Source organism: Artemia sp. Qi Xiang Cuo, chromosome 6, assembly GCF_049724085.1.
Source record: "Artemia sp. Qi Xiang Cuo chromosome 6, ASM4972408v1, whole genome shotgun sequence".
In the NCBI taxonomy this organism is placed as follows: domain Eukaryota; kingdom Metazoa; phylum Arthropoda; class Branchiopoda; order Anostraca; family Artemiidae; genus Artemia; species Artemia sp. Qi Xiang Cuo.
Genome location: NC_142799.1, coordinates 52,613,919 through 52,715,433, shown reverse-complemented (window position 1 = coordinate 52,715,433; position 101,515 = coordinate 52,613,919). Strand labels below are relative to the sequence as shown.

The window sequence follows — 101,515 nt, the reverse complement described above, 5'->3', positions numbered from 1 at the left end:
TTGCCCAGATATTAGAACAGTAGCAAAAAAAATTTAATGGAACAAAAACAGGAATTACATTAAGAACAAAATTAGAGAGTCATGGCTTCTCTGAATGACAAATGTTGATAAAATAAAGCAATACTATTAGATCATTATCTGTCATTGTTATTATGTAATATATATATCTTTGTATTATGAATCATATACAATATATTATTGTATTGTTTGTACTTGCCAGTGTACACTGTTTATTCTAATTCAGCATTAGGCCACATAATTTTGGGGTGCCAATTTGGCAAGGGGGGGGAGCAGTTGCCTCAGTTAGACTTTGAAAAATACCTTCTTATTTCTGTTTTGCTACTTTTTATTTTATCATGGCTAACTGGTTATATTTGCCCCATTTACATTTTGAGAATTGGATTCACTGAGATAATTATTAGATACAAATCATCAGCACAACTGGGTTATATTTTGTTTAGTGAGGAGCCTGAATAAAAGACTCTTACTTAGTTACTTCATAATAAATAAATTATTATAGTTAATAGACTTTGAAGTTGATACCACAAGCCTATACTTTGCTCCCCCCCCCCCTAATATGGAAATATATAGCCTAAATCAGCTTCAATCATTAGTCAGCTACAAATGACCTATTTTTCTGCCCCCCTAGACCTTCAAATTTACATTAAATATGGCTGAAAAGGCAGATGGTTTGGAAAAAGCAGTTGATAAAACTCCATCACACTATCGACTGCCCCCCCCTAGACAATATGCTGCCTACGCCCATGTATAGGAGCAAAAACCCAACTTGACAAAATCATATTGCTAGTTCCTATAACATCCAAGGTCACTTTGAAGCTTCTGGTTTTTCCAAGTATATGGTCACTTAAAAACATTTAAATATCAAAATTTGCAGTACACTCAAATGCCCATAATCCTCTCTGTGGCAATAAATTGCATAACATGGCTGGTAAATTCTAAGATTGTTTGATTAGGGAACAAAGATGAATAATAGTAACTACTCCTCTTAACATAAATACCTATTTTGAGGCTTAAAGTGATACTGTTTTGACCAAAGACCTGCAAATTGTTGACAACTATACTGAATAAAATAATTGCCAGGTACTACACTCTAAACCAAGTTGGTTCAAATTCTGAGATGCCATCAACAGCCAAAACTGCATTGCTCAACAACTCTAATACCCACTGAGTTGGGGTGTCCCGTGGGGGGGGCGCACCGCCCCCTAACTGTTTTGTCATTTGGTAAATTTTTTGGTGGCAAAAATCAGGTAGTAATTCTGAAAAATCTAAGAAGTTCGCCCCTCCCCCCCCCCAATGAAAAGAGGCTTGAGACGCCCCTGCCACTGAGTGAAACCCAATAGCATCTTCCTCTTGTTATTTGTATCTCCTTTCTATCTTGTATTCTCTTTTTTGTTTCCTCTTTTTCAATTAGACTAAAAACACATTATTTTCACTCAGGCAGCAGTTTAAATGTTTTTTTTCCTTCTGTTTTTGCCCCTTTTTTTCGCTTGTGCTTTGTCCTTTTTATATTTTGGTACAAATTTTAAAATAAATTACAAAAAAATAAAAGTCTAAAATTAGGCAATTCTCATATTCAAAGAACAGGTTATTAGTATACACTAACAACAAGGTTGGACCAAGAATTGTTCCTTGAGATACTCCACTCGGGACACTACACAAGCTAGATAAAGCAAATTTGCCACCAATTCCCAAGAGTCTAATCATTTGGCTTCTATAAGCAAACACAAGAAAAAATCCTTAGATTACTCCAAGTTGTGATTTAAGGTATAAGTTGGAAAATTAATTTGTCAATAACCAATTTGTGAATTGATGCTAACTGCTGTAAATTTGCCATGTAGGAGGCGGTATGGCACCTTGTCAAATGTCTGAGGAATATCTTGTTGAACAAGGCCTATAGAGCATGGTCAACTTATTCTTCAATCACCTTTGACTACTCAAATAGATTTTTTTCAACAGATTTGCTGGTCAGGAAGTTCTGTTGAATTATTGATAACGAACTAATGACTATAAGATTGATGACCAAAGAGGAATAATTATTTGTTCCGGTGTTTTCACGACAACTGATGTCAGACTAATTGATTGGGAGATTTTTGTTTCAAGGCTACTTATTTTTTACGTGTTAGGATACCATAACCTTCTTTCAATTGCAGAGGTACTTCACCTGTATCTATAGTGTTGTTATAAATATGCTAGGGTGATGAAATCTGAGATGCCATTTCTTTCAGCAGTCTTGAGTGAAGGTTATCAGGACCAGTGGTTTTATCCAGTTGAGGCTGGACAGCTGACTTAGAACCAATAATGGAATTAAATTAATTAGTGACATTGACAATTATATTTTATGCTCTCGGCTTGGTGAAAACATACTGTCTATCTCCTTGCTAATAAAAATGAGTAGAAATTGTGATTGGAGAATTTGGAGAATTGGTGATCATCTTTTGTCTGGAATTTTATATACACGAGGTAAAATTAGCCATTTCATTCGTCATCTATTCTTGGGTTTTCCAGATAGGGTTGTCACCAATGATTTGACAGTTCAATTTTGGAACCTCTGTCAAGATTTTATTTCAAAACGGCATAACTCTGCTTAGCCATGACTTAGAGTGCCATCTCTTAGAGTCTTTGTTATATTACAACAGTATAAAGCGTGGACACTATATCTGTACCTATGGTTTTTTTTTATTCTTGTTTTGCCACTTCATATGGAAGGTTTGGTTTTAGATATTTGGAAGAGGGCTCTTTTGAATTTAAAACGGTAGTTTTTGGTGCCTTTTTAAGGGTCAAAAGGGATTGTAGGACAACTAATCCCTCTCTTGCCCTTGTTACCTGGATACCCTTTTAATCCCACATGGCATTAAATCAATATTCCCTGATAGCCATTTTTCTTAGACTAGTCAAAAGGTTTGGTAAATGTGACTCCAGGGATGACATGACCTATGCAGCCCCAGGAGTAAGGGCCCTTAGTTATAAAAATTGCCCATTGTCTACAACAGATAAGTTTTGTAGTCAAAACAAGGTGGGTATGTCTGTCTATGAGTTAAGAAGATCGCACATTTTGTTGCAGGGAGGGTGCTATAGGGCCAAGAAGCTTTTATCCTTCATAAGTTTGAAACTTATAGCCATAAGTCCCTGGGCAAAGGGGAATCGTATTGTTTAAAAAAAGAGTTTGGGGGAAGGGTCCCCAAAAAATGGCAAAAACCCTTTTTCCCAGGCTGCTTGTAAGCTATATCTGTATGTTCCTGGGCCATATGGACCCTAACAGCAAACCAAACATTTCGATTGGGGCATGGAAATTGGCCAAAAAAGTTTCTGTTGTCTTCAAACTTGTATCTGAAAGTCCTTGGGCTAAGGACTTTCCTTTGCCCAATTTTATATGCATTGGTGTCCTAATGCACAGTATTAATTGAAAAAAAAAATATATTTGTCTGCCAAAAAATGGGGTCAAAAAAGGGTAACTTTTTCTCCTTACATATAAACTTAGAACCATAAGTCCTTGGGGGAACCTAATTGGACAAATAAAAAGAGTCTGAGGCATGTGTTTCCACAAAAGGTCAAACTACTTCTTCAATTGTCTTGAAGCTTCTATCATTAAGGTCGAGGACCTCAATGCACAAGAAACGGCCTAAAAAATACAAATGTCTCTCCTAAAAATGGGAAAAAAGCTTTTCCCAAACAGCTAAAATTCAGAAGGTAATTCACAAAAAAGAAAATTTTTGTTTGTTTCCCAAAAGGGACCAACCTTTTTTTCATCTCTATGGCTTGGAATAAAATAATAATAATGTGAAGTTTAGTTTTTAGAAACAATAATCCTTCCCTTTTTAAGCCCTCCTTAAAGAGACAGGACTAGTGTTCACCTTGCATTGGTTTAGTTTTGAATTATACACAACAGAATTATACTTAGTTCTATTGTTGTTTTTTCTTAGTATTAGGTATTTTTTTATTGGGTAGTGTAAAAGGTGCTGGTTTACAAGTAATGTTATGAAAAAAAACTCCAAATAGGACAAAGGAAAAACCCAAAATTCCCATACCCCTCAGGTCTGAAGAACAGGTTGATGGAAATATGTTATTTTTCAGAGTGAAAATAAAGAGTCAACCCTTTGCTACCAATATGTGAGAATTCAACATGGGCATACGCTTAAGCTCTTCTGCAAGTGTCAATGCTAATAATGCAGTTTTCTATATATCTAGCGATGAGCACGAAGCTAATCATCCCAAAAGAAAAGTAGTAAATCGTAGTAGATCATTCCAAGAGGAGAGAATTAATCAGACTGGATCAGTTTCAAGAAGACTTTCTTTACAAACGCAAGGTCAACTGCCAGCCTGCTCTTGCTATAGTGAAAATAATGAGCAGAAGTCACATCTTGCAAGTGAAGGAATAACTGATTCTTTGCTGTTGTTAAGAACTGAGTTGGAAAAAAGAAAATCTCTGAATAGTGAACAAACGTGGACTAGTAAGCTATCAAGGCGTCTTGTGTCTGGTCTGAAGCCTCGATCACGTACAACTAGCATTTTAGGGAAAAAGCCTGCCAATTGGAGTTTTTGGAAAAGAAGATCTAGGATGGGAGAATATAGTAGGAATCCTGAAGCCAGTGCTGCTCCATTGGCAGAAGCTTCTGGTATGTAGCTAACTAATACCTTTGTTTTGATTGCTTATTTATTTGTTGCTGTTGTTATGCAGAAAAGTTTGTTACTTTCTCAAGTTATTGGGTAATATTATTAGCAAGACTGCATCTAAAAAAAAATAGAGAGAAAGAGAAAAATCTTTATTTGAGGAATGCAATGCCCATAAAAAACTAAAAACGCCAAATATTAGCACACTAATGTTTTGCCGATCATAAAAAGTAATTCTATCCACCCTCAAACCAAATCCCTTGAGAGTGACCAAAAATATATTAGGAAGCTAGGGGAATAAAAAAAATCATGCCAACTTCTTAATTGGTTCATTCAACAGGGTTGAGTTCATAGCATGATATATACCCAAATTGTGCGCCTGATTGATCGTATCAATGGAGCCCTCACAAGCACAACTATGTGCTATATCAAACATAAATATGGCCAATAAAAAGTGTGACACCAGTAAAATGTTAATACGAAATGTCAAATACAAAATTGGAAACCTAGATTTGTTAGCTTATGTATAGTAGAAACCTGCAAAAGTCATAAAGGGCTTAAACAATTTATTTGGCAGAATCTGAACGTTTTAAATACCATACCCCAATATTTACATCCATATTAATTGACAAAGTTGGTGAAACTGGTGTCACATGACTGATGAGACAATGATGACTTTCTCTTAATTGACAAAGTTGGTGAAACTAAGAAGGTGGTGAAACTGGGGTCACATGACTGATGAGACAATGATGACTTCCCTATGACGTTTGGTGCTGGACTCTTATGCCTCTGGCATAACACAGATCGCAACTGGTCGTTCCCTTAAAGGCAAGACAAGTGTTCTTTTATCATCCGTCAACGAGCTGTGGTCTTTTTATGATAATTTTCTGACATGAAGGTAAACATTTCCTGTCCTATTTACTGCTAGGTGTTAGAGGAACCAAGTAAGTAAGTATACCCTGCACTTACTTTTTTACTCTGTGCTTCTTTTTACCGTTTTGTTTTGCAATGTAATGGACAAAGGGAATCAAAATAAATTGTCTGAAGAGGAACTAAAGAAATAAATAAGATAGAAAATTGAACTTTGAGAGAAATTTTAACTTCTTGCAATTTCCATAAAATTTGGAAGATAAATGCACATTTTTTTTTCAGTAAATTCATTTGCATTTTTTCAGTAAATTACAAATTATATTCTGGCTTTTAGAAAGCATAGGGTTTTAGAACCCTACTCTTATTAATATCTGCTCGATTTGAGTTTGACTCTGCTATTTATTTTAATTTCTGTTCGTTCTGGGTTTCATTTATTTATTGATACTGATTTGTGGTAGTTGTATGCTTGTTAGATTAGTTGATTATATTTTTTTTTTTTTTTTTTTTTTTTTTTTTTTTAATGGATTTCTTCACTTTTTTTGGGAAACTTTTTTTGTTGAAAAATTTTTTTGTAATTAATTAAAATAAAGATCCCAATTCTTGAAAATGAGATTTTTTCACCTACTTTATGCAGGCATCACTGGCAAACTGAAATTGGTCTACACCACTACTACCACTTAAAACTCAGTATAGCACTAGACAGTCTGAGGCCTATGCAGCTGAACCTGCTCCTCTTCCATTCCAATCTATTCAAAGCTTTACTCTTTAGCCCCCCCCCCATGTAGTGTGAATTTTTCTTAAATCCTTTCTTATGACCTCTTTCTGCCTGATTTAGAAATGACCCCAGATGAATGGCCAAACAGCACAATCTCTGGCAACTTGTCATCTTTCCTCTTTAAAATATGGCCTAGTTATCTTAGTCTTTCACTGTAGCCCTAGAAAGTGGGATCAAACCACAGCATGGACCACTGTCGTGACAATGATTTGCAAATATACTAACCTTAGTTTGCGGAGTTATCTTCCTATTTGTGCAAAAAAGATTTCAACTGCGGAAAGAAAAATCCTGCACTATGGCTATTCTACTTTTTAGATCTTGAATGCGTTCACCATCCTTACTAATGATGTGGTCCATGCAAATGAATTTATCCACTTTATCAATTTTCACATTTACCTAAAATCACCTTTTTTTCTTAGTAGCTTAGTTTTCTTAGCAGTGATTTTAAACGTATTCTTACAGCCCAAACCCTCAAAACATCCAAGATCATAAAATTTACTAACATTTTTATCTAGGACACTCAAATCACTTACACAATATAATTCTAGGAGAGCTTTACCTTCGCATTCGATACTGTGTTTTCCTATAGTGTTTGTCGTGTTTCTTGGACGAAACCTATCAAAATAATCCATATAGATGGGGTTAGGAGACAAACTGCTTAACTCCTGACCTGTAACTAAAGTAAATACTAACCTCACTTAAGGCCTTAACTACAGCAATATTATTCTTATACACAACATTAATCACTTTAAAGTTCTCATCTGGTATACCATACAAGGACAAGACCATCAAAAATTTTCTATCTACTACATCCAATGCTTGTTCATAACCTATAAAACTGACGATTAAAGGGGTCAGACGTGTCAGATAGGTCAGCACCAGGTTCTGCTGAACTGTCTGGCAAGGGGACCACTGGAGCAGGTTTTCAAGAGCTTTTGCCATGAAACCATCTTGTTTAAAGCTAAGCTCATGAACTTTAGCTGTCACCAAGGCCGTACCCAGAGGGGGGGGTAGGGGGGTTTCAACCCCCCCCCCCCAAATGTTTGTCTGACTCGTAAAAACGTAAGAAAAATGGATATAAACAAATTTTGTATCCGTTTTTAAGTTTTTTTTGTGTAACCCCCCCCCCCCCCCAGAAATTTTTTTGAGTAAAACCCCCTCCAAAAAATATCCTGGGTACAGCCTTGGCTGTCACTATTGACTTAAAAGCATCACCAATCAATGGTACTTTTGTAGGCAGAATTATACCAAGCTTTGGAGTGGGCTTTTGTCTCTCTTGCTGCACTAGTGAACCAGTGGGAGATGCCTCTAATCCCCCAGCTCGTCCTTTATGGTTTTGTAATTTGTGTATAATTTATCTTGTGATAAATAAACAAGCTGTGAACTCAGCGAAAAAAGAACTAGGCTATTGTCAAGTTGAGTTTAAAAGGTGTATTAGCTTGCAAATGATTCTTGTGCTTAGCAAACAAGTGCTCAGTAGTTCGTGCTTGTTGCAAACTAGACATGACTTAATCATCCCTGTGGAATAGTAGTGTCAATATGTCTTTTTTTATATTTAGGGTCAGACTCTTCACGCAACCGAGTCGTAGACAGTGGAGCCAGTTCAGATAGTGATACATCTGACTTTCGCGACTTCCAAACCACTCGTGACCAAATTCAGATTGTTCCTGTGGAAAATCCAAGAACTCCAATCATTGACTTGTCATCATTCAACCCAGAAGATTATCCAGTTGAAGATTATGAGGAGAGAGCCAGACAGGAAAGGGCCAGAGAAATGGCAGAAGGAGTTGATCCACCTCCTGGTTTCAGGCCAGGTATTGTTTCTTTTTGTGATTCTAATCAAGATTATCTAAGAAAACAATCTGGTTACCGAAAATAAGCTATTGTTTTAAATCCTGAACACTTATCCTTTAGTCTCTCTCTAAATGCGGAAAAAAAGAGTAAACAAAACAAACCGAAAAAACGTGAAATGACTATACAATTAACACATGCCAAGCCAGCTAAGTTTTGATAAATATAGTGGTGGACAAAGGTACCGACTTCGGAATTGTTCAGACCTCTTCTTAAGACGCTGCCTGGTGTATCCAACCCTCCCCCCCCAAGTTTAAAAATACTATTCAAGATCCATAAATCTTATTATTTATAGCAGGGTTTTGATGACTTGATGGCCTAACAATTTTTTTTTTTTTTGGGGGGGGGGGCTACTCTCGTTTTAGATTGAAGAGCATGTTAGTATTTACCTTATAATTTTTACCAGATCTCTAAATTTTTCTCTCTCTTCATCCCTTTCGCTCTACCTCTTCCCTCTCTTTCTCACTCTGTCTATCTTTATTTCTGTCCATCATGGATGGACAGAAATAAGTCAACACAGGGAATATTAAGACAGTTAAAATAAATTAAGACAGGAACGTCTTAATTTATTAAAATGAATAGTTGAAGATATTTCTCTTTGTTTTCTAGGTACATCCTCTACTGACTTATCTGTGGGAATACTGGCAGAAATTCACCTCAATAATTTGACAACGTTGTTTCATAATTCATTAACAATGGGACTTCCATCCTTCGATACTTTGACTCATATAAGCACAGACTTGCGGTTACTGGCTGCACAGCACCTCAATAATTTGACAACGTTGTTTCATAATTCATTAACAATGGGACTTCCATCCTTCGATACTTTGACTCATATAAGCACAGACTTGCGGTTACTGGCTGCACAGCACGGAATCAACGTACTGCAAAATGTCCATTCGCATAGAACATATGCACACACACAAGTATGTTTCAGTTTTTCTTCGTTTTTTGTATGTTAATTTTTAGGGTTGAAAATACCTGAGTTCCGAATGAAACAGGTCCACAACAATTTACTAGGTTTATTTTAATTTGACTAGGATGTTACGCAGACGGCTGTACGAACTAAAATTATATTAGGATTCCCCGAATAATGTTTTATGAGTCAATAGGTATAAACCAAGCATTGAACATGTCACAGGCATGCAGTAGTATATGCCTGGGACATCTTTAGGGGTTCTGGTAAAGAACTGCAAGTAAAGAACGACCAGTGCTAATAGTAACCAAAATTATAAAAAAGAACCTTTTTCTGGAGCATTACAAATTTCTGCATGCAAAAACACGAAATTTCATATTTTCATATTTGTAAATTTTTTTTTCTTCACCAGAGGTGAATGCGCCGAACCTGTGGCCTTAGAATGTCGAAGGAGAGATCATTTAAAAGGAAATCCAAAGCTCTAATGCCACAAAAGAGATAGTGACAAATTGCTGATTTTGTCATTTTATAAAACAACAGTTATGGTTTATCTAGCGACAAAATACTATCAAGTGTAAATTCTGAGGTTATTAACTCGTTTTGAACTATTTAAAAGCTATTTACTTGGCCTTCCAGTCTCAGAGGCCTAGATTTGCACGCGTTGGCGTTTTGTACATTACCATACAAAGTATGAAAATAAAGCTCACGGAATAATGCTTTAAAAATCTCTTATTAAAAAAAAAGCTTATGTAACTGTATATTGTGCCCCTGAAAGAACTAATGTAATTAAATATTGCGCATGTGAAAGTACTGAGTTGTAATGCACCTCTCTGTTTGCCTTTTCCTGTTACCTGCTGACGACGCCTCTGACTTTGATTCTTTAATGGTCTCCAAAGTTTGAAAATGACGCCTTTTCATTTCTGCGAATTAAAAAGTCGCAGAGGCCTTAATTCGGTGAGGAGAGAGAGGGGTACTCATGGGCCCTTTCGCCGTTTCGGTTAAAACTGCTTGGCGCTAGTGGCTGTATGATGGCATTGTCGTGGTGAGGTAAACACTGCTGATTTTGCCACAAATCAGGTCTCCTTCTGCGTTTTCTTTGACGCAGTATTTTTGTTGACTTTTTGTAGCAGGCAAAATTAACTGTCCGATTGGGGAACTCATTCTTTGAAAACTATTCCACGTAAGTCGGAAAAAAAAACGGCAGTATGGCGTGGATTTTTTATTTTGACTCACTGGCTTTTTTCATCCATGGCTCATGTTTGTTTTTTCCATTCCGTTCTCTGCCTCTTAGTCTCAGGATAGTAAACCTAAGTTTCGTCTCCCGCAATCATACTTTGAATAATGTCTGAATTCTCCAGCCAATCTTGACAATGCGCAAACGGTTTTCCTTTTTGTTCGACAAACAAGTTTTTTGGGAACGATGCTCGCACGAACCTTTAGCATCTCCAGCTCTTGTGCCAAGATAAGACACGCTGATTCTCTGTTGATTCCGGTGACCTCATCGACATCCCGGAGCGTTAGGCTATGCTCTGAGACGATATTTTTTTCAACTCCTTACGTAAACAAATCATTTTGAACAATGGAGAAGTCACCTGAATGCTCATCGTTCTTCGTTGAAATTATGCCCTCTCTGAATCGCGCCAGCCATGTTAAAAACAAACTTCCTTCTGAAGATGATTTCTGTAAAATGGGCTTATCATCTTAAGAATTTTCCAGTTCCCCTTCCCCTCTTTTACTGGGAATTTCATTATTACTCGTTGCTTTTCAAAATCAGGATCGATTTACCTCGTCGTAATGGCAAAGCACACGCCTACAAAAACAAATTTACACTCAAGATGACGTTGTCAAGATACCTGATAATAATTGCTAAATTGCGTGAAATGTAAACAACATTGCGTCGTTGTTATTATTCCTTCAATGTTGCGATCGCTCTTGAAAAAAAAAGTACGCAAATTTTGTTGTCAGACTTGCATGCAATCCACGTTTAATGATGTGTTGTTGAAATGAAGGTGTATTTACAATTTAAGGTTATGGAGTATGGTATATTTGTACACCAAACATTTGGAGAAGTTGGTGAACCTTTTTGTGTTGGTTGGGAGAAGGGGTTAAAACTTAATCGAACAAAAATGGTCCTGTATATATATAATATATATGTACCTATATATGGTATATATATTGTGTTAAAACTAGTTGCGTAGCAGGTTAATGATATTGGCTTATTTTATGGACTTCTAATCTTTTGATCAGGGACTACTATTTGTTTTGAGGTCCATTTTGCGCGAAATACATACTTTGTAGTTTTAATTCGACTCGACAGTAATAATTTCTTATGTATTTATACCCTTTTTGGCAAAGTTCGTTGCGTGTTCTGCTACCATTGATCTAAGATACATGTTCGAACGGATTGGACACTAACAATGTATTTTGTGCACTTGCGCCCATTCGGAAATAATAACTTGTATTCTAAGGCTCCTTATCCCAGGATATTCTGTTCTGCGCTATGTACTATAAGTTTCAAGCCGATCCCCTCCCAAAAAACTGATCTTCAAAATGTTCGTTGCGACACAAGTTTTAACACACTTTGGAGTGTTGGGATGCCTAGAATGGGTTTCCTTTTGGTTTGGGGTTATCAAAAACATTCCAAGTCCTATAATTTCCTCTGGTATTTGTTGATCGGAAATAATCCAAGTCGGGTAGCTTCTTTGGCACTTTAATTTCTGCCAAAATATGTTTCAAGCCATAAAAATTATTTAAACTAAGGCCATTATGCTCCAAAGACACTCGTGATGGTTTACTATGGACATTTTCTAAGTCCTTGAAACCTTTAATATTCACGCCTTTCCCTTATGTTTGTGTAGTGCAAATAAAAAGACAGGCGACTAGCTACCCGACTTCCGAAGCTTGGGGTAGGGTCGACACCCCCCAAATCTGTTGTCTTAGGATCGTTCCAATCAATCGTTATAGCTTTCGTACAATTTATCTTTTTTAGGACTTTGGCTTTCTCACTAAAATAAATATTTCCTAAGAAAGCAGTAACAAGAGACAGGTACATAGGAGTGAATTAATTATATATTTCTAGGTGATATATCTAAAAGTACAGCTTGTGGCTTATTGACTATTACCTAGGACCTATGCTTTGTTTAATTCTTCTTCTATTATGTGTAGTTCATCTAATGTTACAGAAAAAATATGGCCTAAAAGCATCGAACTCTACTGGAACTTTTGAAATCTTGTGGACAAATGCTTACTTTTGAGCTTTAACTATGGGCAGCAAGAAATAAAGGTCCTACAAAAAAACTAACCTTCTTCTTGTGTTATATAAAAGAGCGAAATGAAATGAATCTTGCTGGTAATTACCTTTTGTCTAAGAACTTTTGTCTAAAAAATAGTAGCAAACTTTTATCTGAATTTAATTTCTTAAGAATCTCTTTCTCTCACTCTCTCCCTTCTCTTTCTCTACCCCTCTTTATGTCCTTCTCGCTTTTTTCTGCATGTAAGGCACGTAGTTTCTCTCTTCCTTCTTGCTTTTTTTCTGCATGTAAAGGATGTAGTTTCTCTCTTTCTAAAGAGAGGAACTACATACTTCATTTTGTTAGATCTTACCCAAGTTTTTTGGGATTTTAAGGCATGTTAATTTTTTTATATATGTAACTCCTTACTATTTACCAAAATGGCCTTGCAGATTTCTTGGTAGGCGGAGGAAACAAAACGTCTATGCGGGATGTCGGAGGAGGTGTGCTTTCTTGGGTGGTTTAAGGCTTCAATTGTGACTTTAAGAGCAAAGGCTGTTGTACAGGCTATTCTAAACACTTATTATTTTTTTCAGATTGATTACATACATTGCCTTGTTCCTGATTTGTACGAAATCACCCGTTGCTCATTTTATTGGGGAAAAATGGATAGGTGAGCATTTGTTCCTTGTCTAATCTTACGAAACGACATATTTCATTACTTATTCTCTGAGACTGTCTTTAGCTTCCCTTTTAAGGTTAGAGTAAGTAAAGCCCAGTTTTCACACGTAATTGGCGAAGCAGCAATGTCTAGCATCACTTTCGACCAATTAGATGCGCTTATAAAAGGGGAAACAAATTCTTATTGGTTGTGAGTAATAGTACCCAAACATTGTCTAGCGGAGTATATGTGAGAACAGAGCTTAATGTTATTAGTACGAGCTGACATGGTTGTGCTAAGTTTACTGGAGTCCAGACAAACGTCTCATTATTTTAACTAATGAGATAGTGTCAGGAGAAATGGAATTTTTAAAACTAATCTTTTATTTTTATGCTATTTCTTCTTAGAATTAAGAATTTAAAAAACAAAAAGACTCAATTCATAAAAAATAGCCAAACTGTTTCGTATTTCAATAAATCCAACAAGCAAGGTTTTTTATAGCGTGTGATCAGGATAATGAAAGCGAGGAAGTGTCAAGTTTTTCACCAAAGAGGCTAATAGACCTCTTTCTGGAAAGTTAAACTGTAGTTTTTTATATTATTAGTGTATTGCTGTTACGATTATCTTTCAGCTGTCTTAAGAAAGCTAAACTATTCTTTTCATAAATAGGATTCTATCTCAAGTTTAAAACTTGTACTTGAGGAATATACCTCTTTCCGGGCAATTAAACTTTAGTTCTTAAATTAACCTAGAATATGTGTCCGTGTAAATGCTCGAAGTTAAATCGAAGTTTTACATTTAATTAACATTTAACATAACATTACATTTATATAACAGTACAATTAATTTAAAATTTTCTTTTTTTATATAAAAGTAATTCGCGGTAGCTGGTAAATTCATACGCTTCGTATCTGAGCTTCCTATCTACTTCCAACATCGACTCAAAACTGGGAGCACCAAAACATGAGCGCCCATAAGCTGAATTTTAGAGGGGGGCTTACCCCCCTGGTCTAATCGGCACTTCTAGTGCTGTATAATAAAAATCTCAAAACAAAAATATAAAATATAAGGCAGCATCATTCAGCCAGGGGGGCTGAAGCCCCCCTCTATACCCCCATATGGGCGCCCATGCACCAAAATGAACAATCTATTTGAAGCCCTTTGGCAAGTATAGCAAATGTATTGACATCTGTTAGAGTCTTTTGAGAGACACTTTTTATTGTTCTTCACTGCTACTAAGTGCAACAATAGAATTCACTGTACCAGACATTTTGATGGAAAATAAACTGAATTTCTAATTTAAATTGCTCTGATATTCTATTCAATATTTATTTATTATTTTTTTATATTTATTATTTATTTTTATTTGTTTATATTTATTTATTTATTATTTATTTATTTACTAACTGAAGTACAATTTTTGTAGCTGCTAGTAAGTTTGAATCTCTGGCTTTCAGAATATTAATTTCGAATACCAGCACGAGTTGTTCTTAATCAGCTTAATATAATTAGCTAAGTTTTCAAATAATATCTTGACTGAGCTATATCTTAAATTTAATTAATTGAATTAAGTTTTGTCAATTGATTTAATTTATTTTAATTTAAAAATTCAATTTTGATGTAATTTAATTATATCCAATCACATTTAATTTAATCAGTCTGATCATGACCATCAACTGAGATTCTAATTAAATAAAATGTAATTAGCAATGAGGTTTTTAAATTAAGGTTTTAAAAGAGATGGTACTCATAAATATGGCACAATAGAATATGAATTTAATTTACTTTTATGAGAGGAAAAAATGTAATCGTTTTCATATCAGATAACTGCTGAAAGTTTTTTTTTTCAGTCTTTATTGTAAATTTCAAACATTATATATAAAAATATCATCTTTATATATATAATCTTTTATTCTTTATATAAAAATATCACTCAATTAGATACAACAGAAAATTTTACCAAATCCTAGTTTGTGACCCAAAGCAGGTCATTTGGGGAATATAACAAATTAGAATTTATTGAAGAAAAATGGCTCTACCAGAGCCGAATTCGCTTCTTATGCCAAGCAGAAAAAAAAACAAAGATAATAATAGACAAGTAAACTTATTAAAGACGAATTGTGTAATGCATAAAGTGATTAGCAAAAAAAAGACTAAAATTAGCGCGTTCAGAGATTAATAAAATGAATTTTCCACAATATATAGTAAACAAAAGAAAAATCAGAAGAGGGAGGAGATTTACTTATTTAACATTTCAATTACATAGGGTGGAAAGTTTCTTCTATATTCTTCTGATGAAAATTCTATTGGCCAAAAATGGAATATGGAAATGGGCGAGAGGCGGGTGATGACTTGGGAAAAGTGAATTTTTTGAGGGGTTAAAGAAAAGCAATTTTTTGCCCTGCTATTCTCAAGCTTAACCAGATTGACTTTGTGAATAAGGGAGGCATAAGGAACTTTACCTTCATTAATAATAATTCCTTGGAGATGCCAAAGTATTATAAGGCACTATTGTAGATGTTTTTTTTTAATATTTATTATCTAAAACTGTTTCTGTGAATGCGCTCTTTAGCATTAGGAAGATAAATTGGGAGTTAACCCGACTTAAATAAAACGGTCATACCTGATTTGAGATGAATGTGTTTTGACTTCACCTTTTTTCGCTTTTTTGTACATTCCTTTAGCAAAGCACTGCAGCGCTTTATTAAAATTTGCTCTTTTAGATACGAAGCTGAACGGCTGCTTGATAACAAGCCCGATGGCACATTCCTACTGCGAGACTCTGCTCAGGAAGAATATCTTTTTTCCGTGAGTTTCAGACGCTACAGTCGATCCCTCCACGCTCGTATTGAACAATGGAATCATAAGTTTAGTTTCGACTCTCACGATCCAGGAGTTTTTGCAAGTGCCACAGTATGTGGCCTCATGGAGCATTACAAAGATCCAAGCTGCTGTATGTTCTTTGAGCCCATGCTCACAATTCCTCTTCACCGAACATTTGTGTTTTCACTACAGCATATGTGTCGCGCTGTGATATGCAGCTCTACCACATATGATGGGATTTCATGTCTGCAGTTGCCCAGATCCTTAAAAGTGTACCTGAAGGAATACCATTATAGACAGAGGATTAGGGTTCGAAGACTGGATATTGAGTAGTCCTTGACTTTTGTTCCTAAATGTGATTCTGGGAAAATAAGTTGAAACCCTACCTCTTTGTATAAAGATCGTCCCCATATTCCTTAAGAGTAAATGGTATTTGTTTGTTGAATGTGTTGAGCAACCATAATTTAGTCTTTAGTTATTTATTGGTGCAAAGTATCCTGTAATTTTGACAAAAACATATTAGATATCCCAAGGTACTTTTGACGTGCTATATTGAGTAAGATATTATAAGTTAAAAAACAGTGAACAAATTAATACAATACTATGACATATATAAGACAATATAAAGCTCCATTTTAAACCATAGATTTCGAAATTTGAAAAATTGAAGCGATACCTAGTTAATTCTAGTCTGAAGGGACAAAAATATTATTAAGCTAATGAGTAGCTTGACATACTTAAGTTTGATTACAGCCATACATAAGGTGATTTAAAGGATCACCTTATGCTTTTCCATAACCTACTCTTATTCTCAGTAACTATTCTGTAATTGGAGCGTGTCACTATGTAGTCAATTATATAGTCCCTATAGAAAGACCATGTGCCATAGTTCAAAATTCGTAAAAGAGTGTAAATATAGCTTTTCTGAAATCTTTAGCTCCTAAAAAATATATAATAATAATAATCTTTATTATTATATAAACTTTATAATAATAAATTTATATAAAATATAAAAGTATTTGAAAATTTAGCAGACTTTGCGAGTTTGCAATAACTTGGTGGGGGGGGGGGTAAATTTATGGTATAGGAGAAAAATCGCAAGAGATATGTTATTTGGGTAATTGAGTCATTTCAATAGTCATTGCCGTCAAAATTGCATCAAAGCTCCCCCCGCCTCCACCCTTATGACAGGTTGTAGAATATGAATGAATGACAGTTCTGTTGCTAAAAGTCGAAAGAAACTCCATGCAAAGAGGAAGGTAGAATTTCAACATTGCTGAAAAATAACCCGATTAAATGTAAGCGAGAATAGTACTATAATGAACTGTATCCAGGCCAGCCTCCCCTCCTCCTACCCTTCAAATTTAAGGGATTTAAGATTGTGAATATCCGGATTATATTTTATGATTTAAATTTAATACTTACAAAACGCGTTCAAAAGAATGGGCTGCTTGGAGGGGATTTTGAAATACGAAGAAATATGCACAGAGTATGAGTATGAGTTAAGGAAGAGATAAACAACAGAGTACAGTTTAATACAAATATATACAACGAAATGGGCTGACTCAACATCGACATTTAATTAACAATTTTAGCTTAAGTCTGTTCTTGCACACCCATTTTGAGTGGCAAGTAGTCTCAAACTGCCTATTGATAAATTTATAAATGTTAACTTTCTAATTGGTAATTTTATGGATGTGGTTTTCTGGATTTGAATTGTAGCTAAACTAATTTTGTTCAGTTGCATTTATAAACAAGCATAAGTGAAAATAGGTTGAATGAAGGATTTCAATTAATATATTGTGGTGCTAACCATTTTATTTTTAGTAATGGGCTGAATTAAATTCATATTATTAAAAAACTATTGTTGTCCTTATTTTGTGGAATATGCTATTTTTCTTCTCGTTATGTTGATAAAGGATGTCAAGTGAAATTGATTAAAGAGTTGGTGTTTCTTTCAAAATGTACCAGTGGCCCAAAGTTAAATTCAATGGTTATTTTAGATGGAAAAATATTTGTATCGAATTCGAAGCATATTTATATGGTAGTACACAGAGGCTTCATTAGCCAAATTGTCCACATGCTTGAAATATGTTTGTCTTGTAATTCTGGTTTGATATGGCACTAGGATTACTCATCCCTAAACTCGAAACGAACTAGACTTGTGCGTTCAGTACCGAATTTATCTTTGGCGTATGCATTTTAAAATCAAAATGTATAAATTGCGATGCTAGCATTGCTGTTGAAAATAGCAACCCCCTGGAAATAGTTGAATAGAAGCAAAATCTTCTCAAGTATCATTTTATTTTGCAAGAAAAAACCATAAAGCCCATTCATCAATAATTTTGGCTCTTACGCACTGTTACGGCAATTGCTCTTGGCCTATGGATTGTATCTTGAACATTCCCCTTGTAGATGGAGGATTTAGTATGATGATGATAAACACAAGATAAGAATATATTGACATGTTCGTTTTAAATTGTTGTCAGTTCCAAATTTGAATTTTTCACATAAGCTCTTTTCTGTATATATATATATATATATATATATATATATATATATATATATATATATATATATATATATATATATATATATATATATATATATATATATATATATATATATATATATATATATATATATATATATATATATATATAAAATATAAAAATATAAATATTTTTTCTGTTTTCGTTTGACAGACTTGCGTAAATGGAAGTAAAAATGCTTAAATTTAATTGTAATCAAACCAAGATGAAGGAGAATACCCCCCATTCCTCTTTATATGCTACTGATTTTAATATCTTTATGTGAACATTTGGCAATTACTCAAATAGTTTTGAAAGTAAACTGTTGGGTTTAAGAAGAAAATTGAATGAAATGTTTTTCGGAAACTGGTTGAACAATTTAGACCTAGAAACATGCAGTTAGACTATAGATACGCGCGATATAAATGTTAAAAAATTGGACAAATAAACAGTTTAAGAAGATTCGAGGTATCGACCAAAGATCTGTGGCAACTTAACAAGATAGGACATCATAGTCTCACACAAAAGGAGTATCCTTTCATGATAGATGGCATTGGTTTTGTCTAGAGTAGAATATTTTATTTAAAACACATACATAAATAAATGTCACAAAACAGCGCACATGCCTAGTGGCATACTTTTGCGCTGAAAATATTGCCAACGAAAATAGACAGCTATTTTCTAACTAAATTTTACAACATCGAAAAAGAAAACCATAATAATAAAAATGCTTAACTTGTCGTAAGATAATTCTTCACCAGTCTTAGAAAATGTCGCTTGTTGTTGCGTTCTCGAACTGATGCTGGAATTGAGCTCCAGATTTTTGGCCCAGTGTGACGGATGCTGAATCCCGCTCTCGATGTCGGGCGATGTCATGTCAAATATTTATTTTCTTTAAATCATGAACGTGCAATCAGTTGTGTTGTCCAGCCCTTCGGTTTTCATAAATGTTTTTGCCTATTTTCACAGTAAAATAGACTAATTGATCTTCAAATACGTTTCATATTACCTCTTAGTAGAACATTGTCTCTTTGTCAGTGCAGTGTAATATTAATTTGTCTGTTGGAGAAACACACACACATATATATATATATATATATATATATATATATATATATATATATATATATATATATATATATATATATATATATATATATATATTATTTGAAAAAAACTACGTTTTCTAAAGAGTTAAAGAGGCTGAGTTACAAGGTCGAACCTTAAAACGTACAGGGATTAGGAGGCACAGTTGGGGGGCTGCCGCCCCCCAAACCCACCACTTTAGCATCCTTTAAATAAAAAAAAAAAAGTTTTTAAACTGAAAGTAATGAGCGACATTAAATCTTAAAACGAAAAGAAATTATTCCGTATATGAAAGTGGCTTTGCCCTTCTCAACGCCTCGCTCTTTACGCTAAAGTTTGACTTTCTCACAACTCTTTTTTTTTAAGCAATAAAAACTTTAGCGTAAAGAGCGAGGCGTTGAGGAGGGCACAGCCCCTTTCATATACGGAATAATTTCTGTTCGTTTTAAGATTTAATGTCGTCGCTCCTTACTTTCAGTTTAAAAAACTTTTTTTTTATTTAAAGGCTGCGAAAGCGGGGGTTTGGGGGCGGCAGCCCCCCAACTGTGCCTCCTAATCCCTGTACGTTTTAAGGTTCGACCTTGTAACTCAGCCTCTTTAACTCTTTAGAAAACGTAGTTTTTTTTCAAATAATTTCTGCACGTTTTTGTACAGTTTATTACTTATTATTGCTTGACTCACTGTTAGATGATTGTGTATTATTCTTTTCTTTCTCGACAGGGTGTTTTAAGGATCGACCTTGTAACTCAGCCTCTTTAACTCTTTAGAAAACGTAATTTTGTTCAAATAATTTAAAAAAGAAACTGAGTTTCTTTTTTAAAATTTAAATTCAGTATATAAAAAGTCTTCTCTAACGGTGAATCGAACCCCAGTTTTCCACCTGACAGTCAGGAGTCTCGACCGCTGCACTAAACAGACAAAATTGTAATTGTTTTTTGGTAAGGGGCATCATTTTTTGACGCAAGCAAAACTTGATATTTGATTTTTGGAAAACAGGGAAGGAGTGATCAGATTGAGCTGAAATTTTGAGGATAAGCTCCCAGGCCCTAGGAAAGCTTATCCTCTAAATTTCAGCCCGATCAGACAACGTTACAGGGGGGTTGTGGTGGGAAAAATTAACATGGGCTATTATAGGAAAACGAGGTTTTTCGTAAATGTAAATTCGGGGGATAATTTTTTCGGTCTGAAAATATCAAAAGGCCCTAACAGGTCGAATTCTTCTTCGAATGAGTCCTCATTCAACCGGATCCGGTGCCAACGGGGGCCTGTAGGCGTGGCTAAGAAAAAAAAAAGAAATGAATTTTAAGTGGCTATATTTGTTTTTTTGAAAACAGTGACGGAGTGATCGGACTGAGCTTAAATTTCGAGGATAAGCTCCCGGGCTCTAGTAAAGCTTAACATCTAAATTTCAGCCCAATCGGACAACGTTAAAGGAGGGCTGTGGTGGGAGGGTCGAAACTTCCGGCCCAGTTTACCCCATGAAGATAAAGTCGGAGGAGGATGAAATTTTGCAAGTTTCTTAGTTTGAGCTTGGGCTACAAAATGCGATTACCGCCGTCTCTTTGCGACCTCTATGACCTGAAATCGCTTAACATTGTGGTGGGTCGCCTCTTTATAGAGGAACAAGTGTGCCTCCTTGATATATATATATATATATATATATATATATATATATATATATATATATATATATATATATATATATATATATATATATATATATATATATATATATAGCTAAACGAAAAGCAGGTCGTCTTCGCTTTGAGTGGGAGGATTTTGTAAGGAAAGATCTAAGAAAAATGAGAGCTTCGTGGGTTGGTGTTAAGAGGGAGGTCTTGAATAGATTAGGATGGAGGAGGAGCTTGCGTAACTGCGTTGGCTCTTGGCCTCAGACGGATTGGTGCTGCGGTGAGTATTTGGTATTACATGACACTAGTGTATTATTCAGATATAGCGGAGAAGTATGATGCAAAACGAATTAAATCAGGGGTGCAGAAACACTGTAAGGTAGATTAATGTTGCTTATTTAAAGAATGGGCTAAGTGTAGCTCTTTATAGACGAGTACTTGGTTGATAGATTTCTACAAACAGAAATAGTCAAAAGTAGTTTGCTTAGGTCAGTCAATGACAAGTCAACTGTAGCTCATGTGAAGCTATATTTAGGAGAACGTTTAAAATAGTTCCAGAATAAGGTATTTTACTGAGGAAACACAAACTTATCGATCAAAGATGAAGCTGAAAAGCATCTGGTCACAAAGGCCACTGTAATTCTGGCTGATTTACTCTGCCAAGCATATAATGTTCGGCAGTTTAAGTATATGTTTGACAGTCTGTTGAACGTATTATGTATAATACTTAGTTAATATTATTCAGGTTCCCAGTTATAATTATTGCACTTTCTTCGCGCTTGGGATAGACAACTTATTCAGCAGGTCCGAAGTATAAGCACCGAATTTATGGGATATGTATGTATATTTGTATATATAGTCTTTGTTTCTTCTTTTTGTTAATGTCCAAGTCGTAAGACTATTTTCCTTTATGATCTTGTTATATCAATTTTGTTGTTTTACTGCCCTTACTTTTCTTTGTATTTTTTTTTTAGTTTCACGATCATAGTTAAATCTAACAAAAATTTATTTTTGTAACTGCGTTAGTTCTGTTTATTTCTATTTTCAAAATCCGCCCAAACTTTATAAAAGCCAAAGAAGATTGTAGCTTCTAATCAGTTTACAGTTTAATTATTCAAGTTAGGTTAGTTGTAGAGGGCAACTTTGTTGATTTTATGTCGGTCGTTGTATTCATTTTCTATTTTTTTATTTTAAGAGAAAAGATTTTGTAGTAATCAAGTTTGTTTTGCAAAGTACATACTCTGTTTGATTGTTCAGTCGTGTAATTTCTAATGAAACACTTGATTTTTTTTCAGTATAATTATTCCACTGAGAAATTATAGTTATATAAACTAATTCTTCAAATGTTGTTTCTTGATAAATAATTTTGTAATGAAGGTCTTTGTGTGGTTGGATCTGCGTATAATTCTTATTGTTCAAGAGTAGTTGTTATTATCGTGTAGGTCTTATGGACGCCTAAAAAGTCACCAATTGGTCTAAACAACTTGAGCTCCCCCCTTAAGATCACCCTTAAGGACGTTTACCGCTATGTTTAAAATCACGGCTCTCGTATTAACTTGAAAGTGTAACTAATTGGTTTTTGTTGGTCCTGGTTTATCGCACCTCTCTCATTGCATACTGGGAGGAAACCTCTGAAACTCTGAAGGGTTACAGCCAATAATTTCTTGTGTCCCCTCTTCTCTCCCGTAGAGGGCACTGGTAATTTCATTGTAACCTGTCAAGGGTGCTGTTCATCCATAAATATCAATAGAGAAATCACTAAGGAGAGAAAGATGTCATTAGAATCTCTTACCTACTGAATTTATGTCTTCATTTTGCTATTTTAATCAAAACTATCCAATAAATTTTCAACTATTCTGAAGGTGTACAATATAAAAGTTTAGTTTCTCCACTTTAGAACTATTTCAATTGTAAACGTCTTGCTATCAAATATAAAAAGCGCAAAAAAGAGGGGGGAAGGGCCACTTGGGGAAATTGACAATTGGTAAAACGCAGTAATGAATATACTAAGGGTTGGTAAATTTAGTTGGCACTAATTTTGAGAAGCAATATAAAAAAAAAACTAGTCGGAGTTTCTCACTCGGGTAGGCTGAGAGTTTAGATATCTTATATATAGTAAACATTTTGCTGAACATGATTAGACTTTGGACGATTATTTCTATAGCTAATTCTCGTTTTTTGTTATTACTCATTGAATAAATTATGCAGCCCTACGACGTGTGCATTATAACAGTGGTTAGGTCGTCTTTTCCTCTGTTAAGGCCTTTTTAAAATCTCGGATCCGTTGATTTCATTTTCATTATGTTTCTTCTAGCTTAGATCAAAGTTGTTTTGTTAGTGTGCCATTTTTCATGTTTTCTGTGTATATCTAAGTGTACAGTTGTACATATTGTTTTCTAGTTCTTTTTCACTGTCATTCCTTTGTAATGTATATATAGCAGTGGTCGCCAACTTTGTAAGTGACTGAGCAACCATAGAACTCTTGAACCTTACTCTGAGTTACCCAACAAAGTTAGAAAATAATACATTTTTATTGGTCACACAGTTATTTATTCCTTTAAATGCATATTCTAATTTTTAGTGACGAATTTTCAAAATACTAGCAGCAGACAAACATGATTCCGGGTGAGGGTAGGCACTCTTTTTTTTTCATATTTTTTTTTAGTTTCAGATTCATGTGTTATATTGGCCATTTGAATACTGTTGTCAAAATGTTTGAATGTTATTTCTCCAGAAGCTAAGTTTTCTCACCATTATTTAAACAATAATATCAGTTCGAAGTATACATAAAACACAACAGTAATAAAGTAACATCATTCACAAACTACCCTACGTGATTAGACACTGAGTGAGAAATGCGCGAAACATGGAGAAGTTCTGTTGCTCCTGCCAGTCACCCGTCCGAGATGAATTGTGTTTCTCCTTTTTGTGCATATAGAAAAGTCTTCAAGGTCGGTGATTACCTTTGAAATTGTTAAAAAAAGAAGAAAAAAAGGATAGAAGGAATACCACCCATACATTACATTATGGAATTCAAAAAAATAACTGAGGATATAATATAATCCTAATCTAAAAATAACGTAAAAGAGTAATTCGACTCAAGAGTCTTTTGCTGAGAGCAAATTTTAAATACACATAATACAGGAATATCAAAAGAAAAACAGAACATCACTTTGTATCTTGTGTCATAGTCAATTCGAAAATTGGTGTAAAGTTGTGTCATAATAAGTTGCCGGTTGCTGATAAAAATTACGCTTCTCAAAAATATCCAATGCGTTTACAAAATCATTGGGGCTAATAACAAACGTTTCACTTTGTTTTCGGCTTTGATCCAGCGGTTTGGCTCGGTTTTTAAACCTGTTCAGAAATCGTGGTAATGAAGATAATTTCTTAAACCACATTGGCCCACCACGACCATCAAAAATGGGGTTATTAAAGGCCAAACGAAAATACTGAAGAAACACACAAAGCTAATATTTCGAGAGAACAACTGCCTCTCTTTTTCAGCGCGAACAAAATAATATAAACAATGAAAATGCCGAAGAAAAAAACAAACGTGAAAAATCAGCAAAACCAATTAAAAACCAGCCAAAAAATTAAAAGATAAATAAAATTCAATAAAAGACCAAAAATTATAAGAACTAAAATTAAATACGTAACAACCATGAAGCGAATCATTCGCCAATATCCGCGATTTGCACAAAATCCAAAAATTCTGAAATGCCATCGGCGGATACTAACGAACAACTCTTCAGTGTGTTTCTTCAGTATTTTCGTTTGGCCTTTAAAAACCCCCATTTTTGATCGTTTTCTTTCTCTTTGCTAAAATAGTGACTTGCATTTGCGAATCAAAGATCACACAACAAAAAGTTGCCCTAAAAACACCCCATTATTCGAAAATTTTTTATTGTAGTGGGATTTTCTATGCATCGAAAAAATCTTGAAACCGCGTATCATAAGTTTGGGGTTAATTGTTGCGTTATTGTAGGATATCTATTTTGAGTTATATTGTGCGTGATTTTGTTGTTTATCTATAATTTTGTTTGACCGTCCTATGAAGTAAACTTGGCGAGAGAATATACATTTTGTTTCAATTATTTTGCTACTGTGTTTTTTTTTTGTTTTTTTTTTTACCAAATAGTGTGTAGTACAGGAAAATAGTGTAAAACGATCCTGTGAATATAGTGGCTGGGTTGATTTTTTGCTAGCTGACCTCAAGCGAGGGACACAGTCCTACGAGGTAAAAGAAGATAATAATAAATTTAACGAAAGGTGCTTACGCTGCTCATTGTGTGGTGAAGGCACTATGAAAAGGTGGTAAGTCCCACACCAAAAAAAACACGGCAGCAACTGGGAAAAAAGAACAAATGAACCCATCTCGTACTGGTCGAATTTCAATTCAGTTGAAAAACGAAAAGAAAACTTAAACAGAATGGTGTGCTCTGAAATAAAAGAGAAACTTTTTTAAATATGAAGCGAATTCTAAGGTTATATAGTTCCTGTTTATAACATGTGATCTTTCTTAAAAAAAAACTCTACTTCCCATGTGAAACAGTGATTTTTCTTGTTGCTCAAGATGAGGGACTGTGATTCTCCTAAACTGAGTTTTTGGCAATGGAGATTTCAGTGGTGTGGTTATCATTTTGATCCGACCCTATTTTCGTGGAGTATTAGGCTATTTTTCAAAGTTTTCGCAAATTTGTTTTCGTAGCAAAGTTTTACCATTCAGACCAATCGAAATTATATATTGTTAAATTTTTGTTACTATGGCAAGCGTTCGTTCTTTTTTAGGTTGCAGCATATGCTTCATCCATGATCTTATTTCTATATATGCGGTCTTTTACATTAGACAAGACTATAGAATAGATCCATATGGAGTTAATACAGTTACTGTGGGGGGTGGGGGGGGCAGCAATAGAATAAAATCATGAATGACTAAGAGCTTGCAGATGAAACACACGCGAAGTTAATCAAGCGTTCAAAGTCGTTTATTAAACAATCGTTGCTCAGTAGCCCACCTGATGCTGGTGATGGTAATTATAATATGAAAAATAGATGTCATCAAAGTTTGTATTTAACCATCGCAGAGGTGAATTTTGCTATCTTTCACTATGAACAAAATACGGTAAACATTTGTCATAATTACTCCAAAATTTGCTTCTTTCATCTGAATTAAGGCTCAAATCCTGACGATGGTTAATTGAGCATAATTGTGGATTAATTCCTTTTAGATCCGCTTTTTCACTATCATTACTGGTTACATAACTTGGATTTTTAATTCTTGTGTGAATTACAGTTTATACAAATGCAAAACTTTTCAAATGTATCCTTCTTTGTTGAGAAATGAGATTCCCTTATATCATTTGCTGCTGAGATTTAAATGCGGAGGTTTTTAAGGTTTTACAGTTCCGAATGATGTTGAATAAACTGGGAGATTAATTTTAACTAACCTGGAAATAGAGTAGTTACATTTTGATTTAAAGGCTGGAAAGATGTAGAGGTTATAAGCTAAAAACGGTGGTATAACTCAATATAGGGGGAACTCTTTCAGCAGAGTGAACAAACTGCTTGTTATTCAGAAGAAAACAATATTCGTGTTACATGGCAGAAGTGCAAATTACTATCCATGGACTAAGTTAGAAAATGGACGTATAAAACGGACAAGTATTGAAAAGTATCTTAATGTCATGGTAAATGAATGCCTAAGTTTTAAAGACCATATTGCATTTACAAGTACTGTACTAAATTAGCCAAAAATGTTGGAATTCTGCGACAGCTGAAGAATTTTTTTTCCAAAAACGTTATTAGAATGTTATATTTTTCTCTTATTCGTCCATTTTTGTTGTACTGTGTTACAGTTTGGTCGTCGACGTTCACTAGCCATTTATATCCGCTCCGTGTGTTACAAAATAAAGCTGTAAGAGTTTTAACCAATGAGTTGCCCCAGAACTCGGTAAGATCTAGGTATCACGAATTAAAAATCTTACCATTTTTTGGTTTGATTAAATTTTATGTAAATTTATTGATTTATAATTTCTCTAATTTGTTACCTGCATATTTTTCGGAATTTTACAATGAAAGGAAAAATAGTTTTGAAACTAGACATGTTGAATTGGTTAGAATACCAATTCCAATTACTACCAGATCTAAGTTTTTGATTTGATATATTGGCCCTGAAGTCTGCAGCAGGCTTCCAGCGGAAGTAAAAGGTAAGAAGGCCCTTGAGGAATTTCGTGCTTCTTTGCAATGTATTTGTTTTAACCAGTATTGTAGACATGGATTGAGCCAGTGATTTGGGAGTGAGTGTATTCTTGTGAGTGTTACAAGAGAAATTGATTCGTGTGTTGATTGAGGTGAGTGTGTGTAAAGAAGCATGATGAATTATAGAGTATGAGTGTGGGATTCCTTTAATTTCCCTATGAATAAGTTATTTTTAGAATTCTTAGAATAAGAATTATTTTTAGAATAAGTTATTTTATTTTCAAGAAAATGACTTATCATAAGTCATCTTCTACATATGCTAACAAACAAAAAATTGAAAGGCTAAAAAGATAAATAGAAAAATTTTGGTAATGTTAACTAAATGTTTTATAGGGCTGGATGAGGGAAGGAGTCAGTTTTTTGGTTGTTTGTTTTATTTTTCCGAGGAAGTGTATTAGTAGTCGAAGTGTCTTTTTTTGGTCGTCCCTAAGACGAAAATATGCGTCGAGACCTATTTTAATACTGAGAGGTAATGTTTAGTTTTGTTTGTGTATTATTATATGGAAATTTCAATGTTGTGTGTTTTTTTTGCGTGTGACCCATTTGCGTGTGACGCTGGCTTATTTTAAATTGAGAGTTTGATTCTGTAAAACTGAAAGCTTTCGATACCTGTTTTGTGGAAATGCTTGCCTTAGAGGTTTAAGCTTGTGCAATCTCACTTAATATGCTAAACAATTTTCTTCTTTGAGCAAATAGGCTTTACTGTCTTAAAGTATTTACTGATAAAATGCTGCGTTTTCTATGAAAAAAAAACAACAAACAAACAAAAACAGATTATTGTTCACACATGTACAGTCTAAAACATACCTTACTTCTATCCAGTCCTTAACAGATCAAATTCTTAAAGACTTAGGATAGTAAAATGTAAAAACATGCTAATATTATCAATCAACAAAAATTCTTAGAATCCTGCAGAAATGAAAATTGTATTCCTAAATCTTTAAGAATTTGGTCATCTTAAGTCACTTTATTTATCAGTCCTGGTTGAAATTCGTTGAAGTAATGATGCTAGGGCTGTTTTAAAGGTTTTTAAAAATATTTTTAGTTTTAAAGTTCGTATTTTAATGTAAGTTTTCTTATATATGTATATATATATATATATATATATATATATATATATATATATATATATATATATATATATATATATATATATATATATATATATATATATTTGCTGGCGTTTTGCTGAGGACGGCCCTTTGATATAGAGCCTTAAAATCAACATAATTGAATTCCACTGTCTTGAGAAAAATTTTCCCTATTGTTTCTAATTGTATTTTTTTTTTGTTATGGAAAGACAGTGTGGTCTTCGTCGCTATTTACCAGAGCCGCTTAGAAAAGCATTAAGCAAAGCATTGAGAGGCCGGGCTTAAGGCCCATCTGCATATCACATTGAGATTTTGCTAATACTGAGATTTATTTATTTCTAATTTAAGCATCTCAGATTTTTCATAGAATTTTTTGAGTGGCTGAAGAATTTTATGAAAAATTCTGATTGGCTCAAATTACTGATTGGTAATTTCCGGCATTAATAAAGCTTCATTGTGAATGAGACTTTAGTTGCATACAGTATATAAAGTGTGTATGCTAAGCCTGATGTTTGTTTAAAGTGAGATTATAGACAGCTAACATCAAGTCTAGACTAGTGCTCTGTATTATTAGTTGTACGGGTGGGATTATATGCGTTGGAGCTGCATGACCGCAAAATCAAACTAAGGAAATTAGCTGCCAGCAAAATGCACAAGAATCTCGTCATTTATTTTTCTTCTAAGGATAATAAATATTGAAATTTGTCTCGGTTCTGTAGAATATACCTTGGGGCATAATTAATCCCCTCGATCATTTCATAGCTTTTCATTAAAGACTTTGTCCCATCGAACCATTCTCCTGTTTTTATAAGATTAATTATGTAATTTAAGTCTGTTTTGTTTGGGTAATCACCCCATCTAGGTTTATCGTCCTTGTGAGCAGCCAGCATCTTCTGACGTATACTTTCTGGCCTAAGACACCATGAACAATGAAAACCAGCTGGGTGCTTTATGGTTCCTGTTGGAGCAAAAAAATTAAATCAGCCGAGATACTGCATAAAACATTCAAATAGAATAGACTTCAGGCACTAGTGTACAAACCACTATTTTCTTAATTTACTACTCCTAGTACTACTGACAATTCACTACAGCACCAAGCCCCCTGAGGCCAACAGCTACGCAAGCTCCTCCTCCACCCCAGTCTGTTCAAAATCTTCCTCTTTAAACTCTCCCAAGTAGTTCCAATTACCCTTAAATTCTTCCTTGTGATCTCTCCTTACCTTATTCAGAGGACGACCTGTTTTTTGTTCAGCCCCAGATGGATGACCAAATCGCATAATCTTTGGCAATCTTTCATCTGCAAAACGTGGCCTAGCCATTTTAACTTTTCTTTCACTATAGCCCTAAAAATTGGTATCGAACAACATTTTTCGTAGAGCTTATTGTTTGATATACCATCAGTGAAACGAGTACCAAAGACTATCCTCAGACTTTTCGTGATATGAGCGTTCCTAACCAAGATACTTCTTCGTCTAAAATAATTTTCATGATTTAATTGAAATTTCGCTAAGAGCAAATGGGTGTTTGTGGATTTGAACAATCCTTGTATATAAACAGTTTAAGATATCAGAAAATTATCCAAGAGTAAAAGATGTTTGGCTGTTGCATGAGAAAGAATTTCAGTCATGAATGTTTTCAATATATTTATAGGGAATATGTACGTAAAACATGATAAATAATAATTATAATTAGTTGTTAGTTTTTTTAATTGTTTTTCCTTTATGCTCTCTCTTTCTCTAGCTTCTGCTTCCTTTTGTCCCCTTCTAACCCTTTCGCCCCGGAGCCCGTCAAATGACGGGTTGCTAATTTCTGCTCACCAGATGCTATCTAGTGTGAAAAGTAGTAACTAAAACCATGCTCATTGTATTCTTGAGACATCTACCAATCTATTGATGTATCACACGTATTGTTCGGAACATTGCAGTGGACGAAAATTTAATTTGAAAAAAAGTGGGAAAAAGGCTGTTGGAGGTGTGTAATTTCTAGTTAGAAATTTAAGTAGGTATATCATTTATTTGTCTACTTTTGTTATATCATCTAAAACTAGATAGCCGAAACTAATCAATGAGAGTTCTAATTAGAGACTAGTGCAATCGAGTGGGCTGTCTGAATTTTCGCAAGTCAGTGTAAGTCAAATGACAAGACTGAGACTCTCAGACTGGGGGGCTTGCTCCTGTCGGATACTTCTAAAAGTATATTCCGCTTGAGTTTTTTGAGACCATGGCTGAAAAGACGGACTTGTACCATATGAAGGAACATGGTAAAACTATAGCAGTCAGAGGCAAAAGTCTGGCCCAAGAGATACGCCAAATGGTTGGGATCTCAATCCTTATGGGATCCCTGAATCTTTCGCAGATACGACTTTACTGGAACAAAAAGTAATTTCTTCCCATAGTCGCAAGAACACTTCCAACAGATCGACACCATGAACTACTAAATCATCTCCACTTTGCTTCCAAAGAGGACAGGAACGACAATGATACATTATCTAAAGTCAGACCTCTGTTTTTCCTTGTTAGAGAGTAGTGCTTCGATCTTGAAAGAGAGGAAAACCAATGTGTAGACGAGCAGATGACCCCAGTCAAAAGCTAGACAAGGATGAAGAAATGCATAAGACAAAGCTAAGACTATGGGGCCTGAAAAACTTAGTTCTCTGTGGGTCTTCTGGTATCATGTATGACTTTGAAGTTTGTCAGGTAAAGAGTACCCCTATTGGGGAGGGGCACAGAAAAACAGCTGGAGGTTTGGGAGGAGCCATTGTTCTTAGTCTGCTGGAGAAAATTGACAAGCATGTCTATTACAAAGTATATTTCTGCAATTACTTTACAACGTTACCACTGCTTGAAAAGTTGACTGCAGATGTCTTCTTCGCAGCAGGAACTATCAGAAAGGGCAGGATAGCCAAAGCAAAGCTTGCAGATGAGAAGGATCTTAGGAAGAAAGGACGATGGTCGTGGGACGAAGTTAGCGACATTGAAAAGGGACTCGTCCTTGTGCGTTGGTTTGACAACAGCGCAGAAAACATGGTTTCGAATTAATGCTGCGCGGTGCATGTGGAGTCGTGAAAAGATGGAGTAACAAGAACGAGTATAAAGTTGATGTGAAAAGACCTGGCGTTATTGATCACTGCAACCGCAACTTGGTAGGGGTGGACAGGCTGCATCATCTCGTTGCCTTGTATTGAATTGAAGCAAAGAAGAAAAAGTGGACCTTTGTCACTTTTCGAGATTCACAGCAACAAGAGGCCGAGAATTCTCCGGGTCCTTCGCCGTCCCGACCTGCTGGGCGATCAACTTACACGATCGAAAGCATCCGGTATGACCGAGTAAATCACTTCCCTGTGCATTTAGAACGTCCGGAAGCCTAGTGCCGCTATGAAAAGTGCCCAAAAGGAAAAAAGGAGGTTTCACGGATTTGTTGTGAGAAATGTGGGGTTGTGCTGTGTCTAAACAAAGACAGGAATTTCTTCAAGATGTACCATGTTCACTTAGTATGAAGCTTGACTTTGTGCATATGTTTTCTGCCTTTTTTATATTTTTTCGTATAAACGAACTTGTCTTGCTGGTATACCCTTCTAGTCCCATTACTGTCATTTGACAGGGATCGAGATTTCTAAGAATATGTACCCGGACGGTTTTCTAACACAGCCATAAGTTTTCTAAGGTCAAAATGAGCCCTATACTAGAAAATCAGAATTTTCATGTGCAGGAAAAATATTCAGGGCTGAAAGGGCTAATCTTTCTACCTGCTCTTTATTTGCACTGCATACCCGTGCAAGTACTCTGGGTACTTTAAGAATCCAGAAAAGACGGGAAGAACTGCATCTAGAATTTAATGAAATCCTAATGAAAAACAGGTTTCCGCTGCCTTGTGAGGCATTGCTCACTCCGTGAAAAATGTTTAAACTATAGTTTTTAAGGGTTGAAGGGGCAAAAAATGGTACCTAGGTTAGGTTACGTATTTAATATATGCTATTCTTTACCCCCACCCCACCCCCTAATGTGCAAATATATAGCCCAATTTTGTATTTAAACTATTATATTTTCATCCTATTTTGTTTTATTTAATTAGCATTAACGAAAAGTACGGTACTCTGTTTCGAGTTTTTTCCCTTTTTCTTTTTCTTCATTAGTCACACCTCTATGTGAAAAAATAAACAATAGCCAATTTACATGAAATCCGCAGCGGAATAATACTTTTTGAGACATCTGGCTTAACTTCCCCTCCTCCTATTTAAACAATGACTCAGGGTCCCTCTACCATGATACCTGATGCGTAATTATACATAGCTCTACCTACTTTTATGTAAAATCAAGTGAATCAACTTAATTAAATGAAGCTTTAAAATTAATGTCTATATTAACTCTTTATTTTGTATGATTGCTTGATCCTTAGGAACGAGTACAACGCCGCGTGACATTACTGCCTCTGAAGCTGGATAGCTTAATATTGACAGTCCTCAATAATTTGAAATCGATTGGCTATCTCAGAACTTTCAAGTTCTATACCACTTAGTTTTTTGCCACAAAATAGCAGAAAATGCCACTTTCCCGTGACACAGTCTCTTTGGCTACTTAAAACAGGCACTAAAACTTTTAATTTATGTTTGAAAGAGCCCTCCCCCAATTTCTCGGGACTATTGGTTCGATAAGATCACCCCTGGGAAAAAAAACAAATAAACACGGACCTTTCTTCTTGCACAAAATCCAAAATTCTACATTTTTGTAAATAGGAGCTTGACACCTCTATAATACAGCTCTCTGAAATAGTGAATCTGATGGTGTGATATACATCAAGATCACTTGCCATTTTAGGGATTTTTTGCTCTTTTTCGAAAATCAGTCAATTTTCCTCAGACTAGTAGCTTTTGACAGGTAACTTTAAACGTAATAAATTTTATATATTTGAAGTCAGTATAAAAAGCCGATTCTTTTGATGTATTGAATAAAAAAAGCTACCGTATATTAAAACTTAAAACAAATATAAATTATTACGTATATGATGGGGGTTGCCTCCTCCTAAACACCTCACTCTTTGTGCTAAATTTTCTTAGAACTTTTAAAAGAAACTTTTTATTGTCCATTTAAACGACCCTAGTATTTCAGGAATCGTTCTTAAATAATTAGGACGAAATTAAGTAAAGAGCGAGGTGTTGAGGAGGATACAACCCCCTTCATATACGTTAAAGTTCTGTTTGTTTTAAGTTTTAATGTTGCTCCTTACTTTCAGTTGAAAAAAAACTTGTTTTTCTTATATTTAGTTTCTGGTCGTTTTTTAAATAATCTTAAGAAAACTGACCCCACATCCATGGAGAAATACCCTCCCCACGGAAAGATCCTCTAGACAACTCAATCCCGGTGAAAATTAACACAGGACAATTACCCTTAACAACTCCACGCGTAAAATTGAGACGGAAAAGAGAAGCAAGACATTTAAAAAGAAGAAAGAAGAGAGGCAAAAAGAATTTTGCCTAGGAATTCTTGCAAACTATTCCTGTGTATAATTTCACTTGACAAGTTCATCCCCTGGAAACTTGCCTCTCCATGGAAAATTCCCCGTGGAAAACAGCAGAAAATTCGCCCCCCACCCTAAAATCTATGCATGCTTCCCAATAACAAATACTATGCGTGAACAATTGGCAAACTTTATAGCTTAAAGACCTTTCCCCTGGGACTGTGGGGGGGGGGAGAGTTATGCTATATCCAAAGGCATAGTTGTTGGGCCTTTCAAGTATGGTGAATAAAATAGCTTTCTCAAAATTTTGATCAGATGCTTTTGGGGAGAAAGGAAGGAGGGGAGGGGACCTGGTTGCCCTCCAATCTTTTTGGCTACTTAAAAAGAGCACTAGAACTTTTATTTTCCGTTCGAACGAGCCCTCTCACGATATTCCAGGACCAATGGGTCGATACGATCACCTCAGGAAAAAAAACAACAACAAAAACAAATAAACACGCATCTGTGATCTTTCTTCTGGCAAAAAAAAAAAATACAAAATTCCACATTTTCAAACAGTTCGTGGTAACGAACTATAAGTAAGGAGCGACCCGGCTCAAAAGTAACCGAAACTCTAAAAAATGGGATTTTGATACCAATAGATACATCAAAAGAATCAAATTTTAATACTGATTTTAAATATATAAGTTTCATCAAGTTTAGTCCTACCCAACAGAAGTTACGCTGAGTTTTGAAAAAAGGGGGAAAGACCCCATAAAAGTTATAGAACCTTAATGAAAATCACACCATCAGATTAAGCGTATCAAAGAACCCTACTTTAGAGGTTTCAAGCTCCTATAAGCAAAAATGTGGCATTTTTTAATTTGTGCCAGAAGAAAGATCACGGATACGTGTTTATTTGTTTTTCGTTTGTTTGTTTGTTTTTCCTAGGGGTGATCGCATCGACCCAGTTGTCCTAGAATATCGTGGGAGGGCTCATTGGAACGGAAATTAAAAGTTCTAGTGCCCTTTTTAAGTGACAAAAAAAAAAATGGAGGGCACCTAGGCTCCCTCCCACGCTCACTTCTTTCCCAAAGTCACCCGATCAAAATTTTGAGATAGCCATTTTGTTCAGCATGGTCGAGAATATGATAACTATCTCTTTTAGGATGACTTAATCCCCCAAAGTCCCCGGAGAAAGGGCTGAAAGTTATGAACTTCACCCAATATTAACATATAGTATTGATAAATAAAAGTTCAAATAGGCATAAAAAGCTTTTAATAGACAGTGATGATGATAACAGTGATAGAAATTCACAAAAATACCAGATATTTTGGTCACATATACAGTGACCGTCATCAGTAGTAAACTACTGGTAGTCAGTAGTACATCAGTAGTAAGTACTGGGAAGATACTTAAGAAACTAGTCAAACAGGTATCTTTTAATAGATAATTTGATTGGAAACAGTTGTTTGTCATTGCGTTTACAATATTTAAACTATTGTTTTTTGGGTTTTAGGGGAAAAAAAGGTACCTAGATTGGGTTAAGTTAGGTTACGCATTTAATATATGCTATGCTTTTAAACTTACCTCTCATTTACATCAGAAATAAAATTACCCCAACTCCCCTAATCTGCAAATATATACCCTGAATTGGTAGCCTATATATAGGGGTGGGGGCTAAAATTCATTTAAAACAAAAATGATTATTATATTCATAAAGTCATTATCAGTAGTAAACTGATGACGGTCACTGTATATGTGACCGAAATATTTGGTATTTTTGTGAATTTCTATCACTGTTATCATCATCACTGTCTATTAAAAGGACTTTATCCCTATTTGAACTTTTATTTATCGTCTCGGAATGGCAGTGTGGTTTCCGAAATTATCTACGTCACATAGTATTGGGTATTGGGAAGTATACAGACGTTTTTGGGGGCATTTTTTCTGGTAGTGGGGGGGATGGGTCGGGGGTTATGTGGGGGGATCTTTAAATGGAGGATGTTTTCATGTGGGAAGGGACATTGCTATAAAGGGGGCGCCGGATTTCCCAGCATTATTTAAACAAAGATCAGAAATTAAACAAACAACAAGTTTTTCAACTGAAAGTAAGGAGCAACATCAAAACTTAAAACGAACAGAAAATATTACGTATATGATTGGGTTCGCCCCCTAGTTAATACCTCGCTCTTTAAGCCAAAGATTTTCTAGTACTTTAATAAGAGCTATTTATTCTAATTAACGGCCTTTGTGATTAAGGGTCATTTTAAAGAATTGGAACAAAATTCAAACTTTAGCGTAAAGAGCGAGGTATTGACTAGGGGGCGAAACCCCTAATATACGTATTAAAAATATATGAATATAGAAATTCATTACGTAAGTTAATTCGTAAGTTACGTATATTTATTACTAATAAAAACGTTCGTAAATAAAATTAAACAACGTTCGAGAAAACTATTTAACCAAATAAAAGTAAAATTAATATGCAAATTTGGTGTTGATTATTCATGTATGGTGAGCAAAAATCAAAACCTGCATTTATTCAAAAACATTCAAAATTAAATTTAAAAAAAAGTTTTTTTTTAACTGAAAGTAAGGAGCGACGTTAAAACTTAAAACAAACAGAAATTATTCCGTATATGAAAGGGGCTGTCCCCTCCTCAACACCTTGCTCTTTACGCTAAAGTTCGACTTTCCCACAACTCTGTTTTTTAAACAATAAAAAACATTAGCGCAAAGAGCGAGGCGTTGAGGAGGGGACAGCCCCTTTCATATACGGAATAATTTCTTTTCGTTTTAAATTTTAACGTCGTTCCTTACTTTCAGTTAAAAAAAACTTGTTTTTTTATTTAATTGCAGATAGGAGCTTGAAACCTCTACAATAGGGTTTTCTGATACGGTGAATGGGATGTTGTGATTTTCATTAAGGTTCTACGATTTTAGAGGGTGATTCCTCCTTTTTTCGAAAATCAGGCAAATTTTCTCAGGCTCGTAACCATTAATAATTGAGACTAAACTTAATTAAACTTATATATTTGAAATCAGCATAATAAGTCGATTCTTTTGTCCAGTCGCTCCTTATGCACAGTCGATTAGCACAAACTGTTTGATAGTTATGAGTTATCACTTATAAAAATGACTTTTTAATTAGTCAATGTTCTAATGCTCTTTAAGCATTAAAAAATTAATTTTATAAATTGATAAATTAGTTGAAACTGATTTTATTTATGAAAATGGACTAGAAGTGAAAAATTGACAATATTCGTTAGCTTTGGAATGTCCTTTTTCTTGAGACTTTCTTACAATTGTTTCAAAAAGTCGTTTAACTGTTTGTATTTCCTGTAGAAAAGCAAGAAAATGGACACCTGTTTTCACAGAATCTTTAAAGCCTTCCAGGTATGAAACGTTGAAATTGAGAACTTTGAAAAAAAAATTCTGGCGCTATATTTGACTGTTTTGTGAGCTTTATTCACCTAGTAGCTTCATTCACCCAGTACAACGACTTTCTAAGTTAACAAGAACCGGTCTGCTTGATACTTTTTTTAATACTTTTCTATTAAACGGACTCTTTTATCTAGCGCGGACTCTTTTATGGAATGTCAAACTGCAGACGCGACGAAAAACCCATTTTTACGAGATGATTCAAGACACCGCTGTAGAGAAATACAATGTATAGTGTGGTTTTAATTGCGTATAAGATATTAAAAGTGTTCTTTTTTGGGGGTTGGGGGGGGGGGAGGTATCTAGGATAGGTTGGGTTACGTATTTAATATATACTTTGCTTTGCTCACCCCCCCCCCCTAATGTGCAAATACATAGCCCAAATTTGATTCAAAACTATTATGTATTCATCCTATTTTATTTTATTTCATTAGCATTAACTAAACTAGCACTATATAAAAAAGTCCGTTTCATAGAAGAGTACCTTTTTCTTATAATTCAAATCAACCAAAACATTTTTTGGTACTTGTGCATTATACAGGCCCATTACTATATACTAGCCTATATCAAAGAAACGAGAGACGAAACCTGCCAAACGGGTATTTGCAATAGAGAAATGGAATGCAAAGCGTAGTTTTCATTGCGTTTAAGATATTTAAACTGTTGTTTTTTGGTGTTTAGGGGGGGGGGTACCTAGGTTAGTTTAGGTTACGTATTTAATATATGCTATGCTTTACCCACAACACACCCTCCCCTAATGTGCAAATATATAGCCCAAATTTGTTTCTAAACTATTATATATTCATCCTATTTTATTTTATTTCATTAGCATCAACCAAACTAGCACTATATAAAAGAGTCCGTTTAAAAGAAGAGTACCCTTTTTTTATAATTCAAATCAACCAAAGTATTTTTTTTGGTACTTGTGCATTCTACGGGCCCATTGCTATATACTGTATCAAGGAAACGAGAGACGAAACCTGCCAAACGGGTATTTGCAATAGGGAAATGGAATGCAAAGCGTGGTTTTCATTGCGTTTACGATATTTAAACTGCTGTTTTTTGGGGTTTAAAGGGGGGTACCTAGGTTAGGTTTGGTTACGTATTTAATATATGCTTTGCTTTACCCCCCCCCCCCCCCTAATAAGCAAATATATAGCCCAAATTTGTTTCTAAACTATTATATATTCATCCTATTCTATTCTATTTCATTAGCATTAACCAAACTTGACTTCTTTTGTTGCCCCGTATAATGCACAAGTAACTGTTGTTTTTGCTGAGGAATAGGTTTAATTGAAAACTTGAAATTTTTAAGCCGAAAACTGAAAAAAAATCCGATACGTCTTTTACGGCGAAAACCAAAATTTTGAGCTACAAATTATATTGTATATAATTTTTTGTTATTTAAGGAATCTATTGTGTTCAGATAGCTTCAAATAATATGAATTATTGTTTTCCAGGCTTAGGTTTACGACCCTGAAGGGAAGGGGGTGGATGTCGTGATTCTACATATTAAATAATTATGTCTGGGAGAGTCTTTCATTTTTAGAAAATAGGTTTCGAATAAATGTAGGCTAAATACAAGCACATGCAAAAAAAAAAAAAAAAAACCAAGAAAAAATAATAAAAATTAACTTATTGATACATAAATGTATCAATAAATTACAAATTTTGTAATTGGGCTTTAAAGATAAACCATAATCATGCTCAAATTATTAATTATTACAACTTTGTCATGAAGGGAACAGCTTTTTTTGGAAATTTTTGGGGTCATGATACTGAAAAGGCTAACTTTGTTTGAAATTGTTTTAAAAATCAAGGCTTTTTACCCAAAATCAATAATTTCGCCTTTTGAGTGACAGTAAACAATACAATGAGTTTCAGCAATTCAAAATTGATGGAAAATTTTACAATAAAAGGAATACCTATGTTCCACCAGCCAACGAGTTCCCCGACTTTCCTTCTATATTGGCTGATCGCCTTTAAAATCTGTGGCATTTCAGTAGGTCTATTTCTAATAAAACGCATCATGAAAATGTTCCCATTGAAAACATCATTTAACATTTTTACTGTTGTTACACTACCCATGGATGTTAAGTCAGGTTGATTACTTAAGACAACGTTTTGTTTCTTCCTCCAGAAGAACCCAAATATTGACCATTTCATGCCTAATTTCACTGGTGTAGGATACCCTTTGTAGAGCTTCAGAAAAAGAAGAGCTTCACGCGTTGGGATTTCATCAGCATCATTAAGTATAACAAGATCATCGTCTCTTTTATTCATTATATGCGGGATACTTTTATACCCCATATAGACACGAAAGTATCTGTCAATAAACCAACCACTGTCAGTACTTGGCATTTTGTCCAATAAAATATGCATAATCTTCTTTGAATGCCTTGCTATAATGCGATTATTGCTTAAAGCTTCTTTTAGTAATAAGCGTTTAGGATCACCAAAGGCTGTAAAATTTGACTCACATATCACAAAAACATCCACAACATCTTCTAGATCATAAAGTCTTGCCTCTAAAAGATCGATTTCATGATTTAAATTTAAGGCATTAATAATTCTCCTTGGCCTTATTCTTCTCCTTAAATTCATAGGCTTATAAAAGTTGTCTATTGTATCGAAAACAGAGGAGGGAATGCCACAATCATTTCCTTTGTATCCATTTTTACAGACACAGTTCACATTACTTTCGTTTAGTTTTGTTCCTTCGATAAAACAAGTCATATTTCCTATTGTAGTGAAGTATAGTCGTTCATCATCGACTAAACTGACTGATATTGCAATATCGTTCTCATCACTATCATAAAAATTTCTGTAGCCATAAGCAATAGCAAAAACTTGATTGATTAAAATTGCTGAAACAATCTGAAACAAGATAAAAGCTTTTAGTGTGTTGATGGTGCTACTAGTAGCCTAAACCTAGCAGCCTGTAAGTTTTTTATCTAGAGCTAGATTAACGCATTTATTACGTGTATACCTCCCTCCATGGCCGTATTCTGTGTTTTTGTTCGGGGGGGGGGTGTAGGGGTACAAAAATACTTTAGTGATTATCAAGGTTTCTCTGAGTAAAAAAAAATGTATTTGTGTCACTCTTGAATTAGTTGGGCAAAAATTTGGAGAGGTCGGGCGGGGGCTCAAACCGGGACCCCCATGGATACGGCTATATATTTGCTTAGAGTTTAGTAAAAGTTTCTTATACGCAGTTTCTTTAAGCTTTTTGTAGCCGAAGAACCCCCCACACACCCCCAAAAAAATATTAAGGATTTTTTAAAGCCATAGGCTACTCAAAAAGCGTTCCTAATTTTTACGTTATAATATTAAATGAAACTAGATTTCTGTTGCTTTGAACACCGTAAAGTGTTGCACAAACCTTTCGTCGGCTTTGGGAACGAAAGTTTAGTTTTGCTTTTTCGATATCAACTAAACGCTGTACCGGTCAACCAGAGACGACCTCATGGTAAGGGGTTCCTCCCCAAATACTTTTTTTTAAATTTCTGGACCCTTTTTATTATTTTCCTTATTCTTTTATCTTACCCTTATTGTGCGCACTTCTTATAACTTAACTTTTTTTCATTATTTACCCCGCCCCAAAAGATCCATCCCCCCCCAAAAAAGAGAGAAAAAACCCTGTGTACATGCTCGCTGTCAGCCCCCTAAATCTTTTAAAATGATTTGTCAAATATATATATATATATATATATATATATATATATATATATATATATATATATATATATATATATATATATATATATATATATATATATATATATATATATATATATATATATATATATATATATATATATATATATTATATATATCATGACAAGTTCTTTAAAGGCGGCCTCAAAAACAATTCATACAATAAATTTTTTATCTCTTAAATACACTATGCATACAAGCTATGCTATAGTACTTCCCCCTAAAACTGCAGAAGTCAAGGAGCAGGCGTAGCCTATTTTGGCCATAAACATAACACATGTTGGTTGTTTTCGATGTACTTGATGGCAAGAACAGTTTGATCCTATGGCCATTTCCAACTGACTGTCACCTAAACAATCTAGCTGGAAACCGTTCGTAACCAATCACTAGCCAATCACTAATCTTCAGCTCTGAATACGGGCGCGTAACGTTATACAGCAGGAATACCTGAAGCCTGAAGGTAAGCAAGTACTTCCATTATGGAGATTATGCATACAGTCAGTAGGTTTTATTGAAAAATATAGAATTTTAAATATACGTTTGGTTATTCTGTATTCTTTTTCTCACGACCGAAGAATCGAGTTGAAATTTCCAAGAATTCCTGAAGGAAGGGGGGGGGGTTAAGGGGATCTAGAATTTTGTGTTTGGGTGAAAGGGACAAAATAATATGTCCTGAGCCAGGCAAAAAAGAATATACGCCATTTTTTTCCTATTTTGTTTCTGTTATCCGACACGCCTTTTGGCTAGTTAACTAATAAGTGCGAAACTTCGTCAGTGCGTTGTATTGTCAGTAATAAACGTTACGTAAACTCTTTCACGTGAACAAACTTTACTGGCCTAACAAGGTGTCAAGAACGAATAAAAGGTAGACTAATTGGCATAAACACGTAATCCTGAGTGCTGATTACAAACATACTTAACAAATCGTGTTTATAATTGCGTCCCTGAAACAGAAAAATCCCCTGACAATGAAACAATAAATTCTACTAGCACCTAAGTTGTAAAGGTAAATGGTAAACACTATCTTGACTAAACTTTCATTTACTCTAGGTACCTGCTTGCCTAGTTTCAAATTAATGTGGTGAGGCAAGGTATGTGTGGATATGAAGTGCCATACAGCTCTGAAAACCTATTCTCTCTGTCCCTTTGGCCCAAGGTACTTGTCCCATAAAGTTTAAACTAAATCCATGAACTTATATTCAAAAGTAAGAGAAGGAGAATACACCTCCGAAAGAAGGAGAATACACCTCTGAAAATCATCATTCACATGTCTTACTGACCCAAGGCCCTTGGCCTATAAATTTCAATAAGATCGACGAAAAAAAAATGCCCGCCTACTTTCTTTTAAAAAGCTCACGGGTTAGTGGAGGATGACATAGAAGGAGCCACTAGTTCACTTTACTCCTGTAGTCATACAGATTTAAATTCCTTTATGGTTCCAATTCGGAGAAGGTGCAAAATGCCTACGTTTCATGTAAGAAGCTGAAAGAGAGAAGGAAGGATGGAATGGACAGGCCCATTTTGTGCCTTAAATTATATAGATCGAATATCACAGCACGGTTTTTTATTTAAGGAAGATGCGTTATGCTTGCTTTCCTTCTAAAATGCTGGAAAAAAAAATTGGAGAAAATATTTCTCCTAAAACTTTTCTTCAAAAAGTATATAAAGTTGGTTATTGACCCGCTTATGTTCTCTAATCATACAAATTAAAATGCTTGCGTGATTCTACTTCAAACAAGATTCAACACCTTTGTTAAAAGTTGAAGAGAAGAAGGGCCAGAGATATTGAAGAGGGGATAGGCCCAACTTGGCTCTAAGATAGCGATTGAAAATCCTTGCCCGATTCCAGCTCCCACAAGCTGTCTGCCTTTGCCTGCCTTTCTGCGTCAAAATTGCTGCGGAGAATAGCAGGACTAGAGGGATCATGGGCTCAACTTATGCCTCCTATCTTAGCAGTGAATTTTTCAGTCTCTCGATGATCTTATTAACATGTTTTTGTACAAAAACTAAAAATATATAGTGCTCTTTTAGTGCTAAGAACAATTATTTCTTTCTTAGTTTAAAAGTTGATTTTCTCGCCATTTGCCAACTTGCCAACTGTCAGTGAGTTTAGGAAGTACTTGCGATACCATTCTTCTACACATGTTCCTAACACAGAAAGTTAAAGGTTTAGCTAAACACAAATAGAAATGGCTTGTAGATCTGTGGGAAATCATGCCTCTTTTGTATTTCTAATTTCTTCTTTTAGTTATTCCAAGAAAATGCTTTAGCGATGTGGTCAGGAAAGCAGTTCGAAACTGCTTCCTGCTGAAACGAAGCTCTCCACTTTATAGCTGAAAGACGGCTCAAAAAACACTGTTTTGGCAGAATAACTTCTGAAAATCCTCTCTGATGTAAGTAGTAAGGCAATAGGCACTACAGGACGAGATTAGGGACGAGATTGCGTAATGCCAACAAAGCCCTCTATATTATTGGCTTATAAAGCGATAAAACACTGAGGCAACACGCATTTTCTGGTTGATTCATAGATGTATAGGGGATTACACAAGAATCTGTGTGTAGTTAACAACTAATGTTTTTGAAAAGGGTAATTACTTCTAGGTTCAATAGACAAATTAAACTTCCGTTGGTTAAGAATGCGTCACGGGTAATTAAAGAATGAGGAATGGAATGTATCAACTATACAAAGAATATGCGTAGATACGTAATGGATTTGACGCCTACAAGAGACCTTGGTACAAGGTGTTCAGTAGCTTAATGGGCTTTATATAAAAATGCGGGTTTCAGTCGTATGGGAAAATAATCATGTTTTTTATATCATTTTGCGTAAAAGTTAACTCAATTTGCGAAAAAAAGTATAGCATTTGCGAATTGGACTCTATGAATGATCTTAGTTGGTGATTGAATAATAGGGGTGATAATAATGTTAATTGGTGATCGGATTGTATGAAGGTGGTAAAAAATGGTTAAACTAATTACAAGTTAAGGTTAGCCTGAAGGGGTTGTTAACTCAGGCCATTTATTATAAATTTGGAAGAGCATCAATCTATGGAAATGGTTGACGATGATAAAATGACATTGTGAGTTGACCTAGCTTTACTTCTCCGATGTGTTCAGTATAATACACAAGTACCATTTGACCAGTGTTGTAATTATAAAATATGCTCAAACATTCTAGTATACTAAAAAGTTAATACTAATAGAGATGTAGATAACGAGATAAGAATTTTAATAAAGAAATTCAGAATAATCCTTAGAAATCCTTGGAAATCAAGTAGTGAGGTGATTATGAGTATGAACCATCAAGGACCGTAAGCATCATTGACCATAATCACCAAGGACCTCAACCTCAGAACCCTCCCAATACCCCCAACCTCCAATAGGTACCCTCCCCAAACTTTTTGCCCCCCCCCCCCGTTTTTTTTGAACATGATATATTTTTTTCAACTTTTTTTATATCCCTTAGAATGACATTAAATATACTTAAAACATTAAAAAATCACATTTAATATTTTCTAAATTCAAAATAAGAATCATATAGAAATGTTAGTCGTGACTTTTACTATTGAAAAAATAATTTTTGTAGTAGCACTTTTTTTATTGGACTAAATGTTTTTTGGACAGAAAATTATTCAACTTTTTTTTACGTATCTTAAAATGACATGAAATATGCTTATGGCTCTAACAATTGTACTCTATGCTTGCTCAGAGACACGATGCGGCTTTTCCAATGGTATTCTATGGCCGGTTATCGACACTAGATAGTTTATTGCATGTATTAAATCAGTATTTTTTATGCAGTGGATGGATAAACACAACTCATATCTCTAAAAAGTGAAGATGAACCATTTTAAGAAAGTGTGTTCACATGATAGTGTTATTGTAGTATTGAATGCTGACAAGGAAAAGTATTTAAACTATGAAATAAGCACAAGTGGTAGCACTATCGGAAACGTTGCCTATAAGAACATCTTTTATATGATCAAGTTCAGCCTTCAGCTCCATATTAGTAATACCTATGGAGGGTATGTGGCCAAGCAAGTCAAAGATCTATCTCTCCTATTCAGGAAGAAAGCTAGAATCATTAATCACCAAAAATTCTTACAGCAATGTAAGAAACAAGATTTAATTCCACACTCTATGAGACCCAGAGTGAAAATATCTAGTAAGAATTATAAATCTGCTCAACACAAAGCTGGCCTAATCTTTATTAATTATGAATTAAAGGACCTTCAACAGAGGAAAAACATGGTTTTTCAACAGATCAGTACAATTAGACAGCAACTGAGTAATACTCTTAGCCCAGAAGATTTCACTAAGGTTGGCAAGATCCATGACAAAGATTTTAAGTTTGTTTTTTCAATAACCAGGAAAGTACATATAGACAAGCTAGAAAAGCTTAAATTGGAGAACTTTGCTACTAGGGTTACACATAATCCTAAAGTGTCATCAGGTCCAGCCGTCATTAATTTAAGTCAACAAACATTTGACCAAAAGAAATTAGACATTCTTTCAAAAGGATGGAAATTTTCTATCCCCCCCCCAAACATTTACCAGTAGAAGAAATCATCTCCAATGTAAAATCAGATTAAATTCTAAGCGAGAAAACAATTCATGGTGATTCACAAGATATTAAACTTTTGGTTTATTATACCCTCGGAAAAGTTTTTTCCAAAAAGAAACTTAGTGAGGAGACTATAAGCATAGCTGACATGAAGGTCCTCACAGATCTCAAGAAAGATACCAACATCATAATTACTAATGCTGATAAACGCAATACAATAGTAATCCTCAATGAGACCGGGTATGTCAGCTAATCATTAAAGCTCCTGAATAACAACAAAGTATGTGAAAAAGTTAATATCAATGCTGTAAAAGTTGCTTATAACAATGTCAAAAAAGCTTTTGATAATCTTAGTCTCACAAATAGGATTAATGATCAACTTTATCGGAAACTCAGTCCTGTCAAACCGGTCAGTCCTAGATTTTATGGTGCACCCAAAATTCACAAAACAAACATTCCCCTTAGACCTATTGTGTCAACAATAGGTTCTGCTACACAAAAGTTGGAAAGGTATTTGGCTGGTATTTTAAGATCCATAACTCTTAGCAGCCAACATACAATAAGAAATACCAAAGAAGCAGTTGAAAGGCTAAAAAGCATCAACATCTTGGAGAATACCACAATGTGCAGTTTCGATGTTGTATCTCTGTTTACTAGCATTTCCTTGCCCCGACTTATACCAGCTTTACAATCTTCTTACTCTACTCCTAGAGTCTCAGGAAAGTTCACCAAGAATTTAAAATTGACATAGGGCCGTTAGATTGCCTGGAATGAGAGGCAAACGTGATGGATCCAAGCGTGATGGAGGGGGCAGAGGAAGAAATGGCTCCAGTCGCGTCACAAATTAATCGTTAAAATTAACAAAACTTGTTAATATGCCAAGACATAAATCAATTATACTATAACAAATAAACGCAAACGATTTTCTGGTCCAAGGTGGGAGCCGAAGGCGATAAGTTAAGAAGCCATCTAAATATAATTTATGTGCGAAAAAAAATCTTCAACATGGCGCGACCAACTATATATGCTGCAGAAAAGTAACGTTAAACAATCATACAAGAATTAAATTTCTATTAATATTCAAAATTATTGAAAAACCCGTCATGATTAAAAACACAACACGACGGACCATAAGAAAAGAAAGACAATACACCACTCCTTAATAACGTGGGACCAATCATTTAAATTCCCATCAATGTTTCGATTATGCTTCGCTATCCGTCTAGCAACGGCAACCCCTGGGTCAGCAACCTTGAATTTCGCAATAGTGAGCAAAATTCTATACCACGGAGGCATCAAGCAGATACTTGGCAAAACGAAAGAACATGGATCGGACTTTACTCTTGTCAATTTTGGTTAGGAGTTTCCAGAAGGGTGTGGTGTAGAGGATATGGGAAAGGGCAACATCAGTAGTAAGGCATATTGCTATACAAGACGAGATTAGGGACGAGATTGCTTAATGCAAGCAATCCCTCAGTATAATGGACCTATAAATTAATCAAACACGTTATATTTGGAAGCATGGACGAGATTTTGTAATGCAACCAGACGGGTTTCAATGATAACACCCATTTTTGGGGGGCCAGTCAGAGAGAGCTGCGGTTTTTTCGTATGAATAATGTTTTTACTAAAGATACAGCCAAGCCATGCATGTTTCTGACTCATAAATTGTCAAACACTAATAACCTCTAGGCTGAAGGTACCTTTGCATCTTGTCTAGAATTGATGCCATATGCTGTTAAATCATTTATCTAAAAAATAACTATATTTGCGAAAAAGATATAGCATTTGCGAATTGGACTGTATGAAGGATCTTAATTGATGATTGAATAATAGGGAAGAAACGGAGCTAGATAACATTGACGAATTGGATTGTATGAAGATGCTAAAAAAAAGGTTAAACTGATTACCAGTTAAGGTAACCCTGAAGCGGTTGTTAACTCAGGCAATTTGTTATAAATTTGGAACAACATCAATCTATGACAATGGTTAATGATGATAAAATGGCATTGTGAGTTGACCTAGTTTTACTTCTCCGATGTGTTCTATATAACACACAGGTATCGTTTGAACAGTCTTATCAATATAAAATATGGTCTAACGTTATAGTTTACTAAAAAGATGAAATTCAGAACAACCCTTAGAAATCCTTGCAAATCAAGTAGTGAGGTATATATGAGTATGAACCGTCAAGGAGCGTAAGCACTAATGAGCCTAACCACCAAGGGACCCCTCCCCCCAACTTCTTTGGCCCCCCTCCCCCCTCCCCCGTATTTTTTTGAATTTTTTTTTAACATGGTGTTTTTTCAACTTTTTTTTACATCTCTTAGAATGACAAGAAACATTTTACATCTTTTTTTTACATCTCTTAGAATGACAAAAAATCACATTTAATATTTTCCAAATTCAAAATGAGAATGATATAGAAATGTTAGTTGCGACTTTTACTATTAGAAAAATATTGTTGTAGTAGCACTTTTTTTTAATGGACTAAATTTTTTTTGGACTTCGAAATTATTCAACTTTTTTTTACGTATCTTAAAATGACATGAAATATGCTTACGGCTCTAAAAACTGTACTCTGCGCTTGCTCAGAGACGCGATATAGCTTTCACACTGGTACTCTATGGTCAGTTATCGACACTACCTAGTTTACTGCATGTATTAAATCAGTATTTTTTACGCAGTGGAACAATAAACATATAATTAATGTCTTTAAAAAAGTGAAGATGAAGCACTTTAAGAAAGTGTGTTCATATAATAGTGCTATTATAGCATTGAATTCTGACCAAGAGAAGTATTTAAACTATGAAATAAGTACAAGTGGTAGCACTATCGGAAACGTATGAGTGCATTGTCATGACAGTATGGAATAAAATTTCTTTGGAGTACCAAAAAAATTCCATTGTACAAATGGTGGATATGCAAGATTGAGATCTCCGGAGATGATTGCACTCAAAGAGAACACTAACATAAAAATAATACTTGATGAAGAGGGGTATATTCTTGCTAGTGCTTCCGGTAACATGCTACCTGTCGCATCTTTTAGGTATTAGCATTCAAATGAAAGCAAAGACGGAAAGAAAGGCATACTCTTCTACTAATATCATAAACCATATCTTGTCTACGTGCTGGAACTGTTACCTTTGTAAAAATGATGTTGTAACAAACAGTGAAATTGCCGGAAAAATAAAAAGGTTATTGTTAGAAAATATCACTGAGGAATATAAAGATGAATCGATGAAAAACAAAGTGCCAGCAAACGTTACTATCGTTGGTCAAAAAGTCAATGCATAAAATTATACCAAAGACGAAACGCATATTGAATCTGTCGGTGACACACCAGTAAATATTGTGTATGACTAAAAATGGAATAATGATTATTCTACCGATTAGGAGCTAAGAGAAGACCATAGCTACAATATCAAGAGAGAACACGGAGAACTATTTTATAGAACAAATTCAAAATGTCATTGATATTAGTATGCTGATCATTGATATCAGTATGATGTCATTGATATTATAAAGTTGATCATGGATATTAATAATGTATCTACCATAAATTAATATCATATATGCCATTATTTCCTTAAAAATATGTTATCTATTACTTTGTTATATTTCTATTACTTCTAGGGTACGCTAAACGCTAGAGAGAGAGACAGAAACACAACCATATACATAGATTCAGACAAACAAACCGACAAAGATAGTCATGGGGAGAAGGAAACACACGCCCAAACAAATAGGCAAAAAGACTAAGAGAGACCAAAACACATTCAAATACATAGATTAAAACATACAAACCGACAATGACAGGCACTGGGGCAAGCAAACACACGCCCAGACACAAAGTTCAAGAGACAGAGACTAAAACAAATACAACTATATAGATTCAGACATGCAAACCGACAAAAACAAGCACTGGGACAAGCAGACATCCGCCCAGACACATAAGAAAAGAGAGTTAGAGTATAGATTCAGACGTAAAAACCGACAAAGACAAACATTGGGAGAAGCAAACACCCACCCAAATACACAGGCAAAGAGAGGGAGAGAGACAAAAAACTCATAGAAATACATAGACTAAGACATACAAATCGACAAAGACAGGCATTGGGACAAGCAAACACCCACCCAAGCACACACAAGCAAAGGAAGTGAGAGAGACAAAACGCATACAAATATCTAGATTCAGATATACAAACCCTCAAAGACAAGCACTGAGATAAGCAAACATCCACCCAGACACACACACACCCCCCCCCCAGACACAAACACAAGCAAAGGAAGTGAGAGAGACAAAAACACATACAAATATATAGATTTAGACATACAAACCGACAAAGACAGGCACTGAGATAAGCAAACACCCACCCAGTTATAGGCAAAGAGAGTGAGAGAGAAATAAAAACAAATACAACTCTATAGATTCAGACATACAAACCAAGAAAGAGAGGCAGTGAGACAAGCAAACACCCGCCCAGACACACAAGCAATGGAAGTAAAATAGACAAAAAACACATACAAATACATAGATTAAGACATAGAAACCAACAAAGAAAGCCACTGAGAGAAGCAAAAACCCACCCAGATTCACAAGCAATGAGAGTGAGAAAGAGAGTGAGAGAGAGAGACAAAAACAAACACAACTCTATAGATTCAGACATAAAAACCGAGAAAGACAGGCAGTAAGATAAGCAAACACCCGCCCAGACACACACGCAATGGAAGTGAGAGAGATAAAAACACATACAAATACATAGATTAAGACATACAAACCAACGAGGACAAACACTGAGAAAAAAAAACACCCACACAGATTCACAAGCAATGAGAGTGAGATTATGGATTCAGATGTAAAACCTACAATGACAGACACTGAGAAAGAAGCAAACACCCATCCAGATACACAGGCACAGGGAGTGAGAGAGTCAAAAATGCATAAAAATACATAGATTCAGACATACAAACCAATATAGACAGACACTGAGAGAAGCAAACACCCATCCAGATTCACAAGCAATGAGAGTGAGAGTAGGGATTCAGACGTAAAAACCGACAATGAAAGACACTGAGAGAGAGAGGCAAACACCCACCCAGACACACTAGCAAAGAGAGTGAGAGACAAAAAATGCATACAAACACATAGATTCAGACATACAAACCGACAATGACAGGTACTGGGACAAGTAAACATCCGCCCAGACACACAAGCAATGGAAGTGAGAGAGACAAAAACACAACCATATACATAGATTCAGACAAACAAACCGTCAAAGACAGGAAGTAGGACAAGCAAACACGAACCCAGACACACAGGCAAAGAGAGTGAGAGCATAGATTCAGACGTACAAACCGACAAAGACACGCACTGGGAGAAGCAAACACCCACCCAGATACACGGGCAAAGAAAGTGAGAGATACGAAAACGTATACAAATACATAGATTAAAGACATACAAACCGGCAAAGACAGGCACTGAGATAGTCAAACACCCGCCCAGACACACAAGCAATGGAAGTGAGAGAGATAAAAAACACATACATATTCATAGATTAAGACATACAAACCAACAAAGACAGGCACTGGGACAAGCAAACACCCGCACAGACACACAAGCAAAAAGAGTGAGAGAGGCAAAAACAAGTACAAATATATATATATATATATATATATATATATATATATATATATATATATATATATATATATATATATATATATATATATATATATATATATATATATATATATATATACACATATATGTATTCAAACATGCAAACCGAATAAGACAGGCAGTGAGATAAGCAAACACCCTCCCAGACACACAACCAATGGAAGTGTGAGAGACAAAAACAAATAGAAAACTATAGATTTGGACATAGAAACCGTCAAAGACAAACATGAAAACAAGCAAAAACCCACCCAGACACATAAGCAAAGAGAGAGAGAGAGAGAGAGACAAAAACACATACAAACATGTGGATTCAGATGTAAAAACCAACAAAGACAGGCACTGGGACAAGCAAACACCTGCCCAGACACATAGGCAAAGAAAGTGAGAGTATAGATTCAGGTGTACAAACCGACAAAGACAAACATTGGGAGAAGCAAACACCCACCCAGATACACGGGCAAAGAGAGTGAGAGAGACAAAAACACATGCAAATACATAGATTAAGAGATACAAACCGACAATGACAGGCACCGGGAAAAGCGAACATCCGCCCAGATATAAAGGCAAAGAGAGTGATAGTATGGATTCAGACATAAAAACCGACAAAGACAGACACTGAGAGAAGCAAACACCCACCCATATTCACAAGCAAAGAGAGTGAGAGTATGGATTCAGACATTAAAACCGACAAAGACAGACACTGACAGAAGCAAACATCCGCCCAGACACATAGGCAAAGAGGGTGAGAGAGTCAAAAATGCATAAAAATACATAGATTCAGACATACCAACCGACAATGATAGGTACTGGGAGAAGCAAACACCCACCCAGACACACAAAAGCAATGGAAGTGAGAGAGGCAAAAGCACAACCATATACATAGATTTAGACAAACAAACCGACAAAGACAGGCAGTAGGACAAGCATACACGCACCCAGACACAGGGGCAAAGAGAGTGAGAGTATAGATTCAGACTTACAAATCGACAAAGACACGAACTGGGAGAAGCAAACACCCACCCAGATACACGGGCAAAGAAAGTGAGAGATACAAAAACGTATACAAATACATAGATTAAGACATACGAGCCGACAAAGACAGGTACTGAGAGAAGCAAACATCCTCCCAGACACATAGGTAAAGAGAGTGAGAGAGATAAAAACACATAAAAATACATAGATTAAGACATACAAACTGCAAAGACGGGCACTGGGACAAGCAAACACCCGCCCAGACACGCAAGCAATGGAAGTGAGAGAGACAAAAAACACATACAAATACATAGATTAAGACATAAAAACCGACAAAGACAGGCACTGAGAGAAGCAAACATCCGCCCAGACACATAGGCAAAGAGAGTGAGAGGGATAAAAACAAATACAAATACATAGATTAAGACATACAAACCGACAAAGACAGGCACTGGGACAAGCAAACACCCGCCCAGACATACAAGCAAAAAGAGTGAGAGAGAAAAAAACAATTATAAATATAAAGATTGAAACATGCAAACCGACAAAGATAGGCAGTGAGATAAGCAAACAACCGCCCAGACACACAACCAATGGAAGTGAGAGACAAAAAATACATACAAATATACAGATTCGGACATAGAAACCGACAAAGACAAACATGAGAACAGGCAAACACCCGCCCAGACACACAAGCAAAGAGAGAGAGAGAGAGAGAGAGAGAGAGAGAGAGAGAGAGAGAGAGAGAGAGAAAAAACACATACAAACATATGGATTCAGATATAAAAATTAAATAAAAAAACAAGTTTTTTTGACTGAAAGTAAGGAACGACTTTAAAACGTAAAACGAACAGAAATTAATCCTTATATGAAAGGGACTGTCCCCTCCTCAACGCCTCGCTCTTTGCGCTAAGGTTTTTTATTGTTTAAAAACAAGAGTTGTGAGAAAGTCAAACTTTAGCGTAAAGAGCGAGGCGTTGAGGAAGGGACAGCCCCTTTCATATAAGGAATAATTTCTGTTCGTTTTAAGTTTTAAAGTCGTTCCTCACTTTCAGTTAAAAAAAACTTGTTTTTATTTAATTTTTGAACGTTTTTCAATTAATGCAGGTTTTGATTTTGGCTCAACGTACATGAATAATTAACAAAATTTGCATATTAATTTTACTTTTATTTGGTTAAATGGGTTCCTCGAAACTTGTTTAATTTTATTTACGAACGTTTTTATTAGTACTAAATATACGTAACTTACGAATTAACTTACGTAACGAACTTCTATATTCATATATTTTTAATAGGCATATTAGGGGGCTCGCCCCCTAGTCAATACCTCGCTCTTTAAGCTAAAGTTCAAATTTTGTTCCCATTCTTTAAAAATGACCCCTTAATCACAAAGGCCGTTATTTAGAATAAATAGCTCTTATGAAAGTACTACGAAATCTTTGGCTTAAAGAGCGAGGTATTGACTAATGGCCTTTACTTTTCTTTGAAAAACTTATTTTATCGGAAATTTTTTTTAAATTAATTTTTGTTCGTTTTTGATTGCAAAAAATTTCAAGTTTTTAAAAATTCCTTATTTCAAATAAAAATTTTTTTTTTTAATCAAATATTCATCAAAGTATCAAAACTGATATCAAAGTAACAATATCAAAGTGAAAAAATGCGTTTGTGTCGACCTCGGAGTTTTTATTATCTGATTTTTGAACTATTTTTAACAAAATTGCTATCTCAAAATTGCTATCAGATGGGTTTGGGGAAAAAGGGCGTGGGGGGACTAGATTAAGCTTCGGTCTCTTTTGACTCTTTAAAACTGAACTAAAACTCTCTATTTTCAATCAAATGAGCCCTCTCTGAAGTTTATACGAGTATCCCTTCTATAAAAACCATATAAATCCCCGGAGTATAATTTACAACGCCTGTCCCTCGGCCCTGGGAGGTTGTGTCGACCCTGGAGTTTCAGTATCTGATTGTTGAACTATTTTTAACAAAATTGTCACCTGAAATTTTTATCAGATGGGTTTATCCATCCGATACGCCCAAAGGCATGGAGGGCGGGAGGGGATAGTTGCCCTCCGATCTTTTTCACTCTGAGAAAGTGAACTACAACTTTTAATTTCCATTCAAATGAACCCTCTCTGAAGTTTATACGAGTATACCTTCCATAAGAACCATATATGCCCCCAGAGCAATACTTACAACGCCTGCCCTTGCCTTGGGGGGGTTATGTCGACACAGGAGTTTTTTTTATCTGACTTTTGAACTATTTTTAACGAAATGACCATACGTAAAGGAGTTTTGTTATATGATCTTTGAACTATTTTTAACAAAATGGCTACCTCAAATCTTTTATCAGATGTATTTGGGGGGAAAGGGCTTGGGGGGCCAGGTGCCCTCTGATCACTTTTGACCCTTAAAAAGGGCTGGATTTCAATATCCAATAAAATGAGCCCTCTCTGAAGTTTATACGAGCATCCCTTTCATACAAACAATATTTGCCCCATGGCAAAACTTATAACGCCTGCCCCCGGGCCCTGGGGGGTTGTGACGACACCTGAGTATTTGTTATCTGACTTTTGAGAAATTTTTAACTTAATGCCTATCTCAAAATTGTTATTGGATGCAATTGGGGAAAAGGGGTGTGGGGGGCTAGTTGTCCCCCTATATCTCTTGACTTGAAAAAACTTAACTATAACTTTCAATTTCCAATCAAATGAGCCATCTCTGAATTTTTTACGAGCATCCCTTCAATAAAAACCATATATTCCCAAAGGGCATAACTTACAACACCTGCCCTCGGGCCCTGGGGGGCTGTGCTGACCCCTGAGTTTTTGTTAAATGGTATTTGACCTATTTTTTTTTTAAAAAAAAGCTATCTCAAAGTTCTTATCGGATGGGTTTGAGGAAAAAAGGGCGTGAACAGGGGGGGGGGGGCAAGGGGCGCGCCAATGTCTTTTGACTCTTAAAAATTGAACAAGAACTTAAAATTTCCAATCAAATGATACCTCTTTGAAGTTAATATGAGCATCCCTTCTATAAGACCCATATATGCCCCCAAGGCATAACTTACAACGCCTGCCCCCGGGCCCTGGTGGGTTGTGTCAACACCGGAATTTTTGTTATATAATCTTTGAACTATTTTTAACAAAATAGTTATCGTAAAACTTTTATTGGATGCATTTGGGAAAATAGGGTTTAGGAGGGTGGGGAAGCTGGTTACCCTCCAATCTCTTTTGACGCTTAAAAAGTGAACTAAAACTTTCAATTTCCAATCAAATGAGCCCCCTCTGAAGTTTATACGACGATGTTATCTATACAAAACCTTATATGCCCCCAAGGCATAACTTAAAACACTTGCCCTGAGGGATGTGGGGGAGCTGCCATCCTCAAAGACCTAATTTCCAGAACTTAAAACTACGTTTAATAAAATGGCTATCTCAAAATTTTGATTGGATGTGTTTGAGGAAAAGGTGGAAGTGAGAGGGGGGTTAGTTCCCCTCAAATCACTTTCGACTATAAAAAAGGGACTAGCCCTTTGAATTCCAATCGAATGAGCCTTTTTTGAAGTTTCTACGACACCGCATTCTATAAAAACCTTATATGCCCTAAGGGTATAACTTGAAACCCTTGCCTTGAGGGTTGTGGGGAAGTGTCCTCCAAAAAAAATATTTTCAATCTGAAAATCAACTACGCTGAACAAAATGGCTATCTCAAAATTTTGATTGGATGTGTTTGGGGAAAATGTGGGCGTGAGAGGGGGCTAGTTGCCCTCAAATCACTTTCGAATATTAAAAAGAGACTAGCCCTTTGAATTTCCAATCAAATGAGCCTTTTTTGAAATTTTTACGACACCATCTTCTATAAAATCCTTATATGCCCCCAGGGTATAACTTAAAACCCTTACCTTAACGGTTGCTGGGGAGAGTCCTCCTCAAAAACATATTTTCTATCCGAAAATCAACTATGCTGAACAAAATGGCTATCTCAAAATGTTGATTGGAAGTGTTTGGGGGAATGATGGGCGTGAGAGGGGGGCTAGTTGCCCTCCAATCACTTTCGACTATTAAAAAGGGCAATATCCCTCAGAATTTCCAATCAAATAAGCCTTTTTTGAAGTTTCTACGACAACACCTTCTATAACAACCTTATATGCCCCTAGCCCAGAGGGTTGTGGGGGATTGTCCTCCTCAAAAACATATTTTCTAACTGGAAATCAACTACGCTGAACAAAACGGCTATCTCAAAATCTTGATTGGAAGTGTTTGGGGGAATGATGGGCGTGAGTGGGGGGCTAGTTGCCCTCCAATCACTTTCGACTATTAAAAAGGGCAATATCCCTCTGAATTTCCAATCAAATAAGCCTTTTTTGAAGTTTCTACGACACCGCCTTCTATAAAATCCTTATATGCCCCCAGGGTATAACTTAAAACCCTTGCCTTAAGGGTTAGTGGGGAGAGTCCTCCTCAAAAAATATTTTATATTCGAAAATCAACTACGCTGAACAAAATGGCTATCTTAAAATTTTGATTGGACGTGTTTGGGGGAATGATGGGCGTGGGGGGGGGACTAAGTTCCCTCCCATTACTTTGGAATATTAATAAGGACCCTATCCCTTTGAATTTTCAATCCAATGGGCATTTTTTTAAGTTTATACGACAACAACTTCAATAAAAACCTTATATACTCACATGGAATAACTTAAAACCCTTGCCCTAAGGGTTGTGGGGGATTGTCCTCCTCAAAAACATATTTTCTATCTGGAAATTTAACTACGCTGAACAAAATGGCTATCTCAAATTTTTGTATGGACGTGTTCGGGGTAATGATGGGCGGGGGGGGGGGGCTAGTTCCCCTCCAATCACTTTCGACTAATAAAAAGGGCATTAGCCCTTTGAATTTCCAATCGAATGAGCCTTTTTTGAAGTTTCTACGACAACACCTTCTATAAAAACCTTATATGTCCCCAGGGCATAACCTAAAACTCTTGCCCTGAGGGTTGTGGGGGAGTGTCCTCAAAAATGTATTTTCTATCTGGAAATCAACTACGCTGAACAAAATGGCTATCTCAAAATTTTGATTGGATGTGTTTGGGGGAATGTTGGGCGTGGGGGGGGCTAGTTGCCCTCCAATTACTTTCGACTATTAAAAAGGGCACTAGACCTTTGAATTTCCAATCGAATGAGCCTTTTTTGAAGTTTCTACGACAACATCTTCTATAAAAACTTTTTTTGCCCCCAGGGCAAAACTTAAAACCCTTGCCCTGAGGGCTCTGGGGGATTGCCATCCTCAAAATCTTATTTTCTATCGGGAAATCAACTACGCTGGAAAAATAGCTATCTCAAAATTTTTATTGGATGTATTTGAGGGAATGATGGGCGTGGGGTGTGCTAGTTGCCCTCCAATTACTTTCGACTATTAAAAAGGGCACTGTACGTTTGAATTTCCAATCGAACGAGCCTTTTTTGAAGTCTCTACGACAACACCTTCTATAAAACCTTATATGCCCCCAGGGTATACCTTAAAACCCTTGACCTGAGGGCTGTGGGGAAGTGTCCTCCTAAAAACATATTTTCTATCTGGAAATCAACTATGCTGAACAAAATGGCTATCTCAAAATTTTGATTGGATGTGTTTGGCGGAATGATGGGCGTGGGGGGGGGGCTAGTTGCCCTCCCGTTACTATCGACTACTAAAAAGTGCACTAGCCCTTCGAATTTCCAATCGAATGAGCCTGTTTTGAATTTTCTACGACAAAGCCTTCTATAAAAAACCTTATATGCCCCCAGGGCATAACTTAAAACTCCTGTCCTGAGGGTTGTGGGGTAGTGTCCTCCTCAAAAATATATTTTCTATCTGGAATTTATCAACGCTGAACAAAATGGCTATCTTAAAATTTCAATTGGATGTTTTTGGGGGAATGATGGGCGGGGGGGGGGGGCTAGTTGCGCTCCAATCATTTTCGACTATTAAAAAGGGCACTGGAACTCTCCATTTCCAATTGAATGAGCCCCCCTTTGAAGTTTCTACGAAAACCCCTTCCGTATGAAGTGCCTCTGGGAAAAAAATAATCTGGGAAAAATAACAAAACAATGGAGCCATAAGACCTTTACTATAGGCAATGCTACAGTGTTGCCTCTGACTTGGGGATTAGCTATTTCAGCAATATTTCGTCTAAATCTTCTGGCACTCGCTTAATCGACACAGCAAAAGCAGGCTCCTTGAGGGAAATTTTGAGTGGTGGTTCGGTCCGCTTAACATTTTTGACTATCTGGCCCGCGGTTTTCTTGGACCGAACCACAAGTTTCCACTCGTCGTTAGAGCGGTGTAATTCGGCTATATTGTTAAGATTTGGGCACACCTTGTCAATAAATGTTTTTCGTTCATTTGCGCCTTTTAAGTCTTTTGGGTGTTCTTAACTACTGAGCATAGTGGTCAAGGGGGTGTGGAATGAGGAGGCTGAGACTTGTCAGGTAGGTTGGTCGGGAAGCGGCTAGCATTTAATATAAATTCATCTAATTTTCTCAAAAGTTCATTTACTTTCGAAACTACTGTGGCATGAACAGGCTCGCCGATGGCAGGTACTTCACAAGGACTGAAAATAAGGAACTTAGGGATCAGAATATTTTGCTTTATCGCCATGACTAACGACTAGCATGTATCAGTAGTATTGTCATCAAAAATTTCTCACGGGAATCGAACTCGAGCCAACTGGTGAGAGCCAGCTATCCCAAGAACTAGACCATGTAGGAGATATCTTTCAAATGAATTAGGGAGATATTCCAAGTGGAATTGTTTGCAGGAATATTTTATGGGGTGGGGGAATTTTCGATAGAGGGAAACCAAAATTTCCTGGCATTATTTAAAATCTGATTAAAAATTGAATTTAAAAAAAAATTTCAACTGAAAGGAAGCAACAATTAACCTTAAAATGAACAGATATCATTCTAAATATGGGCGGATGTTCCCTCAGTACCCTGTTACCCACTCCTTGGGCAGTCCCCCCATATATGTAATAGTTTTTTGTTAGTTTCAAGTTTTAATGTTGCTCCTTACTTTTAGTTGATTTGTTTTACGAAATCACAATAGATAAGGCGGTTATTAAAATATGAGTTGCATTCCTTTTTTTTATCTTTTTCTTAATATATTGCGGTTAATTTAACTTTAACTCTTTTTTCTGCTGATGAAGGCTACTGAACGTGGAGTCAAAATATTAGGATTTTTATTATTTAAAGTCTGTTGTTGTTTTTTTCATTTTCTCTCTCTTAAATTCTGCAAAATAGAACACTGCTCGATTTTCTTAATTTATCATATTGCAAGCAGGTATGCATAAAGTTCAAAAGCAGCCAGTAGCAGAATTCGACTAAATTCCTAAAGTTGCCAGCAAATTTGGGGACAATGGAAGCACTGGAATTTTCAGACAAAATCTGCCAAAAAATTTCACTAGGTCATGAAAAGTGCCAAGTAGCATGACTACCATGCCACCCCGCTATTTACACGCCAGGTTGCAGGTATTGCTGCAAACCATAATTTATCTTAATATGAAACAATTCCTGTTTACAGGTGTAATCTTTTCAGATTGTCTTGCAAGGAAAGGAGAGACAATAAGGAGACAATAAGGAGACAACAGCCCTCAGGGCGAGGGTTGTAAGTTATGCTCTAGGGGCATATAAGGTTTTTATTAAGAAAGCTTTGTCGTAGAAAGTTCAAAAAGGGCTCATTCGATTGGAAATTCAAAGGGCTAATGCCCTTTTTAATAGTCGAAAGTGATTGGAGGGCAACTAACCCCCCTCTCACGCCCACTTTTTCCCCAGACACACCCAATCAAAATTTTGAGATAGATATTTTATTCAACGTAGTTGAAAGTTCTGGAAATTAGGGCTTTGAGGATGACAACCCCCACAGCCCTCGGGGCAAGGGTTGTAAGTTATGCACCGGGGACACATAAGGTTTTTATAGAAAGCGTTGGTGGAGAAACTTCAAAAAGGGCTCATTAGATTGGAAATTTAAATGGCTAGTGTCCTTTTTAACAGTCGAAAGAAATTTAAAGGCAGCTAACACTCTTTCCCCGCCAACCATTTCCCCAAGCACATCCAATAAAAATTTTGAGATAGCCATTTTGTTGAACGTAGTTGAAAGTTCTGGAAACTATATTTTTGAGCAGGACACTCCCCCCACAGTCTACAGGGCAAAATTTATAAGTTATGCCCTGGGGGCATATATGGTTCTTTGGAAGGAATGCTTGTCTAACTTCAGAGAGGGCTCATTTGATTGGAAATTGAAAGGTCTAGTTCATTTTTCGACTGAACTAGGTCACTAACCCCCCTCTCATACCCACCATTTCCCCAAACACAACCAATCAAAATTTTGAGATAACCGTTTTGTTCAACAAAGTTGAAAATTCTTGAAATTAGGCCTTTGAGGATGACCCCCCTCCCCCCACGGTCTTCAGGACAAGGGTTATAAGTTATGCCCTGGGGGCATATATGGTTCTTATGGAAGGAATGCTCGTATAAACTTCAGAGAGGGTTAATTTGATTGGAAATTGAATGTTCTAGTTCACTTTTCAAGCGTCAAAAGTTATTGGAGGGTAAAAAGCCCCCCCCCCCCACGCCCATTATTCCAAAATGCATCTGATAAAACTTTTGAGATATCTATTTTGTTAAAATATTTAAAAGATCATATAACAAAAACTACGGTGTAGACACAACTCCCCAGGGTGCAGGGGAAGGCGTTGTAGGGGAGGATGGGGATGGTTGATCAGAGGGGCAGGTTGAACACTCGGATATTTGTTTGCCATCTGTTGAAAAAAAAAATCGGAAACTCCTACTGAATGTGAGGAATTATAGTGCAGTAATGCCATGAAAAAATGGCAGCAGTAGCCTCCATATGAAAAGATTGGACAAAACTTTTCTCTTTTTTGGTTAGTATTTTTCAGAATTGTTGCTAGACTTAATGTTGTTTAGAGAGTGAATGAGAAGGCCAGTCTCAGAAATGATTCCAGGATAGAGCAGCCTATCAATTGGTTTCCTTTTAAGCTTGGAAGCAAGTTCTCAACATTATTAGTTTTTCATGGAGCCATGTTTTTGTTTGTGCATCCTGTGTGGGGCAGGTTGGACATTTTTCTGGGGGGGGGGGGCAGGTTGGTCACTTTGAAGGTGCACTGTTTAACCTGCCCCATTGGGTGAAAAAAAGAAGAAAATTCACATTTCTTCCATAAGTACGGATCTTTATCATTATTTGCGGTTATCATTATGTCATTTTTCTAGGTGAGATCCAACAGACATGGGGACTTACAATAGAAAAACACAAAATGGGACCATTCCCCAAGAAGTCATGAGACAAGCTGTGCAAAAAGTACAGGAAGGTGGAAAATTTGCCACCATTGCACGCGAGATAGGTATTCCCCACTCGCCTCTAAAACACAATGCCCAAAAATTATCTGAAGAAGGTCGTACAAGTGCAACTAATGTTAGTAATGTTACACTAGATCAGTTTGTGACACGGTATAAAACACGCATAGTTTTCACGGCCGAACAAGAGAAAAGTCTTGAGCAATATCTTGTCAGAGCATTCCATCTTTACCACGGACTGTCACCAAAAGAAGTCAGAACCTTGGCATTTGAGTTTGCAAAGAAACTTGGTAAGGATATTTGTCATTGGGAAGAAGCTAGAACAGCTGGTAAGGACTGGCTCTGGGCCTTCTACAGCATAGCCCAATGGTTTCTCTCAGATCTCCAGAAGCGACAAGTTTTGCAAGGGCAACTACTTTTAACAAACTTTTAGTCAATGCTTTTTTTTACACATATGAGGAACTGTTGCATAAACATAGTTTTACTGCTTGTGATGTTTGGAATCCAGACAAGACTAGCCCCACTACAGTTCAGAATTCAAGAAAAATAGTTGCTGAGAAGGGAAATAAACAAGTTGGCAGGATTACATCTGGAGAAAGAGGCATACTAGTTGCCATGTGTACAGCTGTGTCAGCTCAAGGTACCCCTTATCCCACCATTCATGATTTTCACAAGGGTAAAGTATCTCCCACATGTGATGAAGGGATCTCTGCCAGGGAGTGTGGGTGTTTCTCATCCCTCAGGATGGATGACTGGAGAGAACATCATTGGAGCCCTTCATTTGCCATAGCAAGCCAAGTGTTGACAGACCAGTGCTGCTTCTAATGGACAATCCTGCCAGTCATATTACCATTGAGTCACTTGAGCTTATGAGAAAGTCACACATTACTGCATTAACCTTCCCACCCCACACAAGCCATAAAATGCAGCCACTAGACAGAAGTTGTTATGGCCCGTTCAAGTCATACTACAATGTTGCTTGTGATGCATGGATGACAAGGAATTCAGGATAACCCATTTCTATTTATGATGTTCCAGAATTAGTTGGAACTGCCTTTCTTCATGCTTTGACTCCAACAAATATCACCTCTGGATTCAGGGTTGCTGGAATCTGGCCCTGCGATTGCCATGTGTTTGGGGATGAGGAATTCCTAGCCGCTGATGTTACCAACAGACCTGAGGCATCCAATATCTCATGAAGAACTGTGTCCGATGCTTTTGATGCAGAAGATAGTTTAAGCCACTCAGAGGCAGAACTAGGGTGTCTGACAACTTCTCAAGCTCCTGTGGCATTAGTGCCTGCTGCTACTAGTCCAGAAATAGTTAGCTATCCAAAAGCTCCACCAAAAAAAAGCTGATGCAATCAAACAAGAGGGGCAAATTTCAAGTTCTCACAGATACACCAGTTAAAAATGACTTGATTGAAGAACTGTCAGCTAGGAAGAAACAAAAATTGGGAACCCTGTTTTTAGTGGGATGAGAAACACCAGTAAATTGAGAAAAAGACTACAGAAGTAAGGGCACTTTTCACCAAAGTGGATGCAAGCTCTGATAGTGAAAGAGAAATGGTCTTGAATGATGACTTGGATCTTGATGCTGATATGGATGACATTCCAACTTAAAAGGATGAAATCAGTGTGAGTGATTTTGTTCTTGTGGCATTTAAAGGCAAGAACAAGAAAAAATACTTTGCAGGTGAAGTGAAGGAAGAAACAAGCAAGGGATATGTTGTGACCTTCCTTTGTAGGAAACCCTTTTTTTGTCTTGGGGAGTACTCTATTGAATAAGTTATATCTTTTTCAGTTTTTGTTGTACTTGAAGCTGAATAGTTGATAATTGAAGTTGAAAAAATCGTATTTGAAGCAAAATATACACCTTGTAAATGAAACAAGACTACTACTGTTATTGTGTCAGGTCTCAGAAGTAAAACAAAGATGACCCATTTTGTGACCAACCTGCCCCATGCCCATGACCAACCTACCCACCCCCAGGGCCCATTGGTCACTTTTGACCTCACCTGTTAAAAATGTTGCTGAAAAAAAAAAAGGTTGCATAAATCTAAAAAAAATCAAAGAGGCTAGAACAAAGAATGCTGCATCTTTCTATGTCAAAATTATTCTTCTGGCCTTCATACTTTGGCTAGACTTTCTATTAGAACAAAAATGTGACCAAACATCCTCACCCTCCCCTATGTTATGCCCTGGGGGCGTATATGGTTCTTATGGAAGGAATGCTTGTATAAACTTCAAAGAGGGCTCATTTGATTGGAAATTGAAAGTTCTAGTTCACTTTTTAAGAGTCAAAAGAGATTGGAGGGCACCTAGCCCTCCCCCTCCATGCCCTTTTTTCCTCGAACCCATCCAATAACAACTTTGAGATAGCCAAATTTTTAAAATAGCTCAAAGACCATATAACAAAAACCTTGGGGTCGACAGAGCCCTCCATGGCCCTAGTGCAGGCATTGTAAGTTATGCCCTGAGAAAATATATGGTTCTTATGGATAGGACGCGTGTAAAAATTCAGAGAGGGCTCATTTGATTTGAAATTGGAAGTTCTAGTTCAATTTTTAGAGTCAAAAGAGATTGGACGGCAACTAGCAACCCCCACGCTCCTTTTTTCCCAAATGCATCAGTAAAAAATTTTGAGACAGCCATTAAGTTAAAAATTGTTCAAAAGTCAGATAACAAAAACTCGGGTGTCGACACAATCCCACAGGGCCCGGGGGCAGGCGTTGTAAGTTATGCCCTGGGGTATATATGGTTCTTATAAAAGGTATGCTTGTATAAACTACATAGAGAGCTCATTTGACTGGAAATTGAAAGTTCGAGTTCACTTTTTAATAGTCAAGAGATTGAAGGACAACTAGCCCCTTTTTGTTAAAAATAGATCAAAGGTTAAATAATAAAAACTGTGGTGTCAATACAACCCCCCAGGGCCTGAGGAAAGGCGTTCTAAGTTATGCCCCAAAGGCATGTATGGTTCTTATTAAAGGAATGTTTGTATAAACTTCATAGAGGGCTCATTTGATTGGAAATTGAAAGTTCCAGTTCACTTTTTACAGGTCAAGAGATTTAAGGGCAACTAGCCCCCCCCACCCCCACTCCCTTTTTCCCTAAACCCATCCACTACAAATTTTGAGATGACCAGTTTTTTTTGAATTATTCAAAAATTAGATAAAAAAAACTCCAGTTTCAACACAACCCCCCACGGCCTGGGGGGTTGGTGCTGTAAGTTTTGTCCTGAGGGCATATATGGTTCTTATGAAAGGGATGCTTGTTTAAACTTCAGAGGGCTCATTTGATTGGAAAGTGAAAGTTCTAGTTCACTTTTTAATAGTCAAAAGATATCCAAGGGCAACTAGCCCCCCCCCCCCCAAACAAATCTTTTTTCCCCAAGCCCATCTGAATTTTTTTTTAAATATCCATTTCATTAAAAATAGTTCAAAGGTCAGATAAGAAAACTCCTGTGTTGACACAACCCCCCAGGGCCCAGAGGCAGGCGTTGTATGTAATGCTCTGGGAGCATATATAGTTCTTTTGGAAGGGATGCTCGTATAAACTTCGGAAAGGGCTCATTTGATTGGAAATTGAAAGTTCCTGTTCACTTTTTAAGAGTCAAAAGAGATTGGAGGGCAACTAGCCCCCCCCCCCCCTCCACGACCTAAATGCATCAGATAAATATTTTGAGATAGACATTTTGTTAAAAATAGTTCGAAGTTCTGATAACAAAGACTCTGGTGTCAACACAGCCCCCCAGGGCCTGGGGGTAGGCATTGTAAGTTATGCCCTGGGGGCATATATGGTTGTTAAGGAAGGGATGCTTGTATAACCTTCATAGAGGGGTCATTTGATTGGAAATTGATAGTTGTAATTCAAATTTTAAGAGTCAAAAGTGATCAGAGGGCAGCTAGCCCCCCCCCCCAACTCCATTTATTTTTTTCCCAGAGACACTTCATATAGAAGGAGTTGTTTTATAAACTTCAAAGAGGTCTCATTCGATTGTAAATCGAGAGCTCTAGTGTCCTTTTTAAGGATCAGAAGTGATTGGAGAGCAACTAGCCCCCCCCCCACAAGCCCTATTTCCCCGAATACATCTCATAAATTATTTGAGGTAGCCATTTTGTTAAAAATAGTTCAAAGATCATATAATGAAAACTCCAGGGTTGACCCAACCCCCAGGGCTTGGAGGCAAGCATTGTAAGTAATGCTCTTGGGGCACATACAGTTCTTATGGAAGGGATGCTTGTATAGACTTTGGAGAGGACTCATATGATTGGAAATTGAAAGTTCTTGTTCATTTTTTTAGAGTCAATAGAGAACTTACCCCCCCCCCCTCTCCACACCCTATATTGCTCAAACCCATCCAATAAGAACTTTGAGAGAGCAATTTTTTCAAAATGGTTCAAAGATCATATAATAAAAACTCTGGGGTCAACACAATCCTTCAGGGCCCAGGGTAGGCATTGTAAGTTATGCCTGGGGGGCATATATAGCTGTTGTGGAAGGGATGCTTGTGTAAACTTCAGAGAGGGCTCATTTAATTGGAAAGTGCGCGAGAGGGCTCATTAATGTACATGAATAAATAAGTCTTAAAATGAGTGAAACTTAAATTGAATATACAAATCAAGCATGAAAACAAAAATCACCACAAACAAGAGTTTGGGTATTGCCTTCTTCTCTAACTGTAAAAGTCTAAAACCTACTGCATCATTGGCACTTTACTGAAAACAATATGTATCTTCAACAGTCTGGAAAGTATAAACAACATCAAATTGAATATTTGATATCTAATGATATTAATTGTTGAAAGATCCATCCATCCAAGAATTGATTTCACTGTAATTTAATTTTTATCTTCAAGGCTGTAAGAACTGGAAAAGAAAACATTTGTAATATAATTCGTGTTCAGTGAAGCACCAATGACACAGTAGGCTTTTGGTTTTTATCTACAGTTAAGGAAGAGGCATTATCCAAACTCTTGTTTGTAGTGAAACTATATTCGTCTTCAACAACTTTAAAAAGAACTAATAAATTAAACAGAATATTTGATGTATAATGATATTAGTTGCTAAAAGCTGATCTGTTCAAAATTTTACTATAATTTTAATGTTTATTTTTAATATTAAGTACAAGAGAAAATATTTGTCATAAAGTTGGTTTTCAGTAAACTGGAAATGATACAGTAGGTTTTAGACTTTTACAGTGAGAGGAGGTGCTACCCAATTTCTTGTTTGTAGTGATTTTTGTTTGTTTCAAGCTTGATTTGAATATTCACTTTAAGTTTCACTTGTTTTAAGATTTATTTATTCATTTACATTAATATCTATTTTATGTTTGTTTGCATTGATTGTTTATTTAATTTCTGTTCATTTTAAGTTTCATTTATACTTCAATAGCAAAATATTTTTTTTTTTTTTTTTAAGCTTGATTTTCATATTCATTCTAAGAATTACTTGCTTTAATATATATTTATTCATTTATATTGTAACTTGTTATATGTTTTTTTGCTATGATCATTTATTTAATTTCTGTTTGTTTTGTGTTTCATTTATTCTTTAGTAGTAATTTCTGGTTGTTTTGAGTTTGAATTTTAACAGGTATTTGTATCTTCTGAGCTTAACTTTAAAATGGCCTTGACTTTTCTTTGAAAAACTTATTTTTCTGAAAGTATTTTTAAATTAATATTACACAAAACAATAATGGTGTAACCCAAAGGTCTATTGAGAAATCCCAAAAATAAAAGTATGTGGGGTAATATTATACCCACTCTATAAGTTAAGGGTAAGTCTTCTATAAATTTCAGAAGGATGGTCCCTGGATAAATTGAAACTTTTATTAGTGATATATACAATCCTTCACTAGGTACACTTGGATCTTTATTATAATTAATTCTACTAATGTTGTTATTTGTGAAGTAAACTTGTAAAATACTAGTGAGGAAGTTTTAAGGCATTTCAGTAAATAAATTATTAGAAATATTCAGGGAATCTAGCACTTGGTTTAAAGTATAAGCATTTTCTTTAAAGAAAGACATGGCTTTGTCTTTGACATTGCTAGGGATTAAAAACCAAACCTCATGATGGCATAAATCAATGACATTTTCCAACAAATTCTATACTATTGTTATGTGATAACAAAGTTTATTATGCAAAAAATGCACCCTTAAATACAAACATCATGTAAACATTTTATAGTCTATTAGAATTGCCTAATGAATGTGGAAATTTTCTATTGATATGGAGTATGCTACTTTTCAGCAATTATCTATAATAGTATGTTTTTAACCCTTTTTAAAAATTTAACCACACATGTATGTTTTTAACCACAAAAAGAAGTTACCAAAACTAGTTAAGTTATTGAAAACTGTAAAAACACATCACTAGTTTAAAAATAGGTTGTTCAAGAGTAATTTATTCCAAAAATACTTATTTATAACAATTCAAACCACATTTATTAGGTGACTCAAATACAAAACTGTTTTCATACCATTTCAAGTTTTTTGAATGCCACCAACAAAAATAGCACTGAATTTAGAAATTTGAAACTTTGTTGCTGACAATTCAGGGTATATTCTAATTCAGGGTATATATTTGCACACTAGAGAAGGGGGTAAATTTGATTGTAAATTTGCAGTTGGCAATATAATATAGCTAGGATGAAAGTGAAAACATCATTTGATGCTTTTTTATGTTCTTACATTATTCATACAAAATACCTATGGGGCCCCTTTAAGGGCTCAAGGTGCAATCAGCCCCAGACATTGAATTATGAAAGAACATAAAAAAGGCATCAAATGATGTTTTCACTTTCATCCTAGCTAAGTTCTTCCACCACCTAGATATTTACTGTTTCTTTTTCTCTAGTGTTAGTCTTAAAAAGGGCATTCCTGTTATTTAGGAAGAATTTAACACCATATCAATGTTTGTCCCCAAAATTTAGGAAAAGTGTTTGTAGATCTTTGAAACCTTACAAATTGGGATTGAGCAAAGTTGTGAAGCTGAAAATACTTCCTTGTACTTCACTTAAGCAGAAGATCTATACTGTAAGGTTTCAATTTTATAATACAATGATTTTTATAGGTCATCAAAGGTCAGTACCCTTTAGAGGGGGAAGGAGTGGAGGTAGGTATTTTAAAATACTTTTGTGGACATACTAAGTCTGTAGATCCACCCCTGAAAGTTTCATTTTTCTAAGCCAACCTTTCCGAGATAGTCAAAAGAAAGAATTTTACCATAACTTATTTAAGAAAAAAGGAAAATTGGATTAATTTATAGGCTACCTGCTGCATATTAATGGCTAAAATAACATTCCTTCAATTTTTGGTTAGATAATGATATGGCCTATGACTACACCTATGTTAGGAAACTAGAGGGCCTAAGGATAAATTATTGTAAAGCAAATAAACTGTAAAAAAGTAACCATTCAGCAATCTCTCTAGCCTATTTCCTTCTGAGGAGATGCTAAGCCTTTACCATATTTACCTGCAATTTTTTGGGTTTTATACGAAAGGACCTAAGAGGGGGGGGGTATAAATTTCAAAAGAAGTGACTATTGTCTTTAGAAAAAGCAGAAGCCATTAGGCCTAGTATACAGGGTTGCCAGAAAATCAAACAAAAAACCCAGGCTTTGAAAAACAAGCCAAAATACGCCCGAGCCTTTGAAAACCATGACTGCCACCATGGTCAGTTCATAAAGTTCTAAAATCGCCCAAATTTCCGGTGCTAAAGTAAAAAAAAAAATTTTGCGCGTGTCGCGGCTTGCGCCGCGACACGTGCATGGCCCGATCAGTTTAGTTGTATTAGTTCTAGATCAGTTTTTTTGTCCGGTTATTTAAAGCTTAGCACCAATCTTTCGAAACAAACACAGCAAAAGGTGATCCTGGTTAAATCAAACTTCGCACAAATCTCTCAAAACAAATACGGAAAAATGCGGTTCAAACTTTTCGTTAGTTCCTTAACCTTTTTCAAAATCCTCATCATTTCGTCCAACGACAAAATTAAAAAATTGTATTACGAAAGTGTTACAAATTGCAGCACGTGCTACACATGATGAAATAGGGCTAAAATAGTTCTTTCGTGCTAAAGTCAGAAAAAGTTTTGCCCCTAATCTAATTCTACTTTTACCTTGCTTGCTTACCCTTTGTTCATCCTCTTCCACTTTCACGGAAGAACAGCGACTTATATGATACGCCAAAATTCATCTGATTTTAGCTGCAGTTTTTTGCGGCATAATGGTTAAACAGCTGTGAACTCTTTTTGTTAACTTTAAGACATACAATATCTTTGGTTTATTATTGCATAAAAATTTTTGGTACAGGTTAATTGGTACAGTTGCAACACAATATTTAAAGATAACTTTATGATTAAAGTAAGGCCTAAAAAAAAACGTGGGAACGGGGTTAATACAAAAGCCTTCGTAATCCCAAGATGAAATAATACGTACAGATAAAAAACAAAAAAGAAATACACTTAGATCCATAAGGCACTAAGAGATTTAAGACTCAAAAAAGGCTAGGATATTATTTAGATTGACTAGATCAGTTGTTTGGCCAGTTTCTTCGACTTCACAAGCCTTATAAATGTCACTATTGAAAAGCAGCATACGCTTTGTAGGCTCAAATGTCGAGCAACAAGAGCCCCATGCTGACAACCACAGCCTGAACACAAGTATTGAGTTCAACATGAGCAAGAGCATACAGTTATAGAAAAGCACCGTTCCACTATCGCATTGCTAATTGGCAAACTCAACAGGGTCAATGCCCATTTGGCTAACTCACGAAAAGGAAATGCCCCAACAGCATCAAAATAAGGTAGGACAGCTATCCAGAACTGAGAGGAGTCTTTGGGGATTGTTCCTCCACTGATTCTCCAAGGTACCGAGATCAGTGGTAGCAACAATTTTCAATGGCAAGTCTCCAAATCGGGGTCAAAACTGAGACAAGCAAATCACAGGGGATAAAAATGTCAGCTTTAGGAGCGAATCCAGAGCAGGATGCATTCGTTTAAGCACCGCTTTAGCCGCAGTTTTCAGGAACGCAGAACACCATATTTTGATTTCACTCTTGATCGTGTCTGAAAGTTTAGATTTGGCCTGTTCAATCATGAACTCGTGTCCGTAATCAACTTGATCTGGCGGCAAAAAATTGATTTCGAAATCCATATTAACCATCAAAAACAATGCAGGAGAGTATTTTACGCAGGATACTTAGCATCAAACCCTGCAGCTCTTCAAAAAGACAAATTTGGTCAGCGTGTTTGTGCTGAAACAGCAAGTTGACCGTTTGAAATTCGGACAGTAATGGCTTCAAGAACACAATGAAAATTCTGTTTTGCTCATCTTGATACATAGCGTGTAGCACTCTGGCAGTATAGCAACGTTTTTTCTCTTTGGCTAGACTGAAGTGTGCGGTGAGCTCCAAGTGCTGCTAATGTATGTGAACCAACGAGTATTTGAGGGATAAATAATACGTAAGGGTGAATTTCCGTCGTTTATTAACTTAATTACATGTTGATATGCCTCCCTTCTAAGAGGGCTTACATTAAACCTTTATATGTTTCGGACATCATATACTCAAGGTTCGAAGGGAGTTCACAGACCACCTCTGAAGCACTATTATAAACAAGGTGCTTATTGATATCTTGGAAGTTATGTTAGGAAAACAAAACTTTCAGTGATGAATCCAGGGCCAAAAACATACTCTGGGAAGGTATTGCCATTCTACTATGTTAAGCCCCTTCTGATTTCTAAGTCTTGGAATTTTGAAAAAAAAACACATTATATCCTAATTTTAAGTTTCTTTGGTTTTAGTTTGAAAATGCAATTCCTGTTATTAGAGTAGAATTTTAAGCCATATCAAAGTTTTTTTTCCCTAAATGTAGGAAATGTATTTCCAGATCTTTGAAACTTCCCAAATTCGGATTAAGCAAAGTTGTAAAGCTGAAAACCCTTTTTTTTTTTACTTTTTTTTTAAGCAGAAGATCTATTCTGTATGGTTTCACTTTTATAAAACAAAGATTTTTAAAGGTCCTCAAAGGTCAGTGCACTCTATTGGGGAAAGGAGTAGATATGGGTTGGCTACTTCAAAATATCTTCCAGGACATACTAAAGTCTGTAAACCCATCCCAGAAAGCTTCATTTTTGTAACCTAACCCCCTTTCCCAATATAGCAACAAATAGCTTGTCTAGTATTTTACCATATATAATTCCGACTATATATTTGCATTGGCGCCCATAAGAGAGAACAAGGGGGGAGCGCTTTCACCTTATTACTCTTAGCATCATTAGTTACAGTAACTGTAGTTGCAGTACTAAAAGTATACACATAGTGCCTTCTGAATAGTTCAAATCCCCCACAATGTACTCTTAAAGATCTAAGTAATTAATATAAGTTATTCTTGAGATATTGCTTTGTCACCTTTTTGAAAGTCCACATGCTCATAGTTTGTTTTGATTTAGTTCAACGTCAACCTAAATATTAATTGTATTTTAATACTGAGGATTTTGTTATATTCTTTTTGGACTATTGCTCTGAGGTTTGTGGGGGTGGGGGTGGCATTCTCAAAATCATAATTTCTGGACCTTTAAACTATGCTGAACAAAATGGCTATCTCAAAATTTTGATTGGATGTGTTTGGGGAAGCGATTGACTAATCTCAACAGCAATAAAATTCCTTGTAAGATTCCTAACGCAGAGCCATCTCAGCCATGCATAAATAAATTTCTAATGGGAAAGCGTTTCAGAATCGAAAGCGTTCCACGCGCTAAAGGAGGGCTCTTGTCTTTTCGGTGCATAGCCACGGCTGAGCCAGCGTGATTTTGGAATTTTTGTCTGGTTCCAAACTTTCAGTCAAAATAAGCCCAAAATGGGCTCATGTTTTTTTAAAACCCCACGTTCCCGCCCCACGGCCCCCACGCCCACTGCAAAATTCAGCCCGCTCCTGACGGTTAAAACAAGCCCACGGGGTGGAAAACAAGCCCATCAGGCAACACAGCTAATATAGAGTACGTGTTGTGTTCAGGCCTTCTTACTACAGTTTTATTTTGATACTCCAAAGTAGCTACGCTATAACGTTACTAGCAAAGATATTTAAATCTGGGAAGATCTGCCTCTGGCCCAAAAACACATCATGGAAAATAAAGAGACATGCTACCTAGTGGTCTGCTCCCTGCATGACTTCTCCAGGTATTTCCAGCTTTGACATTAACGCTACCTATAAATTAAATGTAGTGCTTGTTCAATTTAAATGGATGGGAGAAAGATATCGTCATCGAGAATATCAACAGAGCGAAATTTTATATCGATACCGCTACCTATCTTAGTCGAAAAATAAAGAACCAATCATCGAAATCATCGAGAGTAATTTTCACTTCGACAATTGCATTAGTTATGCGAAAAATATGGGAGTCGTTGATCTTCATTAGTTATTAAGGATCTTTGGGTGCGACAAGATTCGAACGGCTGTAGCAACGAAATGTCTATTTTTACCTACGATGACCTAAATGGTTTTAAATTTGAAAATAATATTATTCAATGCACATCGAAATACGTGTGATCACTTCCGCACGGTTTTCTGCATTGTGTAATTGCACCTAAAGTTCAGACGCATAGGATTTTTCTTAAAAATCATGTTGGAAAATGTGGCCTTAGAATTGACTGGAGGCCATATTAAACATGGATTGATTCTTCGTCTTCATGTCAAAGTTTTTGCCGGCGAAACTTTTTTCTGGGTTTTTGAAACCTAACTGTGGATTAATTTTAATTCCAATTTTTACGGGTGATTTAGGGTCACATCGATTCAAAATTAAAATTGCCATATTTAACTCAGTTTCTTTTATGTTTATCTGAAATTTTTTAATTCGAATTACAATTCACTTAAGTTTTATTCTGATTTGTTTAACTCTAGTTTCAACTTCGTGATTTTAGTTGAATTTTTGTTTGAATTTTAATTATAATTTTAATTCGATATGACCTGAATACCTCCCTTTTTTTAAGCAAGAACTACATAGCCTATCAAACAAATTTACTACTAGGGTTTTTCCCTGAATCCAATGGGGGTGTTACCATTTTGTATAACAGTCACAAGCACTAAATGTCATTTCGTCGACAAGGAAAATCTGTCATTTCGTCGACACGTCAACTCTGCGACAGCCAAAACATCGACACATCAGTTCATCGGCAGTCGCAATTGCAACCCGTCTCAACGTCGACACCCATAATATCGACAGGTCATTTCATCGACAGTTTTTCTTCAGATGAAATGACGTGTCGATGTTATGGCTGTCGACATTGTGACGAGTATTGACTGTGACTGTCCATGAGTTGACGTGTCGATGTTGTGACTGTCGAAGTTGTGACTGATTTGTGTCGATGAAGTGACGGATTTTGTCGATGTAATGACGTTTTTTTGCCGATGAAGTGACGGTTAGCGATTGTGTCAGATTTTGTCTATGAAATGACGCTTTTAGTCGATAAAATGAGGGTTTTTGTCTATGAAAGGACGGTTTTGTCAATGAACTGACGGTTTGCGATTGCGATGGATTTTTGTCAATATCACTAAAAACTTTAAATTTTAAATAGTTTTCTTTAATAGTTAGAGAGGCTAAGTCCCAAGGTTGAACCTTAAAAGGAACAGGGACTTAAAAAGGTTTCGGGGTGCACGAGTACCCAAAGGTCTACCCACGTCTGAAAAAATTATCAACTTAGTAAGATTTCTTCAGATGTGCTACGCACAAACTCTAATATTATCATTTTAGTATCTGTTTAAGGGAAGGCCGAAAGAACATTTATGTGTCACGCGAAGGATAACGTATTCTATTGCCAATTTATTCTGCTTTCAAAGTGCCGAGACCGTAGCTTGCAAGTCAAAGAAATTATAGGCAGCACGATTGCGCTGCCTAAGTAAAGAAAGATATTGGCACAATGTATTATTTATTTTTTGGGGTTAGACCAGGACACTTGGTATTGAAGGAGTTGACGTAGAGACTTCGAAAAGAGCTCATTCAATTGAAAATTAGAGTGGCTAGTGCCCTTTTTAATAGTCGAAAGTGATTGGAAGGCAACCAACCCCCCTTCCACGCCCACCATTTCCCCAGACACAGCCAATCAAAATTTTGAGATAGCCATTTTGTTCAGCGTAATTGATTTCTAGATAGAAGTTATGTTTTTGAAGAGGACACTCCCTTACAGCCCTCAAGGCAAGGGTTGTAAGTTATGCCCTGAGGGCATATAAGATTTTTATAGAAGACATAGTCGCAGAAACTTCAAAAAAGGCTCGTTCGATTGGAAATTTAAAGGGCTGGTGCCCTTTTTAATAGTAAAAAGTGATTGGAGGGCAACTAACCCCCCTCGCACGCCCACCTTTTCCCATAACACATCCAATTAAAATTTTGAGATAGTCATTTTGTTCAACGTAGTTGAAAGTTCTGCAAATTAGGTCTTTGATCATGACACCCCCCCCCACAGCCCTCAGGGCTAGGGTTGTAAGTTGTGTCCTGGGGGCATATAAGGTTTGCATAGAAAGCGTTATCGTAGAAACTTCAAAAGGGGCTAATTCAACTGGAAATTGAAATGGCTAGTGCCCGTTTTAATAGTCAAAAGTGATTGGAAGGCAATTAGCACCCCTTCCACGCCCACAATTTATCCAAACAAATCCAATCAAAATTTTAATATAGCCATTTTGTTCAACGTAGTTGAAAGTTCTGGAACTTTATCCCTCGGAGCTCTCGGGGCAAGCGTTATAAGTTATACCCTGGGGGTATATAAGGTTTTTATTGAAAGCTTTGTTGTAGAAACTTGAAAAAGGGCGCATTCGATTGGAAATTTAACGGGCTAGCCCCCTTTTTAATGGTCGAAAGTAAATGGAGGGCAACTAAACCCCTCAAACACAACTTTCCCCAAACACATACAATCAAAATCTCTAGATAGCCATTTGGTTCAACGTAGTTGGAAGTTTTAGAAATTAGATCTTTAAGGATTACACCCCCCTTACAGCCCTCAGGGTAAGGGTTGTAATTTATGCCCTGGGGGCATATAAGGTTTCTTATAGAAAACTTTGTCGTAGATACTTCAAAAAGGGCTCATTCCATTGGAAATTGAAATGGCTAGTGGTCTTTTTAATAGTCGAAAGTAATTGGAGGGCAACTAACCCCCCTCTCACGCCCACTATTTTCCCATACACATACAATCAAAATTTTGATATAACCATTTTTTTCAATGTAATTGAAAGTTCTAAAAATTATGTTTTTGAGCATGACAATCCCCCAAAGTCATCAGGGCAAGGGTTATAAGTTATACCCCGGTTGCATATGAGGCTTTTATAGAAAGCATTGTCGTAAAACTTCAAAAAGAGCCCATTCGATTGAAAATTGAAAGGGCTAGTGTCGTTTGTAATATTGGAAAGTAATTGGAGGGCAACTAACCACCCTCTCACGCCCACCATTTCCCCAAAACACATTCAATCAAATATTTGAGATATTCATTTTGTTCAACGTAGCTAAAAGTTCTGGAAATTAGGTATTTTAGGAAGACAAATCCCTCAGAACCCTCAGGGCAAGGGTTTTAATTTTTACCCTGGGGGCATATAAGGTTTTTATAGAAAGTGTTGTCGTAGAAACTTCAAAAAGGGCTGATTTGATTGGAAATTGAAAGGGCTAGTGCCCTTTTTAATAGTCGAAAGTGAATGGAGAGTAACTAGCCCCCCTCTCAAGCCCACCATTTCCCCAAGCACAATCAATTAAAATTTTGAGATAGTCATTTTGTTCAACGTAGTTGAAAATTCTGGAAATTAGGATTTTGAGGATGGCAAACCCCCCAAACCCCTCAGGGCAAAGGTTGTAAGTTATGCACTGGGGGCATATTGAAAGGGCTAGTGCACTATTTAATAGGCTAATCGAAACTGATTGGAGGGGACTTAACCTCCCTCTCACGCCCGCCATTTCCCCAAACACATCCAATCAAAATTTTAAGATAGCCATTTTTTCAACGCAGTTGAAAGTTCTGTATATTATGTCTTTGAGGATGACCCCATCCCCACCCACAACCCTCCGGGCAAGGGTCTTAAATTATATTCTGGGGGCATATAAAGTTTTTATAAAGCGTTGTAGTAGAAACTTCGAAGGGCTAGTGCCCTTTTTAAGAGTGATTGGAGAAAAACTAACACCCCCCACGCCCACTATTTCCCCAAAAACATCCAATCAAAATTTTCAGATAGCCACTTTGTTCAAAGTAGTTGAAAAGTATGAAAATTATGTCTCTGAGGATGACACTCCCCACGCAGCCCTCAGAGCAAGGGTTGTAAGTTATGCCCTGGGAGTATATAAGGTTATATAGAAAGCGGTATCATAGAAACTTCAAAAAGAGTTCATTCGATTGAAAATTGAAAACACTAGTGCCCTGTTTAATAGTCGAAAGTGATTAGAGGGTAACAAACGCCCCTTTCAAGCCTACCATTTCCCCAAACACATCTAAACAAAATTTTGATATGGAAATTTTGTTTAACGTAGTTGAAAGTTCTGGAAATTAGGTCTTTGCCAGTTTTGTCGTAGAAACTTCAAAAAGGACTCATTCAATTGGGAATTGAGAGGGCTAGTGCCCTTATTAATAGTCAAAAGCGATCGAGGGTGAATGCCCCCCATACCTATCATTTCCCCAAACACTGCCGATCAACATTTTGATATAGCAATTTTGTTGAGCGTAGTTAAAGGGTCCAGAAATTATGTGATTGAGTATGACGACCCCCAACAGCCCTCAGGGCTAAGGTTGTAAGTTTTGCCCTTGGGGCATATAATGTCATATAGAACGTTTTGTCGTAAAAAATTCAAAACGGGCTCTTTCGATTGGTAACTGAGAGAGCTATTGCCATTTTTAATACTCAAAAGTAATCAAAGGAAGAGTCCCCCCTCAACACCCATCATTTCCCCCAACGTGTCCGATCCACATTTTGATATGGTCATTTTGTTCAACGTAGTTGAAAGGTCTGGAAATTATATCTTTGAGGATGGCAACCCTCCCCCCATATCACTCATGACAAGGTTCTTAAGTTATGCCCTTGGGGTATATAAGGTTTTTATAGAATGTTTTGTTGTAGAAGCTTCAAAAAGGGCTAATTTGATTAGAAATTGAGAGGACTAGTGCCTTTTTTATTAGTCGAAAGTAATCCTAGGGCAAATGTCTTTCTCCCTTCCTATCATTTTCCTGAACACTTCCAATGAAAATTTTGATACAGCCATTTTATTAAGACTATCAGAAAGGTCTGGAAATTATGTCTTTAAGGATAACAAACCCCCTCAACCTTCAGGGCAAGGGTTGTAAGTTGTGCCCTGGGGATATATAGGGTTTTTATAGAAAGTATGGTCATATAAGCTTCAAAGGGGGCTCATTGGATTGGCAATAAGACGTTCTAGTTTTCTTTTTAAGAGGTAAAGTGATCAGAGGGCAGCTACCCTCTCACCCCTACACACACATCATATTGTCCCGAAATGGATCTAATAGAAATTTTGAGATAGCCATTCTATTCAAAATAGTTTAAATATCATATAACAAGGCTTTTGGGTTGAAACAAATCCCAAAGATTAGGGGCAAGGATTGTAAATTATGCCCTGGGGGTATTAAAGGTTCTTATGGAAGGGATGGTTGTTGAACTTCGGAAGAGGCTCAGTTTTCCTCCCTGAAAAAGACTATGTCAATATAAAACGAAAAGAAATTAATCAAAACAACTCTGCACAAAATAAGTTTTTTCAAAAAAAGTAAAGGACTCTATTAAACCGAAAATGAACAAAAATAGAATCAAATAATGTACCAAGCATACAACTACCACAAATCAGTATCAATAAATAAATGAAACCCAAAACAAACAGAAATTAAAATAAGTCAAACTCAAAATGAGCAGAAATTAATCTGAGTAGGGTTCTAAACCCTATGCTTTCTAAAAGCCAGAATATAATTAGTACTTTACTGGAAAAATTATTTTAATTGTTTTCACTTATAACTTTAAGAAAACAAAACTTAATTCAGATTTTAAGGAATAAATATCAGCATATGTATATTAAACTGACATTACACATTTTTTCAGTAAATTCATTTGAATTTTTTTCAGTTAAGTACAAATTATATTCTGGCTTTTAGAAAGCATAGAGTTTAGAACCCTGCTCAGATTAATTTCAGCTCATTTTGAGTTTGAATTATTATAATTTCAGTTTGTTTTGGGTTTCATTTATTTATTGATACTGATTTGGGGTAGTTGCATGCTTGGTAGATTATTTGATTCTATTTTTGTTTATTTTTGGTTTAATGGAGTTGTTTACTTTTTTTTTAAAAACAATTTGTGCAAAGAGTTTTTTGATTAATATTAGGAAAAAACAGATAGTCAACGGAAGTAATGCCGTGTTTAGACGGCCAATTTTGCATAAAAAATCGACCATTTTCTATCGGCATCGCTTTCGAACATGACCAAAAGAAATCGGCCGATTTTTGGCAGAGAACATGAAATATTTGGAAGTGGCAGTGATAAATTCACAGCAAAATGTTTCAAAATTTATACATTTTTTTTCTTTTCGTAATGAATGTCTGCTGGGTTATAGAGAAGCTTGTACCCTTGAACATGGGTGATCAATTCAGTAATCTTGTTTACGTAATTTGACATTAAAAATTTTTACTCTCCAATGGTCCGATTTCTTTAAAATTGACGAGCGACTAGGAAATTTCTTTAGAAGAAAGTCGGTCGATTTTTTGTAAAAACGGTCGTTTCTTATCGCCAAATAGTCAATTATTGACGAATAATCAGTCCGTCTAAACACGGCCTAACTAAGGATTTGTAGCATAGATCAAAGATAATTTAACGAGAATATATTGCACTGATCATTTTGGATGGCTTCGGAAAGCCTCCAGAACTCAAAATATCCAATCAATAGATAATGTAGCAACCACTAATCTATGGCTCGTTTTATGGCTAAACTATGGGAAGTACGACCAAATTGTAGTAAGTGACGAAGATTTCAATAACAGATGGCTGTTGTCTTTATCCATACTCTATAGATAAAGAATGAAAAGCTTGAACAATTCGTAGTAAGTGATAAATATCCAAGCCAGGAATGGTTGTAATTTTTTTGTGTCAATGGACTATATGGGAGTATAATATTATCTTCTAACGGAATTATTTCTGGCATTGACCAGTGAAAATTCTCAAGCCTGATATACTTGCAAAATAGGTTCAGTTTGATGCTCATTGAAATGGTCATGAGCTCCATCAATCCCTTTCTTTTTATGTTTCTACACAGACATATACGATTGTTACTGTGCAACTGGAACCTAATAAAGAGTGAACCTCAGCCCATAGTTACCAAAATTTTAATAACATGGTTTAGAAAAAAATTTGATTCGAAAAAATATTCGAATTAAACTGATTCAGGAATGATGACCATTCACATTTAACATAATATTTTCTTTGTCACGAAAAAAAATCTTGCAAATTTCACAATAAGAGCCTGAAAAATGCAATGAAGCTTTAGCCTTATGATTAATACATGTCGTTTCAAAATCACTAAAAATAATCCCAAAAAGTGAGCTCAACAAAATTCAAATTTTAGGAGAAAATTAGGTCATATTAAGAATCATTAGCACAAAAACCTGTGACTTTTTACCATTCGGCGTCAAAAACCTGTGAACCTGTGACCATCAAAAAAACTTGTGAAGTTTCACAGGAAACCTGTGAAGCTTCACAGGAAACCTGTGACCGTTTCAACACAGGCCTAGAAGGTTCGCCTTGTCCCCAGGGTTGCCACCAGACAAAAAAAATTCGTAACGGTCCAAACTCTTAAAAACGTAACTTTTCGTAACTTTTAATAGGAAAGTCTCTTTTCAAGGCAGGGTGCCTTAATTTTGCTATCTAGCGCGGTACTTTAAGGGGGAAGTGGACATTTGTTGCTTGTATAATTTAGAAATATATTTAAATATATTAAAATATTTTTTCAACTTTTAAAAGGTGCCTTTTTTGTATCTTAATTAAATTTTTTGAAAACCACCCCTCCTCCTCTCTAAATATTAGTAAATTGAACCCATTTTTGCTTTTACATCATAAACAGCTATGCAATGAAAAAATCAAGTTGATATCGGATGCAATTTGGCCTTTTTATTGAGAAAGTTTTAACGACACTTTGTTTTCACTCAATAAAAATAAAAAAACCATTAAATTGATCTTCTTTCAGCTAAAAAAAAAATCCTTGAGAAAGTAGAGAAATTAAAAAAATAATTATATGTAGAATATGCATAATATACATCTGCTCAAGCTCTGACAAGGTGTGCCTTAGTTTGCTATCAAATTGTCTTTGTAATTTGGATGTAATTTAGGATACTTAAAAAAAAAAAAAAAAACCAGCAAAGATTGCATTTTTTTTTACCAAAATCTAGATAATCAACTCAGAGATAATCATTTAGGGCTTATTTTAAAACTTACTTTTTATCTAGATATAAGACACAACATATTATATACTTATACAGCGAAGCAAACAAAATCAATTATGGAACATGGTTAACTTAGAAGTTTCTTTTTTCCACTTTCTTGCTTTCCTTACAAGAATATCCGGGATCTCCCAAAAACTTGGGTCAGGAATTGCTCTTCTGAAATGCATTAGATCAAAAACTCTGATCTGATAATTCTGATCAGAAACAGTTTTCGGATTGAATCTTTTGGCGGAGTCTTTATCATTTTTAAATCAGAAAACTGACACTCTGCTTTGGGTAGACATGTCAATGTGAGAATGAAATTTGGCAAATATTGTAAGGAAGGATTATCAGCTCCATCTTTTAAATTGGCAACATACTTCCAGAACTTTACTACAGACAGTTTAACATCCAAACCTTACTCACTTATTATAAAAGGATGAAATCTCCACTCTATATTTAGTGTCTCAAGATCAACATGATGAAAGTATTCTTTAAACATCTTAAGCAAATGGACAATTGATTTCACTTGCCCGGACTGTGCGACACTTGGAGATAGACTTTGAACTAGATCCAATAAAGGGTCTTTTGGGTTGATTCGTAATTGTGTCTCGGACTGTAGCTTGATATAAAATGCTAAATAGTTTTTTTTAACTTCTTGCACTTGGCGCTCCTCGACCGCACCCTTGTCGACGATTTCAAGCTCGTATAGTTGAAATTCTGCCCCAAAATGCATATCTTGTTTACTCCTGAATTTCGAGGATCTGAAAAATCAATTATTAACGGACAAGTTTTTCCAGGCCTCAGCTGACTCTCTCTAATGAAATTCGATCCAATTTCTTGAAGAAGAGATGAAACACTAGACTTTAGTTTATGGACTTTTATGTCCGCGCACTGAAATTCGACGTTTAGTCTGGTAACAATGGGTAAAACGTATTTAAGAGACTAATAAAGAAATATTTCGTTTGGATTCACCGAACCCGAATAAAGATTTACAGCCCTCATTTCCTTTCCTTCTAATAATGGTATCTTAAAAAACTCTGCGAGTACCATCCATTGTTCAACCATGCGGTCGGTAACTGATTCAAACACCAACCATTTTGTTGTGCATGGATAGAGCAGTTGATGCTCTGAAATCTGTAGAAAATGCTGAAATTCTTTCAGCTCAGCTTGTTGCTTTGCAATTCCTGAAATGTAATCATAGATGTCGTGACTGAATTGCACAATGTCAGATGGAAGTGTTTTGCAGGCGGCAGAAGAGCAGAGCGAGAACGAGTGACAAACACAACCAATTACGGCAACTCATTTTTAATTAAAATGGCCAGGCCCTTTCGTTTGCCTTGCATTACACTGGTATTGTCTGAAGCAAGGCCAACTCTTCCTTTAATTCACCTGAATTAGAGCAAAAATAACGACAAATAATCACCAAGAACTTAGATCCAGTCCTGTCAGTACTTTCATCGACTAGAATGGATAATTCCCGTCGTGTAAGCTTATCACTGAGTTTCTCGATGGCAAAAGGGGAATCACGTTTTTGATTAGATTGGTGGTCTTGGTTCTTGCACAGTCAAAAAGTTTAATAATTGGGGAGTCACTAATATAAGCTCTAAGGACGTTAGGTAACCTGTACATAATACTTATTTCTTCTTTACTTGAAGTTATCCATACAGAAACAGCCTGTTCGAACTTAACAACTTTATCTTTAAGTATCAACTGTTCTTTTGATTTAGCATTTACAACTAGTTCATTGTTCTCTACTACTTTAATTTGATTGTGCATGCCCTTGTGATTTCTCTTGTGAAAATCAGTTTCAGCATGTCTAAGCAAAAGAGTCATACCCCCCAAACACTTTTTTCTGACAATATTTAGAGTAAACAGCGTTTTTACTGAAGGACACCTTTCAATCCAACCTTTAAGATCTTCATGCTCAAACCTCTCCTGCCTGAACTTCCTATTTTCAACTAATTTTTCTGTTTTTTTTTTTTTTTTTTTTTTTTAAAATATTTCGTTTTTTTATGTACGCGTTATAGATGATCATAATTAATTATCTATTTCCATATTTTGGCTTTCAAAGTTTGGATCATACCCAACAACCAAATTTTCTTCACTAGCACATAGTTTTGAAATAGATTGGTTTTGGGTTGAATTCGCCGAGGGCTCTCCCTGACAGACTTGTAGTTTTGAACTGAGCACCAAATCTAACACTCTGCCACTTTTTTGCACTCCCTGACCAAAAACGGGTGGATTCGTGGACGAGCCTGATTGAAGAGATTCCGAATCTGACTTCACAAAAAACTTTCGTATATCCATTACCAAGAAAACTTTTTTGTCTTTTTGAAAGACAGTAACATCGTGTAAATTTTTAAACATGTAACAAACAGTATTATATTAAAAGAGTCTCCAAGGAAACAATCGAAATTGATTCCCAATGTTAACCAACAGTAATTGCGTTAAAAAAAAAATAAAGAAATTTTATAAGATTAAAAAATAAATATTAGACAGCACTAACTAAAAACAATAAACCTTGAAACACTTAAATATTAGTTGGCATTTTTCTAACTAAACTGTCTGGAGAATATTTTTGGCATTAAATGATAAACCTGAACGGGCATATACGGCGGGTTACTCAAACCAATGGCATTCGGGAATCGATTTACTTAGATACTTAGATACTTTGCCTGTTTTTTAGCATTGGTCGAGAAATATGAACCTCCCTAGATTTAAGCCGTTAATGATCAGTTAGTTTGGAATTCGTACACTACCTTCTGATTTTCTTGAATAATTTGATGTATTAGGGATAAAATAGTGATGTGTAATGTTTTATTTGACTTTAGCATCCCCACTCCCAAAACATGGCCGAATCATTCAAAGGCTTGACATCTCCTCTGTTTAATGTTCCGCAAACTATAGTGCATTCTGCCCAAGTTTAATGCTTGCTTTGGTCTTTAAGAGCTCATTTTTTTGCTGAACTGTTTTATTTACTTCGCTACCATTCTTTTTTTGATAAGGGTCTAGGCCTGGCTTATGTCCCCTACGAAACTACGAAACTAAAATGTATAAAATAATAACAATTCATTCTTCTTTACCTTTAGGAAATTTCTATTTATTCAACTGCAAATACTTCTTCCGGTTTACCTGCACAACAGAAAGACAACCCCCACCCCTCTCGATGCATGTATATAACCGCCGGCTACTATTTTGCTTATTTTGCTTTCGTTATTTTTATTGCCATTATTGGTGTTTTAGACCAAAAGTTGATGAGTAATGCATAGAAGATAAAAGGCAAATTAATAAACACAGGACAATTTAGAGTTTTTCAGAAAAGCATGTAACCAACTAGATTTTCTTTTTATTGTTAAATTTCAATTAAAACGATCTTAATAAATACAGCTTGTTAACAAAACCCCAAAATCATTTTAATCGCTCCCTTCCCGTCTGATAATTTAGATTGGCTCGGTCTCAGTCTCACCTTTTTTCAAATTTGCATCGCTCCAAAATGAAGACTTGAGCAATTCAAAGTAACAGAATTTTTGTTTTGTTTTATTTTATTGAAAAAAAATTATTTCAATCGTTGTCTTCAGTTCTTTTACGAAACAACAGTTATTTTCATAGGCAGCGCTAATTTTTCTCCATACCCGGGCCCTTCGTATCGAAGGAGTTGTCGTAGAAACTTTGAAAAGGGCTAATTTGATTGGAAATTGGAGTGGCTAGTGCCCTTTTTATCAGTCGAAAGTGATTGAAGGGCAACTAGCTCCCCCCACCCATCATTCCCCCAAACACTTCAAAAAAGGCTCATTCGATTGGATATTCAAAGTGCTAGTGCACTTTTTAATAGTCAAAAGTATCCGGAGGGCAACTACCCCCCCCCCTTACGCCCATCATTCCCCCAAACACATCCAATCATAATTTTGAGATAGCCATTTTCTTCAGCGTAGCTGACTTCCAGATAGAAAAAATATTTTTGAGGAGGACGTTCCCCCAGAACCCTCGGGGCAAGGGTTTTAAGTTATTCCCTGAGGGCATATAAAAACGATATTGGCACAATGTATTGTTTTTTTTTCCTTTAGAGCAGGGCACTTTGTATCGAAGAAGTTGTCGTAGAAACTTCGAAAAGGGCTCATTCAATTGGAAATTGGAGTGGCTTGTGCCCTTTTTAATAGTCGAAAGTGATTGCAAGGCTACTAACACCGCTTCCACGCCCACCATTTCCCAAAACACATCCAATCAAAATTTTGAGATTTTGTTCAGCGTAGTTGATTTCCAGATAGAAATTATGTTTTTAGGATTACACCTCCCCACAGCCTTTAGGGCAAGGGTTGTAAGTTATGCCCTGGGGGCATATAAGGTTTTTGTAGAAAGTATTGTAGTAGAAACTTCAAAAAAGGCTCATTCGATTGGAAATTCAAAGGGTTAGTGCTCATTTTAATAGTCGATAGTGATTGGAGGGCAACTAGCCCCCCCCCCCACGCATATCATTCTCCCAAACACATCCTATCAAAATTTTGAGATAGCCATTTTGTGCGGAGTAGATGATTTCCAGAGAGAAAATATGTTTTTGAGGAGGACACTCCCCCACAACCCCTGGGGCAAGGGTTTTAAGTTATGCCCTGAGGGTATATAAGAACGATGTTGCGCAATGTATTATTTATTATTTTTTTTCCTTTAGAGCAGGACACTTCGCATGGAAGAAGTTGTCGTAGAAACTTCGAAAAGGGCTAATTCATTTGGAAATTGGAGTGGCTTGTGCCCTTTTTAATAGTCGAAAGTGATTGGAAGGCAACTAACACCCCTTCCACGCCCACCATTTCCCGAATAACATCCAATCAAAATTTTGAGATAGCCATTTTGTTCAGCGTAGTTGATTTCCAGATAGAAATTATGTTTTTGAGGAGGACACTCCCCCACAGCCTTTAGGGCAAGGGTTGTAAGTTATGCCTTGGGGCCATATAAGGTTTTTTATAGAAGGTGTTGTCGTAGAAACTTCAAAAAAGGCTCATTCGATTGCTAATTCAAAGGGTTAGTGCTATTTTTAATATTCGAGAAATCATAAATCATACAGCCAAAATAAAAATGTTACCAGGTTCCTACTTGACTTGTTTTACGAAAATTGACTTTGTAATAAATATAAACTTACTATTGAAGTGAAAATACTGAAAAATTCGACATTTACATTCTAACTAAAAGGGTTTCACTCTTAAATTCGAAAATGGCTTAAAAAGAAAAAAAGGGAAGGAGAAAGTACTTACTCACAGAAATGAATCAGACGCAACGCTGTAGCGTTGCCTATAGTAAAGGCCATACGGCTCTAATGTTTTATTATTTTTTTTCCCAGAGACACTTCATATTGAAGGGGTCGTCGTAGAAGCTTCAAAGGGGGCTCATTCGATTGGAAATCGAGAGTTCTAGTGCCCTTTTAATAATCGAAAGTGATTGGAGGGCAACTAGCCCCCCCACGCCCAGCATTCCCCCAGAAACATCCAATCAAAATTTTGTGAAAACCATTTTGTTCAGCGTAGTTGATTTCCAGATAGAAAATATGTTTTTGAGCAGGATACTCCCCCAAAACCCTCAGGGCAAGGGTTTTAAGTTATGCCCTGGGGGCATATAAGATTTTTATAGAAGGCGTTGTCGTAGAAACTTCAAAACAGGCTCATTCGATTGGAAATTAAAGAGCTAGTGCCCTTTTTAATAGTCGACAGTAATTGGGTTGTAACTAGCCCCCCCCCACACCCATCATTTCCCCAAACACATCCAATCAAAATTTTGAGATAGCCATTTTGTTCAGCGTGGTTGATTTCCAGATAGAAAATATATTTTTGAGGAGGATACTCCCCACAGCCCTCCGGGCAAGGGTTTTAAGTTATGCCCTGGGGGCATATAAGTTTGTTATTGAAGGCGTTGTCGTAGAAACTTAAAAACATGCTCATTCGATTGGAAATTAAAGGGCTAGTGCCATTTTTAATAGTCGAAAGTGATTGGAGTTTAACTAGCCCCCTTCACCCCCCCCCACGCCCATCATTTCCCCAAACACATCCAATCAAAATTTTTAGATAGCCATTTTGTTCAGCGTAGTTGATTTCATGATTGAAAATATGTTTTTGAGGAGGAAACTCCCCCACAACCCTCAGGGCAAGGGTTTTAAGTTATGCCCTGGGGGCTTATAAGGTTTTTATAGAAGGCGTTGTCGTTGAATCTTCAAAACAGGCTCATTCGATTGGAAATTAAAGGGATAGTGCCCGTTTTAATAGTCGAAGGCGATTGGAGTGCAACTAGCCCCCCCCGCCCATCATTTCCCCAAACACATCCAATCAAAATTTTGAGATAGCCATTTTGTTCCGCGTAGTTGATTTCCAGATAGAAAATATGTTTTGAGGAGGACACTCCCCCAGAACCTTCAGGGTAAGGGATTTAAGATATGCCCTGGGGGTATATAAGGTTTTTATAGAAGGAGTTGTCGTAGAAACTTCAAAAAAGGCTCATTCGATTGGAAATATAAAGGGATAGTGCCCTTTTTAATAGTCGAAAGTGATTGGAGGGCAACTAGCCCCCCCCCACGCCCATAATTCCCCCAAACACATCCAATCAAAAGTTTGAGATAGCCATTTTGTTCAGCGTAGTTGATTTTCAGCTAGAAAACATGTTTTTGAGGAGGACAATCCCCCACATAGGTGAAAGTGATTAGAGGGCAACTAGCCCCCCCCCACGCCCATCATTTCCCCAATCACATCCAATCAAACTTTTGAGATAGCCATTTTGTTCAGTGTCGTTGATTTCAATATAGAAAATATGTTTTTGAGGAGGACACTCCCCCACAACCCTCAGGGCAAGAGTTTTAAGTTATGCCCTGGGGGCATATAAGGTTTTTATAGAAGGCGTTGTCATAGAACCTTCAAACAAGGCTCATTCGATTGGAAATTCCGAGGGCTAGTGCCCTTTGTAATAGTCGAAAGTGATTTGAGGGCAACTAACCCCCCTCTCACGCCCACCTTTTCCCCAAACACATCCAATCAAAATTTTGAGATAACCCTTTTGTTCAGCGTAGTTGATTTCCAGATAGAAAATATATTTTTGAGGAGGACAATACCCCACAACCCTCAGGACAAGGGTTTTAAGTTATGCCCTGGGGGCATATAAGGTTTTTCGAGAAGGCGGTGTCGTAGAAACTTCGAAAAAGGCTCATTCGATTGGAAATTCCGAGGGCTAGTGCCCTTTGTAATAGTCGAAAGTGATATGCGGGCAACTAACCCCCCTCTCACGCCCACCTTTTCCCCAAACACATCCAATGCAAATTTTGAGATAACCCTTTTGTTCAGCGTAGTTGATTTCCAGATAGAAAATATATTTTTGAGGAGGACAATCCCCCACAACCCTCAGGGCAAGGGTTTTAAGTTATGCCCTTGGGGCATATAAGGCTTTATAGAAGGCGGTGTCGTAGAAACTTCGAAAAAGGCTCATTCGATTGCAAATTCAAAGGGTTAGTGCTATTTTTAATATTCGAGAAATCATAAATCATACAGCCAAAATAAAAATGTTACCAGGTTCCTACTTGACTTGTTTTACGAAAATTGACTTTGTGATAAATATAAACTTACTATTGAAGTGAAAATACTGAAAAATTCGACATTTACATTCTAACTAAAAGGCTTTCACTCTTAAATTCGAAAATGGCTTAAAAAGAAAAAAGGGAAGGAGAAAGTACTTACTCATAGAAATGAATCAGACGCAACGCTGTAGCGTTGCCTATAGTAAAGGCCATATGGCTCTAATGTTTTATTATTTTTTTTCCCAGAGGCACTTCATATTGAAGGGGTCGTCGTAGAAGCTTCAAAGGGAGCTCATTTGATTGGAAATCGAGAGTTCTAGTGCCCTTTTTAATAGTCGAAAATGAATGGAGGGAAACTAGCCCCCCCCCACACGCCCATCATTCCCCCAAAAAAATCCAATCAAAATTTTGAGATATCCATTTTGGTCATCTGAGTTGATTTCCATATTGATAATATATTTTTGAGGAGGATATTCACCCAATCCCCTCAAGGCAAGGGCTGTAAGTTATGCCCTGGAGGAATATAAGGTTTTATGGAAGGCGCTGTCGTAGAAACTTCAACAAATGCTCATTCGATTGGAAATTAAAGAGCTAGTGCCCTTTTTAATAGTCGACAGTAATTGGAGTGTAACTAGCCCCCCCCCCACACCCATCATTTCCCCAAACACATCCAATAAAAATTTTGAGATAGCCATTTTGCTCAGCGTGGTTGATTTCCAGATAGAAAATATATTTTTGAGGAGGATACTCCCCACAGCCCTCCGGGCAAGGTTTTAAGTTATGCCCTGGGGGCATATAATGCTTTTATAGAAGGCGTTGTCGTAGAAACTTAAAAACATGCTCATTCGATTGAAAATTAAAGGGCTAGTGCCCTTTTTAATAGTCGAAAGTGATTGGAGTGTAACTAGCCCCCTTGACCCCCCCCCGCACATCATTTCCCCCAACACATCCAATCAAAATTTTTAGATAGCCATTTTGTTCAGCGTAGTTGATTTCATGATTGAAAATATATTTTTGAGGAGGAAACTCCCCCACAACCCTCAGTGCAAGGGTTTTAAGTTATGCCCTGGGGGCATATAAGGTTTTTATAGAAGGCGTTGTCGTTGAATCTTCAAAACAGGCTCATTCGATTGGAAATTAAAGGGATAGTGCCCGTTTTAATAGTCGAAGGCGATTGGAGTGCAACTATCCCCCCCCACGCCCATCATTTCCCCAAACACATCCAATCAAAATTTAGAGATAGCCATTTTTTTCAGCGTAGTTGATTTCCAGATAGAAAATATGTTTTGAGGAGGACACTCCCCCAGAACCTTCAGGGTAAGAGATTTAAGATATGCCCTGGGGGTATATAAGGTTTTTATAGAAGGCGTTGTCGTAGAAACTTCAAAAAAGGCTCTTTCAATTGGAAAATATAAAGGGATAGTGCCCTTTTTAATAGTCGCAAGTGTTTGGAGGGCAACTAGCCCCCCCCCCCACGCCCATAATTCCCCCAAACACATCCAATCAAAAGTTAGAGATAGCCATTTTGTTCAGCGTAGTTGATTTTCAGATAGAAAACATGTTTTTGAGGAGGACAATCCCCCACATAGGTGAAAGTGATTGGAGGGCAACTAGCCCCCCCCCCCCACGCCCATCATTTCCCCAATCACATCCAATCAAACTTTTGAGATAGCCATTTTGTTCAGTTTAGTTGATTTCCAGATAGAAAATCTGTTTTTGAGGAGGACACTCCCCCACAACCCTCAGGGCAAGAGTTTTAAGTTATGCACTGGGGGCATATAAGGTTTTTATAGAAGGCTTTGTCATAGAAACTTCGAACAAGGCTCATTCGATTGGAAATTCCGAGGGCTAGTGCCCTTTTTAATAGTCGAAAGTGATATTTGAGGGCAATTAACCCCCCTCTCACGCCCACCTTTTCCCCAAACACATCCAATCAAAATTTTGAGATAGCCATTTTGTTCAGCATAGTTGATTTCCTGATTGGAAATATGTTTTTGTTGAGGACCCACACCCAAAACCGTCTGTTCAAGGGTCGTACTTTAGGACCATGGGGTATAAAAGGTTTTTATCGAAGGCGTTGTTATAAAAACTTCAAAAAAGGCTCAATTGATTATAAATTCCGAGGGGTAGTGCCCTTTGTAATCGAAAGTGATTAAAATATAGTCGAGTGTAGTCGAAAGTGATTACTATCAAAATAATCCATATAAAGGGGGAAAGAACACAACCCTGCTTAACTCCTTATTTAATACAAAACCAGCTGCTAACCTCATTTCCTATCTAAGCCGCAGCAGTGTTATTCTCGTACATAGCACTAATCACTTTAATGTATTTGTCTGGTATAACATACAAGGATAAAACCTTTACTGAAGCTCTTTCATCAACAGAATCGAACGCTTGCTCATAGTCTATAAAACTGAGGACCAATGGTGTTTGACAACTCAGGCACTTCTCAATTATTAGCCTAAGTGTGAAAATTTGGTCGACTCATCCTCTACCTTTTGTAAAACCGCAATGTTATAAAGTGGCTTAATTAAGGTTTTTCGAAAATCATTAGGTACTTCCCCTTTTTTAAAAATCATATTCATAATCTTCAGCAACTTATTTCTAACCTCAGAGCCACCGTATTTAAGAAACTCATTTACCACACTATCAGCACACGGAGTCTTATTATTTTTTAATCCTTTTAGTACTGTCTCTGATTCTTACTCACAAAGAAAATCTTCCTTTATAAACTAAGTGTCACAAAATTTTTCAGTTTCCTCTATATCTTTGACTGCAACTCTATCTTGGTTTAGCAAATTCTCAAATTGTTCGGCCAATCTCTGCATAGTTCTTTCCTTATCGCTAATTGTGGCCTCATTTCTGTTATAACTGAGCTAAGTCCGGTTGACTACTCCCTCTCAATTTATTAACATGCCAGAACAATATTTTACTATTATGCCGTCTAGCTGCATCTTCAAGATCTACGGCAATTATATCTATGACCTCCACTTCACACCTCCTTAGTTCATATTTTAATGCTTTCTCCACTTTCTTTATATTCGTTTTGTTTTCATATGATCTATCACTCTGATAATTCTTGTACAAGTCCTTTCTCCCTTCTATTATACATAAAGCTTTTTCACTAATATTCTTAGCTGTAGTTCTAGCTTTCTTCCCTAAGACACTTTCAGCAACTTCACAAATTATTTTTCTAAAATTATTCCAACCTTCTTCCACGTTATCAAATTTTTAACTCTCAAGGTTAGTATTCAACTGTTCCTGGAAAGTTTCTCTCAAATTCTCATCCTGGAGTCTTCCAACATAATGACTTTCCGAACAAAATAGCCATCTAAAAATGTTGATTGGATGAGTTTGGGGAAAAGCTGGGTGTAAAAGGGGGGTTAGTTGCCCTCTAATCACTTTTGACTATTAAAAAGGGCACTACCCTGTGAATTTCCAATCGAATGCAAACCTTTTCAAGTTTCTACGAAAAAGTGAAATCTGGTTCCCGTTACGAAATTTTACTCTTGCTAGAAAAGAGCTGATTACAACTATTTGGACGTTAGACTACTCCAATCCAGAGGAAAAGAGTACCCAAGTTTTTGTCTCCTCCTCTCTCCCCAAACGAGAAATGACTCACATAAACTTAGGTTTGGGCTGTTTAAAGAAATGCTCGAGTCACCTTCTTCCCATCACAGCCTTTTAGTAGTCAAAATATCAGGTACAGGCCTTCTATATAGACCAGCTAGAGTTTTAAGTCTTATTAGTTTAATATAATCTATACTATCAGCAATAAGTACATATTTCAAAAATATGCCTTTAATTAATTTCATAAGTTTTTTAATCCACGTTCACAAACAAATAAATAAATTAAACAACACTTTCACGATGGAGAAAACCTATGAAGGTTTGCGACCGCACGAAAGTCCACGCAACTACTTACCTATTAACTCAACTATTTACATAAACCTTAACTATTTAATTAAAACTATTATAAAGAAACCAAAAAAAGATAAACTATAAATAATTTCTTAGACCACACTGCTTTTCCATTTACGAAAAATTAAGCAAGACAAACGGGTTTTAATTTTTATAAAGCAGTGAATACAATAAAATAAACTTTTAATTAAACATGCATGCTCCAAATATATCGGCCCCTCGTCCGGGAGCCTTTCTCAACGAAAAAAAAAGAGAAAATGAAACAAAAAATATTCTCTTTTAAAAACTTAACTTACATCAAAAGAAAACATACTAAACACATAAAGAGAAAGAAAAAAACAAAAGCATAAATATAAATAAATCGGAAACAAAACTCATATATCAAATATACACTTCCATGCAATGGCGTAGAAGCAAAATCGATAGTCTATATTGATTCAAACTCGCCAACTCACAGTATATAAAGGGAAATTTATCAAAAAATGAAGAATATATTTATACTTAAACAAAGACAATAAAGGTCAGCTAACCCCCGGCCCATATCCCCTAATTAAATCTCAAAAATTCATCAACCAATTTTTGAATTGTAAATTGAACGGATTCATTTGGCTGCTAGCTTAGCTGCAGTTCGTTTACTCTTCCCAGCATTTAAACCATTCTGACCTTTGTTCGCAAGGTCATCTTTCGTTTCAGAACTATTATCAAAATCAGTCCTGGTTGAATATCTTACCTACCTTTTAATTAAGCTATTATAAATTGAATAGATCCTAAATTCTCCTTCATCCCTACTGATACTAATACCCCCATAAATTATCTTTTTTATTTCTATAATTTCCCTGAAGCTTTGTAAAAGTCCTACAGACGTACCTACTATTTTTCTTTGATGAAATAAAATGCTGTGATGAGGAAAATTATAAACATGTTCTGCAACAACTGACTCAAACGTTTCCGGTGTTTTATTTTGTTTTAAAGAGCAATTTATGGCATTCTTGTGTTGCTATAGCCTATTTTCTGAAATTTGTTTTGTTCTTCCAACATAAATTAACCACAAGAGCATGGAATTTTGTATACTCCCTTTTGCATATTTCTCGGTACCTTGTCTTTCCCCTTATTTAACAAAGAGCTTATAGTTTGTCCTGATTTAAATGCTGTTTTATATTATGTTTTTTTATTCTCTTCTTAATTTTTGTGATAATATTGGGATAAAAGGCAAAATTATGTAATTTGTTTCTTGATTTGACCCATCTTCTTTTAATATTTCTGGTTTCATCAACTTTTTTTCCCTTTTTTCAATTATTTGAGTTATCATATTTTCCGGATAGTCATTACCTACTAAAATATCCTTAATAAAAATTAGTTCATTGCTTATGTATTCTGGTGATGCTAACTTTAATACCTATCAGCTAAAGAAATAACAACACCAATTATTGCCTGGATTGGATAATTTGATGCGAAAGACAAGTAACGGTTGTTATTAGTCGGTTCACGGTAAATTGAAAACCCTAGTTCGTTATCATTTCTATGGATCAAAATATCTAGAAACGGTAACTTATTCTCTGTTTGCTTTTCAATTGTAAAAATTAATTATCCTCCCAAATTATTTAAATGTTCCAAAAAACCTTCAGTTTGTGATTCCCCATAATTCCAAATAACTAAAATATCATCCATATATCTGCCCCAAAATTTAGATTTTTAAAAATATGTTTCTATAGCTAAATTTTCTACATACTCTACATAAATATTTGCTAACAATGGACTTAAAGGCCCTCCCATTGCTAATCCCCTAATTTGATGGTAAAATTTTTCTTTAAACGTGAAATAATTAGTATACCTGCTAGTTATTTTAACTAAATTTAATATAGTTTCCAGTTCGATTCCCAAAGATAATTCTTCTATCTCATTTTTATGCTCCTCAAGTTTTTTGGATAAAATACTAAACGATTTATCAAAAGGAATATACTTATACATTGATTTTATATCAAAACAAAACAATCTAGATTCTTCTAATGTTTCTACACTTATAAGTTTATCTTTTAAAAATTCCAAGTTTTTATATACGAATCTTGGAGATATAATAAAAGTTTAAGTGTCACGAGAAAGGTAAATTTACTAAGCTTAAACCATGTGCTGAAAGATAAACGTTTCCAGAAATCACAAGCTGTAAAAGAAATTGATTTTTTCAAACATAGCCTTGGTGATTTTCTTAATACAAATGATTTCCAACAAATTAAATCAATCTTCAAAAATTCTTTTGAACATGTTCTAAGATTATCTAGGGAAAAATTAAACCAAAAAATGGTTGCAGTTAAAAAGGGAACTAGAAAAACAAAACTATCAGTGTATAAGCGTAATCATTTCCCAGGCCCTGGGGTGATTAATTTAAGCAAAAAGGAGTTAACCAAAGAACAAAAGGAAATCCTTGAAAGAGGTGAAAAATTCGGACTAAATCCTAAAAATGAATCGATAGAGGAAATTATTTCAAAGATTGAAATAGGGATTCATAAGTTTCCAAAAGATATAAATAATGTAGATGACTTGAGAATAGGGGTCGTTAATATTTTAACAAAATTTTGGTAGTTTTCAAGAAAACGTTAGGAACAAAGATATAAAAGTTTTAAAAGATTTAAAAAAAGATGATTTTCTAATAATAACGAAAGCGAATAAGAGTAATACTGTAGTAAGTCTAGAAAAAGATGAATATGATAGTAAAATGGAAACAATTCTAAATGATGCTTCAACATATAAAAAACTTAACTCAGACCCAACTGAATTGTATGGGAGGGCCCTTAAGTCCGTTGTTAACAAATATTTATGTACGGTATGTAGAAAATGTAGCTATAGAAACATATTTTTTAAAACCTAAATTTTGGGGCAGATATATGGATGATATTTTTGTTATTTGGAATGATGGGAAATCACAAATTGAAGGTTTTTTGAAAATTTAAATAATTTGGAAGGAGAATTAATTTTTACAATTGAAAAGGAAACAGAGAATAAGTTACCATTTCTAGATATTTTGATCCATAAAAATGATAAAGAACTAGCGTTTTCAATTTACCGTAAACCGACTTGTAACAACCGTTACTTGTCTTTCGCATCAAATCATCCGATCCAGGTAAAAAGGGGTGTGGTTATTTCTTCAGTTGCTAGGTTATTAAAATTAGCATCACCAGAATATATAAGCAATGAACTAATTATTATTAAGGATATTCTAGTAGGTAATGGCTATCCGGAAAATATTATTTCTCAAATAATTGAAAAAAGGAAAAAAAAAGTTGATGGAATCAGAAATATTAGAAGAAGACGGGTCAAATCAAGAAACGTACTACATAACTTTGCCTTTTATCCTAATATTGTCACAAAAATTAAGATGAAAATTAAAAAAACATAATATAAAAACAGCATTTAAATCAGGACAAACTATAAGCTCTTTGTTAAATAAGGAGAAAGACAAGGTACCGAGAAATATGCAAAAGGGAGCATACAAAATTCCATGCTCTTGTGGTTAATTTTATGTTGGAAGCACAAAACAAATTTCAGAAAATAGGCTACAGCAACACAACAATGCCATAGATTGTTCTCTAAAACAAAATAAAACACCGGAAACGTTTCGGTTTAAGCATAAATATATTTTTCATTTTTTGATAGATTTCCATTTATATACTGTGAAGAGGCGAGGTGGATCATTATAGAAATTCGATTTTGTTTATACGCCAGTGCATGGAAGTGTTTATTTGATATGTGAGTTTTGTTTCCTATTTATTTATATTTATTCTTTTGTTTTTTTTTCTTTCTATTTATGTGTTTAGTATGTTTTATTTTGATGTAAGTTAAGTTTTCTAAAAAGAACATTTTTTGTTTCATTTTCTCTTTTTTTTTCGTTGAGAAAGGCTCCCGGACGTGGGGCCGAAATATTTGGAGCATGCATGTTTAATTAAAAGTTTATTTTATTGTATTCACTGCTTTATAAAAATTAAAACCCGTTTGTCTTGCTTAATTTTTCGTAAATGGAAAAGCAGTGTGGTCTAAGAAATTATTTATAGTTTATCTTTTTTTGGTTTCTTTATAATAGTTTTAATTAAATAGTTAAGGTTTATGTAAATAGTTGAGTTAATAGGTAAGTAGTTGCGTGGACTTTCGTGCGGTCGCAAACCTTCATAGGTTTTCTCCATCGTGAAAGTGTTGTTTAATTTATTTATTTGTTTGTGAACGTGGATTAAAAAACTTATGAAATTAATTAAAGGCATATTTTTGAAATATGTACTTATTGCTGATAGTATAGATTATATTAAACTAATAAGACTTAAAACTCTAGCTGGTCTATATAGAAGGCCTGTACCTGATATTTTGACTACTAAAAGGCTGTGATGGGAAGAAGGTGACTCGAGCATTTCTTTAAACAGCCCAAACCTAAGTTTATGTGAGTCATTTCTCGTTTGGGGAGAGAGGAGGAGACAAAAACTTGGGTACTCTTTTCCTCTGGATTGGAGTAGTCTAACGTCCAAATAGTTGTAATCAGCTCTTTTCTAGCAAGAGTAAAATTTCGTAACGGGAACCAGATTTCACTTTTTCGTAGAAACTTGAAAAGGTTTGCATTCGATTGGAAATTCACAGGGTAGTGCCCTTTTTAATAGTCAAAAGTGATTAGAGGGCAACTAACCCCCCTTTTACACCCAGCTTTTCCCCAAACTCATCCAATCAACATTTTTAGATGGCTATTTTGTTCGGAAAGTCATTATGTTGGAAGACTCCAGGATGAGAATTTGAGAGAAACTTTCCAGGAACAGTTGAATACTAACCTTGAGAGTTAAAAATTTGATAACGTGGAAGAAGGTTGGAATAATTTTAGAAAAATAATTTGTGAAGTTGCTGAAAGTGTCTTAGGGAAGAAAGCTAGAACTACAGCTAAGAATATCAGTGAAAAAGCTTTATGTTTAATAGAAAGGAGAAAGGACTAGTACAAAAATTATCAGAGTGATATATCATATGAAAACAAAAGGAAGGTAAATAAAGCGGAGAAAGCATTAAAGTATAAACTAAGGAAATGTAATGTGGAGGCCATGGATAAAATTGTCGAGGATCTGGAAGATGCAGCAAGACTGTATAATATTAAAATATTGTACTGGCATGTTAATAAATTGAGAGGGAGCAGTCAACCGGACTTGGCCCAGTTAAAGATAGGAATGGGGCCACAATTAGCGATAAGGAAAGAACTATGCAGAGATTGGCCGAACAATTTGAGAATATGGTAAACCGAGATACAGTTGATGGAAAAGATATAGGGGAAAATGAAAAAGTTTGTGATACCTTGGATGCGAAGGAAGATTTGTTTTGTGAGGTAGAATTAGCGACAGTACTAAAAGGATTAAAAAGTAATAAGACTCTAGGTGCTGATAGAGTGGCAAATGAGTTTCTTAAATACGGTGGCTCGGAGGTTAGGAATAAGTTGCTGAAGATTATGAATATGATTTTTAAAAAAGGGGAAGTACCTAATGATTTTCGAAAAACCTTAATTAAGCCACTTTATAACATTGCGGTTTTACAAAAGGTAGAGGATGAGTCGACCAAATTTTCACACTTAGGCTAATAATTGAGAAGTGCCTGAGTTGTCAAACACCATTGGTCCTCAGTTTTATAGACTATGAGCAAGCGTTCGATTCTGTTGATGAAAGAGCTTCAGTAAAGGTTTTATCCTTGTATGTTATACCAGACAAATACATTAAAGTGATTAGTGCTATGTACGAGAATAACACTGCTGCGGCTTAGATAGGAAATAAGGTTAGCAGCTGGTTTCGTATTAAATCAGGAGTTAAGCAGGGTTGTGTTCTTTCCCCCTTTATATGGATTATTTTGATAGAGTTTGTCTTAAGGCGCACAGGAAAGGCAATGGGAGAACATGGAATCGAATGGGAAAGAAAAAGTATCCTGGACTTAGATTATGCTGATGATTTAAGCATCCTAGATGAAAGTGTAAGCAAAATGAATGAAGTTGTAGAGGTTTTGCGATTTAGGGTCCTAGAATAGTTTTAAAAATTAATGTTAAAAAGACTAAGTCACTAGGGCTAGGAATAAGTGAAGATGAAAAGGTGACGTTGGGTAATGAAAAGATTGATCAGGACATTTTCAGTTACCTTGGTAGTATCATTAAAAAAGATGGTTGGAGCAGTGAAGATGTTAAAAGTACAATAGACAAGGCTCAGGGTGTTTTTTTGCAGTTAAAAAAAGTTTGGAAGAATAGGAAGATAAGTCTGAAAACTAAGCGAATATTAGAAGCTACAGTGATGACAGTGGTCAAATATGACTCTGAAGCATGGGCGCTCACAAAAGCGGATGAAGATTTGCTAGATGTTTTCCAGAGAAATTGCTTAAGGATTGTTCTGGGTACCTGGCTGACTGACCGTATTTCAAAAAATAGGCTATACGAAAAAAGTGGTTGAATACCACTCTCTAGGGCTATAATGAAAGAAAGGTTGAGGTGGCTAGGGCACGTTGTGCGGATGAAGAATGACAGATTGCCGAAGACTATTCTTTTCGGCCAACCGTCTAGGGTTAACGGAAAGCAGACCGTCCTTTCTTGGGGTGGGAGGACGTCATAAAGAAAGATATTAAAGGAAATGGAAACTTCGTGGGTGGGTGTAAAAAGGGAGGCTTCAAATAGATTGAGATGGAGGAGGAGCGTGCGTAGCTGTGATGGCCTCAGGCGACCTGGTGCCGCGGTGAGTTGTTGTTAGTAGTAGTAGTAGTAGTAGTAGTAGTAGTAGTAGTAGTTAAAAGTTATGGAAATTAGGTCCTTGAGGATGACAACCCTCACTACCCCCCAACCCTCAGGGCAAATGTTTTAAGTTGTGCCCTGGGGGCGTATGAGGCTTTTTAAGAAAGTTTTGTTGTAGAAACTTCAAAACGGCTCATTAGATTGGAAATTGACAGGGCCAGGGCCCTTTTTAATAGTCGAAAGTGATTAAAGGGCAACTAACCCCCCTCTCACACCCACAATTTCCCCAAAAACATTGAATCAAAATTTTAAGATGGCCATTTTGTTTAACATAGTTTCAAGTTCTGGAAATTAGGTTTTTGAGGATGACATCCCTCCCAAAATCATCAGGGCAAGGGTCCTAAGTTATGACTTGGGGGATATAAGGCTTTTATAGAGAGTTCTGTCGTAGAAACTTCAAAAGGTCTCATTTGATTGGAAATTGAAAGGGCTAGTGCCCTTTGTAATAGTCGAAAGTGACTGTAGGTCAACTAACCCCTCCTATCACATCCACCATTTCCCCAAACACATTGAATCGAAATTTTCAGATGGTCATTTTGCTTAACATAGTTACAAGTTCTGGAAATTAGGTATTTGAGGATGACATCCCCCCCAAACCCTCAGTGCAATGGTTGTAAGTTATCTCCTGGGGGCATTTAAGGTTTTTATTATAAGGTTTAATATTTGTATGCTTCCCATACTATTACAATTACCACTACTCCATAGTGTTGCACCTTTAAGAGAATAGATTTGAACCTCCTCCAATTCCATTTTTATATACAAGATATTCTACCTAATTATGAGGTAGAAACTTTGCGAGTCACTGGCTGGACGCTGGTCTTCTTCATTATTCATCAAGAGAAAAAGCAATCTGGTAAAAACGAAATGGCTGAGGCATTTCAGAAATCCATGCAGAATAGTTGAAATTTCTAAGAGCTATGTATTTTTAACAGAATGAATTATTAAAATTAGTAGTATTATTATTGCGCGAAAATTACTTTAAACAAAACTTCGAATAAAGTATCACAAAATTAATCATGTATCTTTGAATATTAGTGCAAGTCGAAAAAAACTCCTTCAAGCAAACTTCAGAAGTATATTAAAACTGCGGGATGTGGATAGCTGTCGTGAATGAAAATCAACTTATCCACTCTGTTTGGACTGAGGCCATTTCTTCTTTAAGTCACTATTGGGTCTACCACCAAAAATAGTCTTTCTGCGGTCACACTAGTCGCAGGAATAGACAATAACTTTCTGGCAAGTGTGGCGACGTACGAAATTCTATCGCGTTTATGTCCCCAGAACTGAAGAACGTTGCCGTCACCGTCGTCTTCAGTTCGTTCCTATTATAAGCAGTGCAATAGCGCTGCCTAAGTAAAGAACGATGTTGGCAGAATGTATATTTTTTTCTTCTTCTTCCATACTAGAGCACTACGTATCAAAGGAGTTGTCGTAGAAACTTGGAAAATGGCTCATTCGATTGGATATTGGAAAGGCTAGTGCTCTTTTTCATAGATGAAAGTGATTGGAAGGCAACTAACACCCCTTCCGTGCTCTCCATTTCCCCAAACACATCCAATCAAAATTCTGAGATAGCCATCTTTTTCAACGTAGTTGTAAGTTCTGGAAATTAGGTCTTTTAGGATTATAAGCCCCTCAGAGCCTTCAGTGCAACGGTTGTAAGTTATGCCACGGGGGCATATAAGGTTTATATAGAAATTTGTAGTAGAAAATTTAAAAAGGACTCATTTGATTGGAAATTGAAAGGGCTTGTGCCTTTTTAATAGTCGAAAGTGAATGGAGAGTAATTAACTCTGTTCTGACGCCCACCATTTCCCCAAACACATTCAATCAAAGTTTAGAGATAGCCATTTTGTTCAACGTAGTTGAAAGTTCTGGAAATTATGTATTTGAGAATGGCAAACTCCCCAAACCCCCAGGGCAGGGGTTGTAAGTTGCGCCCTGGGGGCATATAAGGTTTTTATAAATAGCGTTGTCGCAAAAACTTCAAAAAGGAATCATTCAAATGAAAATTGAAAGGGCTAGTTCTCTTTTTAAAATTCGGAAGTGATTAGAGGTTAACTAACCCTCCTCTCACGCCCACCATTCCCCAAAACACATCCAATCAAAATTTTGAGATAGCCATTTGTTCAACGTATTTGAAAGTTCTGGAAATTAGGTCTTTGAGAATGACAACCTCCCTCCCCCAGTCCCCTTGGCAAGGGTTGTAAGTTATGCCTTGGGGGCATATAAGGTTTTTATTGAAAGTGTTGTCGCATAAAATTCAAAAGGGCTCATTTGGCTGGAAATTGAAAGGACTAGTGCCTATTTTAATAGTTGAAAGTGATTGGAG

The 101,515-nt window shown here is 36.0% G+C and overlaps 2 protein-coding genes across 2 annotated transcripts; one reads left to right on the top strand and one right to left on the bottom strand.

Annotated features, from left to right (window-relative positions):
* The first annotated feature begins 2,256 nt into the window (after positions 1-2,256).
* On the top strand, positions 2,257-18,257 carry Socs36E (Suppressor of cytokine signaling at 36E). Its single transcript, XM_089090815.1, has 6 exons — positions 2,257-2,481; positions 4,093-4,634; positions 7,834-8,088; positions 8,735-9,051; positions 12,868-12,944; positions 15,656-18,257. Exons 2-6 carry the CDS (start codon positions 4,142-4,144, stop codon positions 16,086-16,088), a joined length of 1,575 nt encoding a protein of 524 aa, XP_088946941.1. The 5' UTR covers positions 2,257-2,481; positions 4,093-4,141; the 3' UTR covers positions 16,089-18,257.
* A 10,352-nt stretch (positions 18,258-28,609) lies between these two features.
* On the bottom strand, positions 28,610-58,802 carry Mgat3 (beta-1,4-mannosyl-glycoprotein 4-beta-N-acetylglucosaminyltransferase). The gene is made up of 3 exons (XM_089091079.1): positions 58,701-58,802; positions 39,159-40,110; positions 28,610-29,313 (listed from the first exon to the last, which is right to left on the bottom strand). The coding sequence occupies exons 1-3, from the start codon at positions 58,800-58,802 to the stop codon at positions 29,024-29,026; spliced, it is 1,344 nt and encodes a 447-aa protein (XP_088947205.1). The 3' UTR covers positions 28,610-29,023.
* Positions 58,803-101,515: the final 42,713 nt, after the last annotated feature.

Excerpts from the sequence above, each read along its gene's own strand:
- Mgat3 (XM_089091079.1), bottom strand. The coding sequence starts at position 58,802 with ATGGCGATAAAGCAAAATATTCTGATCCCTAAGTTCCTTATTTTCAGT. Across the intron at positions 40,111-58,700 it reads ATGCCACAGTAGTTTCGAAA|ATTGTTTCAGCAATTTTAAT; the intron begins GTAAATGAACTT and ends ATCTTGTTTCAG. Across the intron at positions 29,314-39,158 it reads CGTTGGCTGGTGGAACATAG|GAACCATAAAGCACCCAGCT; the intron begins GTATTCCTTTTA and ends TTGCTCCAACAG.
- Socs36E (XM_089090815.1), top strand. The coding sequence starts at position 4,142 with ATGGGCATACGCTTAAGCTCTTCTGCAAGTGTCAATGCTAATAATGCA. Across the intron at positions 4,635-7,833 it reads TCCATTGGCAGAAGCTTCTG|GGTCAGACTCTTCACGCAAC; the intron begins GTATGTAGCTAA and ends TTTTATATTTAG. Across the intron at positions 12,945-15,655 it reads TATTGGGGAAAAATGGATAG|ATACGAAGCTGAACGGCTGC; the intron begins GTGAGCATTTGT and ends TTGCTCTTTTAG.